Here is a 142,930-nt window from a genome sequence, read left to right as displayed (position 1 = left end):
GTGCCTTGAGCATAAAGCAAAGCTGTTGGCAGGGCACTGTATGAAGCATATTTTTTTGTTTGATTTGAAAAAAGAACGATAAAACCAAGATACATTAAAAATAGTACAAATTCAGAAAAAATTTTAAAAACAAATTAAGTTTTATTTATTGTCCCATGTCGCCGAAATTTGGGACAGTAAGTTGCGTTAGGACCCTTGACATCTTTCTGAAATTTAGCCCAGATTTGGATATAGCTGCCATATAGACCGATCTCTCGATTTAAGGTTTTGGGTCCATAAAAGGTGCATTTATTGTCTGATTTCGCCGAAATTTGGGATAACTAGTTGTGTTGATTTCGGACAGTGACTTAGGTTAGGCTTTTCGACATGCGTATCGTGTATGGTTCAGATCGGTCAATATTTAGATATGGGTACCAAAAAGACCAATATTTGTTCTACAAAACATTGATTCAGACCATATTTCGTATAGCTGCTATGGGGGCATAAATTATGAATTTTCCACCGGATTATGACGAAAGTGGTTTACATACATACCCCGAGGTGGTGGATATCCAAAGTTCAGCCCGGCCGAACTTAACCCCATTTTACTTGTTTTTAAACTATATTTATTTTGATCATTTATGCAGTGTTTTGGTTTTAAGTTTGACCATTTAATTTCCTATTTATTTTTCCATTTTTTTTGTTTAAATCTTATTTGTTAGGGATTTTACAAAGTAAATAGGCCTACGTTTGGATATTGATGGGGACTTGGTTATGAATGTTTAATCCCAAGTCAGAAATCTACTTAATAGAGCTCTTTTAGATAGGAAAAGTAACGTTAATATTTAAACCCAACAATTGGGGATGGTCCCAAAAACTTTGTAGGTCTCCTTTTTTTTCTTGTTTTTTATGTTGTTTTTATAAAATCGACCAGTTTGAAAAGTTTAAATTATTTTTGCTAGCCCTTGGTTTATAAGAAGATTAAATATGTATTTTGATGTAAGTGTGTTAAAACAAATAATGTGTTGAGTTCTTTGTACACTGAGAGGCAATATGTAGGTACAAAGGAGTGTGGTAAGCATGAGTATGGGGTTCACAGGAAAGGCAATTTTTGGTAAAATCTGTGAACCATGGTAGGGAGGGTTGAGTGGGAGGTGCGTTCATCAAAGGCCTCAACTCCTAGACGATATTCCTTTTGTGTTGTTTGATTGTAGTGTTCAGTGTTTTGTTTAACAATCTTTTTTAACGTTGTGCCTCGGGCTAGGTCTCGGCGGGTTAAGAACTGTCCTGAGCCATGGTTGAGTTGCAGGATGGCCAGTCCTAGTGCTGTATGGGGACATAACATAATGGAAAAAGTTCTGTAAAAAAATTTAAATTTCAATTTTAGAGTTTCAATACCCTACCATTCTGAAAGTTTGCATTTATTCAAGATTTAATTGAAATTTTATCCTGAGATAATTTTTTATAAATTTTATTAAATTTTGTGTTTAAGGAAAATTTTGTTAAATTCTGTCTTTGTAGAAAATTATTTTAAAGCTAGATTTCATAAATATTTAGTGTTTAAAGCAAGTTAAATGGAATGGAAATGGTCTCTTAATATTACATATTGGAATATTAAAAGAAACCGTTTGTCTTTAGTCAAGATTTCAGTAAAATTTTGTCCTGAGATTAATTTTTATAATTTTTTTGTAAAAATTTAATTTAAATGTAGTGTTTAAGGAAAATTTCGCTAAATTTTGTCTCTGTAGAAAATTCCATTAAAGCTTTTTCTCTATATAAGACTTCATTGTTATTTTGTGCTTAAAGAAAATTAAGTGGAAATTTTGTCTCTTAAAATTAAATATTGGTATATTAAAAGTAACAGTAAATCAATCGGCATCTCTCATTGTGGAATCTACATGAAAAAGACGAATTGCGGGTGTGAGAATTTCATGACGTTTTTTCAAGAAAAATTTGACGAGATTGCACGAAAAAGGCTTGACAGCACTTCTTCATACGTCCTTTTCTCAGGCCTTCTAGTCATCTTGCTGATCCATTTCGCCTTAAAGGCTGTTACTACGATTTTTTTTTTTTGAGACAATTTTCACTAAATCGTTTTTTCGGTGGTTTGACAAGGTTACCACATTTGATTGACAAGGAAAAATCTTGCTCATCCATTTCGCATTAAAGGCTGCTACTACGATTTTTTTGGAGAAAAATTTCCCTAAATCATTCTTTCGGTGGTTTGACAAGGTTATCACATTTGATTGTTTTGGTTTCTCTGGCCAAAATGTTGTCATTTGCATATAAAAATTAATATGGCACCAATCAATTTATCAGCTGCTTACGTGCATGTGTTTACACAAATGTGTGTGGACCGTTCTCAAAGTCATATATATATTGTAATTTCAACCACAACTCACCCCTTCGAAATTAATAAATAATGAAAAAAACTACTTAAAAAGAAACGAACGCAGCTTTTATTTGTAAATATAATTAGATTTTGTAGTATTTTTATTGGTGTAAGTTAAATAAGCTCACCTTGTCAAAAGCCTATAGCGGCATCTTCCACTTTTATCAAAATAATGTTATAATTGCAAGACCAAAAGCACAGCACTATCTTTCACAACCGCTATAACTTCGTACAAATTTATTGCAATAGCTTTTTATGGAAGAAACATATTTTTTTTATTTTTGTTAGGAGTATATTTATTTATATTAAAATTTTTTCTTATTTATGCATCCACAAATACTTAATTTGTCCACGCCCAGTAAGTACATGTGAGTAAGATGACTAACAAACATTTAGTTATAATTAGAAGTTTTGCGATTGCATTTTTTTCGTAAGAAAACGACTTGTTGCGAGCGACTGTGGTTGTGCTCTTTTTGGACATCGTGAAAAATGTAAATGTTGATGAAAAATCCAGTTATAGCGAAACGAACATTTTTCATTAATATTTTCCGCTTATTTTTTTATATGGAGTTTCACCGCGAAAACCGAATGTAACTTCCAAAAGGAGACAACAGCCATCACGCAAGGGGAAGATGGTCGCTGAGAACGGAAAGGAGCCACCCTCTTACGTCAGAGTGGCAAGGAAGCCCAACAGAGATGAGCTAAATTATGCAGTCACCGGAAAGTCAATGCAGTCTAAAGAACAGAGAGCAGACGAAGATATCATCACCTGCTCCCAAGATGTCCATCAACTGGAGGACCAATGACTGAGGTAATCCAGATAAACCTCCACAGAAGCGAGACTGCTACTCACATTGATTAAGAAAATCAGCAAGGGTAAGATTCATGTTGCCTTGTTTCAGGAGCTATGGACGACCCGTAACAAAGTTTCTGGACTGAACCATATCAACTACCAATTATTCTATGCTAACACTGGTACTCGGTCGAGGACCTGCGTTATTTGTCATAAAAATTTTAATTATATATTTTCTCCAGAGTTGTCAACGTCGGGTGCATCAGTGGTTAGACAGGGAGACGGTGGAGCATACCTGGCATCACTTTATCTGCCTTTCGACTCTCCGACACCGGCACCACGTGGCGTAGGGTACTAATAGGGTGCGATGCTAACACTCACCACATATCGTGGGGTAGTATCAACACTAATAAGCGGGGCCAAGCCCTGGCAGAGTTCTTGAATACTAACGACCTAATAACACTTAATATTGGTAACACCGCAAGCTTTGTTTATAGGATTAGGGAAGAGGTACTAGATGTGACAATATGCTCGGAAAATTTAATCGATGAGGTTCCGGATTCGAGGATCTCCATGTAACAATCATTCTCTGAACATCGCTAAGCTTCCGGAATAAGTTGAAAACCAACTGGACAAAATTCCGGAAGGCTACTCAGAAGAAGACTTGGGCAAGATGATGTAGATTGTCCAAGCATAGAAGACATTGGCAAAAATGTTTATTGGGATGTGTATTACACACGACTCAAGGAGTCCAACAAGATAACCAGAGCGGCAAAACGTGCCTCATAGAAGCTTTTCTGCGAACAGGTCCATAGCGTTAATGACGCCGCCAAGTTAAAAAAGTTTCTCTCAAAAACCCATGTCCAAACTAAAACTTTAGTAGACGACATGGGAGTAAGAGCAGAGACAACGGAGGACATGTTGAGGCTTTTGATGAAGACCCATTTTCCATAGGATACGACGGGACTCATGAAGACACCGAAATCTTGGAATATTAATTTTCGTCGAAGGTTTATAATTACGGAATTTATGGTAAAGGAATCCTAGAGCAGCTTCAATATAAGGGAGAAAGTGGCACAATGCACAGGTGGCATTTTATCGCCACTCCTATGGGCGGCCACCACAAATGACCTATTAAGGATGCTGACTGAATTGGAAGTGTCACATTCAGGAGCATACTGAGAAGGCTTACAGATGTTGGGCACTATATAGACGGGCCGTAGCCTCGGAATTGGGCCTGAAACCGAGGATAGTCCACTGGCTCTACAGGAGCGTGAGACCCTTACTTACTTACGCCTCAGTAGGCGTAATCTGTTTGACACACAGATTAAGTATGACGCAATCACTGCGGCTATGAGACTTAAGGCAATGGGAGAATGGATTGAGGATGGGAGCAGCTCATACCATCGCCCTATAATCGAGGCGATGATAGAAAACCTGAATGGAAGGGAAGATCGGATACTTGAGGTTGAGTGCAAGGCACTGCTGCCGCTGCTCTAGCTCTTTTGTCAGGCTGCACTAGCTATTTTGTCAGGCATTGACACATTCTAAGTGAAATTTTCGTTGCCGATACTGTTACCTAAAATTTCGGTTGCAGGTCCGCAGCTCAATTAAAATTTTTATTGAGTAATAGGGTATCATAATAGGCATTCGAGAATTTTTTCTTGCAATTATGATTTTATTTATTTAACGCAGGTAGTGTACAGAAAACAGTTGATTAAAATTTTTATCGCCAAGTGCATCTTTCATCGAGTTTTGGTTGTGTGTGTGCATTATAGTTAAGAAGCATAACACACACATACAACGAAAAACTCGAAATCAGTGTTGGACTAAAACCGCTTTTTTGTTGGTAACCCTGTTATGGATAGTTAAACAAAATTGTTTGTTTCCGGGAAATTAATTAAAAACCTCAAAAATTAAGTACCAAAAAGCGTAGAAAAGAAAATAAACTTATTCCTTATTTCACAAAGTACAGCTAGTCACTAAAGTTTCTGTGTTTGCTGCAATAACTGAGTTAAAAAAGCGAATCAAAAAATTTTGCCTCATCACCAACGTAACAGAAAGAAGAATAAAATTGTATTTTGCCGGCGATACTAACTACTGCTTGCTGGTGGACAACATATTAATAACTGTCTTGTGTTACCTGTGGCTCCCATCTATATAAAACCCCGTTTACACTGCTCTTTAAATCCGGATTTAATGGCTCGATCATCTGTTTCCCATTATAAAATCAGCTGACGAGAGCCTTAAATCTGGATTTAATAAGCAGTGTAAACGAGGTTTCAGGCGTTTGTGTTTACTTGTGGATACATTGGAGTGGTTGCTGCTTTGTTTGAATGCTGGTGTCTCTTGGTGGCTCATTGTTTTTGTTTATAAGTTGGTGTCTATTTCTTTTGCTTCAGTCCAGAGCTGTATACTCGTAATTGCTACAACATTTCATATATTATATTTTTGTGAGTATGACATCTAAAGGTTGGTACTATATTCGGTTTTCGAGGTGAAACTCCATTAAAAAAATGAGCGGAAAATATTAATGAAAAGTGTTCCTTTTGCTGTAACATGTGTTTTCATCTAGGGGAAATTTACATTTCACGACGCTCAAAAAGAGAATTCCACTGTCGCTGTGCAACACGTCGTTTTCTTACGTAATATAATCGCGATCGCTAAACTTCTAATTGTAACTAAGTGTGTGAGAGAGTTAGTGATCTTGTTCACATGTACTTACTCGGGGTGAAAAAAAAACTATTATTTGTAGATGCATAAATAAGAAACTATTGGATACCTGAGATGAACTTTGAAGTCGAGTGCGAGGCACTGCTGCCATCGGCACAGTCTTGGATTGACGGAACCCTAGTATTGGTCTGGAAAATCATGTTACACGAATGGATCAAAACTAGAGGACAGAGTGGGCCTGGGGGTTTACATTGAGAACCCAGGGACTGAGATCTGTTTTAGATGCCTGACCATAATACGGTTCTGCATGCGGATACCCGGATATCACGGAATGCGTGAAGTGGTGTGGTGCTAACGCGAGGACGTCGAGTGTGAACATCTTTACCGACAGTAAAATTGCCATAAAGGCAATAACAACCAGGACGGTAATGTCATGAACGGTCTTGCAGAGTAAGGAGATTAACGATTCTCTGAGGATGGCAAATTCCGCATCGTTTGGGTGCTGGGCCATAACGGAGTAAGGGGAAATGAAAGGGCAGACGATTTGGCGGTGAAGGCAAGAGGACTACCGTCAATAACCTTGGTTAACCCGAAGCCTTTCGGATCGACGCAGTCCGAGTTAAGGGAATGGGCGACGAATGCGCAAGCAACATTGTGGAACAGCGAAACGGTCGGTAGGACGGCGAAAATCTTATGGTGGATCCAGATCGTTACTGAAAGGAAGCAAGAAGGAGATCAGTGTAGCTATTGATATCATAACGGGGCACATAGGACTACGAGCTCACTTATGTAAAAACGGTGCGGCAAGTGATAGCATATGTAAGACATGCGGGGAAAATGATGAGGCGTTGGAGCATTTCCTTTGTCATTGCCCGGCTTTCGCGTCTAACAGATACCGCACTTAGGTGGAGTCACAATACCAGACAGAACCAACTTAGGGGAGTGGTATTATAATTCTTTTTAGAGGTTACTTTATAGTTTTTAGAGCGCACAACAAGCCGATTGCTGGCTTAGGTGTATGTCCATAGTTGCATGAGGCGGATTAATATATGCACCCTCTTTTTAACCTAACCTAACTTATTTGTATATAAATATAATTAAATGTACTTTTAAAATAAATAAAAAATAAATGTTTCTTTCATGACAAGCCATTGCAATAAATCTGTACGAAGTAATAACGACTGTGAAAGAAAGAGTTGTGATTTGGTCTTGCTATTACAACATTATTTTTGTACAAGTGGGAGTTGCTGCCAAAGGCTTTTAGAAAGTTGTGCTTATTTAACTTATACAAAGGAAATATTACAAAATTTAATTCTTTTTATACAAGCTGAATTCGTTTTTTTAATAGTATGTTGTTTCATTATTTATAAATTTCAAAGGGGTGGGTTTTGGTTCAAATTATTACATATATGAATTTGGGCACGGTCCACACACTCACATTTGTGTGTAAACATGTACGTAAGCAGCTGATAAATGGGTTGGCGCCATATTAATTTTTATAAGTAAATGGCAACATTTTTGCCAAAAAAAAAACCAAAAAAATCAAATGTGTGTGTCAAACTACCGAAAGAACAATTTCGTGAGAAAAAATTTTACTCAGCTCTTTACGGTACACTACCTGGTAATTTTGTCATGGTTACTACATGGCACAGGTTAAATCAGTATTGCTCAAGTTAACTCTAATTACACCAGACTCTTGCTCATGGCAAATTATTATAGTAGGGGTCCATTGCCACTTTCGGCTATTCTCGGTGATGACGTTGCAGGGCAGGGTATATTTAAATGACAATTTACATCAAGGGTCATCCAATTCATTGTACCTTTGCCGGAAGTAAGGGAGACAGTAAAAAAATTCAGTATTTAAGTTTATTAATGATGATCTACCTAAAGTTTTGGTTAACATGCAAGATGGTACTAGGAAATCACTTAACATCTATGCCATAACGAAACAATTAAAGGTGGTCTCATTTGTACAACAACCATATGGTGCAATCTGTCATATTGTCATCAAGCTGATCGTAGTTTTGTCAACACACGCAAATAAACTTGTGTGCGTTTGTGTACGTGTGCGTACATGAGCGGAGAATATGCGAGAAAGAAGATAACAATAAAGAGAATGCAAACAAAATCTGCCATCTTAATACCGTCAAATCTGACCAACTGTCAACAGCTGTTCGCGTGAGACCACCTTTTTAAATCCGCCTTGCATCCATGAATGTGCCGATCTGCTTGATGCTGTAGACAGCGGCCCAGCGCCTTTATTGAATAGTACTGCACTTTCCAGCTAATGATTTTTTTTTGTATCAGATGTAAAGAAATTTACCCCCACTTTTAAAGTTATTTTATCTTGTATTTTGTAGTACTATTTTACCCTTTATGCCATGGTACAATTAATAAGTAGCGTCATTAGCTCAACAACAAAAATCTACCTTTCAACGAAACTACTTTGAGTGGCAAATCCCGTAAATTGGACTGTCAAAGTGGTTAAAGAAATAAACTTTGTTTTACAACATATCTTCTTCAAAAGTGTTTTATATTTGTATTTTCCTCATTATTACACAGTTTTTTTGCTTATGTGTTGCATATCGCATCAAATAGATGCGTTTTTAAGATTTTAGATAAAAAAATATGTTTTTAAGATTTTAGATAAAATCACAGCTGTTTTATCAAGTCTTCGACATTTAGATTTGTTGCAAAATCAAAATAAAAAAAAAGTTCTCAGCTGCTCGCATGACCTCACTTTATAAGTGCATCCTGCGTACACTCTTAATTTTTCTATTATTTCCTGGAAACAACTTTTAATGATTTTGTCTGTGATTCCGTATTGTATATAAATTTGCTAAATAATGGATGTCAATAATATAGGTGATATAGTTCATGATAATTCTTTTTTACGTTCCCAACTTTCCAATTTCAGTAATAATTTTAATATTACACTCTTTAATGCCCAAAGTTTCAACATTAAGCCAACGTCTACTAGACTGACAGAAATATAAAACATTGTTCAAGATAGTTTTCTTGACATTTTTGGCGTAAGCGAAACATGGCTTAAAAAACATAACTCTAATGCAGTTAATGTCTGGCTACTCTAAATTTTGAAATGATCGCCCTCTTCGTAGAGGTGGTGGTGTTGCCTTATTTATCTTGAAGAAACTTTCTGTTAAGGTTGTATAATCAGGTCTAACTACGGTGTTCGATATTCATAACATTGATGTTCTACAAGCCAATATTGATTTCGTAACAAGCTCGTTACATAATTGGATGAGTTCCAACAGCTTATCTGCTAATGCTTCTAAGGCTTAGGCTTTACTTTTCTCTACTCATCCCGGCATTCAATTGAATTTGACTTGTAATGGTGAGGACATTGATTTTGTGCGTAGTCTGAAATGCTTGGGTATCACCATTGGTGATAAACTCTCATTTGATGTGCATATTGATAACGTATTTAGTCCCAGTAATGTAGCACTTCGCCAACTATACAACTTTGATTAAAGGAGAGACTTGTACATGCTTTGATAATGCCACACACACATGCTTTGATAATGCCACACACACACACACACTTGCAGCAAATCAAGTAGTCCGTTATCTGTATTCAGTTCGTCGCTATACCCATATTTCTCCTTATGTTGAGCGATTTTTGGGATGTCCCTTCCTAAAGTTTATTGATTTCAGATGTCTGATATTTTTCCAAAAAATATTCAAAGCTCAATCACCCCGATTCCTTGTAGGCTCGTTAAGTTTTGGTCTTACGGAACGAAATCAGATTATCATCCTATGCCAAAGGTTATATCAGGATGCACTTATAAGGTGAAGTCGTGCGAACAGCTGAGTAAAATTGTTTACTTTTGTTTTGGTTTTGCAATAAATAAAAATGTCAATGGCTTGATATCACAGGTGTGATATTTTTCTAAAATCTTAAAAAGATGTTCTATTTGATCTAATATACCACACACAAGCAAAAAACAGTGTTATAATTATGAAAATACTAATGTAAAAAACATTGGTAGAAGATAAGTTGTAAAACAAAGTTCATTTCTAAAATCACTTTGACATTTCTATTTACGGCATTTGCCACTCAAGGTACTTTCGTTGGGGGTAGATTTTTGTTGTTGTGCTGATGACCCTACCTCTTAATTGTACCAGGAGATTATATGAACAAATCATTTCAAGTTAAAATTACCAGATTATGTAACTGTCTTTTCGACAACTTAAAAGATTTCTGGATATCAGATAATATTGTACATATCGAAAAAGATTACTCCGTTATTTGGCAACACCTACATAGCGGTAATCCTTTTTTAGTAGTTTGGCTGTGTTGATAATTTCAACTTAATGAATCACTTATATATATATACATTTACATACATTCCAATTTGTTTACAGTTTTTTCCTTCTTTCTTATCCTATTTTTTATACCCACCACCGAATGATGGGGGTATATTCATTTTGTCATTCTTAATCAGCGTAAAAATCTAAGACGATCTAGCCATGTCCGTCCGTCTGTCTGTTGAAATCACGCTACAGCCTTTAAAACTAGAGATATTTCGCACAGATTCTTTTTTTGTAAATAAGCGTCTTTTGTCTTGATATAGTCCCAAGCCACATTTATTATTTGATTTTGCTGTGTTGTGTTAGGCCCTTCGACATCCTTCTGCAATTTGGCCCAGATCGGTTCAGATTTTGATATAGCTGCCATATAGACCGATGCACCGATTTAGGGTCTTAAGCCCATAAAAGCCACATTTATTATCCGATTTTGCTGAAATTTGCAACAGTGGGTTATTTTAAGCCTACTAACGTAAATATGGCCCAGATCGGACTATATTTAGATATGGCTGCCATATAGACCGATCTCCCGATAAAGGGTCTGAAGACCATAAAAGCTTTATTTATTACCAGATTTAAGCCTCCCGACATCTGACCTAAATATGGACTAGATCGGTCCATATTTAGGTATAGCTGTCATATAGACCGATCTCCCGATAAAGGGTCTGAAGGCCATAAAAGCCTTATTTATTAGCCGATTTCGCTGAAATTTAAAACAGTGGTTTATATTAAGCCTCCCGACATTTGCAACAGTGAGTTATTTTTAGCGTCCTGATACCCAACCAAAAAAAGGTTCAGATCGAACTATATTTAGATATAGCTGCCATATAGACCGATCTGCCGATAAGGGGTCTAAAGCCAATAAAAGCTTTATTTATTACCCGATTTCGCTGAAATTTGAAAAACTGAGTTTTTCTGAGCCTCACTATGTCCGACCATAATATGGTTCAGATCGGTTTATAATTGGATACATCTGCCAAAGAGACCACTATTTTGTTCTACAAAATTGAATAGTGACATATATTTTAGACCACTCAATGTCCGTTCCGAATTTCGGTGCTTAAGTTATAAAATTTTCACCGGATTGTGACGAAATTGGTTTTACATATATATCCGAGGTGGTGGGTATCCAAAGTTCGGCCCGCCCGAACTTAATGCCTTTTTATTTGTTATTATCTAGTTCGGAACTATAAAATTTTGTCATATCACAAACTTTTTTTGTCAATTTACTTTATTTTTTATCAAGAATCTTTTCAAATAATATTTTATACCTTTATACCTTTTGAGTGTAATATTTAATACCTTCTGATTGTATTCAAGTATACTAAGTAGTAAATTTTTGCGATCTTAGTCTTTAAGTCATTATTATAACATATTTATTTTGTATACTAAACAAAAGGAGTAGTTCTTTGTAATTTGTTTAAATTGGCCACTGCGTGCCTTCAAGTTGCATTATATGAATGAAATGAGAATGAAATACTGATTTTGACAGTGCACTCAATTTTTTGTTGATGGGATACTACTCCTACCTGTTAAATATATCTTGGCTGCAACCATAGCGAAACAATGAAAGGTGGTCTCATTTGTACAACAACCACAAATCATATGGTGCAATCCGCCAACTTGCCATCAAGCTGATCGACGTTTTGCCAAGAAACACAAAGAAATTTGTGTGCGTTTGTGTGTACATGTGAGTACATGAGCAGAGAATATGCGAGAAAGAAGATAACAACAAAGAGAATGCAAACAAAATCTGGCATCTTAATACCGTCAATCCCGACCGGCTTTTAACAGCTGTTCGCGTGAGACCACCTTTTTAAATCCGCCTTGGGCTGCAACCAAGACATAATTACCAGGTAGTGTACCGTAAACAGCTGAGTACAATTTTTTCTCGCGAAGTGCACTATCGTATACGAGTTTTGGTTGTGTGTGTATTATAGTTAAGAACCATAACTCACTCAAACAACGAAAAATGGAGCGAACTAGTAACTTACTCAAAATCGGAGTTGTACCAATCACTGATTTTGGCAGATAGTGTACCCAATATTTTGTAGTTGGGCAACTGCCAGTACCTGTAAATAAATATAACTTGGCTGCAACCGAAAATTTCGCAGAGGTACATACCCAGCTTTTTACGTATAAAAAAATTTAAATGAAAAATGTGTGGACAATTAAAATGGTTTTTTTAGGCTAATGACTTAAAAGTAGCAATAAGGCACAATTATCCCAGTGTAATACCATGTAATACAAAAGCAATGCGTTAAATTTGAAAAATTTTTATCTCTGACGTTTGAAAGTGAGCGTCATTCTGTGCTGCCACATGATATTATATACACACACAACCAAAACTCGTTGACAGATAGTGCAAAATTTTACTCAGCTGTTTACGGTTACTACCTGCTAGGATTCACTAATAGAAGGTTAGGTCACTTGCGAAAACATAAAGTGGATAGGTCCCATTAACACCATTAGGATGTAAAATCTGTCGATTGAAATCGTCATCATATAGGAGAAAACGTAAACAAAAAATGAATGTAAAAAGAGAACAAGTTGACATTCTCAATGCCAAGAACGGCCAAAAACTAAAGAAATATATGTCGGTTGATCGTTTGGCGTAACCTTATTCAGTGAATCCTGGCTACCTGGTAATAATGTCATGATATTTATGTCGCCACAGAAAAATAGATGTTTAGAATACAAGATGGCAACAAATATCAATTTATAATTTTGGGCAATTTTTAATCATTTTGGTCTAACTAAGTACTTATGTACTGAAATTAATCGTAACTTAATTTCATTCCCAACAACAAAATATTGAGTGCACTATTTGCTCGGATTTTATGTATGTTACTAGTTCCCTCTATTTTTCGTCGTTTGTGTGCTATGATTCCTTACTATAATACACACACAACCAAAACTCGTTGAAAGATAGTGCACTTCGCGAAAAAAAATTTACTCAGCTGTTAACGGTACACTACCTTGTAATTATGTCATACATGGGCTTATCAAAACATAAATTTTCATGCGTAGTTGCAAGAAAAATTCACTAATGCCTATTAAGTCACCCTTTCACTTAAAGAAATTTTCATATGAGCTGAGTACCTGTAATCGAAATTTTTGGTAACGGTACCGGTAACGAAAATTTCGCCAGAGGTGCATACTGCGCTGTATGATATTTTGTTGAAGTTTTTCACAACTTAAACAGAGTACACTGCTTCCCTGCCTTATGTTGCATCCCAGAATTTGTAGAACTGTATTCGGTACTCCATACCGAGTAACTGGGAAATTACATCGAATACATAGTCTCGCCGTTGTCGAAAAAATAAGAATATAAAAAGGTTTTTGGATGTAGAAAAAAAGTAAGAACGCGAGTGAAATTAATAGAATTAATTGCGAAACTATGGGGAAATGTAGAATATCTGCATTACGCCCTTGAAAATGTTGCAATAACGAGTTAAGAATCGAAACTAAACAAGTCATTTTGTGCGAAGTGAAGAGGAAGAAGAAGCAAGCAAAAATTATTTCGATATTTTTGGTCTGCAGCCCAAGTTTTTGTGCTGAATATTAATTGTACATATTGTTGAAGTTATTTTTTTGGAAACCTCAAAAAGTTCACCTGCAAAAATACTAATGGTGTACAAGTAGAGAGTTAAGAGGCAAGAAAATTGCATTTCCGAAAGCTGCTTCTTGGGCGTGCTGGTGGTGTTGTGGATTTGTTGGTTTTTCAGTGGCACAAAAAGACGCAAAGGTAAGTTCTGATAGCTGTTGACAAATTCTCGCATAAAGCAGTTACAAGTATAATTAAGTCATTTGCATTTTCAAATGTTTTTACTCCAAACGGCAAGAATTCGGTCAAGCTATAGGCTACCACAGCAGTTTCTCATTTATTCTGACATAGTCATAAGTCTGCTGTAGCCAGCAAATGAAGTTTTGGGTATCCGCCTTCCCACCCTTCATAGCGCTAAGATTAAACTGTGTGTGTTTACATATCCAGTTGTACACGCATGTTATTTTCAAAGTTTATTTTTGCAAAAACCATCGTTCTTATTTTTATTACTTTTTCATTTACATTTTGTTATGTTACGCTTCCATTTCTATTATGAAGCTAATTGCAAGATGGTTCGTTCAATACCAGAACACTCACACATACATATCACCATCATTTGTTTATTTTGTAGTGGTTGCGATGTTATTGCTACCATCCCTCCAAACATTTGGAAGTGACTTTCTCACTCCCTCCCAGAATAGTCACTTTTTAGGTCCTTTTATATGATAGTTTGTAGAGATTTCAAGATTTACAACAACAACAAATACATTACTGTCCGAATTCTATCATTCATGTTTCGCTAATTAGTTTCTCATAATCAACTGTTATTGCTTCAAATTTAAAAATAGATTTTTTGTTGTTGTTTTGGACGCTAACTCAAAAAACCTTAAACAAGAGAATGTAATATGTTAACTTAGCCTTCTGTAATTAAGAAAGGCCGGTAGCACAGAGGGATAGCATACGCCTCACAATCGTAAGGTTGGCTGTTCAAATCCCAGTCAGGGAAAATCATTGCAAATAAAATCTTCGATTATTAAATCTTGATTTGGAAAAGAAATAAATTAGAAAGAGAAATAAAAATTAGCCTCACTCTAAAAGGTAAAAAAACATTTGGCAAATAAAAATTTATTTTTATAAATGACGTTGATAATCGAATTTTACACTTTTTTTAGTCCCTATTTAGTCACTCATGGGTATGTATCGCCAAGTGGCACGTTTTCTCCCGTACCGAGACACTAATTAGAGTAAAAAATGATATCGCCTGACATTGTTTTCAACTTCCTTGAGTGCAGATTTAGTGACTCGCACGATAGAAAATGTTTGGAGGGATGCAGCTGTGTAATTGTAGTTGTTCTTGCCATTATGCCAGGGAAGGGAATAAACCACTAACTTTATGTAAATTTACGTAGTTATCAAGGCTTTCAAATTCGTGAAAATTAAAAAAATTAACTTTTTTGCCAGAGGTCCAGACTTTGCCCTAATTATGGGTGTGGTTACATGGAAATTTATCAGACAAAACATAAATAATGAATTGTTTACATATAATTTTTAAAAAAGAATATCACATACTTTGCATCTTAAATTTGCAAGTAGTTGTTGTAGCAGTGTGTTGTACACTGTTGTTGTTTTTGTTGTAGCCACGTTTTCATGTGGAGGTGGCGAGCCTCTTCAAGCTCTTGTGAGCCAGCTCGTTCTGGACCAAAGGACCGATCGCCGCGGGAATAAGGTAGCCATTGGTTATTTAAAGGCGTCAATAACTCGCTTTGTCATATCGAGCATCATAGGCACTCAGTATTTGTGTAAGAGCCTGTTCCACCCGGCCTCTCACTGAGACTCTGCTCGATACCGCTGATTATCGGCGACTGTCGTTGCAGCTTCTCCGTATGAGGCATCCTACTTTCCACTACCTGTGGACGCGTCCGGTAGCACGTAGCTTAGCTTCTCGGGACAGCAATGAATACCACACAGATCGGACCTCAATGTTCCAGCCTGAGTGCTGCTTACAGCTATCCCGTGTCAGGGTGTTGTACAGTGACTTATTGTTGTTATTCTTACATTCTTAATTTATTATGTTTGTTGTTGTTATAGCAGTGTGTTGTACACTGAGGCGGCAGCCCTTGCCGATGAAGGACTCCATCGTGTAGTTTTCGTTTAGCCTGTGCAGCAATTCTCCGAGCCCAATTAAGGGAGCCTCTATCTTTATTGGTGAGAGTTTTAACATTATTTACACCAAGCCTTTCAATAAACCTGAGAGCGATGCATCTTTAATTATTAAAAGCCCTGAAAGAACATATTGTTTTGCCAAAGAATACTGAGGGTCAGGAAAACTATAGACATGCGAATATAAAAAGGTTTATCTTTGTCCTCAAGACTCGAACCATTTGTCTTCGTCAAAGTTCGTGCAGACCAGTCGTTTGTCAACTGTCAACTATCAATTGTCCCAAAATATGGCATCCGGTTGTATGTCCCGGATTAACCTGATGAAGTTCTCATCGGCAAGGGCTGCCGCCTCAGTGTTCAACACACTGCTACCCCTGCACGGAATAGCTGTGAGCACCACACAGACTGGATCATTAAGTTCCGATCTGTGTGGTTTTCATTGCTGTCACGAGAAGCTTAGCTGCGAGCTACTGGGCGCGTCCACATACGGAGTAGCTGCAACGGCTGTCGCGGACAATCAGCGGCATCGAGCGGAGAGTCTCAGTGAGAGGCCGGGCGTCACCAGCTCTTGAATAAATACTGAGTGCCTATGATGCTCGATATAACGAGGTGAGTCATTGCCGCCTTTAAATAACCAATGGCCACATTGCTCCCGTGGCGATCGGTACCATGGACCGGAACGAGCTTGCTCACCTACAGGAGCTTCACGAGGATCGCCACCTCAACATGACAATGTAGCTACAACAACAACACACTGCTACAACAACAACACACTGCTACAACAACAATAACAACAATCCCATGGCAGCTGGTTGTACGCACCGGATTGACCCGATGGAATCTTCATCGGCAAGGGCTGCCGCCTCAGTGTACGTGTTCGTCTTTTTTCGTCATGGGAGAGGCACATCCCGGAGTGCCTTCTCCGTACGCTTCTGGTCCGTGCCGGGATTGAAAAGAACCCCAGACCCTGGTTCTGTTCCGTTTGCCAGAACCGCCTTCATCATCGGTCAGTGTCGGTGAGGTGTAACCGGTGCTTGGAGTGGGTACACTTCCGTTCTTGCTCTGGCCTAACTTCGCTACGGGAGTATAGTCATACTGGCTATGTCGCTAGGTGCTGTGCAAACATAGCCAGCAGTGGGTCACAAGCGCCTCCGTCGTCGCCTTCGGCGTCCTCGTCGTCGGACTATGTGACCCCCCCGACCTCTCCCGTACGGCAATTTATGCAACGACAGCACCCTAGCCCTACTATTGCCAGGCCAGTGCCGGGAAGTGTATCGTTCTTGCAGTTAAACTGCAATGGACTGCGAGGCAAGATTGATGAGATTGTAGATTTTATGAGTCGGAAGAGCATATCGGTCGCAGCGATCCAGGAGACAAAGCTGACTAACACCTGCAGCTTGCACATTTGTCACGGCTACAATGTGCTACGTAAGGATCGCTCAAGGAATGGAGGTGGGGGATTGGCCTTCGTTATACACCATTCCGTGCAGTATAGACCTATCTCGCCTGCGCTTGCCGCTAGTGACCCATACATGGAATGTATGGGGGTAGCAGTCAGGTCTGGTACTGCCGAGATAGAGATATACAACGTGTATATACCGCCGGTTGGTAGCTGTGTTCCGATTAGTGGCCAGGCATACAGCCCCGACATAAGTGGGTTGCTATCTGGCCATGGTCGTCTGGTTCTGGGGGATTTTAATGCACATCACTCATCATGGCATTCTCCCTTAGGTAACGACCAGCGTGGCATAGCTTTGGCAGAGCAGATAGATAGCTCCACGTTTTGCACGGTGAATGAGGATGCCCCCACTAGGATTACGAGGAGGTGCAGCAGCTCGCCAGACATCTCAATTGCATCCCCTGATCTCCTGAGTGACGAATCCTGGCAAGCCGTCATCTCTTTGGGGTCAGACCACCTCCCCATAATCCTCACCATCGACCGACCACCCGACTTCATAACCTCTGAGCGCCGGACGTTCATCAATTACAAGAAAGCCTATTGGACCGGCTTCAGAGAGTATACCAATCGCCGCTTCAATGAACTGCCACCCCCCTCTGATGTGCTTGTGGCCGAGAGGAAATTCCGAGACATCATCAACGCAGCAGCCGCTCGCTTTATACCAGCCGGTCGAATACCGCAAGTGCGACCCAATTTCCCGGCGCAAACAGTGGTACTCGCAGACGAGCGTGATGGGATTCGTGCTATGGACCCCGCTAACCCCAGAATCAGCGAGCTGAATCTGGAAATAAACAGGGTAGTCAACGAACATAAGCGGAATTTGTGGCTGGAACACTTGGAGCAATGTAACTTAGGCACCGGTGCAGGCAAACTGTGGGCCACTGTTAAGTCTCTCTCGAACCCCGGTAGACGGGACGACAGGACCTCAGTCACTTTTGGCGAGATAACCGTGACTGATCCGAAGAGATGCGCCAGGTTGTTCAACCGTCAATTTATTGTGCATCCCGAGAGAGACAGGGCAAGGAGGAGAGCCATTCGCCGTATTCGTGGTCTCCGAGCCGATGAACAGTCATCACAATTTACCGTGGGCGAAGCTACGAATGTCATCCGTGGCGCCAAATCTTCCAAGGCGTTGGGCCCCGACGGAATCTCTACATTGATGCTGAAGAATCTGGATTTACCTGGAGTTGAGTACCTGACCACTGTCCTTAACCTGTCATTGAACACTCTTATAGTTCCCGATGTCTGGAAAATGGGCAGAGTGATCCCGCTACTGAAGTCTGGTAAAGACCCGAGTTTGGGGGAGTCGTACAGACCGATCTCCCTTCTCTCACCAGTGGCTAAGACGCTCGTGGCACTGGACCTATCGAAGGCATTCGACACGGTGAGCCATGCCAAATTATTTGAGGACATCGCCAACACGTCCCTCCAGCCAGGCCTGAAACGTTGGGTCGCGAATTATCTGTGTGGCCGCCAGTCATTTGTGGAATTTAGGGATAAGAAGTCAAAACACCGTAGAGTGAAACAGGGAGTTCCCCAAGGTGGGGTGATATCTCCGGCTCTGTTTAACCTCTACCTATCCTCCATCCCACCTCCTCCAGACGGCATAGAGATCGTATCATATGCGGACGATTGTACGATCATGGCATCAGGCCCCCCACCCATTGATGACATCTGCGATAGGTTGAACGTCTACCTCAACGAGCTTGCCTCATATTGCGCTGCAAGAAATCTGAAGATATCCGCCACCAAATCTTTAGCCACACTGTTCACTACAAATACGCGTGAGGTGAATAGTGAGCTGACTGTGATGGTCGATGGAGAAATGATTCCGACCATCAAGTGTCCCAAAATACTTGGCATCACATTTGACAGCTCCTACACTTTCTCCCCACATGCCACAGCAATCTGCAATAAAGTCAAAAGTAGAAACAAGGTCCTCAAGTCACTCGCTGGCAGCACTTGGGGTGCAGACAAAGAAACCTTGTTGACCACGTACAAAGCAATTGGCCGGTCTGTGGTAAGTTATGCAGCGCCAGTGTGGTCACGTCAACTTTGTGACACACAGTGGAATAATATTCAGATCTGTCAGAATGCCGCCCTCCGAACTGCGACAGGCTGTCTCCTCAGTTCTCATGTGGACCACCTCCATCAGGAGACAAAGATCCTACCTGTCTAAGCAATACCTTTTGGGCTGTTATCGCAGAAATCATCCAAATCATCATCTTGTGGATAGATACCCACCGCCCAGAAGCCTTAAGGTAGATCTACACGATCTAGAGCGTGAGGTCCAGCGCTACAAGAGAGAACCTCTAGATCAAGCGGCATATCAAGCGGGTCTGAACAACATTCATGCAGACACGGTAGCAGACGCGTTAATTGGCTACCGGGTGAATGTAGTCCTTGGAGAACGACCACCACCCATTGCACCCGAAGAAATCGACCTCCCCCGGCAAACCAGAGTGGTTCTGGCTCAATTACGTTCCGGCAGATGCAGCCGCCTCAATTCCCACAGAGCTAGGATTGATGCCGACGTGCAAGATGTATGTCCCGATTGTAACCAGGGACCGCACTATACACGTCACCTGTTTAACTGCCCGGCCAGACCCACTCGACTCAGACCCAGATCCCTGTGGACGCACCCCATCCTAGTCGCGGAGTTCCTGGGTCTTGACACTCAAGAGAATCAAGCAGACGAAAGATAGTACACAATAAACTGCTACAACAACAACAATAACAACAACCAAGTCTCAAAATAAAAAATCCTCAAGACACTTGTCGGCAACAATTGTTTTTTTCGCAAACAAATTCATATGCGGAGACCATCATAAGCAACACAATAATAGGTCTGTTCGCGTACTTTTCCAGTAAATATTTTGCAGGAGGGTAAGAGCCCTTTTTCTCTCTTTAAAAAATATGTAAGCAAAAGTACGTGAACGACTTCCAGTGAAGATTTGCAGAACAACAGCTGATTTTTATTTTGTTGGTTTTTTTATTTGCTTGTTTATGAAAACAATTTTTTTAAAATAAAAAATGCTGCCGATATTTCTGAGGTATTTTCCTTAGATAAACGTCAATTTATTGACCCGAGAGTGGCAAGGCTAGAAGGGAAGCCATTCGTCGTATCCGTGGTCTCCGTGCAGCTGGACAGCCATTGTAATTTACCGTGCACGAAGCTACGAATGTCGTCCGTTGCGCCAAGTCGCGCAGGGCGCTGGTCCACACTGATGTTAAAGAAACTGGATCTGTTTGGAGTCGAGTACCTACAACAGTCCTCAGCCTGTTTGAGCACTGTTATAGTACCCGATGTTTGGAAGATGGGCAGTGTGATCTCGCTACTGAAATCTGGAAAAGACACGAGCAAGGGGAAGTCGTTTAGACCGATCTCCCTTCTCTCATCAGTAGCCAATACGCATGAGGGACTACTCCTCCCGATCCTCCCGTTGGGCAATTTCCATTCACCGAGCATCAGCATGAATTTCGAAGGCTTCATAGGACTACAACTGCTTTACATGCCATAACCGTACGCAAAAGTAGATACAACGTTTTCAAGTCCCTTGTCGGCAGCACTTGGCACTCTGACAAAGAAACCTTGGAATAAACGCCTAATGCTTTTGAATATTGCGTCTAGACAAATTGCTGCGCCCACCGATGTGAGGCTAAGTGAGCTTTCTACTTGGTAATGTGGCGGCTACGGACACTGTCTTATCATTGAAGATATCGGTAACCGTTCACAATTGGCAGACTAATTTGCACTCATTTTTTTCCAATCCCACTGTGCGTCACTTTTTTATCTGCCCAGCCAGACCCATCTTCCCTTCTTAACAAATTCAGAGGAACGGTGTTGGTTTCGTCTTAGCTCTCCAATGAGGATGATTCCATCAAAACATTTAAGTATTCGATTATTGCTTTATTCTTGGTTTCTGAAATACAATACAATGTTTTAACTTTTCAAGATTTTCTAAATATTTCCGCAAATTTTACATTTACCTAATGTAGAACAACCGACTTGATGTAAAATTACAACTTCATTTGGCGAGTTTTCTGTACCTGAACACTGGCTACTGCTTTAAATCTTTATTAAAAGTAAATAAAAATGAAACAAATTTAATAATTACCAATAAACAATATTTTTATTTTTTAACTTATGTGTTTTCATGTAACAGCTGCTTTTTATAAAACGGCTGACCTTTACAAAACATCTGTTCAAAGTTACAAATTTCTGCTGGCAAAAAGTCCCAGTAGAAATTTGTCAGTTCTCTATTTTCGAACTCAAAATTTGCTCTCTCTCTTCTAATGTCAAAAAAAGCACACTAACGACTTCCAGTAAAATTTTGTGCAAATTTACACAGATATATGCAGGATGAGCTTATGATGCAGTACGTTAAATTTTTTCTTGCAGGTTATTCGATCATATTTCCCCGTGTGTTAGAAGTTTTCTTTGTTATTCCAAGAGTTCTATCCCAAATGGATGGGATGTTTTCTATAAAAGGAGCTCGTCAATTTAATTTACTTCCTAACTCCTTGCGTGTTTTCAATTGTGCCAATTATACATATCGAAAAAACACATTCGACACTTTAATGAGATGCAATAGTATTTCTTTTTTTTTCTCTCTTACATTTTTGATATTTCTTTTTGGTTCTGATTATCGTAACTTACATTTAATAAAATAGAAATAATAAAATAAAATAAATCGTTGTTGAAAATTATTAGATTAATAGAAATGTACACACTACAAATTATCTTATAATTTAGCTTTAGTTACAAATTTTATATTTCATCTAATTGATTATGTCCGTGAAGATAAAGTTAACTTTAACTAGCAGAGACACAAACCCTTTCAATTAGCAGCATCCTGTTACAAGTTTAGCATAGTTATGCTAACAATTTAACAGAAAAGATCTAAAAATATAATCAAGTATAATAATGAAAAAATTCAGAAGAAACGACAAAAAGAGCACTAAAAGGACCACAAACATTGCGAATTTTGTAAAAAATTATCTAACAAAGTAAAAAATGCACAAGGGACAAATCGACAGCACCAGAAAATCCAAAGCGAAAAGTGGAAAAACCAAAAGGGGTGCTGGGCATCCACTTATAGTGAAGAGCTTTCTTTGATGCCTAGGATCTAAATCAAAAAGCTAAATATCCCAAAAGTCCACAGTATATGATATATTTGGCATTTAAAGTTAAAGTTAGAATTAACAGAATAGCCCACTGTACAAAAACTAAGAGGGTTGCGGGTTACCCACTTATAGTGGAGGAAGTTCTTGATGCCTAGGATCTAAATCAAAAAGCAAAATATTCAAAGAGGGCGCAATAGATGAGATAATTGGCATTTAAAGTTAAAGTTAGAATTAACAGGATGGCTAACTGTGCAAAAACTAAGAGGGCTGCTGGGTACCCACTTATAACGAAGAAAGCTATTGATGTCTAGAATCTAAATCAAAAAGCAAAATATCCAAAAAGGCTTCAGTATTTGAGATAATTGGCATTTAAAGCGAAAGTTAGAATTAACAGGATGGTCAACTGTGCAAAAACTAAGAGGTGTGCTGGGTACCCACTTATAGTGAAGGAAGCTATTGATGTCTAGAATCTAAATCAAAAAGCAAAATATCCAAAAAGGCTTCAGTATTTGAGATAATTGACATTTAAAGCGAAAGTTAGAATTAACAGGATGGTCAACTTTGCAAAAACTAAGAGGTGTGCTGGGCACCCACTTATAGTGAAGGAAGCTCTTGATGCCTAGTATCTAAATCAAAAAGCAAAACATCACAAAAGGCCACAGCATTTGAGATAATTTGCATTTATAGTTAAAGTTAAAACTAACAGAATGGCCCAATGTGCAAAAACTAAGAGGCATGCTGGGTACCTACTTATAGTAAAGGAAGCTCTTGTTGCCAAAATATCCAAAAAAATTCACAGTATTTGAGAAAATTGGCATTTAAGTTAATGTTAGAATTAACGGAATGGCTCACTGTGCAAAAACTAAGAAGGGTGCTGGGTACCAACTTATAGTGAAGGTAGCTCTTGATGCCTAAGATCTAAATCAAAAACTAAAATATCCAAAAAGACCACAGTATTTGAGATAATTGGCATTTAAATTTAAAGTTAGAATAAACGGAATGGCCCTGTGCAAAAACAAGGTGGGGTGCGGGGCACCCTCTTATAGTGAAGGAAGCTCTTGATGCCTAGGATCAAAATCAAAAAGCAAAATATCACAGTATTTGAGATAATTGGAATTTAAAGTTAAAGTTAGAATTATTACATATTGGGGTTAAAAATAAATAATTTTTTTTCAAAATTAAGAATGTATTTTTGACGTCTGCCTAATCTTCAGCCACATTGTTCGCTACAAATACGAGTGAGGTGGATGCCGAGCTGACTGTGAAGGTCGATGGAGAGAAATGATTCCGACTATCAAGTGTCCCAAAGTACTTAGCGATACATTTGACGGCTTGCTATAAAGACAAAAGTAGAAACAAGATCCTCAAGTTCCTTACCTGCAGCACTTGCGGTGCTGACAAAAAAACCTTGTTGACAACGTACAAAGCAATTGGCCGGTCTGGGGTAAGTTATGCAGCGCCAGTGTGGTCTCGTCAGCTCTGTGATACGCAGTGGAATAATATTCAGATCTGTCAGAATGCCGACCTCCGAACTGCGACGGGTTGTCTCCTTAGTTCTCATGTGGACCACCTCCATCAGGAGAGGAAGATCCTACCAGTGCAAAATCATCATCTTGTGGATAGATATCCAGCGCCCAGAAGCCTTAAGGAGAACGAAAGCCACTATTTGCAGAAATTAAAGAAATTTAACTCCACCTCAATTATGATCCGGCAGGTGCAGCCGCCTCATCTCCTACAGAGCAAGGATTGATGCCAACGTGCAGGATGTGTGTACTGATTGTTATTTGGGACCACACGACACACGTTACCTGTTGAACTACCCAGCCAGACCCAGGTCTCTCTGGACGCATCCCATTATAGTCGCAGAGCTCCTGGATCTGGATATTCAGCAGAATCAAAAAGGCGAGAGATAGAACACATACAGTCTATTTCCCCTCGCCAGGCCAGAACAGTAATCTGCATATGATCATCTCCATGCCAGAGGGGGGTGGAGGAAGTTTGTAAAGTTAGAGGTTAAATAGGATTGGGGAGAGGACACCTCCTTGAGATACTCCCTGTTTAATTCTACGGCGTCTCGACTTAGTATTCCTGAGCTCCACATGTGATTGCCGCCGCATATATGGTTCACAATCCACCTCTTCGTTGAGTTCGGAAGATCAGACTCAATGATGCCCATTGAATAGAATGGTGTGGTCGAATTTGATAAGTCTAGAGATACGAGGACAGTACGTTCATGAGGCCGCTTCGCATTCGGACCGCTGCTGATATATGCAATGATAGTTATGAGAGTTGTTGTTGAGCTGCATTTATCGGAATCCGTGTAGTTGATCCGCTGGGATCAGAGACGTGGTCATGCCCAGTAGGAGCAGCGCCTCAAGTGTTGGTTTAAGCCGATGTATGAGAGCTCACATTGTCATGGTGAACAACGAGAACAAACCATTTTTAAGTCCAAATGTTCATGCAATATCGAATGTTTGCTGGTTGGAGAAATTCCCAAGGATGTCTCTATCTCAAGGTATATCACATGTAAATCTTGCATTATAAGTTCAGGTACGGCATCAATGTTCTCTGGTACAACTTTTGTTTTTAGACGACCTTCACGGAACTGGGCTTTTGAGCGAGCGTCGGCCGCGACTGAATTCATTAAACCACTTTTCACAGCGCTATAGTATGGTGCTTCAAGGCCATACGAAGATTTAAGTTCATCAATGCACTCTTGTTGGAATAATCCACATGGAATGTTGTAAAAAATCATCGCTCGAAAGTATTCACTGTTAATTCCATTTAATTTTTTTAAGTCACTGTAACAACTCAAATGATTGTCGCACGTCAAAACGTTCTGAGTACAATTACGCTAGAAATCAGGCAACGTTAATATCGGATTGCACCTGCCAATTCTTTGTTGCCTAGACCATAAACTTATAAAGCAGCTCTCGTAGGAATCTCCTTGGTCTGCAGATTTACCCGGCTTTTAAATAAGGACCAATCGACCTACCTTCCATGTATCTTAAATCACTAGGTTGGAGATGAACAGACTCAGGACATCCGTTAGGTATTTCATTCCCACTTCCCCCAATTGCTTGAGCATCAGCATCGATCTTCCATCGGGGCCCATAGCTTTCGATGGCTTAGCCCTTCTTATGACCTCGCCAACGTCTTCAGTACTGATTAATTGAAGTTTAGTTCTGAACTGGAGTTCCCGAGTCTTGCTTAAGATGCTCCTTCTCGCCTTTTCTATAGTTGGGTGCTCGATAAATTGTCTACCAAAATGATTTGCACATACATTGAAGGCAGTTATGACCTGGCATATACTCCCTGATGGGTTGTTGAGTGATCTCACTGATGACCACAATTTATTAGCATCAGAGCTTGTTGCATTTCGCGACTTGCTCCAACTAAATTTTGTGTTTGTGATCTTTGCCCAAATTGTCAATCTCTTCGTTAAGTTCACTTTTCGTGTGCCGCCAGAGATAGCTTGGCGAAACTCATCACGCTCCTCGGCCAATTTCACTGCTTTATAATGCCTTCCTTTACACCCTATGTGTGCCTGATTGATCTAGGTTTTACTTTTCCTTTCACCCCTTGAACTTGTTATTATGAAGCGAATGAAGTGCCAAAGTTTCACAAAATTTCCTCGTAAGTCCTCTTTAATAAAACGTAGGAAATTTTTGACAATTTGTTTTTAGGGTGAAATCAAGAACACATCCGATAATTCTCTAGTATTTCTGATCAAGATAAGGCATCTACTTAAATAGTGCCAATTCGTATTGGAGAGATATGAGGACACAATTCGTGTAAATCTCCTCCATTTAAGATTCAATGAAACACATTATCGACGTTTTTTGCTTTGCAATCATGCATCTATTCTTTATTCTGTTTACTTTTGTTGGATCAACAACCGCCACCCAGTTTTATTTAAATGCACGTGATGGTGATTTCTTAAAATAAACAACGCGCAAGCCAGTCGTCGCAAGCAATAGCAACAAAAACAAAACAAAGAAAATGTGTTCGTGATGATCACTCCATTCTTCCAACAACCACTGCAAAACAATTTTTAGGTTGCGTGATTTGCAAAGAAAACTAAAACTGGAAAGAAGCGAAGTCCGACTAACTTTACGCGAGCGAGTGCGCCTTTCCCGCTGGGAAATCATAACAAAAAATTGTCGTATAGCGTGCTTTTCGAGTAAAAATTTGCCATTAAATATTTGCAGGAGACTAGGAACAGCTTTTATTCTCTTTTGCTATTTATTTGAACAAAACCTGTTTTCAAAAAAACATCTGTTCGATGCTACAAATTGCTGCTGGGAAGAAACCTCCAGCAGAAATTTGCAAGCTCTCAATTACCAAACTATCAAAATGTTGCTTGCTCTCATGCACCCTCGCGCTCTTCTGCTGGCAAATATAGTACGAGAACGATTTCCAGTAACAATAAGTGCAAATTTGCACAAATTTTTGAATACACGAACACACTATAAATTTCTATTAAAGAACCATATTCAAAATTGGTGACTCATATATGTATATGCCTAATGAATTTATTAAATTAAATTCATTTTATTCTTATCTTAATTTTCCTTTTCTCCTTCTTTTACAGATAGACGCGGTGTGGGGTTGGGCATCTGCCCCGCTGCGCTTGGCAGCGAATAGAATGGGCGATCCGCTGCTGCCCGGTGCAAATGGCGGTGCGGGCGCTACGGCTGGTGCGGGTGGCGTTGATCGTCCACAATCACCAGCACGTATGGCCCACACCTCTGACAAGCACCCCAAAGTTACACTGTCGGAATTGAATATGCTACGGCGTCATCGAGAGCTATGCGATGTTGTCCTTAATGTTGGCGGACGAAAAATCTTTGCTCATCGGGTCATATTATCCGCCTGTTCGCCATATTTTCGCGCCATGTTTACCGGCGAATTGGAGGAGTCCCGCCAAACGGAAGTCACCATACGCGACATCGACGAAAATGCCATGGAACTGTTAATCGATTTCTGTTACACAGCTCATATTGTTGTCGAAGAATCAAATGTCCAGACATTGCTGCCGGCAGCTTGTTTGCTACAGCTTGTCGAGATTCAAGACATCTGTTGTGAGTTCTTAAAACGGCAATTGGATCCCACCAATTGCTTGGGTATTCGTGCATTTGCCGACACACATTCGTGTCGTGAACTCCTACGCATTGCTGACAAATTTACCCAGCATAATTTCCAAGAAGTCATGGAAAGTGAAGAGTTTCTACTACTGCCCGTGGGTCAATTGGTTGATATCATATGCAGTGATGAATTGAACGTGCGATCAGAGGAACAAGTCTTCAATGCTGTAATGTCCTGGTTGAAATATAATATAGCAGATCGCAGACAACATTTAGCTCAGGTAACAAATGAAATCAAACTTTTTAAACAGGAGTCTTGAGAAACAATTTTCAATAGATTTAATAAAAATTTATATTTCTGGCCAAACTTAAGCTTTCCCATATCTAACAATTCTAAATTACACATCTTTTTCATTGAAGGTTTTGCAACATGTCCGTCTTCCACTTCTATCACCTAAATTTCTGGTTGGTACCGTTGGTTCCGACTTGCTTGTCCGCTCCGATGAAGCATGCCGTGATTTAGTTGATGAAGCCAAAAATTATCTCCTGCTTCCACAAGAACGTCCATTAATGCAGGGCCCACGCACACGTCCACGCAAGCCCACACGTCGCGGTGAAGTCTTGTTTGCCGTGGGTGGTTGGTGTTCGGGCGATGCCATTGCTTCCGTCGAGAGATTTGATCCACAAACCAATGATTGGAAGATGGTAGCGCCAATGAGTAAACGCCGTTGCGGCGTTGGTGTCGCTGTACTCAATGATTTGTTGTATGCTGTTGGTGGCCATGATGGTCAAAGTTACTTGAATAGTATTGAACGTTACGATCCACAGACAAATCAATGGTCTTGCGATGTAGCGCCTACTACATCATGTCGAACCAGCGTTGGTGTGGCCGTACTCGATGGATTCCTATATGCTGTGGGAGGGCAGGATGGAGTGCAGTGTTTGAACCACGTTGAACGCTATGATCCCAAAGAAAACAAATGGTCAAAGGTACTGGAACTATTACGATATAAGAAATATTTCAAATGCTTTGTTTTAGGTGGCTCCCATGACTACTCGCCGTTTGGGCGTTGCTGTTGCCGTATTGGGTGGTTATCTTTATGCCATTGGTGGGTCTGATGGCCAATGTCCTTTGAATACTGTTGAACGTTATGATCCCAGGTGAGTTTATTGAGCAATGGCGTGTATTTTTTTGCCCCTTCGATTCAAATTTTCTTTTTTACTCTCTTCAGACAAAACAAATGGGTGGCTGTTAGTCCTATGTCCACAAGACGCAAACATTTGGGCTGTGCTGTTTTCAATAACTATATTTATGCTGTGGGCGGTCGTGATGATTGCATGGAACTATCATCAGCCGAACGTTATAATCCACATACAAATACTTGGAGTCCCATTGTGGCAATGACATCAAGACGTAGTGGTGTATGTAAAAAATATATTTTTCACTTTTCGTTATGAAAAAACGAGATGCAAGAGTTCTTTGGTACTGGTAGCAGTTGTAGTTGTAGCAGTGTGTTGTTGGCTATCTTTCGTCTGCTTGGTTCTATTCAATATCCAGATTCAGGAACTGTGTGTCAAGAGGGGTCTGGGCCTGAGTCGAGTGGGTCTGGCTGGACAGTTAAAGATGTGACGTATGTCCCAGGTCACAATCGGGACACACATCCTGCACGTTGCTACATCCGCCGGATCGTAATTGAGTCAGAACTATTCTGGCTTGCCGGGGGGGTCAATTTTTCAGGTGCAATGGGAGGCGGTCTTTCCCCAAGGACCACATTCACCCCGTAGCTATTCGCCGCATTTGCTACCGTTTTGTGCATGAATGTTGTCTACATCCGCTTGTTATGCTGTTTGATCTAGAGGTTCTCTCTTATAATGCTGTACCTCTTGATCTTGATCATGTAGATCCCACATTAAGGCTTCTTTTCGGTGGATACCTAGCCACAAGATAATAATGGGGTTAGGCCCACGTGAGAACTGAGAAGACAGCCCGTCCCAGTTCCGAGAGCGGCATTCTGGCCGATCTGAATATTATTCCACTGCGTATCACAAAGCTGACGAGACCACACTGGCGCTGCATAACTTTTCGCAGACCGTCCAATTGCCTTACACGTGGTCAACGCAATTTGAGACGAATTATTTTTGACACTTGCATGGCCTGACGCTATAATTGTACAATCATTTCTGTTTTTATACCCACCACCATAGGATGGGGGTGTACTATTCTAGCCATTGCGTTTGTAACACCTCGAAATATTGATTTAAGACCCCATAGAGTATATATTCTTGATCGTCTCCACATTTTGAGTCGATCTAGCCATGTCGTCCGTCCGTCGAACGTCTAAAGCTAGCCGCTTGAAATTTTGCACAGATGCTTACTTTTGATGTAGTCCTTGGGGATTGCAAATGATTCATATCGGTTCAGATTTGGATTTAGCTCCCATATAAACCGATCTCGCGATTTGACTTCATGGGCCCCTGGGACCCGCAATTTTTGTTCGATTTTGCTAAAATTTTGCATATAATGTTCTGTTATAACTTCCAACAACTGTGCCAAGTATGGTCCAGATCGGTATAAACCAATCTCCCGATTTGACTTCTTGAGCCCTTTAAACCGCAAATTTTGTACAATTGGCTGAAATGTTGCATGTAGTGTTCTGTTATGACTTTCAATAACTGTGCCAAGTACGGTCCAAATCGGTCTACAAACTGATGATGTAAACCGATCTCCCAATATGACTTCTCGGTGTTCTGTTACGACTTCCAACAACTGTGCCAAGTATGGTCCAAATCAGCCATTAGGACAAAGTGTCAGGATTGGTTAATGAGTTGTATGCATTTCATAGAGGTTTTTTCGCAATTTCCTTGACATAAATACAACCTACCAATGTACCAGAGTGGTTCTGGCTCAATTACGTTCCGGCAGATGCAGCCGCCTCAATTCCCACAGAGCTAGAATTGATGCCGACGTGCAAGATGTATGTCCCGATTGTAACCAGGGACCGCACGATACACGTCACCTGTTTAACTGCCCGGCCAGACCCACTCGACTCAGACCCAGATCCCTGTGGACGCACCCCATCTTAGTCGCGAAGTTCCTGGGTCTTGACACTCAAGAGAATCAAGCAGACGAAAGATAGTACACAATAAACTGCTACAACAACAACAACCAATGTACGACCTTTGAAGCCCTCACATCTAAAGATTTCTGATAATGACTTACCTCCTTACCAAGGGGTCGATACGCGTCAAATCATGGTTGGTGTGGTGTATCTCCTGTGGCTTTCATTTTTTCATGTTATAAAATTTTCGATAACTAAGCTCATCTCAAAAAGAAATTAACACAAGAACAACATAGGTCAGGTCGGTTACTTTTGGGACCGACCTCGTACATTTGTATCCTATTTTCTTGAAATTTGCCACAGTTTTCTTGAAATTTGCCACAGATGACTTTTAGGATGATGAAATAATCTCGTCGCGTTTGGATTCTAAATAAGTTCCTATTTCTTGTTAACTTCTTCTTTTTATTTTTCTCCCAGGTTGGCTTAGCTGTTGTTAATGGGCAACTTTATGCTGTTGGAGGTTTTGATGGTTCAGCTTATTTGAAAACCATCGAAGTTTACGATACAGAAACAAATCAGTGGCGCCTATGTGGGTGCATGAATTACAGACGCTTAGGTGGCGGTGTTGGTGTTATGAGAGCTCCTCAAACTGAGAATTATATGTGGTGAGTTTATAAAATATTTTATTATTATTATAATAAATAAAAACACTTAAAATATACAAACTAAAAAAAACAAATTTCCCACTTTCATTTGTAGGATACGCAAAGATTCTGTTGTTTGATTAGGAATGGACACCAGCAGCAACGAATCGAAAAATATTTATATAACAAATCTATATAAATAGATGTGAAGATAGAAAGCGAGCGAGCACTACACACATACATATATTTAATGAAATCAAAAAGCAAACGCAAGAAAGCAAACGAATCATTACAGAGTTTAACAAATGAAGCAAGAAGAAGAATAGAAAAAAAGAATTAAAAAAAAAACAACAAAAGAATATTATCTATTTAGTGAATTCTTTACAGAAATCGCTGTAATTTGTTAGTTGAACCTCTCAACATATGTAACTGGAACGCAAAGAATAAAAAAAAACATAGATTTAAAAGCGTTTATGCACAGCAGCAGCCAAATCTTTTAAAGAAAACAAAAGACAAAAAGAAATTCTCATGAAATTATTCAAACATGGCAAACGATCAAGCATGTCCCGTAGATTATGAGATCTTTGAATTTTCTTGCAGATCTTTCAGTTTACGGGACATGCATTGCTCCAGGAATTATTTAAGAAAAAAACCTAAAACAAAAATTGCACTAAATGTTCATATGATTATGACTAAAAATTATTTAAGCTATTACTTTAAAATAAACAAAAAGAATCAAAGCCAAGAAAAACAAACAGAACAAAACATTTTAAGAGTATCTGAACTGCCTTCTCCTTATGAATCTAAAACACAAAACAAAACAAAAAATAAAAATAACAATGATGATCAATGAAATAACCCTAAAATTATCCCAAAAACAAAGAACGAAAAAGCATCATTTTCATCCATAACAAAGCCTAACAAAACGAGCATTATTTTATTATGCAACCAAGTTTTTTCCTAAATTTTAAGTTGGTATCTCATATAAGTTAATTTAGTATGTATTTAAAGAATATGAAAGTAAGAAATTGTTTTAATTTTAAGTATTGTAGATTTTTTCAGTAACTAATTCGCTAAAGTTCTCTTTTTGAGTGTTTTAACAGGCACTTTAAATCATAGGAAAAATATATTACCCATAAAAACGAATAAAATTTAATAATAAATAACTTTAGTTGTATAATTGAATTATTATGAAGAAATTATTTGGAAAAGAATTTAAGGGGGCTGCGACGATAATTGTTCCCTGCTTGTGGATTTACTGTAAATTAATTTAAATTCCATTATCCAACATGGTAGATTGTAAATCTGGGAAAATCCATTAATTTAATAATTTCTAAGTGTTTCGCCCCCCTTCGCCACCCTCTTAATGTAATAATAAATTGTATTGTATATTTAGTTTATAAACCAAAAAAAAAAAATGTTTCTGGTAGGGGCTTTAAATTGAATTGTTTCCTCTTTGTTGTTTCGCCTTTGATTTAAATTTCAACATTCGCCAGATTGTTATGATAGATTGTAAGTCTGAGTCAAGTCCAATTTTTTTAATTCTGTCTTTACCCTCCTCTTCCCACCTTTTACAAGTAATAACCAATTATATTTTGAATATTTCTTATTTGCTAGAATACCATAAAAACCTTTATAGTTTTAATGATGAATTTGTAAAAAAAGTTATGTAAAGTAAAATACCTTGCTATCTATTCTGCAAAACATGCCCAGTTTTTTCTGCTTTTATATAGGTCCCCAAAAAAGAAAGAATAGATTAAATAAAAGAAAATATATCTCAACATTTTGCTTAAACTGACAAAATTTATTCATATTTTTTCCTAAATTTACAGTTTTAATAGCATTAAGTTGTTGTTGCGATCGATCGTCGTCAAGCTCGTATAGGTGAGCAAGCTCGTTTCGATCCATAGGACAAATGGCCGCGATAACATTAAATGCTTTAAAGTGTTAAAGGCGTCATGTCGAGCATCTTGAGAATTCTGTATTTAAGTAAGAGCCGGTGCGTCCCGGCCTCTCATTGAGACTCTCCGCTCGATACTGCAGATTGTCCGCGATTGCAGTTGCGGTTGCCCCGTATGGAGTATTCCACTATTTGCAACCTGTGGACGCATCCGGTAGCTCCCAGCTATGCTTCTCGTAATATCGATGAACACCACACAAATCTGAGCTCAAAGTACCAGCCTTTGTGGTGGACAAAATAATCTCGTGTATTTAGTTGTTGTTGTTGTTTTTGTAGTCACATTTTCTTGTGGAGGTGATGATCCTCGTCAAGCTCCTTTAGGTGAGCAAGGACTCCAAAGGACCGATCGCCGCGGGAACAGGGTGGTTATTGGTTATTGGAAGGCGCCAATAACCCGCCGTGTCATATCGACCATCATAGGCACTCAGTATTTGTGCAAGAGCCGTTGCCGCCCGACTCCTCACTGAGACTCTCTACTCGATACCGCTGATTGTCCACAATTGCAGTTGCAGCTACTCCAAATGGAGCATTTCACTATCCGCCACCTGTAGGTGCGCGCGGAAGCTCGCAGTTAAGCCTCTTGTGACTGCAATGAACACCACACAGATCGGACCTCAATGTTCCAGTCTATGTGGTGCTCACGGCTATCCAGTGCGGGGCCGTACATTTAGTAAGATGTGTGGATTAAACATGACGGAGTTTTGAAGTACGCATCATTCAAGTGGTCTGAACAATATTTAGAATGACAGTGCAACTGGAAAATGGGCTTCACTCTTTATTCACCAAAGACCTGAAAGACCCCTAATTCAACATTTCTTTGTATCAACACCTGTGCTTTTTAAAAGGCAAGAGAGAGATTCTTCGATATATTACCTTAAAAGAAAGACTATAACAAAAAATTGAATTTTTATACTAATGAAATCGCACGATTTGATGTTTTATGCAGTAGAAAAAAATGAAACTAATGTTAATGCCAACAGGACTAAACATGTATTTGACTTGTATTGATATTCTCCCAATTATTTCTTGGTTAATCTTCATATGCTATCCATTTAATGTTTAAAATTATTTATAAATTCTAAACTGCTGGCCGAAGTTTGAATTAACAAAAAAAAAAAAAAAACAAAACGCTAAATAGTGGTGCATAATCGAAATCTACCGGGCATAAAGCCATAATCCTCTTTTTAATGAGCTTAAAGCAGTGGCTGGAAGCAGTCGACCAGTCAAGGACTTGCAGCTTAATAATGTGGTGAGTACAGTGTAGGAATGAACCTCAAGTGTAGAAAAGATAACAAAGTTGCATATACAATTATGTGCCAAAATAGGGACAGCGGCTAGACAGACAAATAAATGATTCTTAAGCGCGTAAAATGAGAGATAGAACGATGATTTTTAACTATTTGTTAATGCATGTAGACTGCAAAAACAAACATGTGCGGTTTTTTATTTGTTTGCCAATATTCGTTTTTCACAGGTGAAAACACGAGTTTTTCACGATTACTTTTTCAAAACACTACAAAAATTTCAATGATAAAAGTTTTATAATTTTTTTTTTTAAAGTAATGAGGGAATGTCCTTCTGAATGAAGTCAGCAAGTTTTTTTTGCTTCAAAATGTATTATCTAAAAAATGTAATCATGAAAAAATTATATGGACATTTGTGAGTTTTAAACTCAAAACTGCAGTTTTGGCGTAATCCTCTTATTTGAGTTTTAACTACAACCAACAGACTTTCAATCGAATTTAGATTCGTAGCCTTTGGCGGCTACTCCAGGACAGAAATGTTATTGATTCTATACCAAGGTTGTCGGTGTTAAGTGTGTTTAAAGCTCTTATACAGTTGGAAAATTTATTTGACAAGTCTATAGTCATCAGATAATGTAATGATACAATTCTGTAAAATTTCAATGTAATTTGTAGATATTACGATATCCTGTATATGATACAAGAGGCCTACAACTTTTAATGAATTTTCTAAATTTTTTAAATGATTCGATTTATTGTCCCTATTATCTCGCAACACCTTAAATTGGACTTTTTGTAGCAAAAGTGTTTTCATGAGAAATATCAGTACATGTTTGACGTTTTCATAACGAGAATTGTTTTTGTAATGTGTATGCGACCTAGCTTTAATTCTACGCGCTTTAGAATCCTTTATTCGTCTGTCTAGCCGCTGTCCCTATTTTTCGCACATAACTGTAGTTCGTTAAACAACGCCTACAAATTACGTTATGTGGTAAAAAGTCATTTCCATTCGATTGATTATCCGCGTTTTTATTATTGTTGTTGCCGCATGTGGGAGTGGGGATCCTTGGCAGCAAGGTCGTTCCGGTGCATAGACCCGATCGGGGGAACGATCCTTCTTTTTAGTCCTTGCAGTTTGCTGATAGCATCTATTGCTGTTTCTCTATCGACACCGAGATTTACGACATTCTCACCGATACCGAATGCAGTCGGGTTTACGTACCACGATCGATCCAGAATCTTGCCTTTCCAAGGAATGCCCCTTCGCAAATTTGCGGCTATAATGAACGATAATTCTTTCCCTCCTTCTAACTTGGATGATTGTGGACACAGAGATATGTGTTTTTCTAACCCAGACACTGTGTTTTCCGACTTTCCAAATGATAAAAAACTAAGGTGAACGACGCTTGACGCAGCATTTTTAAGACATTCTTATCCTTTGAAGATTGCCGTATCACCTGATACTAGGTCTTTGTCGACGCCATGATTTAGGACTTCCTTACCCCTAGACGATGGGCGACGCGGTAGCCGAGTAAGTAGCGTGCTTGGATTACCAGTGAGGGGGTCGTGGGTTCGATTCCCGCCAGTAGCCTTGGTCTGTCGCTACTGGGGTATCACAATGGACTTAAAATTGTCTGAGTCTCTAAAGGACTGCCCCTCTTACCTAACCTATCCCTAGACGATTGAACCCGCCGACAAACAGCGTCAGGGATATGTCATATGTGAGAAGTTTGCCCCTGTTCCTTAGTGGAATGTTCATGGGCACAATTTGCATACGTTTATTTGCCATTTTAGTCCTTGTAGGAGTGTGTCATTTACAGACATTGCTACGTTCCGTCCTTTTAACCTGTGTGATTTCCGACACAGCTGTGTATACGAATTTATCTAGCCCCTGACGTCGTGCTCGTTCTGACGCCGCATTTTGCGTATTTCCATAGATGAATTATGTATAGAAAAAGAATTTGAACTTCGCAGATAGACTGGATGGTGGCGCACGTGAATATAGATAAATGAGAATTATCTGAGAACATGCCGCAAGCAGAATTCTGCTCTCAAAGGTATGGAGTTTGCGTCGTTTGCATTTTCTAAATATGAATTATTTTCTTTCCCGTGAAGGAAACTATGGCGTAATGAACGTATATAGGGTTTCGGCAGTCGTAGCTTCAATATGTGTATCTTTCTTTTCTTTTTGCATTTAGATTTTTACACACGCCTTTTTTATACCCTTCACCCTTCGCCGATCTTGGATCGTGACTTCTTCAGCTTCTAGAGCCTTGTCCCATTTGGCTGAAATTTCGCATGAGGTGTTTTGTTCTGATTTCCAATAGGTTAGGTTAGGTTCAAAAGAGGGTCCGGATATTAATCCGCCTCATGCCACTATGGACATACACTTAACCCAGTAATCGGCTTGTTGTGCGCTTTAAAAACTATAAAGTAACCTCTGAAAAGAAAATTTTAAGTTGGGAATTCCGTGCTACTTACAAAATCCTTAATTGTTTTCAATACCACTCCCCTAAGTTGGCTCATGTCTGATACTGTGTTAATCTCTTACACTCCAAGCCTGTTCGTAGTTGTTATTGCCCTGATTCCTAGTTTACTGTCCGTAGAAATGTTAAAACTCCACTTTCTGGCGTGAACACCACATCACGCATTCCGTGATTACCCGGATCCCTGCCTGCAGGATCGTTGTTGTGTTCTATCTTTCGTCTGCTTGATTCTGTTGAGTGTTAAGATCCAGGAACTCTGTGACTAAGATGGGGTGCGTCCAGAGGGATCTGGGTCTGAGTCGAGTGGGTCTGACTGGGCAGTTAAATAGGCAGTCGAAAACAGATCTCAGTCCCTGGGTTCTCAATGTAAATAACCAGGCCTACTCTCTCCGCTAGTTTTGAGCCATCCTTATAGCACGATCTCCCAGATGGCAATACCAGAGTTCCGTTGATCCAAGACTGTGCCTCTGGCTGCAGTGCCTCGCGTTTGACATTAAGTTTCATCTCAAGTATCCGATCGGAAACCTCTTTTCATCTATCCGGGTTTCCAATCGTCGCCTCGATTATATGACGATGCTATGACCTGCTCTTATCCTCTATCCACTCTCACATCGTCTTAAGTCTCATAGCCGCAGTGACTGCCTCAAACCTAATCTTTATGTCTATAGGTCGGATATCTAGGAAAGGCTCTAGTGCCCTAGTGGGCGTGGTCCTCATCGATCCTCTTATGCCAAGACAACATGTTCTCTGAACCTGTTGTATTATCCTTACCGATCTGTGTGGTGTTTATTGTTATCACGAGAAGCTTAGCTGAGAGCTACTGGGCGCGTCCACAGGTGGCGGATAGTGGAATGCTCCATACGGAGTATGGAGCGGAGAGTCTCAGTGAGAGGCTGGGTGGCACAGCACTTGCATAAATACTGAGTGCCTATGTTGCTTGATATGACAAGGCGAGTTATTGGCGCCTTTTAATAACCAATGACCATAATTTTCCTACGGCGATCGGTCCTTTGGACCGGAACGAGCTTGCTCACCAACAGGAGCTTGACGAGGATCGTCACCTCCACATGAAAATTTGGCTACACAACAACATCGGTTTATATGGGAGGTATATCAAGTTATAAAACTGTTTGGACTATACTTGTAGGCAATTAAGCTCGTTCCGGTCCAAAGGATCTATAGCCGCGGGAACAGTGTGGCCACTGGTTATTTAAAGGCACCATTTACTCGCCTTGTCATATCGAGCATCATAGGCACTCAGTATTTGTGCAAGAGCCGGTGCCGCCCGCCTCTCACTGAAACTCTCCGCTCGATACCGCTGATTGCCCTCGACTGCCGTTGAAGCTACTCCGTATGGAACATTCCACTATCCGCAACCTGTGGATGCGCTCGGTATAACCACATATGACCACCACACAGATCGGAGCTCATAGTTCCAGCCTGTGTGGTGTTCTTATCTACATATCAACTATTGATGACCGTTGTTTGTGTGATATAGCAAAGCAAACTCTACTGTGTCTTCAAAAAGGGCTAAATCTGCAGTTTGTCCCAATATTCGCAAATAATTGTTGGAAAGTAACTTATTGGCAAATCGTTCAAGAATGGTACTAATGCTGACCACGCAACAATCTGTTTAGTTTGCTAAAGGACATATCGATTAGCTAATGGAAAAATGGAGAAACAAAGCACCGATCGCCGCGGGAAAAGGGTGGTCATTGCTTATCTAAAGGTGCCATTAACCCGCCTTGTCATAATGAGCATCATAGGCAGTCTGTTTGTGCAAGAGTCGGTGCCGACCGGCCTCTCACTGAGACTCTCCGATCGATATCGCTGATTATCCGAGGCTGTCGTTGCAGCTACTCCGTGTGGAGCATTCAACTATCCGCAAGCTGTGGTCGCGCCCGGAACACCACACATATCGGACCCCAATGTCCCGGCATTTGTGGTGCTCACAGCTATTCCGTGCTGGGATATAAACCCATCACCCGATTTGACTTCCTAAGCCTCTAGGGGCTGTTACGAGGCCCCTATTTGCGGCCAAAAATGATTTGGGCACCGGCTAGATTTCGTCGCCTTATCAGGGGAGGTCCCATCCCATCATCTTTCGCCCCGGGGTCGTATCAATAAATAAAAATGTTCTAACAAACTAGACAACACTAACACACAAGCCCAGATTTCTTCCTAAGTGGGAGGTAGATGGACCCTCCAGTCGCCCTGCCCTACCATGGTCATGTGGACATCCCCTTCTTCAAACATGATCCCTGTATCCCGCTCAAGCCACCACACCTACCTCACGTTGACACCCCCCTTATATCCACAATTTAGCACAACATATTTCTTTTTTTTTAAACAAGTCACAACATCATAAATTTTATTTAAAATATAAAGGCCTAAAACTAACGCAATTCGTATTAAGATTCCTGTCTTTCTTTTATCAAAATCATCAACAATAAACTGACAGTACTGAGTTTTAACTAAATTATAGCATTAAATCAATTAACTTAATCTTCTAATTTTTAACTTTCTGGTTACATGAAACGAACACTGAACACTAGAACTTGCAAAGAAGGATAATCAAATTAATATAAATAAAAACGGTTAAGCCTGGCCTACCTAAGGGAGCTCTCTTAGAAGGGACACACTGTTGGGAATAGACACCCTACAAACGCGTACTCATGAACGTTTTGCAAATTCTATCACATAAAAACAAGTAAAAAAAAACGTAAGCTAAAACTTAGGATATATGAAAAAAATATAAAAAAAATGGTCAATAAATAATAATGTAAGAAATAAATATGATGGTAAAAATAAAGTAGAAGGTAGTTAAAAAATCAAAATATAATAATCATGTCAATATCCTCATACAAAAAAAAAAGGTAATGAAAAGTTTGATTACTATTGCATTATAACCCCAAGGTTTTAATCTTTCGGTATCATCTATTTCGGGAGGAGAATAAAACGTTTCGTCATCAGTCGAATTCGCCTTTTCAAAGTAAAGGTTAGTATGTGTGCGTGACTTCATATAATTTCAAATTCAAAGTCGTTGGAGGTGTTCAACTGGTGGTACCTTTTGCCATCACCAAAACAAAAGTGTACGGCCGAATACAAGCAAAGATTCCGCTTTCCAGAGATAACTGGGATAGTTCCCCTAATTTGGATAGCCTGATGGCAACAATTGTGCACCTCTGGATTAACGTTGACCACCGATTTTTCATCCAACCAAACCTCTCGGTCTGGACAACAACGGACGGAATTTCCTCTCTCGCCCTCTTTTGGGCACAATAAACTAAAAAGCGGCCTACCTTTATAACCACCAGATGAAACGGTGGCGTTTGCGGTAATCACCGTTCAATGTGTGTTTCTGAATCGGGGGGAATTCACTTTAGCCTTAACCCAGCCACTTGCACCAACAAAAATTTCGCCTCCTCTCGTCCAGGAGGCTTTATCTGCAAATAACAGGGTTTAAAACACCTTTCGGTCATAGAAATATAACCTAAAAACTCACTTTATCTTATTTGGTATCTTTATTTATTTCTCACAGTCTCGATTAAAACAGCAAAACGACTTATGTCGACACACAAAACACCCACTGGAATTTTCTAAACAAAAAAAACGTCTCCTTAATGACCGCTGCCCAAGATTTTGTTAACTTAACAAAACACTAACCTCTTCCTTATTATTACTTTGCAATTCAAATTTAAATACACATCTCTCAGATATAATGTCATGCACTTTTCTTTTCAACTGACGCCAAAATGCCTAATTAACCCTCTTTTATTACTTTGTTCTCACTCAATCATAAAAATTAGCCATCTTGAGTTAATAGCCATATTGATTTTATGCATTAACTCCGGTTTTAGAACATTTGTAACCCAATAGCTAACATTTAAATTCTCTTAAATCTTTTCGTTTGGAGCGGCTACTTTATATGAATGAAAACCGCTTTATCGTCGTATAGCCGCCCAACAACAATCTCACCCAGTGTAGTAATTCGCCATATGCAATGGCAAATAACATACGCAATGGCAACTCTACGCGTCAGCTGGGCGAAACCCATCTGTTTACTTCGTGGCTCTTGGTAGAAGGCCATAAGGTAATATCGTTCCATCATTTCTCCGCAATTATTTATTAATATTCCTTTCTTCCTCTATTTTCAGGTACCGGGAAACATGCTACGGTGGCCTGCCTGATGCCGTGATTGCAGGTTTATGAAACCCATCCTCTTGGGTATGGATGTATTTCATAAATCCTGACAATCACTTGCATCAGGTCTGCAATCTCTCGGCAGGTTCCCCCTCGCAGAGCTGGGGTTAGCCATCGGGCCACATATAAAAAAGGCAGCCCCAGTTCTCCAACGTTTGCCCGGGGAAGCCGCCGTGAAATAAACACCGCTTCCCCCAGCCTGTAAGAATGGGATCCAGTAATTGACCATTCCAACGAGGGACAATAAGAACAACTGAAAACAAAAAAAAACTTGCGCATGGCAGACCACACGTTCACATTGCTGTCGCTGGTCTGCCGAACGGTGTGCCCAAGTTAATCCCAACTCCTCCTGTCGCAGGAAGGCACTAGGAGTGGGGAGTGTGACGTGGAAGTCGGCCGCCACGCAGACGTAAAGGCCTCTTTATAGGGGACATCCACGCCAATTTTTTTTTTCCTCTGGCACGTGGTATACTAGGGTGTCCCGCAACAAAACTCCTGGCCTGACAAGAGATTCGCCGGCAGGGCTGGTGTGCGGGAAAATCAGAAGTGGTATCGAAGAGTTATAGTGCAACGTGGGGAACTCCCACACCCTGAATCAAAGCCGGGTATCATGAATAAAGTCAGGGAAGTACCGAAGTCGCTCACTTGTCCCAAGGTCACTTTACCCTCTAGTATCTCGTTATAGGTTTTGGCTGATCCTAGCACTACATTTGCATATGATAAGAAGTTCGGAAAGTTTGGGGTAAGGATTGGCATAAAAAAATTAAAGTCAATGAATTGAATTAGGATCGCGAAAACAAATCGGGGTATAATTACTAACGTAGTTGTATAATTACAAAAAATGTATAATTACGGAAAAAAGGTGTATAATTAAAAACGAATTGTATAATCACGAAAATTTGTAAAAGTCGGACAAAACAAACGTATAAAGGAAGAAATAATCGACTAGAATAATCAGGTACTCAATTTATGTACACAGATATCTTTTAATATTGCACTATAGGTTTATATAAAAGTAATATTAGGACGAATACAACATAAAATCAAAATTTGTCAATCTTTAAAGCTATTTGTATTCTTAACCTAATATCACAGTTTGTAGTCATCAATACTAAACCTATATTGCACTATATTTGAATATCTTTAACATGATACGTACCTAACGTCTTGCCTTGTAATGTTTCAAGTTCATACATGTTATTGCCGACAGGTCTAACGATTCGACACTTCAAAAACTTCTTACAAAATTTGGCATTACGATCTTTAGCAAAATCAGACGAAACAGTATTACGGCGATATACTTCTTGACCGGGTAGGAATCTAACGACGCGTGCTCGTTTATTATACCTCTCAGAACTTCTTTCATATGCCTCATGCATTTTCCTTTTCACCTTCTCTCTGATCATTTCCAATTTATCCGGTCGCTGTAAATCAGATATCTCATGATCGGACATGGATAGCAATTTCCGTGCCAACTTATAGTCCGTGCCATTAGAATACATCTCGTAACCGAATAATGAAAAGAAAGGGGTTACTCCAGTTGCCGAATGGACTGATGTTCTAAGAGCGCACTCGATCTCCGATAAGTAGAGATCCCAATCTCGATGGTCTTCATTCAAATATGTCCTTATGGCCGATATGACAGACTGATTTACACGTTCGGAAGCATTGGATTGGGGTGAGTACACTGCGGTTCTCATATGCGTTATTTTATAAGCAGATATCATATCTTGAAAACTTTTGGATATGAATTGAGCACCATTATCGCTGTGGATCACCTCCGGTACACCAAATTTATGAAAAATTTCACTTATTAAAAATCGAATAACATTGGCAGCAGTAGCATCACGCATAGCCTTCAAGAAAGTGAATTTGGTGAAGTGATCCACAACGATAAAGATGTACGCATTACCATTCTTAGATCGCGGGTACTTCCCCAAGAAATCAATATAAAGCTTTTGAAATGGCCTATCTGTAATCACTTCTTGTCCAATACTGGGTCTCAAATTCTGATTACAGGGCTTCGTCTCCTTACAGACCTGACAATTCTTGACAAATCGTTTAACTTGGCTCGCCATATGTGGCCAATAGAAAAACCTTCTGACTCTTTCTAGCGTCTTCGTGACTCCACCATGAGCGGTTGTTAGAGTATTATGGGCTTTTTCAATAATAGCATGGGCAATACCGGACGGGATCCATAACTTCCACTTACATTCCTGTTCCAGTTCCTGGTCAAAAATGGTTCTCTTATAAACGTATCCATCATCAATTTTCAAATCTGGAAGTTTATCCTTGTTTTCGGTTATGGTCTTTATGAGGTCGAGGTATTCCTCGCTTTCGAATTCTGTTGTCTCAAAATCAAGAAGTTCTTCTGATATCTCTTCAATCATGATATCTTGGGGCGCCCTGGACAACATATCCGCAACAACATTATCTGAACCCTTTCTATGTTCGATCTCAAAATCAAATGGTTGGAGTTGGAGTGACCAGCGCGCCAGTCGACCACTAAGATCCTTTAGGGTCATCAACCATTTAAGACTGGCGTGGTCAGTTATGACGGTGAATGGCATCATCTCCACATAGGGTCTAAATTTCTTGATAGCCATCACCGCCGCTAGGCACTCCTTCTCCGTTACGCTATAATTCCGTTGGCATGCGTTCAATTTCTGCGAATAGAACGCTATAGGGTGCTCCTCCTTCTGGTCATTCAATTGATAGAGAACGGCGCCGATACCATACTCCGATGCATCGCATTGTATAAAAAATCTTTTCGAAAAGTCAGGGTGGCGCAAAACTGGTGCAGACGTCAAAGCCTTCTTTAAACTCTCAAATGCCTCAATGGCCTTTCCAGTCATTTCAAACTTCTTTGCCTTCTTGAGAGTGTCGGTTAACGGTGCTGATATTGAAGCAAAGTCCTTAATAAACCGTCTGTACCAGCCCGCCGTACCCAAAAAGCTCCTGACTTCCCTGGGGCTTCTCGGTATCTTGATCATCCGAATCGCTTGTACCTTATCGGGGTTCGTCTTAAGCATGCCATTTCCAATTATAAAACCTAGATACTTGAGCTCCTGGAAACAGAATTGAGACTTTTTTAACCCAATTGTTAAATTAGCCTCTTTAAGACACTTAGCTACTTCCTCCAACAGTCTTAAATGCTCATTGAAATCGCTAGAAATTATCAATAAATCGTCCAAGTATATAAAAACATTTTCCTTGAGGCGCTGTGGAATAACTCGGTCCATAAGCCTACACAAGCGTTGGGCCGCGTTACATAAACCGAATGGCATCACTCTGAACTGGTATAGAGGACGTCCAGGCACCGTAAACGCTGTGTATGGCTTACTTTCCTCGTCAAGTTCAATTTGCCAAAAGGCATACTTTAGATCCACACTGCTTATATAATATGTCTCATCGATTCGGCTTAGAATGCCATCAATATTTTGAAGGGGATATGCGTCCTTCACAGTTAATTTATTTAATTTCCGGGCGTCTAAGCAAAATCGATTTTTTCCAGGTTTCCTTACAATAGTGGTCCTGTTGCTCCAAGGACAGTTGCTCTCCTCAATAACCTTCAGACGGAGCATAGTATCTACCTCATCATAAACAAGAGCCTGTACCGCTGGAGACATGGGATAATATCTATCCTTAAATGGTGCAGCACCCTCAATCAATTGAATTGAATGTTTTTCCAGGCTGGTCTGACCAAGGCCCTTTTCCTCAAAGGTATCGAACTTAGCTACTACCTCCTTCAATCGTTCGTTCTGATCATCACTCAATACATGGGGATTCAGTTTATACACCTCTCCCTCCTCTATCAAATCCCTTTGGACCTTATCGATGTCGATTTGAGCGACTTTAATAATATCCGGAGCCAGCCGAAATAGTTTCCAGAAATCAATTCCGAGATATAACTCCTGATCCAAATCTGGGCATAGATAAAGTTCAAGTTCATGTTTTTCCTCTTTATATAGGATTTCTAATTTAATCTTTCCTAGTACTCTGTACTCTTTTCCACCGGCAGTTCGAACATTCGAAAACAATTTCTTTATGTCCAAGCTTAATTTCTCTATGAACTCTCGGCAACCCTTCCCTAATACACTGACTGAGGCGCCGGAATCTAAAAGGCCTTTAAGTTTAATGCCTTGAACCTCCACCTCTGCGTAAGGTCTGGGGTCCATATTTTGACTTACATGTTTGATTGACTCTAATACATTCTTGAAAATCTTTCTTTTTTTCTCAAATTTTACGCGCACTTTAGGCGGGTTTCTTTTATTCGCAGTTACAGAATCCAATTCAAATATGCGTGATCTAATCTCGTTATAATTTTTCTCTCGAGTTTCTAGTGGTATATAATGTCTTAATTCAGGTTTAAAATTTAATTCATTTGCTTTAAAAATGTTATTTATTATTTCATTCTTATTTCTATTTTTAGATGATGATGCTATTTCTCTGATCTGGGGGAATTCAGGATTGGACGTGGCCCCCCGGCATACTCCACGCCCTGATTCAGGTTTCCCTGTTTACAGGACGGGCATTTGGGAGAAATAGTCCCAGGTTTTCCACAACGGTAGCAAAACAAATTTCTTTCTGTGGAGTCGCAGTTTCTGAAAGTGTGGCCTTGTTTCTGGCAATTCCAACATAATAAAGTTGGCTTCGTTTTTCGGATGAACTGTATGGTGGATACTTCCTCACATTTAGAAGATTCGTGGTCACATTCGGATGAACCTTCCGCGTATATTTCGCTGACCTGACGAATTGGACGAGATGGAAGTACAGGTTTTATTTCCCTTCTTGGAAAATTCTTCTCCGCTTCATTGCACTCTATTCTCAGCTGTTCAACGGACGAAACTTGAATGGGGTAAATAATTCTCGCTACACTCTCTTTAACATTTTTCTTTAATATCTTCATCATATCATATTCGGATATAGGTTGGACCAACTTAGCCCTAATCTGGCCCATAATATGGAAAAATGTATCAATAGACTCATTTGGTTGTTGTTTACGCTGAGCTAATTCTGTCACTATTTCAAAATTGGATCTGGTGGATTGATATTGGCTTAACAAACTATGCTTCAAACTGGGCCAATCCGAAAACTTATTCGTTTTCAGGGATAGCCAATACCATGACTCGGCTGGACCGGATACTATTAAAGAAAAATCCCTTAATATCTCTGCCCATGGAATATGGTACTGTCCCTGAAAGTATTCAAGACGATACACGAACTCTTCAACGGAAATACCCCCTGAAATGCCATCAAACCTTAGTCCCAACTTGTCTATTCGCACACGCTTATTTTCCCTCAGTGTATCATTCGGAAAATGACTACATACTGAACCTGCCACAGAATTGCCATTGGTTGGGCGGTTGCCATTATTTCCTGTTTCTGGTGCAGACAAATTGTCCAAGCCCCCTAAGCCAGAATTAGATGCCGGTGAACTGGGTACATTCCGATTCAAGGTAAGTTCAGTTAACCTTTTTACAGCCTCTGATAACTGTCCTATTGTATTCTTCAAACCACCTAATTCATTCTGGATCATACAAACATTGTTTTCGAGGGCTCTTTGTTGCCTAAGGACCTCTACATTACCATTTCCTGGCGGTTCAGACCTGGCCCCTCCAATCGGTGTCCCACCAGCTGATGGACCCGATGTATTGTTGTTGCCTGTCCCCGATCTTATTGTCCCAGACAAATCGGTGATTTGGCTTGTACTAGCCTGGTTTCCAACAGACATATCGGTAACGTATCTACTTCTTTTCTCTTCACTTTCTATAAATGAATTATTTGCATCAAAACTTTCAGGAATTTTTCTCTTTTTCGCCTGGGATCGAGTCTGAATGCTCATAACCTTTCTCTAATTGGACAATAATTTTAACGCCTATATTAAATTATTAGTTTATTTAGAGTATTTATTTTTCTCTTATCTAGAACACATATATTATATTCGGGGGTTTTACGTGAGTAGTGGTGGGTACGGGTTATATTATTGACTCTCTTTCGAGCACCAGTCTGAAATCTGGGAAATCAAAATTAAAACAAAACAAAATTTTTTTTTTCGTGCTTTCGACACCAATATCTTGCAAATGATGCCAATTTCATACCTATTTGCCTGATACAACGGACCTCTAAATCCTATCTAGAGCGGCTATCAGGTCTAACATAGATCTGGACACAACATTAAACTGTAACTAACACTACACAAAAATAACGACACAGTATGCTTAGTGCAAAATACATTTTCACATAAAAAAGTATGCCACTAAATCCTCCTGTTGTTGGATTATTCACGTCCTCCTTCATTTCCAGTTTTGAAGTATCGGCTCTTCGTACAACGGACTTTTGAAATTTCCAAAACGGTTACGAAGCTTTCGAACCTCTCCACTTTCCAATCAGGGTTCAGTGTTGGTCTATTTCTTTAATTGAAATGGGCTATTACTTTGTGCATTGGTGACCTACACAAACATAATTAACACAACATTTGACAAAAATGCTGAAAATCTACCGTTGGGCGCCATATTGTTACGAGGCCCCTATTTGCGGCCAAAAATGATTTGGGCACCGGCTAGATTTCGTCGCCTTATCAGGGGAGGTCCCATCCCATCATCTTTCGCCCCGGGGTCGTATCAATAAATAAAAATGTTCTAACAAACTAGACAACACTAACACACAAGCCCAGATTTCTTCCTAAGTGGGAGGTAGATGGACCCTCCAGTCGCCCTGCCCTACCATGGTCATGTGGACATCCCCTTCTTCAAACATGATCCCTGTATCCCGCTCAAGCCACCACACCTACCTCACGTTGACACCCCCCTTATATCCACAATTTAGCACAACATATTTCTTTTTTTTTAAACAAGTCACAACATCATAAATTTTATTTAAAATATAAAGGCCTAAAACTAACGCAATTCGTATTAAGATTCCTGTCTTTCTTTTATCAAAATCATCAACAATAAACTGACAGTACTGAGTTTTAACTAAATTATAGCATTAAATCAATTAACTTAATCTTCTAATTTTTAACTTTCTGGTTACATGAAACGAACACTGAACACTAGAACTTGCAAAGAAGGATAATCAAATTAATATAAATAAAAACGGTTAAGCCTGGCCTACCTAAGGGAGCTCTCTTAGAAGGGACACACTGTTGGGAATAGACACCCTACAAACGCGTACTCATGAACGTTTTGCAAATTCTATCACATAAAAACAAGTAAAAAAAAACGTAAGCTAAAACTTAGGATATATGAAAAAAATATAAAAAAAATGGTCAATAAATAATAATGTAAGAAATAAATATGATGGTAAAAATAAAGTAGAAGGTAGTTAAAAAATCAAAATATAATAATCATGTCAATATCCTCATACAAAAAAAAAAGGTAATGAAAAGTTTGATTACTATTGCATTATAACCCCAAGGTTTTAATCTTTCGGTATCATCTATTTCGGGAGGAGAATAAAACGTTTCGTCATCAGTCGAATTCGCCTTTTCAAAGTAAAGGTTAGTATGTGTGCGTGACTTCATATAATTTCAAATTCAAAGTCGTTGGAGGTGTTCAACTGGTGGTACCTTTTGCCATCACCAAAACAAAAGTGTACGGCCGAATACAAGCAAAGATTCCGCTTTCCAGAGATAACTGGGATAGTTCCCCTAATTTGGATAGCCTGATGGCAACAATTGTGCACCTCTGGATTAACGTTGACCACCGATTTTTCATCCAACCAAACCTCTCGGTCTGGACAACAACGGACGGAATTTCCTCTCTCGCCCTCTTTTGGGCACAATAAACTAAAAAGCGGCCTACCTTTATAACCACCAGATGAAACGGTGGCGTTTGCGGTAATCACCGTTCAATGTGTGTTTCTGAATCGGGGGGAATTCACTTTAGCCTTAACCCAGCCACTTGCACCAACAAAAATTTCGCCTCCTCTCGTCCAGGAGGCTTTATCTGCAAATAACAGGGTTTAAAACACCTTTCGGTCATAGAAATATAACCTAAAAACTCACTTTATCTTATTTGGTATCTTTATTTATTTCTCACAGTCTCGATTAAAACAGCAAAACGACTTATGTCGACACACAAAACACCCACTGGAATTTTCTAAACAAAAAAAACGTCTCCTTAATGACCGCTGCCCAAGATTTTGTTAACTTAACAAAACACTAACCTCTTCCTTATTATTACTTTGCAATTCAAATTTAAATACACATCTCTCAGATATAATGTCATGCACTTTTCTTTTCAACTGACGCCAAAATGCCTAATTAACCCTCTTTTATTACTTTGTTCTCACTCAATCATAAAAATTAGCCATCTTGAGTTAATAGCCATATTGATTTTATGCATTAACTCCGGTTTTAGAACATTTGTAACCCAATAGCTAACATTTAAATTCTCTTAAATCTTTTCGTTTGGAGCGGCTACTTTATATGAATGAAAACCGCTTTATCGTCGTATAGCCGCCCAACAACAATCTCACCCAGTGTAGTAATTCGCCATATGCAATGGCAAATAACATACGCAATGGCAACTCTACGCGTCAGCTGGGCGAAACCCATCTGTTTACTTCGTGGCTCTTGGTAGAAGGCCATAAGGTAATATCGTTCCATCATTTCTCCGCAATTATTTATTAATATTCCTTTCTTCCTCTATTTTCAGGTACCGGGAAACATGCTACGGTGGCCTGCCTGATGCCGTGATTGCAGGTTTATGAAACCCATCCTCTTGGGTATGGATGTATTTCATAAATCCTGACAATCACTTGCATCAGGTCTGCAATCTCTCGGCAGGTTCCCCCTCGCAGAGCTGGGGTTAGCCATCGGGCCACATATAAAAAAGGCAGCCCCAGTTCTCCAACGTTTGCCCGGGGAAGCCGCCGTGAAATAAACACCGCTTCCCCCAGCCTGTAAGAATGGGATCCAGTAATTGACCATTCCAACGAGGGACAATAAGAACAACTGAAAACAAAAAAAAACTTGCGCATGGCAGACCACACGTTCACATTGCTGTCGCTGGTCTGCCGAACGGTGTGCCCAAGTTAATCCCAACTCCTCCTGTCGCAGGAAGGCACTAGGAGTGGGGAGTGTGACGTGGAAGTCGGCCGCCACGCAGACGTAAAGGCCTCTTTATAGGGGACATCCACGCCAATTTTTTTTTTCCTCTGGCACGTGGTATACTAGGGTGTCCCGCAACAGGGCCCCAATAATTTGGCTGAGATTTTAAAGGTGCTATTTTTATGTATTTTTTGCCCCTAGAAAATTATTTACATTAAGGCGTCCCAGGTCATGTTCTTCCCACCTTCACTATTGTCTGCATCATAATTTGGCTCTTTCTAGTAAATTGAAATTAAAGTAATGCAAATTTAATTAAAATGTAATGAAATAATAAAAGCTTCACAAAATTTAATAGTTACTAAATTTATATTTGAAAACGTATAAAATCACGTCATCTTATCATTTTTTATTTATTTTATATATATTTATATAAGCCCCAATAAAGCTTCTAAGGCGCGAGGGCAACATTTGAATATGTAAAGCAGTATTTTTAGTAAAGTTAAATTGAAATGGAAAAAAAAACTAGGCCCCATGTTTTTCCTTCTTAACCATCTTAGTTTTTATAGTACGTGCAGTATTAAGACAACCATAGACTTTGTGTTTTTCGACTTGCTAACGCTTTACAGTTTAACGATATCTCTAGACGTAACCTTATGTCTTTCTGGTTCCTACAGAGTTAACCATTCAGGCGCCGCGATTTAAGTTGTTCTACAATATTATTAGAGGCCATCGTGTCGCAGAGGCTTGCATGATCGCCTATGACGCTAAAAATCTGGGTACTCTGTTATGTAAGTGAGGTACCATGTCATGTGTCATGTATTTAAAAACTTCTCTACAAAGGGGTATTGCTCTCCCGCACGCCAATCAGACTCGGATATAAAAAGAAGGTTCCTTATCATTGAGCTTAAATTTGAATCGGACAGCATTAATTGGTTGTTGTTGTAGCCACATTTGCATGTGGCGGTAGCGATCTTCGTCAAGCTTCATAGGTGAGCAAGGTCGTTCAAGTTCCAGTCCATAGGACCGATCGCCGTACGAACGTTATGGCCATTGGTTATTTAAAGACGCCAATAGCTCGTCTTGTCATATCGAGCATTATAGGCACTCAATACCCTACGGGAAATGTGTAGTCAATTGTCCCAAATATACCGGTCCTAAACTGGAGAATCAGCTTGTCACTGGACATATCCAACAGGGAATGAAAAGTTTCAATTGTCATAATGTATGATTCTTTATTTTTTTAAAAAGTCGCTTAATTATTTTTAAAAATTGCTTATACGTTAACTATATTTGCTAACTAATGTTATCTCCCAAAGAATACTCATCCTTATCGAACCGTCCAGGACTTACCCTACGGTGTTAGAATGGTGGCAACTCGTCATCTCGAGCGACAAACCCTTATAACAGGACCGGTGCCTATCACCGGATGACCTATCCCCTCACAGGTTTGCGACCTGCTCAATTTCCCATAGGGTATTTAAGCAAGAGCCGGTCCCGCCCGGCCTCTCACTGATACTTTCTACTCTACCTTTGATTGTCCGCGATTGCAATTACAGTTACTCAGTATGGAGCATTCCACCATCCGCAGCCTGTGAATGCGACCGGTAGCTCCCAGCTATGCTTCTCGTCATAACAATGAACACCAGACACCATGAACCGTAGCTCAAAGTTATTCCATGCCAGGTATGTGGCCCCTGTTCCTTTATAGAATGTTCGTGGACAAATTTCGATTATCCTCTTTCTATTTCCTGTAGAATTGAAGACATCACCAGATAGAACTATACCGAGAGACCACGCCTCTAGTCCTTCGAGAACTAATGATGCCAATAGATGGCGCGTTCATGCCTTATTTATACAAGTTTATTCACACCGTAATTTTCCACGAGTCGCCTAAGAATTGCCAACGTCTCCTGTGACCAATTGCTCCAGAAGGATTGGTAAATTCTCTAAGACGCCGAGTTTTTCCATTTTTTGTTCCCCTGAAAAATTGACAATGTTTCCAGACGCAATGTTACTGCCCTTTGGAGGTTTGAAGACATCATCAAACAAAGATTGACAATATCCTTCATTAATCTCTCTCCATTTGACCATGAGAATGACTATCACTAGAATGAAATGTTCTATTGATAACAGAAAAGAAATTGCCAGACACAAAGGCGGATTCGACACCGCCAAGCACAACATTAGCGGTCGTTTCGGGTGCTTGGTTAGGGCCCGTCTTAAGGGCCATCGTGTTCACTGAATGCAGGCTCCCATCTGCCGGCTCACATTTCTTAGCTTCCTTGTCTCTGGTGTATAAGCTTAGAACACACAGGGGATTTCCTATGGAACCATTGACAATATCTTCAGACTTAGCGTTTTTCCGAATTATAAGCTTCTGCATGATTGATAAAGCTGGAGGTTTACTCCAGGATTTAAATATTGCATTCTGAGCAAAGGCAGTTATGCAAGGTAATGTATCACGGTGGGTCCTTTTGTACATTAACATCGCCTTGTTTTGTTCACATTTTCCCGTTATGCTTGAATCATGCAATCAAACAACTTCCAATTCAATTCCATACCATCCTATTTCCCAATAGATTCTTCTTTGCCAAGGTGATTTCTATAGTTCTTGCACATTAAGAACATCCAAAAAAGAAAATAAAACAAAAATCCCTTTAGCAAAAATAGCTTTTTAAGCCAAAATTCATAAAAATTTCAAACTATTTAACTTGTATTTTTAATGTTCGGGTATATATATATATATATATATATATATATATATATATATATATATATATATATATATATATATATATATATATATATATATATATATATATATATATATATATATACACACATATTAATGTAACAAAAAAATAATAATTATTAATCTTTAGTTGTTACAGGCAATTATTATATTGTACCTATAAGAAAATTAATGAAAAGGAGAAAAAAACTAAACTATCTATCTTGCAAAGTAAAACTATATATAATATAATATATATAATATAATATTAATTAGACGAAAAAAACTGAAATAGCAATTAAATAAACAGGAAATATTTTAAAAAATTATTAACAAAAAAATGTTTTGTCTAAAATGTTTCTTCATCTTTTTTAATGTACAATAAATTTGTCACGGCAACCCTATATGAGATCTACATTTGATGACAACAAACCTTTCAAAATCTCATTGGGTAAACAGCAAGAGGGAGAGAGTACTGCCTGTCTAACGGGAGGCATAGTAAGGGCAGGCCTTTTTTCCGTCGATGCACTTACCTATTGCAGCTACAAATAGAAAAGACTTCTAAATGCCTCGATGGCGATTTTTCTTCCATTTCTGACGGATATATTTGTTAGAGAATCAATCTTATTCAAACAATTTAAAATTTATATTTAATTGTTTGTTTGTCAGAACACAAACAAAAGTCAAACAACAACACACAACAAAGACAACAGTATTGAAGCACAGTTCATTCGGACCATTTCGTGAGCATTTAATTACATTTGCTATTACAATTGTGCGAAATTTATCCTGATGCAGCGACATGTCGCTACTATTTTGCTTATAGAATTCCGAACCACTTGTACGGAATGTGTTCGCATTATATTCATAACCATTTTTTATAGTGCATTTTGACAGTTGCTCGCATGACATAATTACCAGGTAGTGTACCGTAAACAGCCGGGTATAGTTTTTTCTCTCGAAGTGCACTATCCGTCAGTGAATTTTGGCTGTGTGTATTATAGTTGTGGCAGTTGGCAACAAAAAAATATTGAGTACACTATCTGTCAAAATCAGTGATTAGTGCAACTCTGATGTTGAGTATGTTACTAGTTCGCGCCATTTTTCGTTGTTTGTGTGTGTTATGGTTCTTAACTAGAATGCACACACAACCAAAACTCGTTGACAGATAGTGTACTTCGCGAGAAAAAATTTTATTCAACTGTTTACGGTACACTACCTGGTATTTATGTCATGATCATTTTCATGTAAACTTCTCCATATCCATATATCCATATTGCAACGTTCGCGTTTGCAATATAACTGCTAGCAGTAATGAAAAATTTAATTAGACCTGCGTATCTATCTACAATTAGCAACATGGAACTCTGCCTTATAAGCGTCAAAATTTGCTTTGCTTCTGCCAAAAATTATTCACCACACTAAACGTCATATTTTTACAAACCCTACAACTTTGCAATCAATCGGCACGACGTGTCTGTTTTTGCTGTAGCAGTTTGTTGGATACAAAAGAATATCCTTCCTTAACTAGATTTCTGCGACAGGTTATGGGTTCTTCACCATGGATTTTTAAGGACAACATTTGCTAAATTGAATGCAGACAACTACCATATGTGCAAATATATAAATTGGAGTTGGTTTTGCGGAAAGAAGGTGTATACAAATGTGTCGTTGATCCTGTTCCAACTTCTTCGGATGAGGCAATGGCGAAATAATTAAAGGTGGTCTCATTTGTACAACAAGCACAAATCATACGGGGCAATCCGCCATCTTATGATCAAGCTGATCGAAGTTTTGGCAACACATACAAAGAAATTTGTTTCAAATCTGGCCGGCTGTTAACAGTTGTTCGCGTGAGATCTCCTTTTTAAATCCGCCTCGGGATGAGGCTTGGAAGAAGAAAAATGAGGAAACAACAGTGATAATTGGTCTCTCAGTAGATGATTCTCAGTTTATGTTGATTAAGAGGGCAAAAACAGCTCACGATGCCTGGCTTTTTCTCCAGAGTCATTTCACTAGGAAGCAGTGAAAAATGATGAGACAAATTTGCGGTATGAAATACTCAATGAACTCATCTATATCCGAACATACTATGGAGATGAAATTGTTATTTGAAAGGCTATGGTTGTTAGCAGTCTGCCACCATAATTGGCATGTTAATCACGGCGTTGGAAGCGCGGAAAGTGGAAGAATTGACCATTAATTCTGTTGAAGTTTGTCTGATGGAAGAATGTTAATGTCATAAGAATAAAAAGCCTACACAGGAAAAATAAAATTTGACCAATTACACATGCTATTGATTTATAAAAGCCCTTTTAACAAAGTGATTAATTGCTTTTATAATATTTGACTTTGAAATTCTAATTTCCATTGAATCGTGATATGTGATTGGTACAAAAGACTATGGTTTAACAAATTTTTAATTGAAGAGTTAAAAATGCTATTTAATGGAATGGAAAAACAAACCTAAAAATGGAGAACGTGGTAGAAATTAAATGGGCATGTATGTGCATTAATGTTACAATATTGTATTGAAATACTAAATTATTAATATATAAATTAAGCTTCTTAATATTGACTAATAGAAAACTTCGAGATATTATTATATACGAAACGCTAACATTGGTATTCATTACGATTTTTTTCAATATAAAAATAATTTTTTTGTTTTATAATTTACAGATATGGCGCCGGCGATAAAAAAATGAATGAAAAGTAAAGGGAAAATACCCGAGAGAACGATGTAAAGTCCAATCCCTTTTCTAATATTCCATCTACCTGGACATATTGCTATTTTAATGACTTTGGTTTGAAGCCTCATTGGTAGCAGTAAAAATTGCAATCACGGTTGAAAAAGTTGGCTTGGATTTTTTCTTCATCTTCATAGTGCCCACGCAAGTAGAATATTTTGTTAACCATATAGTTGTACCACTAAGACATTCTCCGCTTGTAATGCCAATAAGTTTTTGTTTTTAATAAAAAGACGAAATATTTTAATGCAATACATATAATTTTTATTTCGCAATTTAAAAAATTGTTTATATATGGGAAAATACAAATTTATTCAGTTAAACGTGTTTTTTAAAAAAGAATTTCCCAAAAAATTGGTTTATTGAGTTGATACCCGCTTTAATTGAATTATTCAGCTTGTGATAAATTGCAAATAATACAAATTTTTTTATAGGTCCGATTTAAGCAAACTTTTTTTATTGAATATTCAAATTTCTTAATTAAAGCAAGATTTCCATTTTTTCTGTGTAGTTATAAACCTTGAAAAGTTATAAGCCTGGAGATAATGAATCTGAGAAGCGTTGCCACTTCTGTAAAGGTAGAGGACATTTTAAGAAAGAATGCTGGTAATATAAAAAGGCGAGGAGAACATATCATCTTATTCCATTTATTGGCCGAGAGCAGAATTCTAAAAAAGCTAAAAATTGTGTTCAAATGCCAGTATTCAAACTGTTGAAGGAAAGAAAATTGGAATTGGCATCGGGTCTGCTGATCGTCGAATTGTCAGCACTACTGGCATAATGTATTCGGGCAAAGAGATATCGATGGAATCGGAGAAATTGGCAAAAGGGATTTGACAAATGGTATTCATATTCAAGAATGTCTAATTCGAAAAGTCTTTGAGGTATGTTTTAAATGTAAAATGATTCAAAAACCTTTTAACAAACAATCCGACAAAAACAACAAAATCATTGGACCATTTTACGCGGATGTTTGTAGCCCTATGCAAACGGTTACGCCTGGAGGAAAAAGGTATTTTGTGATTGTTAGACGATCACACCCGATATACGTTACACTCAGAAAAATTAGTCTGCTGATATTAAATTACAAAATTTTTAAGTTTTCAACAAACCCATTCAAAATTTGTAAACTCGTAAACAACAATTAAGGTCTTTGCTATATATTAATAAAAACATTTACCAATTTTAGACGTTAACTTTTTGTTTAAAAGCATTAATATAATAGCAGTAGTTATTTTGTCTGCTGTTATTTAAATTCGACCAAATATTTGCAAAATTTAAAAAATTGGCAAAAAAAAAATTTGCCCTATATGCTTGTAAAATTTGAATTTGAAACATTTGAAGAATTGATATCAGCACAAAATGTTTGCTGTTTCAGTAAACAATTACTGCTGTCCCATATTCAGACTTACAGCAAACACTTTTGCTGTTTTCAATAACAAATTTCTATGAGTGTAGTATATCTGCTTCAATCAAAAGATGAAGTTTTTGACAAAATTAAGTGTTACGTGCAATTGGTTATATGCAAATTAGGAAAATATCTGTACACAACTATTTGGGCCTAGAAATTATCAGAGTTTCTTCAAAACATTTCTGCATACGCCAGTCTGCTGATAATAGCAGACACTGACTGTTAGTACTTAATTTTGCTGCTATTACAGTAGAACTGTAATAGCAAAATGTTTACGATTTCAGAGGTTGCCTGCTTAAAAGTATGTTGTTTGCTGAAAATATCTGCTGCTTAATTTATGAAAGGATTGTTAGGAGGAGTGTAAAATAAGAGAGAATAAAAAAATAAATTGAAATAAATAAAAATAAAATAAACGCATAAAAAATAAAAATACTATATGCGAAATTCCATGCTAATGTATACTCGCTCTCAACGTAGTGCAATTTATTTTTTTTCTCTGTTCAGCAGTAATACGTCTTCAATATTTCAGCAGATTTTGTTGTTGAAACAGCAGATTTTGTTCGTTGAAACAGCAGATTTTGTTGGTTGAAATAGCAGACGGAATGTTGGTAAAATAGCAGACGTTTTTTTCTGAAACATCAGTAATGCCTGCTTTCCCATTTTCAGTAGACAAAAACTGCTGTTTTAGCTAACATTTTTGCTATTTTGAACAACAAATTTCGTTGTGTGTAAGAGATTTGATGTCAGTATGGTCTAAATGACCACACGGGAAATATAGACCTACACTTTACCGATTGAACATGCAATTGAATTGTAAAAATCTTGTCGAACAAGGTGTTGCTTTAATTATTTTTGATATATGTTAGGTTGAAAAGAGGACATACACCTAAGCCAGTAATCGGCTTGCTGTGAGCTCTAAATACAAAAACAAAGTAACTACGAAAAAAGAAAATCTAAGTGAAAAATTCCGTGCTACTTACAAAATCCTTAGTTTTTTTTCATGCCACTCGCCTAAGTTGGTTTATGTCCCCACCACCTGCTGGTATCTGTTAGACGCGAAAGCCGCGCAATGACAAAGGAAATGCTCCAACGTCTCATCATCTTCCCCGCATACCCTACACATGCTATCACTTGTCGCACCGATTTTACATAGGTGAGCTCGTAGTCCAATGTGTCCCGTCATGATACCAATAGCTATACTGTTCTCCTTCCAGTTCTCGGGCCTTCACCGCCAAATAGTCTGCCCTTTCATTCCCCCTTACTCCGTTATGGCCCGGCACCCAAGCGATACGCTCCAAGACTGTTCATGATCTTCCCGCTCCAAGACTGTTCGTGACCTTCCCGTCCTGGTTGTTATTGTCCTCATGGCAATTTTACTGTCCGCAAAGATGTTCGCACTCGACGTCCTCGCGTTAGCACCACACCACCTCACACATTCCGTGATCGCCCGGGTCTCCGCCTGCAGGACCGTATTATTATCAATCCTCTAGCTTTGATCCATCCGTGTAACATGATCTTCCAGATGGCAATTCTAGGGTTCCGCCAATGCAAGACTGTGCCGATGGCAGCATTGCCTCGCACTCGACCTCAAGAATCATTTCAGATATCCGATCGGAAACCTTTTCCCCTCCTTTCAGGTTGTCTATCGTCGCCTCGATTATACCGCGATGTCCTTAAGTCTCATAGCCACAGTGTCTGCCTCACACTTAATCTGTATGTCAATGGGTCGGATATCTAGAATAGTCTCCAGTGCCCTAGTGGGCACTGGATCAGGATCTACATCAGGATCTCTGATCCTGATGTATTATCCTTACCTAGCACTTTTCGCCATCGCAGTTCACCAAACTACTGAGGCGTAAGTAAGTATTGGTCGTCTAATCACGCTCCATTTCGAGCACATAGTGCCCAACATCTGTGAGCCTTCTCAGTAATCGTCGTATTGAGGATACGTGTTGTTTTAAATTGGCCCACCTTCGTCTTCCTCGTGAACAGGCATTTCAGTCATCTCTGGGTTAACATTGAGACCTCTGGGTCCAGCACAGTCATATTTTTGATATAGAAATTCGATATTTTTTGTTTCATGGCAAGTGATTTGTAAATAAGGCATGCATTGAACATATTTTTAATTGTAGGAATTAAATTGTTATTTAATAGTATAAAGTGTGTATTGACCAAGATTATATTGTGTTCCCTTTCACACATATGCGATGCGAAAAGAAGTGCGAATGGAACAAACGTATGTCTAGCTTCTTTCACATACAGACTTAAAATTGCGTGGCTAGACAATAAAAAAACAAGAAAATTAGAAGTGTGGTTTTTGCCTCTACGTAAAATATAATTTTTTTGTTGTAATTTTAAAGTTGAACAAATTTATTGTGAACAATTTTGCACTGAGATAGTGTAATTCAGAAAAATAGATACGCCATACAAATAGAATGGATAAATGCCAAGCGCAGAAAAATTGAAGGACATTGTAGAATGTAAACATGGTATTTATAAATACATTTTATTAAGATTATCTTATTTTATTATCCATATATAGTTTATATTGACTTGGTCGCTGATGATGGATGATAATACATGTGGATCTAGATTTCGTGGTATTCCACACAAAATGCTCAGATTGGGATTTATTGCGATTTATTTTAAATATGTATTTATATAAATTATATTGTTCATAATACTCTTTAAAGACGGTATCGGCGACATCAAAGAGAGGGTCAAAACGGAATCGACAATTTTCCTTTTTTTAGAATCCTGGGACTACTAAGAAAGTGTATAAATAATTTTTTTCCAATTTTTTTCATGTTTTATACACAACTTAATCCAATGAAATAAAAAGTTTTTTTTTTTTAATGTTAAAAATATCAATGATTTATTTTTATTAAAACAGCAAAAACGTTATTTAAAAGAAATGACAAATTTCAAATGAATAGTTTATTGAGTTCATAACCACTTTAATTGGATTTTTGACCTTATCATAAATCCAAATTGCAAAATTGTTAATCAGTAATACAAATTCCTTTAAAGGTCTCAGACACAGGGCCTTGGTCAAACCCAATTAAGGGCACCAGCCCAGCAGTTATCGTAAAAAGCTTACACTCTGCCCTAATGATGTATCACTGGTTGAATTACAAGCTGTGTCTGATAGACTGGTTTCTTGGCTTATATCAGCATGTCATATGTACCTGTGGAATGGAGGGACATGAAGGTCACTTTCATTCCGAAAGCAGACGAAAGACTTTCGTCCCATTAGTCTGTCGTCCTTTTTGCTGAAGACTCTTGAGACTGTCGCGGCAACAGCATGCATATAGTAAAGACAAATCCATTGAAATAGCCCTTCAGCACCTAGTCGGCTACATAGAGGTTTCTCTCGCTGTCAAGGAATACACAATGGTAGCATTTATTGACATTAAAGGTGCTTTCAATAATGTCAAACCGACGTCAAGCATGAAGGAGCTGGAGTTTCTAGGCTTCAACTCTACGGTAAGAAAGTTTATTAATAGCTTATTACTAAAAGATGCATTACGGCAGGCTTGGGATCTGTGGATCTAAATAGATGGGTCAACAGAGGAACACCTCAAGGAGGTGTACTGTCTCCTCTACTTTGGAATATAGCCATTAACAATATTTTACTATGTCTGGAAGAAAAAGGTGAGAAAGTGGTCGCGTATTGCCACGTCGGCAATTGCGGTTAGGGGAAAGTTTACCAACTCTAAGAGATATACTTAAGGAGGCTCTACGTGCAACAGCGAAGTGGGCTATCGAAAGTGGTATAGGTATAAATCCGTGCTCTTCAGCAGGAAATACAAGTTGCCTACAGTGGCACCTGTCTCCTTGGGAGGAGAGAATGTTCCAGCAAACACCTGGGTGTTTTGCTGGACAGGAAATTGAACTTGAAATCCAACATTTTGGAAAGGGCAAGAAATTCAACTCTTGCCTTATACACCTGCAAGAGAGCCATTGGCAAATGTTGGGGGTTTAGACCGCGCTTAATGCATTTGGTATATTCTGCAATTTTCAGATCTATAATGCTATATGGTGTTGTGGTCTGGTGGACGGCGCTTCAAAAGTCCACTTACAGCTCAACACTTAACCGGATCCAAAGGATGGCTTGTTTGTGCATCACAGCCGCACTGAGGACGACACCATCTAATGCACAGAATTTAATGCTACATCTAATGCCTCTGCACATTGTGGCTAGACAAATTGCTCCAACCACTGCCCTAAGGCTAAGGGAGCTTTCTCTTTGGTCATGTGGCGGCTACGGACACTGTGTTATCCTTGATACAATGTCCGATGATCCAGGCAGTGTGGATAACACATACCTGAGCCGTTTTTTTGTCATGTGGCGGCCTGATAGAACCGATCGGAACTACGATCCCTAGTAATAGAAGTTTTGCAAATTTTGCTTATGAACATTCCACTAAGGAACAGGGCCAAACTTCTCACATATCAATGAGTGCAGTCCGATTTAAGTTTAAGCTCAATGATTAGGGGCCTCCTTTTTATAGCCGAGTCCGAACGGCGTGCTGCAGTGCGACACCTCTTTGGAGAGAAGTTTTACATGGCATAGTACCTCACAAATGTTGCCAGCATAAGGAGGGGAAAACCACCGCTGAAAATTTTTTCTGAGGGTCTCGCCAGGGTTCGAACCCAGGCGTTCAGCGTCCATGCTAACCTCTGCTCTACGGTGGCCTCGTATAAAAGACTATACGGATGGTGCCAAACTAAACGACCATGTGGGCTTTGGGGTTTACTCTAAAAATCTAGAACTGGTCATATCGAAAAGGTTGCCCGACCACTGCAGTGTTTATCAAGAGGAAACCCTTGCAATAAGGGAGGGGGAATGGCTAAGATATAATGTCATAATGGCTCGGACTGCAATCATTGATATGTGAGAAGTTTGCCCCAGTTCCTAAGTGGAATGTTTATGCAGTGCTGCCAGGTCCTTTTCGTGAAAAATCGTCATAATTGAGAAAAACAGACAGAAAAATTGAAAAAACGTCATAAAATCGTCACACCCAAATGTCTTCATTTTTATTTAGATTTCGGTGTTTAAAAGACATGTGCAAGCTCAAATAATAAGGGCTGCCGTTTGATGTACTATTACACTCAATAACGCTTTAAATATTCCAATATTTAATGTAACGAGGCAAAATTTCAACTAAATGTTATATATAAAATATCAATGAAATCTTCTATAGATTCAAAGCTGTAATGAAATTTACTTCAGGGACAAAATTTAACGAAATTTTCCTTAAACACAAACTTTCAGAATGGTAGGGTATACAAACTCTAAAATTGGAATTTTATTAAAATTTCGATTTCTTCACAGAACTTTTTCCATTAATAGTTATTTAATATAGGGATGACAAAGAGCAAACATGTCCGTCTTTTTTAAGACGATACTGTACTACTATATAAAGGCTCTATCACACACACACTGATCTTGTCTTATGACGTGTAATCGCCGCTCGCAAATTGAATTAGACGTATCTATTCACGACTAGCAACTGCTTTATAAACGTCAAAATTAGCTTTGCTTCTGTCAAATATCTTACTAGCCCCTGGGCCACTCAAAAATTATTCACTACACTAAACGTCATATTTTTACAAACCCTACAACTTTGTTTTCAATCGGCAAACATCCTATGTGTGCTACTTTTACAATTTCAAAATTTTACATGTCATAAGACAAGGACATGTAGTGTGATTGCACCTTAACCCTGCTCTACTATATTACCCTGTTTTCCAATAAAGGCCTGATGTCCTTAATAATTATGTGACTTTCAAAGTAAAAAAAATCGTCAAAACATAAAGAAACTTAAAGCACAAATCGTCAAGCGCCAAAAGGCCAAAAAATCGTCAAAATGAATTAAAATCGTAACGTCTGGCACATAAAATCGACACGCCCTATGTTCATGGGTGAAATTTGCATCATTTACTGATATAGTTCGTTTCGGACTGCAAACGAGCCTTTCTGATTTCAATTTGGATACAGCTCCCATATTACATGGTTCTTGGATTTGACTTCATGAGTCCACGAACGTCCCAATTTTTATCCATTTGGTGGATATCAAAAATTTCGGTACGGATGAACTTGTTTTCACTTGTTATAGATCTTATATGCAGTTCGTGGCATATATTAGGCCACTACCTTTAACTGTTGTTAAACCCAAGGTGATACCACGGGGAGCTTTCTTGGCATCCAACAATATGTTCGCCACCCCAGAATGGGTAATCTCTATCTCATAAAGTTCAATCATTTCAAACAAAGAAGTATTTTTCTAGGTTTCTGTTTTCAATAAATAAAACCTCCTTTGTACTTAGGATCGAAGATAACTTTTCAAACCGGTTGAAATGCCGCCTTGGGTTCCTTGTCATTGAGCTTAAACATGTATCGGACATCACTCATCGATATGAGAGGAGCATCCCCAGCTTTATCTTAATGGAATGTTCATGGCATTTGAAAAAAAAAAAATAAGTGAGGGTTTGCCTAATCCATAGGTGGGCATTATACATATCCGCCCGCGGGCTTAGGAACAACTAATAGTGTGCACATCAATCGTATAACCTATGTACTTTGTTAGTTGTTTATATTGCTATCTCAAGGGCCTTAAAATGTAAGACAACGTAAAATGCGCCTATGGTATAGCTCACACATGGCAATGGTTTAGTAGCTGCCCTCTCACAGATACTCACTTCCCAGTGGGAAAATGGCGAATGTATTACATTTGGAATACATAATATAATTCGTTACAGGATTGACGTTTTATAAGATATATCAAAGAATAAAGGGGGTAATTTAATTTGGCAAGACTTGGACATTGATTACCCAGTGTAATACCTTATCAAATAAAGTTGGAATGTTATCAGGATGCACTTATAAGGTGAGGTCATGCGATTTTTTTTATTTTTGTTTTGATTTTGCAGTAAATCTAAATGTTAAAGGTTTGATTTTTTCTAAAATCTTAAAACTATGTTTTGTTTGATCCGGAATTCCACATATAAGCAACAAAACAGTGCTATAATGATGAAAATACAAATATTAAATACATTTGATGAAGATAAGTTGTACAACAAAGTTTATTTCCAACACCACTTTGACATTTCAAATTACGGCATTTGCCATTCATGGTAGTTTCTTTGGGGGTAGACTTTTGTTGTTGTGCTAATGACAGTACCTCTTAATTGCACCATGGAATGTTATGTTTTTGAGGGTGACGATTCTTTTTTCATTTTGGAATTCCGTTATCTGTTGTTGCCTTCTTGTCGCGTCAAAAAACAAACATGATTTAGTTTGCTTTGTATTGCGTAGAATGAAAGACGTTTCTAAAGGTGCCATCACACTACATGTTCTTGGCTTATGACTTGTCAAAATTTGATATTGTTAAAGTTGCATACAGATTGCGATGCGAATAAAAATAACACATAGCACTTTTCAAATTAGCACTGCTATTGTTTTCGATTAGAGCGATGCTCTATTACTTCTGACAAAAACATAAAGAAATCTGCTGTTTTTGTTGTAAGTTGAATGCGAGCATCCCAAAATTAAATTGTTTTTCATTGGCTAATAAGAGGCGTATCTTTGACGTGATTTTGCTTTGAAATTTTGAGTTGTATAATAGCCCTCACATCTATGCCAAATCACCCTAAATCAAACCATGTTTGGGTATGATTGCCATATATACCGATCTCCCTAATAAATTCTCGCCTTCTAAAAAACCAAACTTTTCCGTCATAAATAATGGTGTTTAAAATTCTTAATACTATATTTAATAATAAAAAAGGGATTTTGCTAGTTTTACATTTAGCAGAATAAATTATTTTTCTGTGAATAAATAATTAGATTTTAAGAAAAAAATGTAAAAATTATGATGCATTAGTTACAAAATTCTTTCCAAATACATTGTTAAATAATGTATTCTATTAAACGAATTGTTCTTTTCCTAGGACATCTCCCGTGTTAAGAATAACGTATTCTGGAATCAATGTGCTATAGAGGCTATAGATTAACTTTTCATATCCCATTGATTACCTTTTCCCACTGGGTTGTTGAATACCCAAACAAACGACAGAGCATAGAGCAAAGCGATGCAGTAAATAACGACCCCATGCCAGAATTCGAACAGCTTGACAGTTTGTTGATGATCGCGTGTGTGAGAGGTCGTTGTACGTAAACGTAAAGATTGAGCAAAAGAGCACGTATCTGTGTATCTGAAAGGAGTAACTAGACCAAAACAAAATTGTTGGACTGACTGTTGGTTGGGATCATTTAACTTTTCTTTTGTTTTATTATTTTTTTGTGATGTGGTCATTTTGTGTGTTCTTTTTATCAATTTATACATATTGTGGAATATAAGGAAATTGTAATAAATTAAAAACAAATATTTGCTAAAAGTAATATACATATGTATTTATGTACATGTTTGTTTTGTGCTTTGAATATGTCATTGCTAAAGTATAAAAAAATGTAGTACTATGTGCAGATACTTTAACGGTCATAGAAAATTTATTTCTAACCAACAAGTGTTTAAAGTGAAATCAGCGATACTTTGATGTTAAAATTTGGACAAAAAAGAAAACCATTTTTAAATGAAATGAATAAATTAAAAAAAAAAAACAAATGAAATAACAGAGTACAATGTTTGTGTGCGAGCATCTATGTGTGTTATAAACTAACATAACATGTCAATAATACAACCTATTCTCTGTTAATGGCATAGTAATGGAAAATAAAATAAAACAAATATAATCGAATGTTGTTTTTGCATTTCAAAATCTAAATAAAAATAACAACCTTGTTACACTCGCATAGCAATGCATCAATCGGAAAAAGTATAAAACAAATCACACACAACAAAAGAAAACACCTTGCATGCCTGCCAGTCTGCCTTTCTTTTGCTAGGTGTGTGCGAGTATAAGTGAAACAAGCTTGTTTTCATACCCTCCACCATAAGATGGGGGGTATACTAATTTCGTCATTCTGATTGTAACTACTCGAAATATTCGTCTGTGACCCCATAAAGTATATATATTCTTGATCGTCGTGAAATTTTATGTCGATCTTGCCATGTCCGTCCGTCTGTCCGTCCGTCTGTCTGTCGAAAGCACGCTAACTTCCGAAGGAGTAAAGCTAGCCGCTTGAAATTTTACACAAATACTTCATATTAGTGTAGGTCGGTTGGTATTGTAAATGGGCTATATCGGTCCATGTTTTGATATAGCTGCCATATAAACCGATCTTGGGTCTTGACTTCTTGAGCCTCTAGAGTGCGCAAATCTTATCCGATTGGGATGAAATTTTGCACGACGTGTTTTGTTACGATATCCAACAACTGTGCCAAGTATGGTTCAAATCGGTCCATAACCTTATATAGCTGTCACATAAACCGATCTTGGGTTTTGACTTCTTCAGCCTCTAGAGTGCGCAATTCTTATCCGATTGGGATAAATTTTGCACGACGTGTTTTATTATGATATCCAACAACTGTGCCAAGTATGGTTCAAATCGGTCCTTAACCTCATATAGCTGCCATATAAACCGATCTTGGGTCTTGACTTCTTGAGGCTCTACGGAGCGCAATTCCTATCCGATTGGAATGAAATTGTGCACGATGTGTTTTGTTATGATATCCACCAACCGTGCCAAGTATGGTTCAAATCGGTCTATAACCGGATATAGCTGCCATATAAACCGATTTTGGGTCTTGACTTCCTAAGCCTCTGGGGGGCGCAATTCTTATCCAATTTGAATGAATTTTGGCACGTAGTATTTTGTTATGACATCCAACAACTGAGCCAAGTATGGTTCAAATCGGTTCATAACCTGATATAGCTGCCAAAGAAACCGATCTGGGGTCTTGACTTCTTGAGCCTCTACGGAGCGCAATTCTTATCCGATTGGAATGAAATTTTGCACGACGTGTTTCAAATCGGTCTATAACCTGATATAGCTGCCATATACCCCGATCTGGGATCTTGACTTCCTAAGCCTCTGGAGGGCGCAATTCTTATCCAATTTGAATGAATTTTGGCACGTAGTATTTTGTTATGATATCCAACATTTGTGCCAAATATGGTTCAAATCGGTTCATAACCTGATATAGGTGTCATATAAACAGTTCAGGGGACTTGACTTCTTGAGCTTCCTATCCGATTTGGCTGAAATTTCGCAAGACGTTTTTTATTGTTACTTTCAACAACTATGTCAAATAAAGTACAAGTCGGTTCAGAACCTGATATAGCTGCCATATAAACCGATCTGGGATCTTGACTTCTTGAGCCTCTAGAGGTCGCAATTATTATCCGATTTGCCTGAAATTTTGTACGACAGATTCTCTCATGACCATTAACATACGTGTTTATTATGGTCTGAATCGGTCTATAGCCCGATACAGCTCCCATATAAATCGATCCCTCTATTTTACTTCTTGAGCCCACAAAGGGCGCAATTCTTATTCGAATTGGCTGACATTTTACACAAGTTTCCAACATATAATTTAATTGTGGTCCAAACCGGTCCATATCTTGGTATCGCTCTAATAGCAGAGCAAATCTTTTCTTATATCTTGATTTGCCTAAGAAGAGATGCCGGGAAAAGAACTCGACAAATGCGATCCATGGTGGAGGGTATATAAGATTCGGCCCGGCCCGGTCGAACTTAGCACGCTTTTACTTGTTTTTTTTTTTTTTTTTTAATTTGTATTATAACAAACGATAAAAACCGGAAATTTATTTCTAGTCTCTAAAATACGTCTACAAATCGAGTTGATAGTTTTTCCCATAATGCGTGACACCATCGCACGTTGCCATCGCATCCATTGATGCGTGGTATAAATCAAATTTGAAGTCTTCTTCTTACGAAAAGGGAGGAAACCCAAAACAAAAAAACAGATATCAGAGTACAAACATAAAAATAAACACACACTGCCATAAATTCCTACCATATCTCAAACATCGCGATCAACAGCAAACACAACAATAAACAACCACTATCCCCCACTGCCACAACAACGTCATCATCACCTTTTTTATCATATGCTCAAAGTATGGCACTGTTCTTAACTCATCTCTTGTGGTAAGTAAGACTACACTCGAGGGAATTTAGTTTATAACAAATAAGTTAAAACAAATTTCGGTTGTTGCCGACTTTGTAATACCTTACACCCTATTAGTGAAAATTGGGCGAGATATATATATATATATATATATATATATATGTATATATATATATATATATATATATATATATATATATATATATATATATATGTATATATATATATATATATATATATATATATATATATATATATATATATATATATATATATATATATATATATATATATATATATATATATATATATGTATATATATATATATATATATATATATATCGGTCCACTTTTATTTTTGGGTAGTACTTTTGGGGTAAGGTTGGTCTGGAAGGAAACATAGGCTATATAATTTTTTGATATCGGGAGGGGCCGGACCTTTCCCCTTACCCCAAAAGTACTACCCAAAAATAAAAGTGGACCGATCGGGACTATATGGGATTCAAATGAAAGGTATTCAAGAGTAAAGAACAAATTTCATAATAAAGCCCCAAAACCCCTTAAAATAGGTTTATTTGACGATCATGACAATATGGGATTCAAATGAAAGGTATGCGGGAGTAGATTACGAATATGGCATACAAATTCATGTCGAAATATAGGGGGTCACCCCACCCCCACAAACGTCCCATATGTCCTTAGCCAATCAAGGACATATGGGACTCGGTTTCTTTTTTCCGTATAGACTGAAAAACGACAGAACCGATTTTCTTCAAATGTTCGCATATTGTGTAGGTTGGTCTGGAAGGAAACATAGGCTATATAATTTTTCGATATCGGAAGGGAGACCCTACCCCTTATGCCAAAAACACAACACCAAATCAAAAGTGGACCGCTCGGGACAATATAGGTATCAAATGAAAGGTATTGGAGAGTAGAATACGAATATGGTATAAAAATTTTGGTCTAAGTACCCATCGGGCCGCCCCAACCTCAAAACTCTCCCAAACAGACATATTGGACGTTCATTTCAATATGGGGTTCAAATGAAAGGTATTCAGGAGTAGATTTCGAATTTGACATACAAAATCAGATCGAAGTATAGGGGGTCACGCCACCCCTCAAAAACGCCATTAGACCCATTATGACGATATGATACATGGCTGAACCGATTTTCGTAGATTGTGTACGTTTGTCTGGAAGGAAACATAATCTATATAATTTTTAAATATCGTGTGGAGGTGGACCCTCCCCCTTATTACAAAAACGCCACACATATCCGAAAGTGGTCCGATGAGCACAATAACGGTGAACGGTTTTGGAGACCAAAAAACGAATATGGTATTAAAATTTGGGTCTAAGTACCCAGCGGACACGCCCAACCCTAAAACTCCTCTAAACAGATATATTCGAAGTTCATGTCAATATGGTACTTAAATGAAAAGTATTACTTACTTACTTTACAGAATATTTGTTCCACTAGCCGAACGTAGAATAGCGTTCCAAGCGCCTCGATCTTCTGCGCTCATTCTAAAATCTCTAACATCAAGTTTCGAGGTGTCTCCCACAACTTGATCTTTCCATCGGGCTTTTGGTCTTCCCGGTTTGCGTGTACCACCGTGTTGGCCTTCAAAAGGCTTCTTTGCTGGAGCTTCTTCATCCATTCTGACAACATGACCTAGCCACGCAGTCGTTGTATTTTGATGCGTGTAACTATGCTATCGTCGTCATACAGCTAATGCAGCTCGTGGTTCATACGTCGCCTATATTCTGGGTTATTTAACCCATTATGACAATATGGGGCTCAAATGAAAGGTATTTTTGAGTAGAAAAGGAATTTGATATCTAATTTTGAAGCCAATTGTTTTGGGGTACGCCCTTAAGCACCCCCTAAACTGAACCTCATTTCCGTTTAGAGTAAAAAACGAATTTTATATTTATTGCCAGTGCAAAGTGCCGGTGGCCGCCCCAGACACAAAACACCCTCCAAGCGGTTCATATTTACCGGCCATGGCAATATGGGGCCAAAATTAAAGGGATTTAGAAGTGCAGCACAAATTTGATATCCATATTTGAGTCGAAATGTCTGAAGTGCCATCCCTTCCCTAAAACGCAATTCTCATTACCCAAATTTTTAAAAACGCCAAGAACCTAGCAGAGGCAATCTTTTCACACATTAATGAGTGCTTTCCGATTCAAGATTAAACTCAATGACAAGGGACCTTTTTTATAACCGAGTCCGAACGTCGTCCCGCAGTGCGACACCTCTATGGGGAAAGTTTTTTAAATGACCATACATGGCATTGTAACTCGCACATGACGCCAATATTAAGGGGGGATAACCACCGCTTTGTCCGATGTTCTTGCCAGGATTCGAACGCGTTCAGCGGCACGAATTCGATATCCACATTCAGGGCGAAGTGTCCCCACTCTAAAAAGTTATTAGACAGTTGAAGAAGGCGCAGCGAAGCGGGTTCGGTTCAGCTAGTTATATATATTTTTGATCGCCATGATATTTTTAGCCGATCTAGCCATGTCCTTCCGTCCGTCTGTGGAAAGCACGCTAACTTTCGAAGTAGTATAGCTAGGCGCTATATTTATTAGTGTAGCTCGATTGGGGCCATAACGGTCCATATTTCAATATAGCTCCCATATGAACCGATATACCGCTTTTACTTCTTGAGTCTCTAGAGGGTGCAATTCTTATCCGATTTGGCTGAAATTTTGTACAATGACTATGACTTCCAATAAACGAGCCCAATATGGTCTGAATCGGTCCGTAAGCTGATAAAGCTCCCATACACAAAAAAATATAGATCTAAATTTGACCGATTAAACATGGTATTGACTCATAAAAAACTTTTCAAACAAAGTGTTAATTACTTTAATCATTTTTGACATTGAAATCCGCTTTTATTTGTATCATGTTTAATTGTAGGAATTAAATTGTTATTTATAAATATAAATTGTGAGTATCTATTTCTGCGTTCTGTTGCGTCCTCTTTCACAGATATGTAATGCGAAGAAGTGCGAATAAGACAAATAGTTTCTATCATAGACAAACACATATTGGCATGGATAGAAAAAATATATATCAAGAAAAATAGAAAGTGTGGTTTTTATTATAGTATAAAATGATAATTGTTAAGTAAAAACGATATATTCTAAAAAGTGATATCTGCAATAGTGTAAAGCAGAAAAAAATTGGATGTGAATCAATGAAATAAGTATATTCCAAACGAAACAAATTTGAGGACATGGAGGAAAGTAGATGTGGTATTTATAAATATTATTTTATTTTAATATGTTGTTATCCCTAGAGAGACTTTACTATATTGGTTTGGAAAACGACGCTCCATGTGGATCTAGATTTCGTGGTGTTGTGTGCAAAATGCTAAGATTGGTATTTATTACGATTCACTTTAACATGTATATAAATTATTTTGTTCTTTAAACGTTTTACAGACGGTATCCACGACAATGATTAGAGACTCATAAAGGAAAGGCAATTTTTTCTTTTGGAAAATATAAACTGAAAAATAAATATTTTAAAGCAATACAATGGCATGGCATGTTTTATCCGCAATTTAATCCAATAAAATAAAAAAAAAATACTAGTGCAAGAAATATCAATTATTTTCTTTTATTTAATTGGTAAAATGTTATTTGAGAGAAGGGACAACTTTAGGGACAATTGGTTTATTGAGGCAATGAATGCCTTAATTGAATTTTTGATCTTGTCATAAATCCAAATTACAAAATTGTTAATCAATAATAAAAATTCGTTTATAGGTCCGATTTCAGCGAATTTTTTAATTGAATGTACAAATTTCTTAATTGAACCATGTCTTTTATTTTTTCTGTGTATAAACCGATTTCCCGATTATATTTCTTTAGCCTGTAGAGGTAGTCATTCTTATCCGATTTAGCTGATATTTTTTACAACGAATTCTCCTATGAACTTCAACATGCGTGTCAAATATGGTCTGAATCGGTTTATAACTTGATAAAGCTCCTATATAAACCGATATCCCGATTTTACTTCTATTTTACCTCCAACATACGTGCCAAACATGGCCTGAATCGGTTCATAATCTGATACAGCACCCATAGCAAAGCAATTCTTATCCATATCTATTGTTTGCCTTTAAAGAGATACAGGGCAAAAAACTTGACTCATGCGATCCATGGTAGAGGGTATATAAGATTCGCCCCAGGCGGACTTAGCACGCTTTTACTTGTTTATATAAAAGTAAGGAAGTCTCACATAGCAAAAAGTTAATTTTGTCTTTTTGTTTGCGTGGTAATTACAGTTTGTTTATAGGGGAAAAGTTAAAGTAAATCCCAAAACATACCCGAAATAACCAAATTTCGGACACATCTGTGCAAAATTATATTAGTTATGGCTTTATAAGTATAAATCGGACAATGTTAATATATGGGAGCTATATCCTAGTCTGAACCGATTTTTACGAAACTGAGTAGTAATGTCAACAGTCTAAGAGAATGGTACGTGCTAATTTGGATGATATGCGGTTTAAAAACTACTATTGGGTTGCCCAAAAAGTAATTGAGGATTTTTCATATAATCGGCGTTGACAAATTTTTTCACAGCTTGTGACTCTGTAATTGCATTCTTTCTTCTGTCAGTTATCAGCTGTTACTTTTAGCTTGCTTTAGAAAAAAAGTGTAAAAAAAATATATTTGATTAAAGTTCATTCTAAGCTTTATTAAAAATGCATTTACTTTCTTTTAAAAAATCCGCAATTACTTTTTGGGCAACCCAATACATTATTGAAATATTCTTACAAACTCGGACGAACGTACAGGGTAGTTGCCACGAAGAGATACCTATTGCACATTTTTTATTGATTCACATGACAAAAATGTGTGGATAAATTTCGGAACCAGTTTTACTCCAAGCAGCACGTATAATGGCTCTCATCAGTGCATTCATACTGACATATTTTTTAGTCCTTACCTTGTTCAAATACAAAGATTCATCGGATTGGCATATGGCGAATTTCACTGCCACTGTGTGTCAACACAGTAATGAATATGAAGTGCGGTACATAATTTTTTGGCCATTCTTGGTTTATACGTGCCTTATGTAACGGTGCCGAGTCTTGTTGGTACGTCTATGGGCAGTTTAGCATTTACTTTGACGACGGGCTCTATGAAAACAATTGGAGAGCGGCCATCGGTGGTGATAGCCGCCCATACCATATCGTGAGATAGAAAATTACTTAGGTTGGACGTTCGAAAGTTCAAATTCGTATAAGTGCGCTCGGTGAAATAAACACGATAATTTGAGTAATTTACGAATTGCTCAATTACGAATATATTTTTTCTCGTCAGAGAACACGATGTTCAGAAGCGTAACTCGGTTAGGTTGGAGAGAATGATACCAAAACATTGCCTTGATATCTGCTGTGGCCCTATATGGCCCATTGTGATTATTCTCTCCCCATCAGCCGCAAAGTTTAAATTGAATTCCAACTCGTCTATTTAAGAGGCATTTTCTCATGGCAGCATGAAGTCCTTGGATCTGACTGGAGTCCAGCTTTATAGAGGGGTATAAAGCTGGACATTGGCAGAGGAAATAAAAGCTATCTTCTGGAATGCGGTGCTATGACAACATCGACAGAAATCATTATTTCTAACGCACATGTGTACTTATCTTGTTGAGTCGCTCAGATCCATCTTCTCCAAAGACAATAGTTCGCAAATATTACGTTTCGATCGTTCATCCTAAAGCCTTTTCGTCTGCTCACATCCCACCGCTTTATTCCAGCGATTCAAGCATTTCTCCCTGTATCGCACCTCAAGCATATAGAAGAACCCCGAGAGAGGTGGATACATGCCTGTTACCGACACCATTAGCAGATTCGCCCCCTCCCTTGCTAGCATATCCGCTTTCTCGTTTCCTTCTATGCCCTTATGCCCTGGTATCCAGCACAGAGACATGTAATGATCTCTATATCGGTCCAACACCTTGGATCTTGAACCAGAATCAGTGATAGCCTTAAGTGCTGCCTGACTATCGGTGAATATACAGATATTCTTTCGGTTGATATCCATCGCCAAAACTATCTCGGCTGCCCTTGTAATTGCATAGACCTCCGCTTTGGAAAATGCTGCCCTCATTGCACATGCGTTAATACCGAGCTCGAGGCAGTCTACACCTCTTCCAGTGGCGTTCTCCATCTTCGATCCATTTGTAAATAAATTGATGTCTGCAAACCTAATCCTTCCTTTCTGCCACTCCTCTATAGTAGGCACCTGAAAATTCGTCCGACGGTCCATCAGGTCACCATCTAGTTTACGAGTATGTCTTAACGGCAGTCCCCTTAGTAGGACTAGCTGCAGTAGATCGATGGATTGGATTCCCTGCAATACCTACAAGGACCTAGTTGCGGTAGTGCTCATGGCACCAGATATGAATCTTTAGCCCACTCGGTTAACCCTATCAATGTCCCTTATATGCGTCACATGCTCCATCACCAGCGTAAGCGGTGATGGATCTAACAATCCCTTTGCTCTTTCGAGTCCAACTTTTTTTGCTTTGGTGTACGATCGTGTGCCTTTGGAACTTGTAAGGCTTTACATTGAGCTCGTTTTTCAATATGTATTGCCTCTTTCGACGGGTTATTTTCAAACCTTTAGCCATTTTATTGCCACTACGGCGTGGTTTCGTTGAATTCAAGCTTTCACTCGCCAAACCATTTTAGGTGTTGTGACATTTTTTTGAAATAACACCATGGGATTTGGCAGCGCTACCAGTATTACTATAACGATTAATAGTGTGATACACAAACATTTTGTTCACTTTGAGGTGTTTGAGTTCGCCAACAATAACCGGTTATTATGCTTGAATTCCATCACGAATAGTTGTCTGTTTTTAATAAACTATGAAAAAATGCTTTTCGTGGCTTGTAAACAATATAATAGGCAAATATCATTTAGCTGTCATTTCTAGTTTGGCAGAGATACCAGTGTGAAATTTGTATCACTTCGTGTCCGCCACTCTGTGTATATCTTAACCGATTTCTTCCATTTTTAATCGGCTTTGTCTCTAGATCAAGATTGACGTCTGTGCCAAATTCGATAGGATGGAAATTGCAATCTGTACTTTGTGCACAAATTAACGTGGACTGACATGAATACGAATGTGGCTGAATCGAATTGGTAAATTATACAGAGTCGATGGGTTTTCTTCTCTTCCCCTCATGCTTTGTACCACAATGGTAGTGTAGGGTTTAAAATTCAATTTATGTTGGTCTTTGTATACATTTTCTGTATACGCTTGCAGAGTAGTCCTGTAGTAAAAATCAGTTTCTGGAAGGAGGAGTACCCTCCCCTTACTCCAATTTTATAAAAATGCAGATCTCGTTTAAATGAATTTTTGTTTGAATTCGTTTGCTGATTTTATGTTAATTTTTTTATCGTTGAAGCAAACACTTCAAATAATTAAATAAAATAAATAATAAAAAATTATTAAATTACACTGTGGAACACAACAAAAACTAGCAGGAAACAAGTAAAAGCGTGCTAAGTTCGGCCGGGCCGAATCTTTTATACCCTCCATCATGGATCGCATTTGTCGAGTTCTTTTCCCGGCATCTCTTCTTAGGCAAAAAAGGATATAAGAAAAGATTTGCTCTGCTATTAGAGCGATATCAAGATATGGTCCGGTTTGGACCACAATAAAATTATATGTTGGAGACCTGTGTAAAATGTCAGCCAAACCAAAAATCAATAAAAACAATGTGAAGTACATGTAATGGTTAAAGTATTACTTTTTCTAAGTCGGTGCCAGATTCGCCAATAAAATTTAATTTTAGGATTATAATGTCAAAGACAAAAACATCCCTTATCAAATTTGACTGTAAGTCACTGAACAACAAAAATGCTTATATATGATACATATCATGAAAACAGCGACATCAACTTTTGCATGGTTAGGTTAGGTTAGGTTTAAGTGGCAGTCTGCCATCAAACTCACTTAGACGTTTTAGTCCATTGTGATATCACAGGAAAAGAGGAAGAAAGATGCCTTCTAGTTCCTACCATTGAACCATCCAGGCTTTAAAAAGTCCAGTAACTTGCAAATGTTCACATCCGCTAAATCAGACAGGTTCTCAAAGAAATGATAACCTTAAGTGGAACTCCTTCCAACTGCTAGTGCGGGACACAGACACAGAAGGTGTTCTATAGTTTCTTCTTCCTCGATGTCCCTACAGCTTCTGCAAAGTCGTTACTGGCAACCTTCAGTCTGTCAGCATGTTTTCCGATTAGGCAGTGACCATGACGGACACAATGATTAAGACGTCTGTTCTAGCCAATGGCAGCAAAGCAGTAGACCTCTTCAAGTCTAGATGAGGCCAGCCCCCCCTTTGTGACCATCTATCATTCGTTGCCCTTCGGGCCTGGTCCTGAAAACTTAGCTTACATGTCGCTAGAGGCATACCAACAGATTCCAGTGTTCCTGGAGTGTGTAAGATAGTTCCTAGTCTCGCAAGCTCGTCTGATTTACAATTCCCTGGGATATCTCTGTGGCCCGGCACCCAGAACATGTGAATTTTGAACTGTTCAGCCATCTCGTTGAGAGATCTGCGACAGTCGAGAGCGGTTTTTGTGTTCAGAAATACGTTCTCCAGGGATTAAATGGCTGCCACTTCCATAATTGCAAGGATCTCTGCTTGGAACCATCCGTATAGAAGTCTTTAACTTCTGTTACCAGGGATATCGTAGTTCCAATCGGTTCTATCAGGATTTTGGATTTGAAGTTCAGTTTCCTGTCCAGCAAAACACCCAGGTATTTTGCGCTTTCTGTAAATGGAACAGGGAGACAGGTTCCATTGTAGGCAACTTTTATCTCCTGCTGAAAAGAACTGCTTCTGTCTTGCACGAATTTATACCCAGACCACTTTCGGTAGCCCACTTTGCTGTTGCACGTAGAGCTTCCTGAAGTATATCTCTTAGAGTGCTGGGAAACTTTCTCCTAACCGTAATTGCCACGTCATCAGCATACGCGACCACTTTTACGCCTTTTTCTTCCAGAGACAATAATATATTGTTAATGACTATATTCCAAAGTAGAGGAGGTGTTCCTCTGTTGACCCATCTTTTTAGATCCACAGATCCCAAGCCTGCTGTAATGCATCTTTTAGTAAGTAAGTTATTAATAAACTTTCTAATGGTAGAGTTGATGTCTAGAAACTCCAACTCCTTCATAATTGACGTCGGTTTTACATTATTGAAAGCACCTTCAATGTCAAGAAATGCTACCATTACATATTCCTTGACAGCAAGAAGAACCCTCTATGTCCCACCCTCTTGCCTTTACTATATGCATGTTGCTGCCGCGACAGGCGGGATCTTTGCCCTAAGATATGTTTCTATCAGTCTCTCAAGAGTCTTCGGCATAAAGGATGACAGCTAATAGGACGAAAATCTTTCGCCTTCGTGTGGTAGGGTTTTCTTGCTTTCGGAATGAAAATGACCTTCGTGTCCCTCCATCCCACAGGTATATATGACATTCTGATGCTTACTTTACTTTAATTGGCTATGACAGAATATTTGTTCCACTAGCTGAACGTAGAATAGCGTTTCAAGCGCCTCGATCTTCTATGCTCATTCTAAAATCTCTGACACAAATAACCGAGGTGTCTCCCACAACTTGATCTTTCCATCGGACTTTTGATCTTCTCGGTTTGGTTGTACCACCGTGTTTGCCTTCAAAAGACTTCTTTGTTGGAACTTCTTCATCCATTCTGACAACATGACAGCCGTTGTATTTTGATGCGTGTAACCATGCTATCGTCGTCATACAGCTCGTGGTTCATGCGTCGCCTATATTCTCTATTAACGCAAATTGGTCCATATATTTTACGAAGAATCTTTCTCTCAAATACTCCAAGCACTGCCTCATCTGCTTTCACAAGTGCCCATGCTTCAGAACCATATAATAACACGGGTAGTATCAGTGTCTTGCATAGTGTAATCTTCGTCTGTCGAAAGGTGGCCTTGTTTCTAAACTGCTTACTTAGTCCAAAGTAGCATCTGTTTGCCAGTATTATTCTTCGTTTAATCTCAAAACTGGTGTCATTCGTTTCGGTTACGGTGGTGCCGAGGTAGATAAAGTTACTGACTGTCCCTTTCAGTAACTTTCTCAATTTTCTTTATCTGCTCGGTTGTGCAAGGCTTTTTGGGAGTTGAGACCATCCATTTCGTCTTATCTCCATTTACTGCCAGACCCGTTTTCACTGACTTTCTTTCGATTCTTTCAAAGTCTGCAGTTACTACTTCCGGTGACCGACCTATGATATCGATGTCGTCGGCATAGACGAGTAGCATGTGTTCTCTTGTGATTAGTGTGCCATATCTATTCACATCTGCATCTCGTATAATCTTTCGCAGCATGATATTAAAGAGATCTCACGATAGGCTGTCTCCTTGTCTGAAACCTCGTTTGGTATTAAATGGTTCGGAGAGGCTCTTTCCTATTCTTACTGAGGAACGCGTATCAGCAAGTTTAATCCTGCAGAGTCTTATTAATTTTGCAGGAATTGGTAGGTGTTGAATTGTCCTTCTTGGGTCTTTTCCAGGATTTGGCGCAGTGTGAATATCTGGTCTAGGGTGGATTTACCAGGTGTAAGACCGCATTGATAGGGCCCAATTATTTCATTGACTTTAGGTTTTAATCTTTCACACAGTACGCTCGAAAATATCTTGAATCCGATGGGGCGGAGAGTTATTCCTCTGTAGTTGGCACATTCCGTCTTGTCTGCTTTCTTGTGTAGTATGCTGAGGTTCCAATCATCGGGTATGCGTTCTTCTAGCCAGATTGGTTCCGCGTTATTCTCTTCGCCGCCAACGTCGGACACTAGCAGTTGGGTAAAATGTTCTTTCCATATCCTCAGCATGTTATCTGTGTCAGTTACCAGATTTCCTTCCTTGTCTCTGCAGGAGGATGTGCCTGCACCAAAGCCATCGGTTTGATGTTTAATTCTTTGGTAGAATTTACGGACTTCATTCTGACTCATGTACATCTCAATTCGCTCACACTCACGTCTTTCCATTTCCTTTTCTTTCTGCGGAATAGACGTTTCTCCTCTCTCCTTTTCTCCCGATACCTCTCCTTCATCTGGCGCGTTGCTACTGATTGTAGGGTTGCTCTATATGCCGCATTCTTGGTTTCAGTAGCATCTCGACACTCTTGGTTGTACCATGGGTTTTTTGGAAGAGGCTTCCGGTACCCAAGTACGGATTTCGCCGCATTTTCCATAGAGTAGGCAATAGTTTCCCACTGCGCCATTATGTCATCGGAACAAGGAGTGCTTTCATCAAGCAGTTGGGTCAGTTGAGTGGAGTATGCCGTTGCCATTTGTTGCGTTTGCAGCTTTTCAATGTCCAGCCTCCGTGCAGTGTCAGATCTTACTTTCCTCGCCATGTTTAAACGGGTGCGAACCTTTGCTGCAAAAAGGTAATGATCCGAATAAATACTCGCTCCACGGATCCATCGGACATCTAACACGCTGGATAAATGCCTTCCATTTATCACAACGTGAACAATTTGGTTCCTCGTGTTTTGATCGGGTGACAGCCATGTGGCTTTGTGAATATTTTTATGTTGAAATCTGGTGCTACTAACTACCATGTTTTTTGCCGCGGCGAAATCTATCAGCCTCAACCCATTACTAGACGTTATCTCGTGGAGGCCAAATTTTCCGACTGTTGAACCAAAAATGTCTTCCTTCCCTATCTTCGCATTCAAATCTCCCAGAACAAATTTAATATCATGGGCGGGGCAGTGGTCATATTCTCTCTCTAGGCGCTCGTAGAAAATATCCTTGGTCTGCACGTCTTTGCCTTCCGTTGGGGCATGGGCACAAATAAGGCTGATGTTAAAGAATTTGGCTTTTATGCGGATTGTGGCTAGCCTTTCAGTCGGAGTCCAAACTTCTTATCGCCCGAAGGATTTTCGGCTCAGACACAGTATCCCTAATGGCCTCCGACGAATGCATATCAGTGACAACCTCTTCTGGTGTCACGTTGTCCGTTGGAGAATTTCCAGGGAAATGTGTATCAGCGAGTAGTTTTAGTGTTCTAGACATTGTCCATACATTCTCTGACTTCTGGATATACCCCACCGTAATAGGTCTCGAGGACAGAATCTTCCTTAGCCTAGTGGATTTGTTCTGAGACTTACTAAGCTCGCTCTTATATTTTCTTAGCTCAGCTCAGTTTCTGCAGTCCTTTCTTAGACCAACCAGCTCTGGGGTCCACCATGGCGGTCGCTGTTTGTCCAGGACCACTACTCCAGTATTTTCTCCAAGACTAAAAGTAATATAACGATGATCAGAGAAGCTGTGGTCATCCACACTTCCCAGTCGCATATTCTTCGACTTATATCTTCCGATACAAAGGTAATATCTAGTACGTCCTGCCTGTTCCTGGAAAAAAAGGTCGGTTTATCCCCTTTATTACAAATCGCCAGATTGCAACTAATATATCCAATAAGCAGCTCACCCCTTTCGTTGACATCCGAACCTCCTCATATCTGGTGATGTACATTAGCATCACATCCTACAATGAGGCTTTTCTTCCCTACAGAAGCAGCTTCAACCAGCGACTTAAGGCTTGAAGGCGGCATCCTGAATCGTGTGCCGTATATAGGGAAGCCAGTTTTTTTCTTGGCTGGCTACTACTAAATGTTCAGTGCTTAGCGACGGAAGAGAAAAACATTTAGACTACCCTTTGCAAGAATACAAGCTCTGTGTCTCCCATTCCCCGTACCCTTAAGAAGTTTATATCCCGGAATTCTTAGTCCACGTACCATTCCTCCATACACCCATGGCTCCTGGATAAGAACCACGTCAAATCCCCCAGCCATCAGGAGGACCTTTAGTGCCGCCAAAGCGGCCTTACAATGGTGGAGATTTATCTGTAGGAACCCGACCACAGTCAGGATTCAGAACTTCCATCACTGTTGTGTTAGCCTCGCCTTCTGGTTCCACCAGGAGTTCATCCTCACAAGATTCGTTAGGACTTGTCATGATAAGCTGTGGAACCACTCTTCCTCTGGACACTGGGTACTTACGGTGTGGACGATTTCTCTTTAGATTCTTCACTTAACTGCTGCTGTCGAAGTACTTTCTGAGTTTCGTGCGTCCCCGCTGGTGCGCACTTTGAGCCCAGTCCAACTTTGTGACCCACCCACACTTTTGCATTAAACACAAAATTATTTTCAATTTTTTCAAAATAGACTTTACATGTAGATGTAAAAAATTTTAATAAAATTAAAATATAAATTTGCGCATTTTATGCGAATATTATTTGATGACAATATTAACTATTATTTTAGAATGTTTTCGAATTTAGCCAAACTCTCCCACAATATTTCACTTTAGGAGCACATCAAATTTAATTATGAGTCACCAAAGAAATGCATACTGTCAATGAAATAAAATTCACATTATTTTCTCCAAAAATATATGTTTAAACCAGTAAGGAAAGGCAGAAGTCGGACGGAGCCGACTATATAATACCCTACACCTACCCTACAATCAAAAATTCGGGCAATGGATATATGTTTATGAGAGCTATATCTAAATCTGAACCGACTTTCTTCGAACAGAAAATTGAAATTGAGAACTATATCCAAATCTCAATCGATATTGATGAAATCATTAGATCAGTATCAAAACAATCTGCGCCAAATTTTTTTGCAGATCGGATAAAATTTGTAGTTACTGCAGCCATTAAAGTGCAAATCGGGCGATACATATATATGGGAGCTATATCTAAGTCTGAACCGATTGTGATGAAATATTGCAGATATGTTAAGATCAGTAACAAAACAATCCATGCCAAACTTTGCGCAGATCCGTTGAAAATTACTACGGCCATTTAAGTGCAAATCAGGCTATACAAATCTGAACCAATTTTGATGAAATCTTCCAGATAGGTTAAGATCAGTAACAAAACAGTCCATGCCATGTGCAGATCGGTTGACAATTGTAGTAACTATAGCCATTAAAGTGCAAATCGGGCGATACATGTATATGGGAGCTATATCTTAATCTGCACCGATTTTGATAAAATCTTGCATATATGTTAAGATTAGTAATAAAACAATTCATGCCAAGATTAGTAACAAACAATCAAGCAGATGGGTTGAAAGCTGTTACGGTGCAAATCTGGCGATCCATATATATGGGAGCTATATCTAAATCTGAACAGATTTTTACCAAAATCAATCCTTGGGTCAAGAAAGTGCAAAAAAGTGCATGTGAAAATTTGGTGACGATTGGACAACAAAAGTTTAAAAATTTTATATCAAAATTGTATATGCTGCTACGACATAATGTCTGCTAAGAATGGGATAGCAGTATTTTTTTGCTAAAGCAGATTACATTTCAGATGGAAATAGTTAAAAATATCCTAAGAAAGTCAAAAATATTTCAAAAATTTTTATGTTAAATTTTATTTAAAAGTTGACATTTTTATACCCTCCACCAAAGGATGGGCGTATACTAATTTCGTCATTCTGTTGTTACTACTCGAAATATTCGTCTGAGACCCTATAAAGTATATATATTCTTGATCGTCGCGACATTTTATGTCGATCTAGCCATGTCCGTCCGTTCGTCCGTCTGTCTGTCGAAAGCACTCTAACTTTCGAAGGAGTAAAGCTAGCCGATTGAAATTTTGCACAAATACTTTTTATTAGTGTAGGTCCGTTGGGATAGGTCCATGTTTTGATATAGCCGACCTTGGGTCTTGACTCCTTGAGCCTCTAGAAGGCGCAATTCTCGTCCGATTTAACAGAAATTTTGCACGTAGTGTTTTGGTATCACTTCCAACAACTGTGCTAAGTATGATTCAAATCGGTTCATAATCTGGTATAGCTGTCATATAAACCGATCTTGTATCTTGACTTCTTGAGCCAATAGAGCGCGCAATTCTCATCCGATGTGGCTGAAATTTTGCATGAGGTGTTTTGTCATGACTTCCAATAACTGTGCCAAGTTTGGGGTAAATCGGTATAGAACCTGATATAGCTGCCATATAAACCAATCTGGGATCTTGACTTTGTGAGCCTCTAGAGGGCGCAATTCTTATCCGATTTGGCTGAAATTTTGTACAACGGCTTCTCAATAGCTTGTTACAGCTCCCATATAAACATTTCTACCGATTTTGCTTCTTTAGCCCCTACAAGGGGCAATTCTTATCTGAATGAACAGAAATATTACACTATGACTTCTACAATATTCAGCATTCATTTATGTTCCGAATCGGACTATAACTTGATATAGCTCCAATAGCATAACAATCTTATTCGATATTCTTTGTTTGCCTAAAAAGAGATACCGCGCATAGAACTCGACAAATTCGATCCATGATGGAGGGTATATAAGATTCGGCCCGGCCGAACTTAGCACGCTCTTACTTGTTATACCCACCACCGAAGGATGGTGGTATATTCATTTTGTCATTCCGTTTGCAACACATCGAAATATCTATTTCCGACCCTTTAAAGTATATATATATATTCTTGATCAGCGTAAAAATCTAAGACGATCTAGACACGCCGTCCGTCTGTCTGTTGAAATCACGCTACAGTATTCAAAAATGGAGATATTGAGCTGAAACTTTGCACAGATTCTTTTTTGTCTATAAGCAGGTTAAGTTCGAAGATGGGCTATATCGGACTATATCTTGATATAGGCCCCATATAGACTGATTCGCCGATTTAGGGTGTTAGGCCCATCAAAGCCACATTTATTATACGATTTTGCTGAAATTTGGGACAGTGAGTTGTGCTAGGCCCTTCGACATCCTTCGTCAATTTGGCCCAGATTGATCCAGATTTGGACATAACTGCCATATAGACCGATCCTCCGATTTAGGGTCTTAGGCCCATAAAAGCCACATTTATTATCCGATTTTGCTGAAATTTGGGGCAGAGAGTTATCTTCGCTGTCATATAGATCGATCCCTCGATTTAAGGTTTTGGGCCCATAAAAGGCGCATTTATTGTCCGATGTCGCCGAAGTTTGGGACAGTGAGTTAAGTCCTTTGACATACTTCTGCATTATGGCACAGATCGGTCCAGATTTGGATATAGCTTCCATATAGACCGATCTCTCGGTTGTAGGTTTTGGGGCCATAAAAAGCGCATTTATTGTCCGATGTAGCCGCAATTTGGGACAGTGACTTTTGTTAGGCCCACTCACTCATATCGCTCCAGATTTGGATATAGCTGCCATATAGACCGATCTCTCGATTTAATGTTTTGGGCCCATAAATGGCGCATTTATTGTCCGATTTTGCCGAAATTTGGGACAGAGAGTTAAGTTAAGCCCCTCCACATATGTTTGCAATTTGGTCTAGATCGATCAAGATTTGCATATAGCTGCCGTATAGACCGATCCCTCGATTTAAAGTCTTGGCCCCAAAAAAGGTGCATTTATAATCGATTTAACTGAAATTTGACACATTGACAATACATCCAGGTTGTATATGGTCAGATCGGTTTATTTTTTTTTAGATATTGGTACTAAAAAGACCAATATTTTGTTATACACAACTGAACAATGTCTTGTACTCATTAGTATTTGGTCCAAATCGGATCATATTTAGATATAACTGCTATGGGACAAAAGGTATGCAATTTTCACCGGTTTTTGATGAAAGGTGGTTTACATATATACCCGAGGTGGTGGGTATCCAAAGTTCAGGCCGGCCGAACTTAACCCCTTTTTACTTGTTTTTATTTAATATCAGCAGACTAATTTCTTTGGATGGATGAGTTGGTAGCAAGCTCGGCTTTCCAGTGTAAGGATCGTTCAACTGATTTTAAATTGGTTTTTAGAGTGACTATCGGGATAAAAGGAAGCCACCGTGGCAGAGGTTAGCATGTCTGATTGCGACGCCGAACGCCTGGTTTCAAATCCCGGCGTGAACATGAGAACAAAATTTTCAGCGGCGGTTATCCCCTTACTAATGCTGGCTACATTTGTGGGGTATCCTGCCATGATAAAACTTCTCTACATGGCGGTGTCGCTATGCGGCAACCTGTTCGGACTCGGCATAAAAGAGGAGGCTCCTTATCATTGAGCTTAAACTTTAAGCAGACTGCATTCCCTGCTCCTCAGTGGAATGTTAGAGCGGAAATTCAGTAGTTAGTATCGGGATAAAAAATAAGCAAAACCACTACCTTTTTTACAATTTGGGTTTAATGCAGAACACACAAAAACAAACAATTCGATTGTGAAAAATAATAATTTTAAATAAATTTTCGTAAAAAACATCCAGAACGTATGGTTTAAAATTTCATTCTAATACGCATCCAGAAAACCTGTATTGCAAAATTTTAATTAGGGATATTTTTCTCGAAAATTGGGAAAACATTTATTAAATGATATATTAAGTTTTCGTGTTTCTGTTGAAATCACACAAACTTTTTTTCGAGTAAAGCTAGCAGCTTCAAATTTTTTCCAATTACTTCTTATTGAAGTTAATTAGTTGGAATTGCAAATGAGTCAAATGCGAACCGATTTTCCTATTTAACTTCTTCTTCATAAAACCAGATGTCTAGATTTGACATGCTGAGAACATCCGATGAGCCTGAATAAGGTTTTAATTTTAGCTTAAAAATATATTATTACAACGAACATATCAAATGCCATTCTTGGTGGGAGTTCCATAAGATTCGGCCAAGCTTAACATAATCCGATTTCATTTCAATATATTGTTTGTTCTAATACAAAATGAGATTTTGGTAGTTTATTCAAAATCAAAATATTTTCAGTGCTGGGAAATGGTATTAAATACCACATCCGTCCTAACGATCTGCAAATCTATTAACAATTTCTGATGCGAAGAAGTCTATGGCATATAATAAAGTCGAAATTGTTCGAAATATTTCGAACATATATATATATATATTCCGAAATATTTTTTTCCCTATAAAGTTGTACATTTTAATAAAAATAAAATAAAATTCAATAATAAATTTCCTGCTATTCATCTGTTAGACCAATCTTGTTTACGTCGCTTATAAAATTACAATCATTGTTTTCTACTTAAGACAATTTGAGATTTCGCTTTTAAGAAAAAAACTCAATTTGAGTCATGTATTTGTCGTTAAGGCTTTAGAAATGAACGTGTTTATCCGCAATAAAATTAAACAACTCTTATCTCCCAACCGTATTGTTCTTTTTTACTTGCTTTGCTCATGCCTCGAAAGAAAACAACAATTTAAACGTTTATTGTTCTCATCATAGTTTTTTTAAGTACGTTATGGTCAATTTCTGTGAATACTTCATTTTTATCATTTCTAATCTTTCTTTTTTTTGCTATTGTTTATTTCTGTGTGTGAAACTTAAATGCGAAAAGAAGTGATTTGCCTAGAGTGGAGTTTAGGCTTATTTTGGATAATCATGACCTCATTCATGACTGACCGACTATTTGTACGAGTATTTCTATGATTTCAATATCAAATCAGTTATATTCTTATCTTGTTCGAGAATAATTTGTAATTTATCTTTATTATACAATAATCGTATGCCATATCCAAATCAAGGAATACCCTTATCGATTTTAAACTACATCTAGTGTACATATTGGGGTGGATACTAATTTGTTGTGGAAGAAAATTGCACTCTCAATAATTTCTGTCTTTGAACAAAATATGTAAAATACAGTTTTTTTTTATTGTTCGCAAAAGTAAAAGAGATTGCTACGCAATACTAGTGTTGACAAGATTTTCAAATTTTCCCGTAAACAGCACTTTGCCGAAATGAGCGCAGAAAAATTTTAATTGGCTATGACAGAACATTTGTTCCACTAGTTGAACGTAGAATAGCGTTTCAAGCGCCTCGATCTTTTGCGCTCATTCTTAAATCTCTGACACCAAGTTTCGAGGTGTCTCCCACAACTTGATCTTTCCATCGGGCTTTTGGTCTTCCCGGTTTGCGTATACCACCGTGTTGGCCTTCAAAAGACTTCTTTGCTGGAGCATCTTCATCCGTTCTGACAACATGACCTAGCCAACGCAGCCGTTGTATTATGATGCGTGTAACTATGCTATCGTCGCCATACAGCTCGTGGTTCATACGTCGCCTGTATTCTTCATTAACGCAAACTTGTCCATATATTTTACGAAGAATCTTTCTCCCAAATACTCCAAGCACTGCCTCATCTGCTTTTACCAGTACCCATGCCTCAGAACCATATAATAACACGGGTAGTATCAGTGTCTTGTATAGTATAATCTTCGTCTGTCGAGAGCAGAGATGGTCCGTAAGACGATTTTTTAGGTTTCCGACTGTCAAAAGTTGAAAAAGTCGAAAACGTCGTATACTTGTATAAAACGTAGAAAAAGTCACAAACGTCATAAACCTTAATAACTCAGTGTAAAAGTTTGATTTTTAACAAATATTATTGTCACTTATTTGTTGTATATAGAAGAGTTTATATGTAAAAAAATTTCGCAATAAAAGAAATATAAAGTTTTTTTTTTAAATTTTTGCATTTACATTTTTCACACAATAAATTGGAAATATACGCAAATTTCAAGTCAATTTATAAAGTAACGTTTAAGGATTTTTTTGTGAAGCAAAAAATCAATAAATTATTAGTTTTCATCAATTATATTTAGAAATTGCAATTATTTTGTATCCTTTTGCAAAATTATTTGCTTCTCCCGTTTTAATTTGCTTTTTGAAAGCTGTTGTAAACGACATATGTTAAAAATGCATGACATCTGAGGAAGTGTCAAGTGAAATGGTACATGGAGTGTTAATTATGTTATTCAAAAACAATACTTAAAAATAACATTACTTATTCAATAAAATACTTAACACGCCATCTTCCATTTCACTTGACATTACCTCACATTAGCATACTTAACACGCCATCTACCATTTCACTTGACACTACCTCAGATGTCATTCATTTTATAACAATATTGGTAAAAATCGTGTAAACCTACGGTAGCTTTTTCTAATTCTGAACCGATTTTTTCCAATTTCAATATTGTTCGTCTCCAGGAGGAAAAAATTACTTATGCCAAAATTTTTAGTTAATCAGATCAAAAATTCGACATATTTTCGTTCGAATTTTTTTTTTCTGTCAGAAACCTAGTTTTTTGGCTAGGTTTACGACGTTTTCGACGTATGTAATATACGTCGGAAATGTATGTCATATACGTCACTGTTTCTGACAGGCCATCTCTGGTCGAGAGTTGACCTTGTTTCTAAACTGTTTACTTAATCCAAAGTAGAATCTGTTTGCCAGTATTATTCTTCGCTTAATCTTAAAATTCGTGTCATTCGTTTCGGTTACGGCGGTGCCGAGGTAGATAAAGTTACTGACTGTCCCTTTCAGTAACTTTCTCCATTTTCTTTATCTGCTCGGTTGTGCAAGGCTTTTTGGGAGTTGAGACCATCCATTTCGTCTTATCTCCATTTACTGCCAGACCCGTTTTCGCTGACTTTCTTTCGATTCTTTCAAAGTCTGCAGTTACTATACTTCCGGTGACCGACCTATGATATCGATGTCGTCGGCATAGGCGAGTAGCATGTGTTCTCTTGTGATTAGTGTGCCATATCTATTCACATCTGCATCTTGTATAATTTTCTCCAGCAGGATATTAAAGAGATCACACGATAGGCTGTCTCCTTGTCTAATATCTCGTTTGGTATTAAATGGTTCGGAGAGGCTCTTTCCTATTCTTACTGAGGAACGCGTATCAGCAAGTTTAATCCTGCAGAGTCTTATTAATTTTGCAGGAATTGGTAGGTGTTGAATTGTCCTTCTTGGGTCTTTTCCAGGATTTGGCGCAGTGTAATATCTGGTCTAGGGTGGATTTACCAGGTCTAAAGCCGCATTGATAGGGCCCGATTATCTCATTGACTTTAAGTTTTAATCTCTCACATAGTACGCTAGAGAGTATCTTGTATGCGATGGGTAGGACACTTATTCCTCTGTAGTTGGCACATTCCGTCTCGTCTCCTTTCTTTTGTACGGGACATAGTATGCTGAGGTTCCAATCATCGGGTATGCGTTCTTCTAGCCAGATTGCGCAGATCAGCTGATGCATACGCTTTATCAGCGTGTGGGTAACCCGTCGGCTCCTGCTGCCTTGTTGTTCTTTAGTCGGGTCACTGCTACTTGGACCTTATTCTGAGGTAAACATTCTATACCATCAGGGATTGGTTCCGCGGTATCCTCTTCGCCGCAAACGTCGGACACTAGAAGTTGGGTAAAATGTTCCTTCCATATCTTCAGCATATTATCCGTGTCAGAATGCCTTCTATTTATCACAAAGTGATCAATTTGGTTCCTGGTGTTTTGATCGGGTAACAGCCATATGGCTGTGGCTAACTACCATGTTTTTGCCGCGGCAAAATCTATGAGCCTCAACCCATTACTGGACGTAATCTCGTGGAGTCCAAACTTTCCGACTGTTGGACCAAAAATGTCTTCCTTCCCTATCTTCGCATTAAAATCTCCCAGAACGATTTTAATATCATGGGCGGGGCAGCGGTCATATTCTCCCTCTAGGCGCTCGTAGAAAATATTCTTGGTCTTCCGTTGGGGCATGGGCACAAATAAGTCTGATGTTGAAGAATTTGGCTTTTATGCGGATTGTGGCTAGCCTCTCATCCACCGGAGAAAATCTGGAGACAAGGTGTTTCAGTCTCCGACTAACCAGAAATCCACAGCCAAATTCATGCCTCGTGTGATGGTAGCTATAGTATAGTTCTTCGCCGTTTGGTGTTGTAGTGACGCCATTCACTCACACTTCCTGTAAGGCCGTAATATCTGCCTTGTAAATGCATGTGCAAATCTTGCCCATGAACATTCCACTAAGGAACAGGGGCAAACTTCTGAGTGCTGTCCGATTCAAGTTTAAGCTCGACTATAAGGGGCCTCCTTTTTATAAAAAAAAACATATAAAATTGCCGAAAAAATCAAAATTTTAAATTGTTTTGGAAAAAAAAGTAACATCATTATTTCCTATTTCATAATTTTTTTTCTTCTAGCAGGTGTTATTTAAAGAAGACAAAATTCAGATGCGATTTATGCTGTGGAAGTCCCGTGTGTAGGTTAAGGCCGTCCCAAAATTTAAAATTTCTAGACAACGATTTTTTTTTCTCAAATCGCAAGGCACCGATTCCAAAGTTTTTAACACTTTTAAATATCCCCGCAACCTTTTGCAGTTAGATAGTCCTAACTGCAAAAGGTTTCTACATCCAAGCTAAAAACGTGTGAAAGCAGCTAGTATACTAAAACGGCTCAATTTGGCGCGGTTTGTACGTTATTTTGGCCAGTTGGAACGTTTTTATTACAATAGTCCTCTGAAATATCTTTTCAAATATGTGTACTACATGTATAAAAAGTGGAAGGTTCTCATTCTAAATTTATTTGCAAATTGTTAACTTAAGGTAAAAAAATTCCTCCATAAATGTTCAAACGCCCCTAAGATCCATGTAAATACCTTTTAGTACCTGAACACATCAGTTAGAACAAGAGTGGTACTTATTAGCATTTAATTTCTGTAAAACATTCTTCTACATCAAGTATGTCAACAAGCATTTAAAATCTTTATTGACACATTTGATCCTAAGAGATGTAATAGTTGGGTCAGAGCACTCAAAAAAAGTGAACCCATGGTTGAGTTAAAATATATTGGGTTGCCCAAAAAGTAATTGTCGTTAATTTAGTAGTAATATAGTCGGCGTTGACAAATTTTTTCAACGGCTTGTGACTCTGTAATTGCATTCTTTCTTCTGTCAGTTATCAGCTGTTACTTTTAGCTTGCTTTAGAAAAAAAGTGCGCGAAATTTTGTTTACATTTGTTTGTTTGGCGTCAATTTTAATATGGGTACCACATGTGTTGAAAGAAATTCATTTAACAAACCGAATCAACGCTTGTGATATGCACCTTAAACGCAATGAATTCGATCCGTTTTTAAAACGAGTCATAACTGGAGATGAAAAATGGATTGTTTACAACAACGTTAGTCGAAAACGATCATGGTCCAAGCATGGTGAACCTGCTCAAACCACTTCAAAGGCTGATATCCACCAAAAGAAGGTTATGCTGTCTGTTTGGTGGGATTGGAAGGGTGTGGTATATTTTGAGCTGCTTTACTGTCAACAGTTGGACAAATTGAATACAGCCATCAAGGAGAAGCGACCAGAATTGGTCAATCGTAAAGGTGTCATATTCCACCAGGACAACGCTAGACCGCACACATCTTTGGTCACTCGCCAAAAACTGAGTGAGCTTGGCTGGGAACTTTTGATGCATCCACCATATAGCCCTGACCTTGCACCATCAGGCTACCATTTATTTCGATCTTTGCAGAACTCCTTAAATGGTAAAACTTTCGGCAATGATGAGGCTATAAAATCGCACTTGGTTCAGTTTTTTGCAGATAAAGGCCAGAAGTGCTATGAGCGTGGAATACTAAATTTGCCAGGAAGATGGCAAAAGGTTATCGAACAAAATGGTATATATATATATTTGATTAAAGTTCATTCTAAGTTTTATTAAAAATGCATTTACTTTCTTTTAAAAAAACCGCAATTACTTTTTAGGCAACCCAATATATCAGGTTATGAACTACTTTCGAATAAAGTTGAACTTCATATAGCGCAAGACTTATTGGTTTTTAGTTAATGTATATCTAAACAAGTAAAAGTGTGCTAAGTTCGGCCGGGCCAAATCTTATATACCCTCCACCATGGATTGCATATGTCGAGCTCTTTTCCCGGTATCTCTTTTTAGACAAACAAAGGATAAAAAAGAATTGTTATGTTATTGGAACTACATCAACTTATGGTTAATTTCGGACCATAATTGAATTGAATATTGGAGACCATAGTAGAAGTCATTGTGTACATTTTCAGCCAAATCTAGTAAGAACTGCGCTCTTAAGGGGCTGAAGAAGAGATCGGTTTATATGGGAGCTGCATTAGGCTATAAACCGATTCAGAACATATTCGACACGTATGTTGGGAGAAGCCGTTGTACAAAATTTCAGCCAAATCGGATAATAATTGCGCCCTTTAGAAGCTCAAGAAGTCAAGATCCCAGATAGGTTTATATGGCAGCTGTATCAGGTTATGAATCGATTTGAACCATACTTAGCACAGTTGTTGAAAGTCATAACAAAACACCTCATGCAAAATTTCAGCTAAATCGAATAATAATTGCGCCCTCTAGTGGCTCAAGAAGTCAAGACCCCAGATCGGTTTATATGACAGCTATATCAGGTGATAGACCGATTTGAACCATACTTGGCACAGTTGTTGGATATCATAACGAAATACTTCGTGCAAAAATTCATTCAAATCGGATAAGAATTGTGCTCTCTAGAGGCTCAAGAAGTCAAGACCCAAGATCGGTTTATATGGCAGCTATATCAGGTTATGGACCGATTTGAACCATACTTGGCACAGTTGTTGGGTATCATAACAAAACACGTCGTGCGAAATTCCATTCCAATCGGATAAGAATTGCGCCCTCTAGAGGCTCAAGAAGTCAAGACCCAAGATCGGTTTATATGGCAGCTATATCAGGTTATGAACCGCTTTAAATCATACTTGGCACAGTTGTTGGGTATCATAACAAAACACGTCGTGCGAAATTCCATTCCAATCGGATAAGAATTGCGCACTCTAAAGGCTCAAGAAGTCAAGACCCAAGATCGGTTTATATGGCAGCTTTATCAGTTTATGGACCGATTTGAACCATACTTGGCACAGTTGTTGGATATAATAACAAAACACGTCGTGCAAAATTTCATTGTGATCGGATTAGAATTGCGCACGCTAGAGGCTTAAGAAGTCAAGACCCAAGATCGGTTTATATGGCAGCTATATCAGGTTATGGACCGATTTGAACTATACTTGGCACAGTTGTTGGATATCATAGCAAAACACGTCGTGCAAAATTTCATTCCAATCGGATAAGAATTGCGCACTCTAGAGGCTCAAGAAGTCAAGACCCAAGATCGGTTTATATGGCAGCTATATCAAAACATGGACCGATATGGCCCATTTACAATACCAACCGACCTACACTAATAAGAAGTATTTGTACAAAATTTAAAGCGGCTAGCTTTATTCCTCCGGAAGTTAGCGTGCTTTCGACAGACAGACGGACGGACGGACAGACGGACGGCCATGGCTAGATCGACATAAAATGGCACGACGATCAAGAATATATATACTTTATGGGGTCTCAGACGAATATTTCGAGTAGTTACAAACAGAATGACGAAATTAGTATACCCCCATCCCCCCATCACCCCATCTTATGGTGGAGGGTATAAAAACATTCACATATTAAGTTCTCAGTGGCTTTGGAAAAATTGCCAGTGGTATGAAATTAGCAAAGAGGAAAGCACCATTTTAATTTTTATATATTGTGACAATGTAATTGCATTCTTTCTTCTGTCAGTTATCATATAGTCGGCGTTGGCAAGATGGATCAATTTTTATTGATATATATATATATATGTATATATATATATATATATATATGTATATATATGTATATATATATATATATATATATATATATATATATATATATATATATATATATATATATATATATATATATATATATATATATATATATATATATATATATATATATATATATATATATATATATATATATATATATATATATATATATATATATATATATATATATATATATATATATATATATATATATATATATAAATATATATATATATATATATATTTATATATATATATATATATATATATATATATATATATATATATATATATATATATATATATATATATATTTATATATATATTTATATATATATATATATATATATATATATATATATATATATATATATATACATATATTCGTCCGATTTTCGGTAATAATGCAATAAAATGATAATTTTCTAACCGATTCTCTCAAAATTTGGCAGGAAGTATTTTTTACGACTGTTGATACTGGTGAATTTCATAGAAATCGGTTCAGATTTAGATATAGCTCTCATATGTATATATCGCCCGATTTTCACTCCGAGAGCCACTGCAAGCACATTTATTTACCAACCTTGCCTAAATATTGCACAACGCTTTCCTCGATGAGTACCACAATATACATAGAGTTTGGTCAAAATCGGTTCAGATTTAGATATAGCTCTCATATATATATATATATATATATATATATATATATATATATATATATATATATATATATATATATATATATATATATATATATATATATATTGTGACTCTGTAATTGCATTCTATCTTCTGTCAGTTATCAGCTGTGACTTTTAGCGCAATGCGCAATTGACAAATTTTTTCGCAGCTTGTGACTCTGTTATTGCATTCTTTCTTCTGTCAGTTATCATATAGTCGGCGTTGACAAGATGGATCAATTTTTATTGATCCATGTTGCCAAAATTTTCCAAAACGCCTTGCTCGGCGACTGCCACAGTATATCAGATTTAGATATAGCTCTCAAATATATGTTCGTCTGATTTTGAGAAATATTGCAAAAAGTTATCATTACTTATCCGATTCTGTCGAAATTTTATATATACATATATATATATATATATATATATATATATATATATATATATATATATATATATATATATATATATATATATATATATATATATATATATATATATATATATATATATATATATATATATATTGTGACTCTGTAATTGCATTCTATCTTCTGTCAGTTATCAGCTGTGACTTTTAGCGCAATGCGCAATTGACAAATTTTTTCGCAGCTTGTGACTCTGTTATTGCATTCTTTCTTCTGTCAGTTATCATATAGTCGGCGTTGACAAGATGGATCAATTTTTATTGATCCATGTTGCCAAAATTTTCCAAAACGCCTTGCTCGGCGACTGCCACAGTATATCAGATTTAGATATAGCTCTCAAATATATGTTCGTCTGATTTTGAGAAATATTGCAAAAAGTGATCATTACTTATCCGATTCTGTCGAAATTTTGTACACAGGATTTTCTTATAGTTCTCAATATTACTGGTGAATTTCAAAGAAATCGGCCCAGATTTAGATATATTGGGTTGCCCAAAAATAATTACGGATTTTTTAAAAGAAAGGATATGCATTTTTAATAAAACTTTGAATGAACTTTAATCAAATATACTTTTTTACACGTTTTTTCTAAAGCAAGCTAAAAGTAACAACTGATACTGAAAGAAGAAAGAATGCAATTACAGAGTCACAAGCTGTGAAAAAATTTGTCAACGCCGACTATATGAAAAATCCGCAATTACTTTTTGGGCAACCCAATAGTTGTCATATATGTATATCGCCCGATTTTCACTTTAAGAGCCTCTGCAAGCGCATTTATTCACCAATCTTGTTCAATACTCTATGTTTGTCTAAAAGAGATACCGCGCATAGAACTCGACAAAAACGATCAATGGTGGAGGGTATATAAGATACGGCCCGGCCGAACTTAGCACGCTTGTTTTTTATTATTATCTCAGGTAGGTGCGACTAACCGATAGACAGGCAAAGAATGTTAAAGGCTGATTTTGCTTTTTAAATAAGAATTTGTAGCAGTCATAAAACTTTAAGGTTTCTAAAAGCATTTTATTTTGCGTTTCTAACATGGATCTATTATCCTATACAAAGTAAAGTCACAAACGTGCTTGTTTTATGATATTCTAAGTTTTTAATCGAGTAATGTTTGCACGACTGCCAAACAACTTGTTTAAAACACACCTTTATAGTTGCATTAAGGCTAGGATTGTATTAGTGAGAAGTTAATCAATTTAACTTATATTTGAATTACATTTATACAATACTACTCAAATTTGGGAAATTCGTAAACTATTTTGAACTAATATTTAATCAATTTGAAGAATATAGGTTTGTAATAAATGTTGAACTCAAAATAACAACATGTTTATATTGGGTAAATAAAATCGTTTTCACCTTATTTTATGCGCACCATTTTTCTGAGTGAGGATAATAGGAGATAATTTAGAAAGTCTAAATTTTGAGATTCTCTTGGACATTTTCTCGTGTTAAATAGTTGTATCCTTTTGAAATCAGAATTTCTGACTTCCTGCGCTTCTTCTGTTCGTTCACAAAATGGTAGAAGATTTGATGCTTTGATATCTTCACGGTTTTGCAAAATTTTCTGGACAGTTGGAGTGAGATTCTTCCATTGATATAAGCCACATTCCTTCGAATGAAGAAGGAATCCTTGACTTCTTCGTTCGAATGTGTGGATAACATTTCAAAAATTCTATAATAACTGGATTTTTCGCATAGTTTGTTTCTTTCTGTTTCGAGACGAGCTCTATGATCGGAGATGCAAATGGAGAAGGAAAGCCAAAGATAGCAACACACACCAAACACTATGGGACGCGTTTCGTTTTTGGTTAGAAGACTTTTCAACCATATTAGGTGTGATGGCTTCAAGGGCCGTGCGTTGGTATGTTGTATTTGAATCGTATTAATAACAAAAACTCGTCTAGACACAATTACCACATTAACTATGCTCGACAACCCTGTCTATTAGCTGTTCTTTTTCCCAATGCACATATTTATTAACTTTAAAATTGAATGCGGCATTTAACCATGTTCCATATTTTGTTTAAAATTTTAGCGCAGAATTTTTCAAAGTCTTCATTTTTGTTTCGAATAGTGTAACAAAATGTTCCACTTTGTCTGAGTTAAGAATTTCTCTTTTTATTTGGTTTTTTAAAAAAAAAATATTATTTACAAGGCGATTAGTTTGAACATTTATAGAGAATTATTTTACTGAGGTTATCTTTGCAAATAAAATTTGGGGGAGGATCTTACACTTTTCATACATATATAGTCTACATATTTGGAAAGGCATTTCGGAGGACTATAGCAAAAAATTGCGTGGAAAATATCCGAACATGAATTGTATATTTAAGGTTAAATCGAAAAAAAAAAATAATTTTTTTTCATAATGACGTGTCACTTTGAGTGGCTACAAAATCGGATATTAGAAGTAATCCATTCTTAAAAGGAGTCATTAGACCTTGATATTCGCATGTTGATTTTAGGAGCGGAAAGAAGCCCGCTAAGAATGTTTGTTCGATTTAGGGGTATTTTCGGGGGTGAGGTGGTCCCCCGACACATAGCCCAGAAAAAAATATCAGCATCGTGCTCTACTCTCAAAAAATCATTTATTTAAACCCCATATTGCCATTGGCTTCAGCGTAGTTTATGGGATAAGGCGTCCCCCAAACTCTTGGCCCCATAATTGGTTATCAAATTAGTTTTCTAATTTCAATCACCTTTCATTTGAGCCACATATGGCCATGGCCGGTAAATTTGTACTCTATATGGGGTGTTTTGGGAAATGGACGTTGCCCCAAATACATGGTCCCACATTTGGATATCAGATTCGTATTCTACTCCCAAATACCTATATTTGAGGCCTATATTGCGATGGTCAGTGAATAATTGTTGTTTGTGGGGTGTTTTGGGGAAGGAAAATTGGTCACGAGAAAGGGTATCCATTTTGTGTTCTACTCCCCAATACCTTTCATTAGAGCTCCACATTGACATAGTCGGAATATATGTCCGGTTCAGGAGTGTTTTGGGGAGTGAGGTGGTCCCCCAAACACTTAGTTCTAAAAATATAACAACATCGCGCTCTACTCTCAAATTTAACTTATTTGAAATATCAAGTTCGTTTTCTAATCTCAAATTCCTTTTCTAAACAAAAAAAACATTCATTTGAACTCCTTATTGCAAATATGTCCGTTTTTGGGCATTGACCCTAAAAAGTATCAATATCCACAAATTGTCGTGTTGAGCAAATAAGTCCTATTTGGGGGTCGGACGTCCCTTAGACAGTTGGTCCCGAATGTTGATATCAGATTCGTGGTCTACTCCCAAATACCTTTAATTTGAGCCCCATGTTTCCACAATCGGCAAACATGTCTACACTTAAATATCTTATAGTTAAGTCCCATATTGCTAAGGTCGCAAATTTGTCCCCCTTGAGGCTTGCTTTGGGGAAGGGGTGGACCCCCCAGAAACTTGGTCCCACATTTGGATATCAGATTCGTATTCTACTCTTAAATAACTATTGTTTGAGGTCCATCGATCCACAACCTGATAGTAGCATAACCTTGACTTCTTGAGCCTCTAAAGGGCGCAATTATTATCCGACATGGTTGAAATTTAGCATGGCGTGTTTTATTATAAGTGCCAACAACTGTCTCAAATATTCAAATCGGTCTATAACCTGATATAGCTGCCATTTTAACCCAACTTGACTCCTTGACCCTCTAGAGGGCGCAATTATTATCCGCTGAAATTGTCAAATATGGTCTGAATCGGTCTATAGCCTGTTACAGCTCCCATATAAACCTATCTTCCTATTTTATTTCTTGAGCCCATAAAGGATTCAATTCTTACTCGAATTGGCTGAAATTTCACACAATGACTTCTACTATGGTCTCCAACATTCAATTCTATACTTGATATAGCTCCAAGAACTCGACAAATGCGATCCATGGTGGAAGGTATACAAGATTCGGCCCGGCGGGACTAAGCACGCTTTTACTTGTCTTCTTTAAGATACATTTCCTTTGAATCCCACATTGTCGTGAATAAATATTCTCATGCGTCTGAACATTTTAAGTCAATCTAGCCATATCCATCTGTCCGTTCAACTGGGAGTCGAAATCACGATACCGTCGTACAGGGGTCCAAACGTTGAAAAAATTCGAAATAAGTCCACAACATTGATCTGAGCGGTAAAAAATGTTTTAGACAATTGTAGAGGAGGATATAGGCTTTCAGAAAAATGGTGTATATCTTTAACACAGGGTGTCAAAGTGGACCACTTTCCACTTCTTCAAGCTTCAACGGGCTATAACTATTGATAAACTGAGCCGATTTTCATGATTTTGTATTATGTATCGTCCCATTGTATACCGTTAAGGAGGTATGAGTAGTCTAGTTTTAAAATATCAAAATTTTGCCTTGTGTTTTTTCAGTGCTTTCTTAATAGCTCGGTTAGTTTTTAAGCTATATGTTGACAATTTCACGCAGATTGTGCCAGTGTATATATGGACAAAATAAAAAATAAATAAAGAAGTCAAACTCTTTAGCCGTTGAAAAATGACATCGTTGTCAATTTCAAAAATAATTTTTTTATCAAAAATTTGCAAATTTTTCCAAAAAGATACTTCTATTTACTTCAATTCTCGTAAACTGCGGACATCAAAGCATTGTTAATTTTTCCATTTTCATAAGGCGGAGGAATTAAGAAAATGTTTAAATGCTAATTTGACTGATTTGGCAATCAAACCACCCCGTTATCTTAAGACCAATATTATACATTTTTTTACTAAATTTCAAAAATTTTACACTGGGAAAATTAAACTGTAATCCAGTTAAAGATTGAAGTATTCCTAACAATTAAAGCTATGCCTTGTCATATCTTAGTCATAAATAAGGTTGTGGCATTTTTACTGTTAAATACCAAGAGCAACTTCATTTTTTAATGCACATATGTATAAGAAACTGTTTTTGTATCACTTTTTCTACGAAACACAGAAAGAATCATAAAATATCCGATTTCTTCCGATTTGATGTCCAATTTTCTAAATTTTGTTGTTGCCGTCACTACTAAATATGAAACCCGACCACCTTATTTACGAAATATACGTTGTTTTAAGAAATGTTCATACCTTTCCGATGTATTAAACATTTCACAACTCCGATTCTATCTACTCTAAATTCGATTTAGACTTCACTAAACTCTGATGAAAAATGTCTTTTTTTTTTAAATATATCCTTATATTGGAGCTTCATCAAAATATTGATCGACCCGCCCATGGAGTAAAAACACCAAAAACCGGGGGTACGTTTTTATGGACCTACACCTAAAGTTTCACCGATCTGGATCATATTCGGTATAGTTGTAGATAGATTTAATAGAAAACCCCGTTCCGAATTTCAGCCTAATCGTATAAAAAATAAAAGCGTTTTTTTAAACGATAAGGCTGAAATTAAGATGTTTAATTTGGAGATTGGTATAGCTGCCATACTGAGGAGGCATTTGAACCCGTCTGCTATGCGGACGATGTTATAATACTTCTTAGGGGTAAAGATCCGAACCAGCTCTGCAGAAGGGCCGATAGGGTCTTGCATATAGCATATGTCCGGGCTAGACCCAGGGGTCTCAATGTTAACCCAGAGAAGACTGAAATATGCCTGTTCACGAGAAAGACGAAGGTGGGCCACGTTTCCTCATTAAATCGATTTCGATATCTGACAAAGTCGAATACTTAGGAGTGATCTTGGATAGGAAACTAAATTGGTGTAAAACTTAATTAAGTGTCACATTCAGGAGCGTACAGAGAAGGGTCACAGATGTTGGGCATTACGTAGACGGGCCCTTGTCTCGAAATGAGGCCTGAATCCGAGGATAGTCCACTGGCTCTGCGGGAGCACAAACCTGACGTCTCAGTGGCTCAAACCTGACGTCTCAATGGTTTGATGGACTTTTATGGACATAAAGTGCAAAATAAGGACCATACAACAGGGTCAGAGATCGTGTTGTTTTGGCATAGGCGGAGCGATGAAGACCACGCCCACTAGGACACATGAGATATTTTCTAGATATCCGACCCATTGACATACAGATTAAGTGTGAGACAGTCACTGCGGCCATGAGACTTAAGGCTATAGGAGAATGGATTGAGGATGGTAGCAGCTCATAGCATCGTGCTATAATCGAGGCGACGATAGGAAACCTGCAAGGTAGGAAGAGGTTTCCGATCGGATACCTGAGACGACACTTGAGGTCGAGTGCGAGGCACTGCTGCCAGCGGCACAGTCTTGGATTGACGGAACTCTGGTATTGCCACTTGAAAAATCATGCTTTATAGATGGATCAAATCGATCACGGAATGCGTGAAGTGGTGTGGTGCTGACGCAAGGACGTCGAGTGTGAACATCTTTACGGAATAAAATGGCCATAAGGGCAATAGCAACCAGGATGGTGATGTCACGAACAGTCTTGCAGAGTAAGAGGATGGCAGAATCCGCATCGTTTGGGTGCCGGGTCATGACGGAGTAGGGGGAATGAAAGCCCAGAAGACTGCAGTCAATAAACTTGTTTAACCGAAGGCTTTCGGGTCGACGCAGTCCGAGTTAAGGGTGTGGGCGATTAACGCGCATGCAACATTGTAGAACAGCGAAACAGTCGGTAGGACGGCGAAAATCCTATGGGGTGATCCGGATCGTGAGAGGACGGGGATATTACTAAAAGGTAGTAAGAGAAAGGTCAGTATAGCTTCCGGTATCATAACAGAATACGTAGGACTATCAGCTCACTTTCATTTCATTTGTAATACTAGTACAACAAGATTTTTATCTTATAAACTACAGTACTGCGATAATAGTGTTATGTTTTACAATGTAAAGTTCTGATTTACAAATAGGTTCTATTAACTTAACAGGAAATTTTCTTTTTCTTTGGAAACATAACTAAATAGATTAGTATTAGATAATTTTTATTGTTCTAAAAACAAATAAAAATTAAATTTAAATCAAATTGAATTAATCCAATGTTATGTTTAATGCAGTTGTGTGTAACGTGAAAAGGAGTTGCACCTAAAACCTTGCGCGTTGCTAATCGTTTGAATGACATTTTGGAAGTTGGTTCCAGAGACGGATTGTTCGTACGAGAAACTTATCTTGAGATGATTTTCGCCAGTGAGTCATTTGTATGAGGTTTCTTCCTCTTGAAGATATTGTAAATCCTACGTTCTGTTGTACAAGTACAATGGCTTAAGCTAGAGTTACATACCACGCGAAGCACTTATGCGTGCTTAAACAATCAAATACGGCCACGTGCGCTCTTTGGGTAGAGTTACATACCATGCGACTTTTGCTTCACACGAATTTTTAACATTCAGATAGTAATGTGGTTAAATATTGAAATTATAAAGGAATTTCTCTAATTAACGGACTGCAAACCCGTTTTTGAATATTAAACATATTCATGTATTTGCGCCCTGAAACGCGTTTAGAGTTGAGAGTTGGTAAACTTATTGGATTTAGGTTGGATTGTGCAAGCACGATTCTGAAGGTGCTTGCACAATTCAACCTACGCATAATTGCTGCGCGATGTATGTAACTCCTCCTTTACACTTTTATATTATTTTATGAAGAAATATCAAATACTTGTACTCTAAATATTTCTCAAACGGCATCTAGAGTATTTGCAAAACCGGTGCCCAAGTGATAGTATGTGTAGAGCATGTGGGGAAGATGACAGGACGTTGGAGCCTTTCCTATCTCGGAGATGGGTGGTGCGATTTAAGCGAAATTTTGTGTGCTCTCATATATTACCCTTTCAATAAAAATTTGGTATTCAAATTTCGGATGGGGTACCTAGGGGGGCTGCCCCACCCTAAAACCTACCAAACATATATTTAGACCAATCACGACAATATGGATCTCAAATGAAAGGTATTTAGTATAAGAAAACGTATATGATATCCATTTGTCGAACCAAGTGTTAGGAGGACCACCTCAACCCCCAAAACACCCCAAAATCGGACATATTTACCGACCATGACAATGTAGGACTAAAATGAAAGGTATTTGCGAGTAGAATACGAATTTGATATCCAAATGTGGGACCACGTTTCTGGGGGTCCACCCCTTCCCCAAAACACCACCAAACAGGACTTATTTACTAACCATGGGGATATGGGGCTTAAATAAAAGGTATTTGAATGTAGTATACGAATCTGGTATCCAAATATGGGACCAAGTGTTTGGGGGCCGCCTTTCCCCAAAAACATCACCAAAAGGGGACAAATATACGACCATAGCAATATGGGTCTCAAATAAAATGTCTTTGGGAGTAAATCACGAATTTGATATCAAATATGAGGCTCAAATTAGAGGCCGGTCATGTTTGCCGACTATGGAAATATGGGGCTCAAATTAAAGGTATGTGGGAGTAGACTACGTTTCTAATATCAACATTAGGGGCCAACTGTCTAGCGGACGTCCCACCACCATAACAACCCCCAAATAGGACGTATTTGCTCACCAAGACAATTTGGGTCTTAAAGAGAGTGGAACTAAATATCTATAGTTTTTAGGGCCAATAACCCAAACCGGACATATTTGCTGACGTTTGCAATAAGGAGTTTAAATCAGATTAGAAAACGAATTTGATATCCAATTTTGAGGGCAATGGCAATATGGGGTTCAAATAAATGATATACAGATATATGAGAATAGAGGTCGTTGCTGATATATTTTCCGGGCTTAGTTTTTGGGGGACCACCCCAGTCGCCAAAACACCCCTAAATCGGGCATATTTATGTTCAACCATGCCAATATGTGACTCAAATGAAAGGTATTTGAGATTAGAAAACGAATTTGATAACCTATTTTGGGGCCATGTGTTTGGGGACGCCTCATCCTGTAAACTCCTCTTAAGCCAATTGCAATATGGGGTTTAAATAAATGGTATTTGAGAGAAAAGCACGATGCTGATATTTTTTCAGGCCAAGTATCTGGGGGACCACCTCTCCCCCTAAAACACCACTAAATCAGACATCATGAGAATATCGGGCTAAAATTAAGTATTTTAAGAATGGAGTACACCTTACATCCAAACTTACATTCGTAGACCAATAAATATCATATGGGATTCAGATAAAGGCACTTATATTGTTAAACTGTTAGTCAAGCGATATACTATTTTCGTTGCATGGTATTTCACTAAAAGATCTTTAATTGTCGAAAATAAATATTCCAAGAAAACTTTTTTTCCATATAAAGTAAAAGAATGCGCAGCGGAGCGGGCCCGGGTCAGCTAGTTTATAAAACAATTTATAAAACAATCGTCACCAATTGTAGCGATGGACAGGAACAAATGAGAATAGGGTATCAAAGAGCACAGCAATACACGTACTTAAATCGTTTGCGTCAGAATTATATAAGGTAGACAAACATTGTAATAAACCGTCCCAGTCAATGTTTTCATAGTCACGAAGCTCTATGAACTCCTCACATGAAGTAAGATCAAAATCAAACGAACAAAGAATCAGTGCATGGTGAGAAATTGATGGGCACTGAAACTGATTAGGAAGGAAGTCCCTGAGCTATCCCCAACCAGCATAAAATCGATCAGAGATGTCGTCCCATGAGCAACACTCTAGTGAGTTGACCTGGAATTGTGCGCAATAGACAAAGCAACTCTTGTACACAAAAATTGCAACAAGGTAGATCTTGATACATTAAACAAATCACAATTAAAATTGCCAACAACAATACCTTTGGAATAATTCAAAAGCAAGTTGTGGTGCAGTTCCTCAAAAGATGCAGTATCTCCAACTGGAGGTAAACAAACAACTCCTAACAGGACCCTAGTTTCCCCAGAACACAACTCAAGGATGAGAGATTCGCATTTGCCCAAAGTAATAGCTCGAAAAACGACCTTATATTTGATTGAATTGGAAACATAAACTCCTAATCCACCGCCCCGCATATTTTCGTGATCATTTCTGTAAAATTTTTAACCCGGAATACTAGCTTTGCTAGAAACAACTGGTTTAAGCCAGGTTTTAGAAATAGCAAAAACATCAAATTTGGAACCGGATAGCAGCGGTTTCAGTTCATCAAAATTTACAGAACTGGTAGAAGACCTATTACTCTGACAGTTGAGGTGGCACGCATTAAACCGTACCCCTTTTTCAACCTAACCTACACCTTAATAGTGGTGTACACTGAACATCATGTATCATGATTGCCTAGGTTAAGATAAACTTCAAGCGTAAAATAGCCGATTGTAGCGTCATTTGCACAACAACAAAAATCTACCCCCAAAGAAACTACATTGAGAGGCAAATGCTGTAAATATATTTGTCAAAGTGGTTTTAAAAATAAACTTAGTTTACAACGTATCTTCTTCAAATGTGTTTCATATTTGTATTATCATCATTATAAACCTGTTGTTGTTTTTGTTGCTTATATGGGGAATATGGGATCAAATAAAACATTTGTTTAAGATTTTACAACAAGATTTGATTTGAACAAGCATTTGACAATTAGATTTACTATAAAATCAAAACAAAAATAAAAAAATTTTACACAGCTGTTTGCCTGACCTCACCTTATAAGTTCATCCTTATTGTCGCCATTAAAGCAAGTTTTGTTTGAATGTTTGGAAATGTTTATTGTGTCCGCATCCTCTGCTTTGTATGTAAAATAATTAACACCGGTATTCACAAAACTTAAAACTTAAAGAAGGTTTATTTGGCAGTTCTATAAAGGAAATAAAAAGTTAATTGGAATTTGAAACATATTCAATATATTTTTTCTTTACTTACCAAGTTCCGCCTATGAACGTATTCGATTGAAAATGTAAAAAGGATTGAAAGGATTAGGTTGACATTTGCAAATATTTTTCTACAATCGAAATCCCCATAAGTCATTATCTTAGTATTGTACCAGGATGCACTTATAAGGTGAGGTCGTGCGAACCGCTGAACTGATCATTAATTTAAAAATTTTTTTTGTTTGTTTTTCTTTCGAGAAGAGCTTAATGATCGGAGATTTTTTCGTTCGTTTCGTTTTCTTTGTTTTGATTTTGTCAGAAATCTAAATGTCAAATGCTTGTTAACACAGATGTGATTTTTTTCTAAGATTTTTAAACGATGTTTTATTTGATCCGATATTCCACACATAAGCAACAAAACAGTTTTATAATAATCAAAATACAACTTAAAAGAACACATTTGAGGAAGATAAATTGTAAAACAACATTTATTTCTAAAACCACTGTGACATTTGCATTTAAAGCATTTGCCAATCAAGGTAGTTTAGTTGGGGGTAGATTTTGGATATTTCCTAATGATTTAGATCGTTTGGGATTGTCCAAATCGGACTATGTTAATATATGGCTCCCCAATAAACCGATCTTGCAGTTATTTCCCAATTTGGCTGACATTTTATATAAGACATTTGCATTTACTATAGGGTAGAATTATTGTTCGATTTGGCTGAAATTTTTAACGTATTGTTTTTTTATACCCTCCACCATAAGATGGGGGGTATACTAATTTCGTCATTCTGTTTGTAACTACTCGAAATATTCGTCTGAGACCCCATAAAGTATATATATTCTTGATCGTCGCGACATTTTATGTCGATCTAGCCATGTCCGTCCGTCTGTCTGTCGAAAGCACGCTAACTTCCGAAGCAGTAAAGCTAGCTGCTTGAAATTTTGCACAAATACTTCTTATTAGTGTAGGTCGGTTGGTATTGTAAATGGGCCATATCGGTCCATGTTTTGATATAGCTGGCATATAAACCGATCTTGGGTCTTGACTTCTTGAGCCTCTAGAGTGCGCAATTCTTACCCGATTGGAATGAAATTTCGCACGACGTGTTTTGTTATGATATCCAACAACTGTGCCAAGTATGGTTCAAATCGGTCCATAACCTGATATAGCTGCCATATAAACCGATCTTGGGTCTTGACTTCTTGAGCCTGTAGAGTGCGCAATTCTTATCCGATTGGAATGCACGATGTGTTTTGTTATGATATCCAATAACTGTGCGAAGTATGGTTCAAATCGGTTCATAACTTGATAAAGCTGTCATATAAACAGATCTGGGGATTTGACTTCTTGAGTTTCTAGAGGGCGCAATTCCTATCCGATTTGGTTGAAAATTTTCATGAAGTATTCTATTCTTACTTTCAACAACTCTGCCAAATAAAGTTCAAATCGGTTCATAACCTGATATAGCTGCCATATAAACCGATCTTGGATCTTGACTTCTTGAGCCTCCATAGGTCGCAATTATTATCCGATTTGCCTGAAATTTTGTACTACGGATCCTCTCATGACCATCAATATACGTGTTTATTATGATCTGAATCGGTCTTTAGCCCGATACAGTTCCCATATAAATCGATCTCCCTATTTAACTTTTTGAGCCCCCAAAGGGCTCAATTCTTATTCGAATTGGCTGACATTTTACACAGGTCTCTAACATGTAATTTAATTGTGGTCCAAACCGGACCCTTTCTTGATATCGCTCCAATAGCAGAGCGAATCTTTTCTTATATCCTTTTTTGCATAAGAAGAGATGCCGGGAGAAGAACTCGACAAATGCGATCTATGGTGGAGGGTATGTAAGATTCGGCCCGGCCGAACTTAGCACGCGTTTACTTGTTTTGTGATTTTTCTGGCATAGAGATCTTCGAACTAGTTTAGTGAACTGAAAGATAAGTGGGCACTTTAATGAATGGCATTGCCTAATAATAATAAAGATAAGAAAAAAGAACAAAAGGAATTTTTGCATATTCAGAAACGTTTTATTCCAAAACCTCGTCACTGATATTGATATACAAGTATGATATCGCCACACTGCGAAATCGTATTTTTTTATGATTAGACAATTCCAATAAAAAAATTCTATAACGAATAACCTAAAATGTTTGTTTTCCTAAAATTCGGCTAAGCGTAAATAAGTGTAGCGGAGCGAAATGGAGCTACTTCCAATATAAACTTGAATATTAAACTATTTCAAAATAGGGACTCAAATTTGTTTTAAATAATGTTTTGTGTTTTTGTATAGCATATAAATTGGCCTTCGTATTTAATTTTTTCAGCATAAGTCGGTACTTATTTGAGTTGTTTAATCAGTCTCTGTTAACTTTTAGTTTCTAATATGGGTTAGTAGCAATATTTTTGTTTATATATATTTATTTGTCGTTTTTTACCAGTTGTTTCCCGGCTGGTTATCTATCTACCTAAGGCTTTTGACTAAGTTGGCAATTACAAAATCTTATCAGAAGATTGTCGCCACTGTTAGACTAAGTCAACACACAGAAGACTTTTAGCGATCTACAATGAACAAAGTTTTAAATAACTGACTTTGATTTTGGTATTGGTTTAGTGATCGCATGAACTTAAAATACAGGGTCGCGTCGATCAGAAATCTAAAATTAAAAACGAAAACGTAATTTTCCCAGCATTTTTTGTATTAAAAATGGTAAGGTCAACAACGTGAAACAAAATTAAAATTTGTCCAAAATTACAAAAACACTGTAGAGATAAACAAGTAAAAGCGTGCTAAGTTCGGCCGGGCCGAATCTTATATACCCTCCACCATGGATCGCATTTGTCGAGTTCTTTTCCCGCATCTCTTCTTAGGCAAAACACGATATAAGAAAAGATTTGCTCTGCTATTAGAGCGATACCAAGATATGGACCGGTTTAGACCACAATTAAATTATATGTTGGAAACCTGTGTAAAATGTCAGCCAATTCGAATAAGAATTGCGCCCTTTGTGGGCTCAAGAAGTAAAATAGAGAGATCGATTTATATGGGAGCTGTATCGGGCTATAGACCGATTCAGACCATAATAAACACGTATGTTATTGGTCATGAGAGAATCCGTTGTACAAAATTTCAGGCAAATCGGATAATAATTGCGACCTCTAGAGGCTCAAGAAGTCAAGATCCCAGATCGGTTTATATGGCAGCTATATCAGGTTCTGAACCGACTTGTACTTTATTTGACATAGTTGTTGAAAGTAACAATAAAAAACGTCTTGCGAAATTTCAGCCAAATCGGATAGGAAGCTCAAGAAGTCAAGTCCCCAGAACTGTTTATATGACAGCTATATCAGGTTATGAACCGATTTGAACCATATTTGGCACAAATGTTGGATATCATAACAAAATACTACGTGCCAAAATGATATACGTGGATATCATAACAAAACACGTCGTGCACAATTTCATTCCAATCGGTTAAGAATTGCGCACTCTAGAGGCTCAAGAAGTCAAGACCCAAGATCGGTTTATATGACAGCTATATAAGGTTATGGACCGATTTGAACCATACTTGGCACAGTTGTTGGATATCGTAACAAAACACGTCGTGCAAAATTTCATCCCAATCGGATAAGAATTGCGCACTCTAGAGGCTCAAGAAGTCAAGACCCAAGATCGGTTTATATGGCAGCTATATCAGTTTATGTACCGATTTAAACCATACTTGGCACAGTTGTTGGATATCATAATAAATCACGTCGTGCAAAATTTCATCCCAATCGGATAAGAATTGCGCACTCTAGAGGCTGAAGAAGTCAAAACCCAAGATCGGTTTATATGACAGCTATATAAGGTTATGGACCGATTTGAACCATACTTGGCACAGTTGTTGGATATCGTAACAAAACACGTCGTGCAAAATTTCATCCCAATCGGATAAGAATTGCGCACTCTAGAGGCTCAAGAAGTCAAGACCCAAGATCGGTTTATATGGCAGCTATATCAAAACATGGACCGATATAGCGCATTTACAATACCAAACGACCTACACTAATATGAAGTATTTGTGCAAAATTTCAAGCGGCTAGCTTTACTCCTTCGGAAGTTAGCGTGCTTTCGACAGACAGACGGACGGACGGACGGACAGACGGACGGACATGGCTAGATCGACATAAAATTTCACGACGATCAAGAATATATATACTTTATGGGGTCTCAGACGAATATTTCGAGTAGTTACAATCAGAATGACGAAATTAGTATACCCCCCATCTTATGGTGGAGGGTATAAAAAAATGATGCTAAAACAGATCAATTGATACCGATTTATCAAAATGTTCAATTTAAGAAGAGTGATGTCAAAGAAAAATAATCATTGTCTAGAGTCAAGAACAAAATCTGTATCTGTAGTTTGATTAAAAATGTATCGTGATTTTATATGACTTATTATCTGAATATCTATTTTGTTCCCTTTTAAGAAATCACCCGCAGATATAATGCCCTTATGCGAACGTTTTTTTCCAATTCTCAAAGAACTTAAAAAAATTTTTTTTAACCTTGTTCAGCACCTCTTTGGGTGCAGTTTTTATATCCTTTTTAGTACCGTAGCGCCGTCTTTTCATGGGGTTTGTAAACAAAAAGATGAAGGGGATACGCACACAAGCTTTTCAGCGTAGTTTTTATTTTGTTATTCCATAAATCCAAACGTTTCTGCACATAAAAATTTGGATTTTTTTATTTACGAGTCAATCGGATTTGCTAGCTTCTGGATAATAAAACTCTCTTCCCGCTAAATGATTTGTACTTTAACGTTGGCAGCACTGACACACATCCGAAATAATCAAATATCAACAAAACAAACAAAATAAGTCATTTTAACGGATTTGGTATTCAGTAGACACTTTTAACGATAATCGGCATTGTCAATATCAGCTGTTTTCGCTAACGAATAGAAATCCGTTAACTAAACGACGGACAATTACTGGCTGTTTACTTTAACGAAATAAATATAGATAAATATTTACGAAAGCTTAAGAGTATTTTTCTCTTGTTTTTTATACCCACCACCATAGGATAGAGGGTATATTCATTTTGTCATTCCGTTTGCAATACATCGAAATATCAATTTCCGACCCTACAAAGTGTATACATTTCGGATCGTTGTAAAATTCTTAGATTTAACGATGTCCGTGTGTCTGTCCGTCTATCTTTACACTTAAACACTTTACAGGCTTCAAAAATTGAGATATTAAGTTGAAATTTGGCACAGATACGTCTTTTTGTTGCACGCTTGTTAAGTTCTTGAACGGGCCAAATCGGACCGTATTTGGATATAGCTGCTATATAGACCGATTTTTTGATAAAGAGTCTAATGTCCATCCGATTTTGCTGAAATTTTAAACATTGAATAGTTTTAGGCCTCCCGACATCTGACCCAAATATGGTTCAGGTCGGACTATATTTAAATATACCTGCCATATAGACCGATCTCCCGATAAAGGGTCTGAAGCCAATAAAAGCTTTAATTTTTATCCGATTTCGCTGAAATTGAAAAAAGGGAGTAGTTTTAGGTTTACCATCATCCGACCTAAATATGGTTCAGATCGGACTATATTTAGATATAGCTGCCGATCCGATCTCCCTATAAAGGGTCTGGAGGCCATGAAACCCCTATTCATTACCCGATTTCGCTGAAATATGAAACAGTGTGTAGTTTTAGGTCTTCCGACATCCGCCCCAAATATGGTTTAGATGGGACTATATTCAGATACAGCTGCCCTATAGTCCGATCTCTCGATAAACGCTCTGAAGCCCATAAAAGCATTATGTTTTATTCAATTTTACTGAAATTTGAAACAGTGAGTAGTTTTAGGCCACTCGCCATCCGACCCAAATATGGTAAAAATAGGTTACCATATCAGACCGGTTAAGGGTCTGAATCTCATAAAAGCTTTATTTATTACCCGATTTTGTTGAAAATTGAAATATTTATAAGACCACTCTATATCAGTATCGAATTTGGGTGCATAAGTTATCCAATTTTCATTGGATTGTGACGAAAGGGGGTTTACATATATACCAGAGGTGGTGAGTATCCAAAGTTCGGCCTGGCCGAACTTAATGCCTTTTTACTTGTTCTGAAAACATTTCGGATATGTGTGTGTGTACAATCAACTAATGAGCGTGGTAGCGTATGAAAAAATTGTCCGCAAAAGCTTTATGAATAAATAGGTATTGATAGCTTTTTTCCTATATAATTGTGTACATTTTATTTAGATTTGTGATGTTTTTAAATTAATAAAAGAAGAATTTCAGGCTATGAGAAGAATTTTTTATTTTTTTGCCAACTCCTCTTTGTGTTTTTCGTTTTTTTGTGTAAAGTTGGGAGTCGTTAGTTGAAACGATTTTTTTGACGACAAATTTAACTAAACGATGTTCGTTATAAAGGCTGGTACTATATTCGCTTTTAGCGAAATTTTTTCATGATTACTTTTTTTAGATAATAAATTTTGAAGTAAAAAACTTGCTGATTTCATTCAGTAGGACATTCCCTCATTACTTATGAACAAATTTTTATAAAAGTATTATGTTATCATTGAGATTTTTGTAGGGTTTCGAAAAAGTAACCGTGAAATACACGCGTGTTCACAGGTGAACAGCGAACATAGTACCAGCCATAAGTTACACAATTGCGGTACAGAACGTTTAATCACTGAATAGATATGTTTGGTTCTTCCTCTTTATGTTTTGTCATTCAAATTGAATGATGACACCATATTTTTGAATAAAAGCCAATAGTAAGTGGCGATAAGATTAGCCACTTAGGTAATCGAGGATAGCATTTTATTTGTCTCCATACAAACTTAGCGAGAAAATCCGCTTAATGGGAAAATAAACACCCCTTATTAAATCTTTAACCAATTGAACAAGGTATTGATTTATAAAACTATTTTTATCAAAGCTATTAAATGCTTTGTTAATTGTTTACATTGAAATTTCATTTGCCATTGAATCATGACATGTGATTGGTTAAAAGATTAATGTTTAATAAATTTTTAATTGCACGAATTAAAGTTTTATTTTGATAACATAAAAGGTATGTATCTGTTTCTACAAAAAGCAATATGGTATTGTATACTCTTTGACACACACATGTAATGCGAATGGAAGTGCAAATGGGCCAAACCGAACACTGATTTTGGTAATAAAATTCAATGATTTGCAAGCGTTGCTCGTTAGTAAGTCTATTCATGATGAAATGTCAAAGCATACTGAGCATCTTTCTCTTTGACACCATGTCTGAAATCCCACGTGATCTGTCAAATACTAATGCATGAAAATCCTAACCTCAAAAAAATCACCCTATATATATTTCTTGCTACTCTCCCACAATCATATTTTGTGCATTCCTAATGTATTTCAAGAGAAGGCAGCCATAAGCGTGGTTAGACGAAAATAAATTTGGCAAAAAAACATTTAGAAAGTAAAAAATATTTTTGTCTACTTCATAAAAAAACGAATTATGCATGCGAAACACACCTGAAAATGGAGAACGTGGTAGAAATTATATAAGCTATGTATTTGTGTGCATTAGTGTTGCCCTATTGGATTAGAATATTTAATTATCCATATATATATAAATAAGACATCTTAATATTGAATACTAACGACCTAATAACACTTAATATTGGTAACACCGCTACCTTTGTTAATAGGATTTGGGAGGAGGTATTCGATGTGACGATATGTTCGGAAAATCTAATCGATGAGGTTCAGGATTGGGGAGTCTCCATGTAACATTCTTTCTCTGACCATCGCTGCCAACCAACTGGACAAAATTCGGAAAGCTACTCAGAAGAAAACTTGGGCAAGATAATTTAGATTGTCCAACCATAGAAGACATTGACGAAAATTTCAACACGATTACGACTGCACTGGCGGGGTCCTTCATAGATAGTTGTCCTCTTCGGGAAAGGAAATCAGACCAAGAAAAACCCTGGAGGACCGGGGAGATTCGCAATACTGGGAAAGAGGTCCACAGACTTTTTAACAGAGCACGTCGTAAAAAAAACGGAAGTTTATTGGAATGTGTACTACACACGGCTCAAGGAATACAATAAGATTACCAGAGCAGCAAAATGTGCCTCCTGGAAGCTTTTCTGCGAACAGGTCGATAGCGTTAATGACGCCGCCAAAATAAAAAAAGTTTCTCTCAAAAACCCATGTCCAAACTGAAACTTTAGTAGACGACATTGGAGTGTGAGCAGAGACAACGGAGGACATGTTGAGGCTTTTGATGAAAACCCATTTTCCACAGGATACGACGGGACTCACGGAGACACCCGAATCTTTGAATAATGACGTTGATCGAGGTTTATAATTTCCGAATTTATGGTGAAGGAATCCTTGAGGAGCTTCAAAACATTTAAGTCACCTGGGCCTGATGGAATATTTCCGGCGTTACTACAGAAAGAGGCAAACTATCTGGCCTAGGACTTGCATATACTCCGAAAGCCTGGCAGGAGGCAAGGGTGGTGTTTATACACAAGCCCGGCAAGGCAAGTTATGCGACACCAAAGGCCTACAGACCCATAAGCCTTACGTCCTTTCTACTCAAAACCATGGAACATATTGTGGACACATTGATAAAAAGTAGGACATCCAGCGAACTGCTCAAATATAAACAGCATATCTGTGTCAAGGGAAGGTCGGTGGAGACTGCCCTGCACGAGGTTGTGCATAAAATAGAAGAATCCTTCGATGTCAAAACGAACGCTTTGGCGGTATGCATTGACATCGAGGGCTAAACCCAGAGGTCCCAATGTTAACCCATCGTTAGTCCACTGGCTCTACAGGAGCGTGATTATACCAATACTTACTTACGCCTGAGTAGTTTGGTGGACTGCTATGGAGAAAAAGTGCAACATAAGGACCATACAACAGGTTCAGAGAACATGTTATTTTGGCATAGGCGGAGCGATGAGGACCACGCCTACTAGGGCACTGGAGACTTTTCTAGATATCCGACCCATTGACATACAGATTAAGTGTGAGGCAGCCACTGCGGCTATGAGACTTACGGCGATGGTCGAATGGATTGAGAATGGGAGCAGCTCATACCATCTCGGTATAATCGAGGCGACGATAGGAAACCTGGAAGGAAGAGAAAATGTTTCCGATCGGATACCTGAGACGAACATTAAAGTCGAATGCGAGGCACTGCTGCCATCGGCACAATCTTGGTTTGACGGAACCCTAGTATTGCCATCTGGAAGATCATGTTACACGGATGGATCGAAGCTAGAGGACAGAGTGGGCCTTGGGGTTTACATTGAGAACCCAGGGACTGAGATCTGTTTTAGGCTGCCTGATCATAATATGGTCCTGCAGGCGGAGATCAGGGCGATCACGGAATGCGTGAAGTGGTGTGGTGCTAACGCGAGGACTTCGAGTGTGAACATCTTTACCGACAGTAAAATTGCCAAAAGGGCAATAACAACCAGGACTGTAAGGTCACGGACAGTCTTGCAGTGTAAGAAGGAGATTAACGCCTCTGAGGATAGTAAAATACGCATCGTTTGGGTGCCGGGCCATAACGGAGTTAGGCGAAATGAAAGGGCAGACGATTTGGCGGTGAAGGCAAGAGGACCGCTGTCGATAAACTTGGTTACTCCAAACCTTTCGGGTCGGCGCAGTCCGAGTGGGCGACGAATGCGCATGCAACATTTTGGAACAGTGAAACCGTCGGTAGGACGGCGAAAATCCTATGGGAGATCCAGATCGTGAGAAGACGAGGTTATTACTGACAAGAAGCAAGAAGAAGGTCAGTATAGCTATTGGCATCATAACGGGACACATAGGACTACGAGCTCACTTATGTAAAGTCGGTGCGGCATGTGATAGCATGTGTAGGGCATGCGGGTAAGATGATGAGACGTTGGAGCATTTCCTTTGTCATTGCCCGGCTTTCGCGTCCAACAGATACCGGCACTTAGATGGAGACACAATATCAGACATGAACCAACTTAGGGGAGTGGTATTGAAAACAATTAAGGATTTTGTAAGTAGCACGGAATTCCTTACTTAAAAGTTTCTTTTAAGAGGTTACATTATAGTTTTTAGAGCGCACAACAAACCGATTACTGACTTACTGTGCATAATGGCATGGGGCGGATTAATATCTGCACCCTCTTTTCAACCTAACCTAACCTAATATTGACTAACAGAAACACAACTTCCTAAATACATCCTTCATACTTCGATAAATTATATACGAAATGCTAAGGTTGGTATTCATTGCGGATTTTTGCAATAATTGCAATGTGATACACTTTCCGGAGATGAAAACTTGCAAGAAACGTAAACACCCAAATGAACGACATACAGTCCAATCCCTTTGCTAATATTCCATCTGCATCTATACATATTGCTCTTCTAATGACTTGGGCTTAAAGCCTTATTGCAATTGCAAATTTGCCCATGAACAGTCCTCTAAGGAACAGGGGCAAACTTCTCACATATCAATGAGTGTTATCCAATTCAAGTTTAAGCTCAGTGATAAGGGACCTCCTTTTTACAGCCGAATCCGAACGGCGTGCCGCAGCGCTACATCTCTATGTTGAGAAGCTTTTACATGGCTGCCATACCAAATGGTACAGTACCTCACAAATGCACAAAGCATTAGAAGGAGAAAACCACCGCTGAAAATTTTTTGTATTAATGTCTTCGAACGGCTCTCGGCGTTGCTCCGTATGCCCAGGTTCGAATTCCGGCCGGGCTCTGCCAAATATTTTCATTTTCAAGTTTTTTCCCTATTAGGGCGAAGATCATTTAGTTTTACGATTTTCGTTTGTTTCTCTTTCGAGAAAAGCTCAATGAGCGGAGATTTTCTTTGCAAATGGAAAAGAAAAGCCAGATATATCAACGCACACCAACCACTATAAGATGCGTTCCGTCATTTGGTCAAAATTCAAGGGCCGTAGGTTGGTATGTTGTAACTGCAAATTTTGCCCATGAAAATTCCTCTCAGTAACAGGGGCAAACTTCTCAGATATCTATGAGTACAGTCCGATTCAAGTTTAAGCTCAATAATAAGGGGCCTCCTTTTTAAAGCCGAGTCCAAGCCATGTGCCGCAGTGCGACACCTCTTGGAAAGAAGTTTTTACATGGCATATTACCACACAAATGTTGCCATCATTAAAAGGGAAAACCCACCGCTAAAAAATTTTTATTATTTATTTTGATGGTCGGAGGATTCGAACCCAGGCTTTTAGCGTCATATGCGGACATGTTAACCTCTGCGCTACCGTGGCCTCCATTGGTATGTTGTACTTATACGAAATTTGTTTCGTAAACGTCTCTCTGATAAAAAAAAACCACATTAACCACGCTCGACAACCCTACTCCGTTCGAATCCTCTTCACTTTTGCTCCGTTCGAAGCCGGGCTCTGTCGAATGTCTGCTCTGTCAAAAAAGTACACATATTATTCAGAACAAGTAAAAGCGTGCTAAGTTCGGCCGGGCCGAATCTTATATACCCTCCACCATGGATCGCATTTGTCGAGTTCTTTTCCCGGCATCTCTTCTTAGGCAAAAAAGGATATAAGAAAAGAGTTGCTCTGCTATTAAAACGATATCAAGTTATGGTCCGGATCGGACCACAATTAAATTATATGTTGGAGACCTGTGTAAAATTTCAGCCAATTCGTATAAGAATTGCGCCCATTGGGGCTCACAAAGTAAAATAGAGAGAACGATTTATATGGGATCTGTATCGGGCTATAGACCGATTCAGAACATAATAAACACGTTTGTTGATGGTCATGAGAGGATCCGTCGTACAAAATTTCAGGCATATCGGATAATAATTGCGACCTCTAGGGGTCAAGAAGTCAAGATCCCAGATCGGTTTATATGGCAGCTATATCAGGTTATGAACCGATTTGAACCTTATTTGATACAGTTGTTGAAAGTAAAAATAAAATACGTCATGCAAAAATTCAGCCAAATCGGATAGGAATTGCGCACTCTAGAAGCTCAAGAAGTCAAATCCCCAGATCTGTTTATATGACAGCTATATCAGGTTACGGACAGATTTCAACCATACTTGGCATAGTTGTTGGATATCATGACGAAATATTTCGTGCAAAAACTCATTCAAATCGGATAAGAATTGTGCCCTCTAGAGGCTCAAAAAGTCAAGACCCAAGATCGGTTTATATGGCAGCTATATCAGGTTATGAACCGCTTTAAATCATACTTGGCACAGTTGTTGGGTATCATAACAAAACACGTCGTGCGAAATTCCATTCCAATCGGATAAGAATTGCGCCCTCTAGAGGCTCAAGAAGTCAAGACCCAAGATCGGTTTATATGGCAGCTATATCAGGTTATGGACCGATTTGAACCATACTTGGCACAGTTGTTGGATATCATAACAAAACATATCGTGCAAAATTTCATTCTGATCGGATAAGAATTGCGCACGCTAGAGGCTCAAGAAGTCAAGATCCAAGATCGGTTTATATGGCAGCTATATCAGGTTATGGACCGATTTCAACCATACTTGGCACAGTTGTTGGATATCATAATAAAACACGTCGTGCAAAATTTCATTCCAATCGGATAAGAATTGCGTACTCTAGAGGCTCAAGAAGTCAAGACCCAAGATCGGTTTATATGGCAGCTATATCAAAACATGGACCGATATGGCCCATTTACAATACCAGCCGACCTACACTAATAAGAAGTATTTGTACAAAATTTCAAGCGGCTAGCTTTACTCCTTCGGAAGTTAGCGTGCTTTCGACAGACAGACGGACGGACGGACAGACGGACGGACATTGCTAGATCGACATAAAATGTCGCGACGATCAAGAATATATATACTTTATGGGGTCTCAGACGAATATTTCGAGTAGTTACAAACAGAATGACGAAATTAGTATACCCCCCCTCTTATGGTGGAGGGTATAAAAATGCATGAAATCTGTATTTGAATCGATAGTACGGGTCATATAATTCAATGTTTGAAGATTATTTCATGCAAAAGTTGACCATGACTGCGGCTCAAATGGTCCATCCGCTTAGTCCAATTTTGGCATACTCTATCCAACTGGTATTTCACGAATAAATGCTTCAATCTTGCCTTCCAATCGCATCATCTTTGAAGAAGTACGGTCCAGTGATGCCACCAGCCCATAAATCGCACCAAACTGTGGGTTTTTCTGCATGGATTGGTAGCTCTTGCAATGCTGCCTATTAACGTATCCATTGAGCCAAAAATGAGAAAAAATTAGCAAAACTGAGCTCGGATGAACTTTCTTAACAGAGCACGCATTTTGATAATAAAATTCAAAAATTTGCAAGCGTTGTTCGTTTGTAAGACGATTCATGGTTAAATTATAGACCAAACTGCAGATGTTTGACAGTGAAACAAAATACGAAACGTGCGTGAGCTGTTTAAACCAGTGTTGGCAAAAAGATAATAGTTAAAAAATCACCCTTTACTTATACCGAATTTATTGCGAAAACGCCTCTATGATATAACCACATTGACCACGCTCGACAACCCTGTCTGTTAGCTGTACTTTTTCCAATGCATGTGTTTTTGTGTAATGGGAAATTTTTTTCTACACAATTACACTATTCCCATAGCATACAGATGATTCTGTGCATCTTTTGGAAAGTTGTATTCATGCCTTTTGTTTTTAATAAAAGACAAAATATTTTAAAGCAATACATTTAAGTTGGTTTCCGCAATGAATCGACTTAAGGCAAAAATGGCTTATTTATGGGAAAAATACCAATTATTAATTTCAATTACATAGGTCAGTTAAACGTGATTTTGAAGGAACAAACAATTTTGCAATAAATTGGATTATTGAGTTGATAACCGCTTAAAATGAGTTATTGAGCTTGTCATAAATGCAAAATCGTTTATTAATGATACACATTTGTTTATAGGACCGATTTTATTAATAATACAAAATGAATTAGCGAGCTTGTCATAAATGCAAAATCGTTTAATAATAATACACATTTGTTTATAGGACCGATTTTATTAATAAAACAAATTTGTTTATAGGACCGATTTCAGCAACATTTTTAATTTAATACAAACATTTCTTAATTAAATCAAGATTTTAATTTTTCCTGTGTGGTGGGTTGCTCGCGCAAATTACTCATAACTTAATAGTTCGTTAGTTAATATTCTTTATTAACCGTACAAACCTTTGATTGATTTAACAAAATGCATGATGCACGATCCCCCTTAATCGAAGATTTGAGCTTTGGTTTCCACATCATTATCATGCACATATGATTCGTTGCCAGTTACGACCCTCTTGACCTGGGTCGTCGCGGACCGATTCCAACATCTCCGGAACAATTAAAAAAACGACAAGGCATTTCATCATCTTCCCCACCTACCCTACGCAAGCAATCACTTAGCTCACCTATTCTACATAAGGGCGCTCGTAGTCCTGTGTGTCCCGGAATGATACCGAAAGCTATACTGAATTTCTTTTTACTTCTCAGTATTAGCCTCGTTTTTTCTTGATCCGGATCTTCCCATAGATATGATTTTCGTTGTCCTTCTGAACGTTTCACTGTACTACAGTGCTATACGCTCGCTCGTCACTCACGCCTTTAACTCGGACGGCCTCACCCGAAAGGCTTCGGATTTATAAGTTTACTTATGGCACAATGGTATGTCCCGGCACCCAAACGTTCCGATCATGCCGCCCTCAGAGAAAGCGTTAATATCCTTCTTACATTCCAAGACCGTCCGTGACCTCACCTTCCTGGTCTGTCTATGGGTTGGATATCTAGAATAGTCTCTATTGTGCAAGTAAGTTTGGTTGTGATATACCATGACAACTTGTTCCCTGAACCTGGTGTATTGTCCTTGTGTTGCACTTTTTCTCCATAGCATAACTGAAGCGAAGGTTAGGCTGGGCTTTAATGGCAATCTGCCATCAGACTCACTTAGTCCTTTTGGTCCATTGCGATACCATAGGAACAGGAGAAGGAAGATGGCTTCTAGTTCCTACCGTTGAACCATCCAGATTGATTTAAAACCCAACAACTTACGAATGTTCACATCCGCTAAATCAGACAGGTTCACAAAGAAATGAGAACCTAAAGTGGAATTCCTTCTGACTGCAAGTGCGGGACACACACACAGCAGATGTTCTATAGTCTCTTCTTCCTTGACGTCCTCACAGCTTCTGCAGAAGTCATTACTTGCAAACTTCAGTCTGTCAGCATACTTTTCGATGACGGACACCATGACGTCTAGTCTAGCCAGAGACAGCACAGCACACTTCTTTAAGTCTAGATTAGGCTACATAATTTTGGAGTGTTTACAACCCCCACTTTGTGACCATCTGCCGTTCGTTTCCCTTCGGGTCCGATTCTGAAGACTTAGCTTACATTTCGCTAGAGACGACAGTTCCCCTGGAATGTGTAAAGTAGTTCCTAGTCTCGCAAGCTCGTCTGGTCAACAATGCCCCGGGATACCTATGTGCCCAGAACAGGTGAGTTTTAAACAGTCGAGGGAGGTGTTTGAATTCAAAATTACGTTCTTCAGAGATTTAATAGCTGTCTGAGAAGATATTTATGCCAATCGTCGTTATGATATTGTATCTTTGCCATTCCACCATAAGGATCTCCGATACAGTGGTCGGGCAACCTTCTCGATATGACCAGTCCTAGTTCTTCAGAGTACACCCAAAAGCCCACCTGATCCTTTAGTTTGGAACCAACCGTATAGAAGTCTATGTAACTTTTATTACCAGGGATATCGTAGTTTCAATCGGTTCTATCACACATCGAAATATTTATTTCCAACTCTATAACGTATATATATTCTTGATCGCCGCAATGGCTTATATCGGATTATATCTTGATATAGACCGATCTGACTATTTATTGTTTTATGCCCATTAAAGCCACATTTTTTATCCGATTTCGCTGAAATTTTGGACAGTGAGTTGTGCTAAGACTCTCAAGATCCTTGTTCAATATTGTCCTGATCGGTACACAGTTGGGTATAGCTGCCATGTAGACCGATTACTCGATTTAAGGTCTTGGGCCGATTAAATGCGCATTTCGCTGAAATTTGGGATAGCCTGTTGCGTTAGGTCCTTTGACATCCATGTTCAATACGGTCTAGATCGGTCCAGATTTGGATATAGCTGCCATATGTACCGATCTCTCGATTTTAGGTTTTAGGCTGAATCTAAGCACAATGGGCAAGGACATCCGTACCAAGTAAGGTCAGGATCGGTCTTTATTTTTATATAACTTCCGTATAAACCGGTCTCTCAATTAAAGGTATTGGACCCATAATAGGCGCATTTACTATCAGATTTTGGACATTGAGTAGTATTAGACCCCTCGACATCCCAGTTCATTAGAGCCGAGATCGGTCTACATTTGGATGAAGCTGTCATATTCACCGATCTTACGTTTAAGGTTTTAGGCCCATAAAAGGTTAATTAATTAACGAATATCGCTGAAATTTAGCACAATTAGTTGTGCATTTTCGTCATATTTTACTTTATTATTTCCGTAAAGGAAAAAACGCGGAGCAGGTTGCTAAAAAGTTACGAGATGTGTATGGTGATAAAGCCTTAAAAGGAAGACAGTGTCAAAATTGGTTTCGCAAATTCCGTTCTGGAGATTTTTCACTTAAAGATGAGCCACGTTCGGGTGGGCCAAATGAAGTTGATGATGACCAAATCAAAGCATTAATCGAATTGGATCGTCATGTAACTGAGCGTGAGATAGGAGAGAAGTTAAATATACCAAAATCAACCGTTCATTATCACATAAAAAGTCTTGGACTGGTGAAAAAGCTTGATATTTGGATACCACATGTATTGAAAGAAATTCATTTAACAAACCGAAGAATCAACGCTTGTGATATGCACCTTAAACGCAATGAATTCGATCCGTTTTTAAAACGAATCATAACTGGAGATGAAAAATGGATTGTTTACAACAACGTTAGTCGAAAACGATCAGGGTCCAAGCATGGTGAACCAGCTCAAACCACTTCAAAGGCTGATATCCACCAAAAGAAGGTTATGCTGTCTGTTTGGTGGGATTGGAAGGGTGTGGTATATTTTGAGCTGCTTCCAAGGAACCAAACGATTAATTCGGATGTTTACTGTCAACAATTGGACAAATTGAATACAGCCATCAAGGAGAAGCGACCAGAATTGGTCAATCGTAAAGGTGTCATTTTCCACCAGGACAACGCTAGACCGCACACATCTTTGGACGCTCACCAAAAACTGAGTGAGCTTGGCTGAGAACTTTTGATGCATCCACCATATAGCCCTGACCTTGCACTATCAGACTACCATTTATTTCGATCTTTGCAGAACTCCTTAAATGGTAAAACTTTCGTCCAGATCGTACCATATTAGGGTATAGCTGCCATATAGACCGATCTCCCGATATACGGTATTGAGTCCATAATAGAGCATTTTTCAATCGATTTGGATGAAACTTAATTAAGAATTGCCGTCGATTTTACAATTGCAATTCTTGATCTTATAAAATATTTCCTGTGAGGATATAGTTGTTAGCGGTAGATTTATGGATAAAATATGTCATTAGTTTGTTTGCTATTCGCCTTTAAATCTTACTACTGCAAATTTCGTAGCAATCAGATAAGAAATTCGACTTTTATGTACTCAGTACCTAATGGTCCAATCTGGTGCACATTCCCTATATGGCCCAATCTGGACAATATTAAGCTAAAAGGTTAAGAGGGGTACCAAAGGTCTATCAAAACTAACTGTTTCAAATTCCATCAAAATCGGATGAAAAATGCTCGTTTTATGGGCTCAATACTCCATATCGGGAGATTGGTATATATGGCAGCTATATCCAAATAAGGTCCGATATTGACGATATTCAAAAAAAAAGTTTAGATGGGTACCAAAATTTGCAGTGCCAAATTTCAGCGAAATGGGATGAAAATTGCTCCTTTTAATGGGCTCTATTCTATATCGGAAGATCGGTCTATATGACAGCTATATCCAAATATGGTCCGATCTGGACGATGTTTGACACAAAGGTGTGGAATTCTATCAAATCTCGATGTGCCAAATTTCATCGAAATAGGATGAGAAAACACCTTTTATAGGCTCATTACACTATATCGGTAGATCGGTCTATATGGCAGCTATATCCAAATATTGTCCGATTTGGACCACAGTGGACAGGGATGGTTAGGGGTCTACCAGAAAACACTGTGCCTAATTTCATCGAATTCAGGTAAAAAATTGTTCTTTTATGGCCCCAATACCCTTTCTCGGGAGATCGGGCGGTTGGTCTATAGGGCAGCTATATCCAAATATAGTTCGATCTGAAGCACACTTCACAGAAATGGGTAGGGGTCCACCAAAACTCACCGTGCCAAATTTCATCGAAATCGGATGAAGAATTACCAATTTATTGCCACAAGACTTTTAGTCTGGAGATCGTTGTATATAGCTATATATTACTAAATCCGATTTTATGAGACCGTCAGGTTTCTATACAAATAAAATTAACTCATCAAAAATTTTTGTAAAATGTTTTTATACCCATGATATCTGCAAAATTATAAATACCCAACTAAATATCCAAAAAAAAAGTATTTATTGGGTATTTACCCAATAAATACCCAAGCGTTGGGTATTTACCCGGTAGAAACCCATCTCTAGATATGGGCCATCTTCGAACTACGCCTACTTTTTTCCACACTATTGGGTGATTTCAACGGACAGACGAACGGACATGGCTACATGACAGAAGGACTATGAACTTTACGACGACTACCACATCATGCATAATTGAAGGATGGAAAGTGCATAATTCGATGTGTTACAAATGGAATGACATTCCAACCCTCCGTGGTCGGCGTGAAAAATTTCCTTAATCACGTGATTTTAGCACTGAAAACGAGCAAAAGAACCAAAACTTAAAAGTAAAATTGCTTTCTTTAAATATAATTTCCTATTTACAAACGGAGATGATCAACGGTTTCAAATTTTGATCGCTGATTGATTCTTATTTAACTGCATAGATGATTGTCTAATTATCATTTTTTTAAAACTTCTTTTTTTTAAACTGAGCATCCTAACCTAAAAAAATTAAACATTTAAAGACGTTTCTATTTATAAGGTTTTTTGCGTCTTTAACTACGGTTCACTGTTGTCTACCAAAGTCAATCTCCTAACTTTCAACGATATTTTGACCTTCATATTTTTCACCAAAAGGTGGCTCCAGCCTTTAAATTTAGAACACAATTTTGTTCAGTGTATAAAACATTTGGTAGTATTTTTTTTATACCCTCCACCATAGGATGGGGGGTATACTAATTTCGTCATTCTGTTTGTAACTACTCGAAATATTCGTCTGAGACCCCATAAAGTATATATATTCTTGATCGTCGCGACATTTTATGTCGATCTAGCCATGTCCGTCCGTTCGTCTGTCTGTCGAAATCACGCTAACTTCCGAAGAAGTGAAGCTAGCCGCTTGAAATTTCGCACAAATACTTCTTATTAGTGTAGGTCGGTTGGTATTGTAAATGGGCCATATCGGTCCATGTTTTGATATAGCTGCCGTATAAACCGATCTTGGGTCTTGACTTCTTGAGCCTCTAGAGTGCGCAATTCTTATCCGATTGGAATGAAATTTTGCACGACGTGTTTTTTTATAATATCCAACAACTGTGCCAAGTATGATTCAAATCGGTTCATAACCTGATATAGCTGTCATATAAACCGATCTTGGGTCTTGACTTCTTGAGTCTCTAGAGGGCGCAATTCTTATCCGATTTGACTGAAATTTTGTACGTAGTATTTTGTCATGATATCCAACAATGTGCCAAGTATGGTTCAACTCGGTCCATAACTTGATATAGCTGCCGTATAAACCGATCTTGGGTCTTGACTTCTTGAGCCTATATAGTGCGCAATTCTTATCCGATTGGAATGAAATTTTTCATGGCGTATTTTATTTTTACTTTCAACATGAATAACATATAAACCGATCTGGGATCTTGACTTCTTGAGCCTCTAGAGGTCGCAATTATTATCCGATTTGCCTAAAATTTTGTACGACAGATCCTTTCTTGACCATCAACATACTTGTTTACTATGCTCTGAATCGGTCTATAGCCCGATACAGCTCCCATATAAATCGATCTCTCTATTTTACTTCTTGAGCCCCCAAAGGGCCCAATTCTTATTCGAATTGGCTGACATTTTACATAGGTCTCCAACATATAATTTAATTGTGGTCCAAACCGGACAATATCTTGATATCGCTCTAATAGCAGAGCAAATCTTTTATTATATCCTTTTTTGCCTAAGAAGAGATGCCGGGAAAAGAACTCGACAAATGCGATCCATGGTGGAGGGTATATAAGATTCGGCCCGGCCGAACTTAGCACGCTTGTTATACCCTCCACCATAGGATGGGGGTATACTAATTTCGCCATTCTGTTTGTAACACCTCAAAATATTCGTCTTATATATATATATTCTTGATCGTCATGTCATTTTAAGTCGATCTAGCCATGTCCGTCTGTCTGTCGAAAGCACGCTAACTCTCGAAGGAATAAAGCTAGCCGCTTTGCACAAATACTTTTTATTAGTGTAGGTCGGTTGGTATTGTAAATGGGCTAAATCGGTCCATGTTTTGATATAGCTGCCATATAAACCGATCTTGGGTCTTGACTTCTTGAGCCTCTAGAGGGAGCAATTCTCGCCCGATTTAACTGGAATTTTGCAAGTAGTGTTTTGGTAGCACTTCCAGCAACTACGCAAAGTATGTTTATAATCGGTCCATGGTTTGATATAGCTGCCATATAAACCGATCTTGGGTCTTGACTTCTTGGCCCAATAGAGGGCGCAATTCTTATCCGATTTTATTGAAATTTTGCACGTAGAGTTTTGGTAGCACTTCCAACAACTACGCTAAGTATATTTCAAATCGGTCTATTTGAACCATACTTAGCGCCCTCTAGAGGGCGCAATTCTCGTCCAATTTAACTGAAATTTTGCACGTAGTGTTTTGGAATCACTTCCAACAACTGTGCTAAGTATGATTTAAATCGGTTCATAATTTGGTATAGCTGTCATATAAACCGATCTTGTATCTTGACTTCTTGAGCCAATAGAGCGCGCAATTCTCTCCCATAACTGTGCTAAGTATGGCGTAAATCGGCCGATGTGGGATCTTGACTTCTCGATCCTCTAGAGGGCGCAATTCTCATCCGATTTTGTACAACGGCTTCTCTCATGACCTTCAATATACGTGTCTAAAATGATCTGAATGGATCAATAGCTTGATACAGCTCCCATATAAACCTATCTTCCGATTTTGCTTCTTGAACCCCTACAAGGCGCAATTATTATCCAATTAACTGAAATATTACACAATGACTTCTACAATGTTCAGCATTCATTTGATATAGCTCCAATATCATTACAGTTCTTATTCAATATTCTTTGTTTGTCTAAAAAGAGTTACCGCGCATAGAACTCGACAATTGCGATCAATGATGGGGGGTATATAAGATTCGGACCGGCCGAACTCAGCACGCTCTTACTTGTTTTTAAATTTGGTAGGAAATTAGTTTCCTTGAGTGGCTACGCTGAATGGGAATGAGAGTCACCCACAGGGGTAACGATAAAATGTCTTCAGTGACGTGCCCTGTGCCAACTATTTCCTTATAAATGGGGATTTTTTAAGAGGTATAGCAAGTTTTTCAAAAAAAAAAACATAAAATGCAGAAAAATGCATGAAATATTTATTTGAATCGATAGTACGGTCTATTTAATTTAATGCTTAAAGATAATTTCATGACTTCGCCTCAAATGGTCCATCCACTTAGTCCAATTTTTGCACTCTTTCCAACATTTCAGCCGGTATCTCACGAATAAATGCTTTAATGTTGTCTGCCAATGCGTCAATTGAAGGGGGCTTGTCTGCATAGACATGAGCTTTAACATAGCCCCACAAAAAAAGTCTAAAGGCGTTAAATCGCACGATCTAGGCGGCCAATGAACCGGTCCCGAACGTGAAATAAAATGTTCAACGCTCACCATTCGCAGTTACGTTACGATTCGCATTATCAAGGGTGCAATGAAGCCACTAGCCCATAAACCGCACCAAATTGTGACTTTTTCTGGATGGATTGGTAGCTCTTGCAATGTTTCTGGCTGATCTTCACCACAAAATCGACAATTCTGCTAATTTTCTTACCCAATGAGCTTCGAAATGAAATGAAAAATGAGCGTGATGAACTTTCTTAACAGAGCACGCGTTTTGATAATGAAATTCAATAATTTGCAAGCGTTGCTCGTTTGCAAGACGATTCATGGTTAAATTATAGACCAAACTGAAGATGTTTGACAGTGAACAAAGCACGAACGTACGTGAGAAATTTAAACCAGTGTTGCCAAAAGGATAACAGTTAAAAATCACCCTTTACTTATGTCATTGTACTCACAATTTATCTACCCATTCCTTGTGCAGTCCCTAGGGACCCAGTCCACCCGGCACTGGTGTAAGGATTGGATCAGTTTGTCGGTCTTCACATTACATTATGTAAATGCATACCGTCATCTTGACATCGAAAGATTCGTTCATTTTGGGCACAATCCAGTGCAGGGCGGTCTTCATCGATCTACCATTCATCCTTCCCCTACAAAAGGAATATCGCAATATATTTAAATCAACTTGTATCCACCTATAATGACAACAGTACTCTTTTGAATAACCCCCAAAGAATAAAATGAATTGAATAAATTCATCTTTCTACGCAGAAGTAGATGATTTCTCTCTTAGAATAATTTCCCTTGGAAGAAGCGTTGATAAGCTTTCTACTGTACATTGAGTGGTCTATTAATTTCTTTATTTATGGATTTTTTCCCTATTGATTTTGAAATCCATTATATTTTCAAAGGAGTTAAATGCTATGACAACGTTACACACGTGTCCCTTTATTTGGCCCACTTGACTCTTGCAGCTGTTGTTATAAAGACTCAATTTGTTTTAAGAGAAGCATTACCAGCATCAACAAGAAAAAGTTGAACAAAAATTATTTAACCTGAAAGCAAATATAAATAAACAATTTTCCTCTTTTTTACAGAATTTTACAACATTTTTCTGTGATATATTTGGCTTACCTGTTTGTTAAAGGTCTTAACAGAAATAACCAAAACAAAACACATACAACCAACCAGTTTGAACAAATTATTCCATTAACCATTTTGCCTTAATATGGATAAATTTTTAAATCGTTTTCGAACCACCAAAATTCCGGACGATCTGAATGATGGCCTTGAGACACTGGACGAATATCGAACACGTTGGCGCTCCGTGCGGGTGATTTACTTTACCATGTTCCTGATGTCCTTGGCCTTTAGCATTATACTCACGGGCATTTGGCCCTACCTGAACAAGGTACTATAGAATAAGGTTTATTTGATTTAAATACAATATGCTTAGTTAACATGGCTTTTCTTCTTAGCTAGATCCTTCTGCCGGCAAAGAATTTATGGGTTTGATAGTGGCTGCCAACCCTTTGGGTCAGATGGTTTTCAGTCCACTCTTTGGCTGGTGGAGCAACAAAATAAAGTCAGTACGCATACCCATGGTCTGTTCATTGACTCTGTTCACTGTGGCCAGTGCGATCTATTCATCCCTGGAATTGCGACCTGATAATGTAAAATATTGGATGTTAATGTCACGCTTCCTAATTGGTGTCAGTTCTTCAAATACAGCAGTTTGCCGCTCCTATTTATCGGATGCCACCCGTCTAAGCGAACGCACTAAGGCTGTTTCCATGATATCGTTGGCTCAAGTTTTGGGTTTCATCATTGGACCTGGACTGCAAGCCTTGGCCACACCCTTGGGTTCGAATGATCTAACGTGGTTTGGAGTGGGTATTATTTTTAATATGTATACCGCATCGGGATGGATTAATGTTATAATGGGTATTGGAAATTTAATCATGTTTATGCCATCGATATTTGAGGTGAGTTGTTTTTTCTTCGGATAATCTTATTTTAGTTGCTGAAGAAAATTGTGTACAGATTTTTGTTTAGTTGTTGAAGAAAATTGTCTATAGAAAATTTTACTTCAGTGGCTAAAGAAAAATTTTTATAGAAAATCTTACTTCAGTTGCTGAAGAAAATTTTGAATAAAAAATTTTACTTCTGTTATTGAAGAAAATTTTCCATAGAGAATCTTAGTTTAGTTACTGAAGAAAATTTTCTATAGCAAATCTTACTTTATTTGCTAAAGAAAATTTTCTTTAGCAAACCTTAAATCAGTGGGTAAAGAAAACCTTACATCAGGTGCTGAAGAAATCTTGCTGAAGAATATTTTCTATAGAAAATCTTACTTCAGCTACTGAAGACAAATCGTACTTCAGTTACTGAAGAAAATCTTACTTCAGTTACCGAAGAAAATTTTCTATAGAAAATCTTACTTCAGTTACTTAAGAAAATTTTCTATAAAAAATCTTACTTCAGTTACTAAAAAATTTTCTATAGAAAATCTTACTTCAGTTACAGAAGAAAATTTTCTATAGAAAATCTTAGTTCAGTTACTGAAGAAAATCTTACTTGAGTTACTGAAGAAAATTTTTTAAAGGAAATCTTAATTCAATTACTGAAGAAAATTTTGTATAGAAAATCTTACTTCAGTTGCTGAAGAGAATTTTCTACAGAATATCCTACTTAAGTTGCTGAAGGATATTTTGTATAGAAAAGCTTACTTCAGTTACTGAAGAAAGTTTTCTATAGAAAATCTTAATGCAGTGGCTAAAGAAAATTTTTACTAGAAAATCTTAGTTATGTTGTTAAAAAAAATTTTCTATAGAAAAACTTACTTCTGTTGCTGTAGAAACTTTTCTATGGGAAATCGTGCTTCAGCTGCTGAAGAAATTTTTCTAGAAAATCTTTCTTCAGTTACTGAAGAAAATTTTGAAAATCTTACTTCGGTTGCTAAAAAAAATTTCTATAGAAAATCTTATTTCTGTTGCTGTAGAAAATTTTCTTAAGGAAATTTTCTTATGCTTCAGTTGCCGAAGAATATTTTCTATAGAAAACCTTATTTCAGCTACTGAAAATACAGAAAAACTTTTTTAGAACTAAAAAAATTTTCATCTAAACAAAGTTTTCTGTAGATTTTGTTTATAACGGACATATTCTGTAACTTAAAAATGGTTGTAACTCCTTAAATATAAGTCTAATAGAGAGAGTTCGTAAAAGGGGTAATTTTGACCACACCAAAAAAACTAAATTTGCCTTGAGAATTCCTCAAAAGTCTACTTTTTGTAAAGGTTTACAATTTAAAACGTTTATGAAGTATTCCTACTTTACTTTTTTCTAAATTTCTGAAAGGTTTTTTAAAACAATTCCGTTCTACGATGCTTTCTACCTTTCGCCCATTTTTTAGGAACGTAAAATTGCAGCCCGTGAAATTATGATAATGCAGGGAAAAACTTCTGAAAAAGAAACCTGGAAATCCATAAAACCCGACTATATATCCGCTTGGACCCTGATAGTGGCATTCTTCGTGTTAGTCTTCAATTTTGTGTTATTGGAAACGTGAGTTGGACAAAAATTGTTTATTTTTAAACTTATGAGTCATATCCTTTATCGTTTCAGTTTGGGTACTTCTTTGACAATGGATCAATTTGCCTGGTCCAATGATGAAGCCTTATACTATATGGGTATACTTATGTCAGTGGGCGCCATAGTGGCTCTAATAACATTCGTGGCCATTAACCCATTGTGTAAAGTTTTTCCCGAACACCAAGTTTTAATATGGGGAGGTTTCTCTCTGATGGTATTAGGGCGAGTTCTATACATACCTTGGGGTGATGGACCTCCGAAAATCGCCGAGGTCTACAATGTAACCATACCACTGACGGGAAATTCAACTTTGGACTTAACACCCGACGATGAAATCTTTCTTGGTTGCCCCAAAACTCAGCAATGGTGTGAGACCACACGGGCTTTAACTCTGACTCAATTTATTATTGGTTATGCTTTCACCTCGATTGGATATCCTATTGGTGTTACGCTTATACAGACGATATTTTCAATGGTTTTGGGACCAAGGCCGCAGGGTGTATGGATGGGTCTCATGACCGGCTCAGGATGTTTATCAAGAGTATTAGGCCCGGTATTTGTAGGTTCAATTTACACAAGGCTAGGAACCAATTGGACATTCGGTTTCACCGCAATAATGATGTTAATATCCATGCTATGGTTATTATGCTCAAGGTTGGTTTTTCATATATTTTGCCTAATTTGCTAATTATAACGCAATTTATATTCTCAGCAAACGATTAATACCTCCAACATATGACGCCCCAGAGCCAGTAGAGTTGAGAATTCTCAAAAAGAACCCTGATGTTGAGCAAAATGGCGCAGCTTTAAAAAGTAGCGGCTTTCCAACAATTCGAGCTGAACAAAATGGTAACAGATCTTCGTTGCCCTATATCGATGCCGATGTTGTGGAATCAAATGATAAACCCTTACAAGATGATTCTCAATTGCTGCACGAAAGTAAACCGGCGACCATTGTTGGCCGAAAGAGTGATATTTGATTACTGAAGATTTATTAATTTTAAGGTATTAAGAATGGTTTTTGTGCAATAAATACTACAATAAGGAGCCTAGATAATCTTTTATAATATACAAAATTTTTATTACTTTTTTAATAAGAAAGCATTTTAAAGATATTTAACATAGAAAAATAAGTTTTTTTTTAGATGCTTTAGTTATAAAGAAATCTGCAGTCCCAGACCAAGTCCGATAAGATATAACCATCCTAGGTCTTTAAATTCTAATTCGACATTCCCCATTTGTGTACAACATCCAAGATAGCCGATTCAAAAGCCTTTTGTCTGGAGCATCTTCTGTCATTTCGTTTTCAAAACCCTGATGATTACAGAACCTTATAATCGGTTACTTAAAAAATCATTATATAAATAGACTGAGTTAACGTCAGTGTAGACAATTAGGCTTAGGCCAGGATCGAGTGTGGCTCATGTCAATGCGTTATCAAGTAAGGATTTCTATTGTAAGACCATTGCTTCAATAGGAGGTGAGGATATTGAAGGTTAAACTTGAGAATGATAGTATGGATAGATACGCAATAGACAATAAAATAGTCTGCGGAAAGGATCGAGAAATGGAACGGAAGATTGAGTCAAGAGTTCTATATATAAGGCTTAACAACAAGAGGTGTTATTATAACGCACCCGGTGTAGTCCTGATAGCGTGGTGATGGTGGCCATTTGTCTGATGTTCTTTTTCATTAACGGCATACCGTCCTCTTTATTATGTTATAAATATCCGATAATTTATCTAAAAAAATATTTGTTAGTTATTTAAACTTGCGAATGGTGCTATGGATATATACGCAATAGACAATGGAGTATTCTGCGGAAAGGATCGACAAGTCGATTGAGTCAAGAGTTCTCTATACCAGTATGGTCATGTAAGAGCGGTCGTGGTGGCCCTTTGACTGATGTTCTTTTTCATTAACGACATACCTTCCTTTTAATTATGATATAAACATCCTATCATTTATCTCAAAAAAAAATTAATGTTTCTTTTAGGACCAAGGTCATTCTCCCTCTATATCTGATCATGCTATAAGGAGGTAAATTTGCTATTACTTTAATTCATGGATCAAATCTAGTGACATTGTTATGCTAGATTTCTAAGGGGTATCTGCCTTTCAGTGGGAACTTTCGATTCAAAAGTGACGAGTTTATTGTAGACTGCGTTACAAACCTAAGAGTGTTATACGTAAGAGTAAAGTGCGACATATTTCCAAGATTTTAAATGGCTTAAATTCAAGTGGAATGTGGAGGGTACTTAAGGATGTGTCGAAGGTGATAAGGGTGATATTGATCTTAATGTTTATGATCTCAATCGATTTTTCGTTGGTGACGAAAATCGTGACTGTGAGTATGATTTCGATAACTTTGAGGAAGGGACCGAATCATTCTCATTTCGTTCTATAACTGAATTTGAATTGCTTGAGGCTTTATGTATGGTTAAATCGAAATCTGTTGGCTTAAATAACATACTATCTACATATACGTTTCATGAAGATCATTTTTCTGTATATTTCTGATATATTGTTGTGTTTTTTTTTTTAACTTTATGTTGATGAGATCTGAATTTCTATCAGCTTGGAAAGTTGCTCGGATGGTGCCGATTTCGAAGAATAATCCGGATGAATATCGCCCATTTCTATTATCCCTGCTATGTCGAAGGTTATGGAGCATCTTCTCAAGAAGCAAATTCTTAAGGCACATTATTCACAGATTTGTGAGGATCAATATGGCTTCCGCGAGGGCTTCAATAGGACATCGCTGCTTTTAAGGAGGAAATTAATGAGAACAAGTTTTGCTCTCTGTTTGCAATCGACTTCTCGAAAGTTTTTAATTCTATTGAGCATTGTGTTTTGATACCCATATTAAAAAGCCAACTCAATTTTTTAAAAACAGACAGACAAAAACATAAAACAAGCTATTGTCACTGTTAACTGCAAACCCTTTTTTACCCTTTTTAACACTGTTTGGTGGTTATCGTTGTTCATCGGGTTTACTGGAAGCTAGTATTAACGATTGTCTTGGACAGATATTGCATTGGACTTCTGTTAAAACATCCAAGATCAATGCTTTTATGTTTGGATCTTATGATCATAACATCTTTGATTTGAATATTGTGATGAACGGTGTTCAAAGTGACCCTCGATTCGAGGGTCACATTTAATTGGGGTTCATTCAAAAGAATTTATGCTTCAAATATTTACTTGCTTACTTCTGTTAGGAAATGTCTGTTAGGAAAATCTTCAAGGTTAATGTATAACCTCGAAGATTTTTCCGGTACTAACTTATTTCATATAGCGTCGATTAAACTGATCGTGCGCTTTGTTTATAATGTTAATAGGCGTGACCACATTTAGATTTATGTACAGCAGTTCCTATGTTGTCCATTTGATGATTTCCTTAAAATCCGTTTACTTCTTATGTTCCATAAAATCATCAAATGTGGGCGACCGCTTACTCTGTATGAAAGCTTTATGCTTAGTAAGTCAACCAGAAATCCGCAAATAGTGATTCCTATATGAAGTCGTTGGTAGTTAGAGTTGCTCGTTGCTGGAATTATTTGCAGTGTAACAATGTATTCCGCCTAAAATTGTTAGAACATTTTAACCGTTAAGTACCTGCCCCTTAGTTGCAATTGACTTTTGAATATATGTACATTTAAGTTAACAAGACCGACTACCTTCACTGACCTAGTTAATTTCTTTTGGCAATTATACTTCAAGTATGTTCATAAATATGTATATTTTTGTGTATTACGTCTGCGGTGCCAATTTTTCTACTTATAAATTTTTTATTTAGATTTTATTTATTACTGTTTTCATATCGTATAGATACTTTTACTCAGATAGCTTGCCTTGTAATACAGTTATTTGGCCGTAAGGCTTTTTGTATTATATTGAAATAAATAAAAATAAATTAACAAAATCCAAAGTAACACCTATTACTGGAAAACCCTTTATATATGTAAATCGTCCACTCACTATGATGACATCATCCGCTTAGGCCAGGAGTTCCAAAACACGGGAAAGCATCCGCCCTTGTGGCTTTCCTCCAGTCACAATTGTCCTAATTGAAACCTCTGCTTGTAATGCTTTGATAATCCTAGACTTTAAATCGAAAGATCGGTTTGTATGGCAGCTATAACCAAATCTGAACCGATCTGGGCCATATTGCAGAAGAATGTTGAAGGGTCTAACCTAACTCACTGTACCAAATTTCGGGGAAATCGGATTATACATACGCTTTTTATAGGCCCTAGAATTTAAATAGAAAGATCGGTCTATATGGCAACTATATCCAAATCTGCACCGATCTAAGCCAAATTGAAGAAGAATGTTGAGGGTCTAACTTAACTCACCGTCCCAAATGTCGGGGAAATCGGATTATACATGCGCCTTTTATAGGCCCAAGAATTTAAATAGAAAGATCGGTCTATATGGCAGCTATATCCAAATCTGCACCGATCTGAGCACCAAATTGAAGAAGAATGTTGAAGGGTCTAACCTAACTCACTGTCCCAAATTTCGGGGAAATCGGATTATACATGCGCCTTTTATAGGCCCTAGAATTTAAATAGAAAGATCGGCCTATATGGCAGCTATTTCCAAATCTGGACTGATCTAAGCCACATTGCAGAAAGATGTTGAGTGGCCTAACACAACTCACTGTCAAAATTTCAGCAAAATCGGATAATAAATGGGGTTTTTATAGACCTAAAACCCTAAATTGGCGGATCGGTCTATATGACAGCTATATCCAAATCTGAACCGATCTGGGCCAAATTGAAGAACCATGTCGACTGGTCCTAAATTTTAGCAAAATCTTAAATACCGGGGCACCAAGTAACCGAGTTGGTAGCGTGCTTGGATTATCAGTGCAGGGGTCGGGGGTTCGATTCCCGCCAGAAGTCTTGGTCTGTCGCTACTGTGGTATCACAACGGACTTAAAATTGTCTTAGTGAGTCTGTAAAGGACTGCCCCTCTTACCTAACCTAACCTATACATAAAAATCAATTTGTGTTTGTTTGTTTGTGTTCCTTATAGTCTCAAAAACGGCTGAACCTGGGACTCAAATAAAAAGTAATTAAGATTAAAAAACGTATCTGATATCCAATTGTCAGACCAAGTGTTTGAAGGACAACCCCAACCCCCAAAACACCCCAAAATCAGACATATTTACCAACCATGTCAATATGGGACTCAAATGAAAGATATTTGCGAGAGTACGAATCTGATATCCAAATGTGGGACCAAGCTCCTTGGGGTCCACCCCTTCCTCAAAAACATCCTCCAAAAAGGACAAATTTACGACCATGGCAAAATGGGGCTCAAATGAAAGGCCTTCGGGAGTAAAGCACGAATCTGATATAAATATTCGGCAAAACGTGTCAATAGGGCCACCCCACCCCCATAATACCACCCATATAGGAAGTATTTGCTGAGAATTGCATTATGGGGCTCAAATAAGACGTATTTTAAAGTAGAACAAGAATCTGATATATATTTTAAGGGCAAAGTCACTAAGTGGCCACCCCATCTCCCACAACAGCCCCTAAACCGGTCATTTTTGCCGACTATGGAAATATGGGGCTCAAATGAAAGGTATTTGAGAGTAGACCACGAATCTGATGTCAACATTCGAGACCAACTGTCTAGGGGACATTCCACCCCAATAACAACCCCCAATTAGGACATTTTTGCTCACCAAGACAATTTGTTGCTTCAAGACAGTGCGGCTCGATTTTGATAGCAATTGGGGCCCATACCCCAAACCGGACATATTTGCTGACTTTTGCAATAAGCGATTTAAATGAAAGGTATTTGATATTACAAAACGAATTTGATATCCAATTTCGACGCCAATGGCAATATGAGGTTCATATGAAAGGTACTTGAGATATATGAGAATGGAGCACGATGCTTATATATTTTCAGGGCTATGTGTGTGGGGGACCACCTCTCTCCCTAAAACACTCCTAAATCAGCCATATTTACAGACCATTTTAATGTGGGTCTCGAATGAAAGGTATTGGAAAATAGAGCACGGAATTGATACCCACTTTTGGGACCAACTTTCTGTGCGGGTAGCCCTTGCCCCTTGCAAAAAACTCCACAAACAGCAATTATTTACTAACCATCGCAATATTGGGATCAAATAAAGGTATTTGGGAGTAGAATTCGGGGGGACGCCTATAAGCTCTCCTTAAAGCAATGGCAATATGGGGTTTAAATAAATGGTATTTGAGAGAAGAGCACTGGGGGACCACCTCATCCCCCGAAACACCTCCAAATTGGACATAATGAGAATTTCGGGCTGAAATAAAGTATTTTAAGAATAGAGTACATCTACCATCTAAACCTTAATGACATTAAAACCCCCGAGCGAATTCGTAGTACAATAAAGATCATATGGGATACAGATAAAGGCACTTATATTGCTATACTGTTAGCCAAGCGATATGCATATACTATTTTCATAGCATGTTATTGGGTTGCCTAAAAAGTAATTGGGGATTTTTTAAAAGAAAGTAAATGCATTTTTAATAAATGAACTTTAATCAAATATATAATTGCCATTTTGTTCGATAACCTTTTGCCATCTTCCTGGCAAATTTAGTATTCCACGCTCATAGCACTTCTGGCCTTTATCTGCAAAAAACTGAACCAAGTGCGATTTTATAGCCTCATCATTGCCGAAAGTTTTACCATTTAAGGAGTTCTGCAAAGATCGAAATAAATGGTAGTCTGATGGTGCAAGGTCAGGGCTATATGGTGGATGCATCAAAAGTTCCCAGCCAAGCTCACTCAGTTTTTGGCGAGTGACCAAAGATGTGTGCGGTCTAGCGTTGTCCTGGTGGAATATGACACCTTTACGATTGACCAATTCTGGTCGCTTCTCCTTGATGGCTGTATTCAATTTGTCCAACTGTTGACAGTAAAGCAGCTCAAAATATACCACACCCTTCCAATCCAACCAAACAGACAGCATAACCTTCTTTTGGTGGATATCAGCCTTTGAAGTGGTTTGAGCAGGTTCACCATGCTTGGACCATGATCGTTTTCGACTAACGTTGTTGTAAACAATTCATTTTTCATCTCCAGTTATGATTCGTTTTAAAAACGGATCGAATTCATTGCGTTTAAGGTGCATATCACAAGCGTTGTTTCGGTTTGTTAAATGAATTTCTTTCAATACATGTGGTACCCATATTAAATTGACGCCAAACAAACAAATGTAAACAAAATTTCGCGCACTTTTTTTCTAAAGCAAGCTAAAAGTAACAGCTGATAACTGACAGAAGAAAGAATGCAATTACAGAGTCGCAAGCCGTTGAAAAAATTTGTCAACGCCGACTATATTACTACAATATTACCGACAATTATTTTTTGGGCAACCCAATATTTCACTAAAAGCTCTTTAATTGTCGAAAATAAATATTCGGAGAATAATTTTGTTCCATATAAAGTAAAAGAAGGCGCAGCGGAGCGGGCCCGGTTCAGCTAGTTGGATAACAAATGTGGCTTTTATGGGCCTAAGACTCTAAATCGGCGGATTCGTCTATATGGGGGCCATATCAAGATATAGTCCGATGTAGCCGATTTTCGAAATTAACCTGCTTATGCTCAGCTCAATTTCTCTATTTTTAAAGACTGTAACGTGATTTCAACAGACAGACGGAAGGACATGGCTAGATCGTCTTAGATTTTTACAGTGATCAAGAATATACATATATAATTTATGGAGTCGGAAATGGATATTTCGATGTGTTGCAAACGGAATGACAAATGAATACACCCCCATCCTTCGCTGGTGGGTATAAAAAGATTTACATGACTTCTGTACTTAGTGGACCCTCTTTTGGATGCGGTAGTTGCTCCCAATCCTCGATTCATGCATTTTCCCAGAACTTGGGTGTCGATTTCCCCTGTATGGGCTCACTTTTGTTGTGTGCGCGCTTCCGACGGTGGGCAGACCCCTTAGGCTCTTGTTTTACACTATTGTGAATGACGTTGGCACACGATAACAGCCCTGGGTGTGTCCTATGTTCAGCGGTTGAAACGGGTGGAAGGGGAGGAAAAGCGTCAAGGAAGGACTGGTCGAAAGTCTGCCATGACGGGAAATTTGGGAAAGATGGCTTACTTCCTTGCCGGTTTTCCTTCTCTTTGATGTCAACGATTGGAGCTGGCAGACGTGTGCGTGAAGAAGAAAAAGAAGAAGAGAATACAGTGCTTTTACCTGGCGAAATAATTAAATAAAACACGATAATCAATTTGAACGCTTTTGAAGCAGAAAAACCCCTTCACCACCGATGGTGGGAAAGTGCATTTTTTTATTAATAGATGGCAGTAGCGTTTATTTAAACACGGTGAACATTTTTTTTCCTTGTTTTAATTATCAAACCTGTGAACAATTTCGAAGGCTGTAAAATCTCGTAAACCATCACCTAATATACACACGAAGCATATGAGCCTGCCAGCAGAATCACAACGAAAGCGCTAAGCACGCAAAATATCGGTAAAAGTCACAAACTCATCGTTCCCACCGTCAGCCACCAGCACCGCTCCAGTCCAGTGTGGGAGATCCAGCATTCTGCAGCCCTCCTGGTTGCAGCGGTATATCCAGGACTAGGACACTGACGGACGACTTAAAACAGATACAAACATTTTATTATTTTACAAATAAATTTACATATATATATTTGTGCCTAGGAGAATAAGCGAAAGCAAAGAAGAATATAGAAAAGTGTTACTTACTGTTCGGTTAGACAAGGGAGTGCTCTTCACGGTAATCTCGTCCCGGATATAGGGAACCAAATAGGCGCTAGGATATGAGCTCTTATCTTAGGTAGGTCCTAGACTTTAGATTGGGGTTCCTTGACCCCGTAGCCACTTGTCCAACCTAAAAGGAAGCCTGAAAAAGAAGAAGAGTATAAGGAAAGAAATATATTAGTAAGAGACAAGAAAAAAGAAAAGGTACACATACATATATGAACATTTATACAAGACAGACGGACATAACGAATACTGTCTACAATACACGGACGGCCGTCTGTCAGTCAAAGAGACCCGCTGACCATTTTGGTGAAGGAGGGCGAATAAACTTCGAGGGGGACAATTCCCCGGCAAATGAATGTTATTAATAGATCTTGACTTCTATTGGTTTTTGTTTTACACTCCTTTTATAACTTCTCACTTTCCTGTATATTTTGGATCCTTCTTTTTTGTACTTTCACTCATTTCATTTTCCTTTTTCCTTTTTCCAATTTCAAAATTTGATTTATTTTTGTGTGTATTCGGCTGCCAAGGAAATAAACACTTTCATTTATAACGTTTAACGAAAGATTAACCATGTTGGCTTAGGCTATTTTTAGAAAGGTGGTAAGGTAAAGCAAGAGGGGTAAGTAAAGGTGCTGATCAGGGGATGCCCAGCGATGCAATGGGGTATCAAGGAGAGACCCTTGGGGAGTCTCTGAGGGAGGGCCAAAAGCTTGGCGGGACACCAGCCAAGCAGCGTATCGGTAGGCTGCCATGCTGATAGGTGATTCGTGAGTGTGACGTGCAGTTGGGTTTCCTTTTTTTCCTGTTCAAGTTACCTTTTTGTGTGTCGACTTATTTCCGCCTCAGTACATGTTTGATTTTAAGACCGGTATGATTTTTTTTGTATGGTGTTAGGAACTTCCCTGGCAAGAACCACCCCCCATCCGGCGAGCGATAGCCGCGCAAAACGCCAGCATACCGGCAATGCAAAAGGGGACAGTTCCAACCTCTATCGGCTGGCGATTTATCGTCCAGCCTGTACCCACCTTAGAACACCACCATAACACAATGGCGCCCAACGTGGGGCCCGATCTAAGTCCTTTTAGTGTCAATAGTTTTTGTTTTGTGTAGAAAATGTCTTAGTTTACTTGTTAGTCAAAGATGAGTCCCGTTTAGGTCATTTAAGAGTCCCTAACGCGTTTGCTACATTTAAGACCCAAGTTAAGCAGTCTTTTTCTAAACAGAATTTCTTTTGGGGTACGATTATTTTAATCCAGAAGTCTTGATAGCTTCTTGGAAGTAAGCTTTTAATTGCTTTTTGGTTTTAATTTAGTTTTGTCCCTAATATCATTGCAATAGCCCGATCATTTTTTTTCCTATCGGTTCTACACATTATGTAATCGCCAAGTGGAAGACGTCTCATTTGGTGAAGTCCCGCCCAGTCGAGTCGAGAGACTCTGGAGGACGAGAAGCTTCATCAAAGGAGGCGGTAGATACTTGGAGATTACAGGATGTGCGTTAAAGTGACAATTTTCTCCTCGCCCTTGGTCTTGGTGACTAGTGGTAGCGATGCCTTGTGTCATCAAATGCCTTTGGACTTGGAGGAAAATGTCTACTTCTGCCTTCATCTTTCCATATTTAGAGTCAATGATATTAAAGTTAGTTATAGCCTATTTGATTTTGGACTTACCTTTTTTTATCACGGGATACACATTCTTCTTCGTCTTCGTACGCATTCGTGGCTTAGTCCATGGGCTGTAAGGCCAGACAAAGATTTATGTTTCCACGTGTTGTCCATCGTAGCTATCTTTCCATGTTTCATCGTTTTTTGTTTTTGCGTTTACACTCACGAAACCCTGGAATCAAAATAAATACCTATATTAGAACATGCATACACTGGCACTATACGATACGTACATCATTTTACCTTTACTTATCTTTTTGATAGTTTGTTACCTACCACCGATCCATTACATGAATTTGTAGTCTTTTTTTTTTCTTCTGTTTTTGCTTTGGTAGATTTATTCCCTTAGTAGCAGGAGGTTATCTATCTCATATCTCGAGGTACCAAATCATTTTTTTTAAGCATTCTGTTTTTTTTTTTATTTAGAGAATTTTGTTTTTCTTATTATTTTCTGTCATTTAAAGTTTGACACTTCATTTTTTTATTTTTGGAGTTTTTTTTATTTTACGAACTTTCAGCTTCTTACCCGCAAAGGGTTTTCCTTTTGGCTATACATTCAGCATTTGCAGTCATAAAGGAGTTTTCCTTTTCGGCGATATATTTTTCCTTTTGTGTTTTTTACAGTTTTTGGCTGTTAGTCACTTTACATTTCGATTTTGGCATTTATTTTTTTTATTTTGGCAGATATATTACTCTAATGGTTAACACTCGTTCAGCAAATAGGGAAGATTCTGGCCATTCCAGGATGCAGCCAGGAACTTCTCAGAATTTTCCGGTGAGCACAACCCAACCAGCTGTGACTTTCACTACCACAACAACAACAACCACAGTGGCAGCCAGCAATGCGCCGATCGCATCTGCGCGTTCATCCGTCGCTCCACCACTACCACAAGGCATGGACGATTTGTCACGGCTATTGAATAGCACATTCAGCTCGCAAGGGCATGTATCATCTCCAACTTTTAGCCCACTCACTGGTCTCAACGTCCCAGTGCCTCCAGCAAACCCGACTATGAGTATTGGCATGCGCGAAATTATCTCTTCAGCCGTTGGTCTAGCCCGAATAGAGTTCGAGAGGGAGGAGACTGAAAGAATCAACAGCTTGATACCTACCATTGTTGAAGCTACTAAACGATCGTTAGGAGTGGGTAATTCCGTTCCTACGAACAATGTACCAATGGCTCACCTGGCAACAGGACAGCCTGGAAGACAACTACTAGGCCAGGGACAGCATATGTCTTTGGGGCAA

General features: G+C 38.2%; 2 protein-coding genes and 2 long non-coding RNA genes across 13 annotated transcripts in view; 2 read left to right on the top strand and 2 right to left on the bottom strand.

Moving 5' to 3' along the window:
• Positions 1 to 13,436: 13,436 nt before the first annotated feature.
• On the top strand, positions 13,437 to 32,420 carry LOC106092508 (kelch-like protein diablo). Its single transcript, XM_013259390.2, has 7 exons — positions 13,437 to 13,914; positions 27,054 to 27,827; positions 27,967 to 28,536; positions 28,586 to 28,707; positions 28,779 to 28,968; positions 31,083 to 31,270; positions 31,365 to 32,420. Exons 2-7 carry the CDS (start codon positions 27,108 to 27,110, stop codon positions 31,387 to 31,389), a joined length of 1,815 nt encoding a protein of 604 aa, XP_013114844.1. The 5' UTR covers positions 13,437 to 13,914; positions 27,054 to 27,107; the 3' UTR covers positions 31,390 to 32,420.
• Positions 32,421 to 48,178: 15,758 nt separating this feature from the next.
• LOC131994059 (uncharacterized) lies at positions 48,179 to 50,330 on the bottom strand. Its single transcript, XR_009396405.1, has 3 exons — positions 49,312 to 50,330; positions 49,151 to 49,244; positions 48,179 to 49,091 (listed from the first exon to the last, which is right to left on the bottom strand). It is a non-coding gene; the product is annotated as an uncharacterized LOC131994059 (long non-coding RNA).
• Positions 50,331 to 65,216: 14,886 nt separating this feature from the next.
• On the top strand, positions 65,217 to 135,089 carry LOC106093669 (major facilitator superfamily domain-containing protein 8). Of its 10 annotated transcripts, none has more exons than XM_059360215.1 (7): positions 65,217 to 65,352; positions 67,837 to 68,172; positions 128,746 to 129,059; positions 129,127 to 129,633; positions 131,061 to 131,212; positions 131,273 to 131,893; positions 131,952 to 135,089. In XM_059360215.1, exons 3-7 carry the CDS (start codon positions 128,877 to 128,879, stop codon positions 132,217 to 132,219), a joined length of 1,731 nt encoding a protein of 576 aa, XP_059216198.1. In that variant the 5' UTR covers positions 65,217 to 65,352; positions 67,837 to 68,172; positions 128,746 to 128,876; the 3' UTR covers positions 132,220 to 135,089. The 10 variants fall into 10 exon arrangements, with proteins under 10 accessions (XP_059216198.1, XP_059216199.1, XP_059216197.1 ...); XM_059360216.1 differs by having other exon boundaries at positions 65,217 to 65,356; XM_059360214.1 differs by having other exon boundaries at positions 65,217 to 65,492.
• A 4,417-nt stretch (positions 135,090 to 139,506) lies between these two features.
• The window catches only part of LOC131994058 (uncharacterized), a 10,788-nt gene continuing 7,364 nt past the window's right edge, over positions 139,507 to 142,930 (bottom strand). Inside the window, exons 4-6 of the long non-coding RNA XR_009396404.1 lie at positions 141,688 to 141,853; positions 139,995 to 140,151; positions 139,507 to 139,884 (exon numbers count right to left, since the gene is read on the bottom strand). This is a non-coding gene — a long non-coding RNA (uncharacterized LOC131994058). The remainder of the gene's footprint in view (positions 139,885 to 139,994; positions 140,152 to 141,687; positions 141,854 to 142,930) is intronic.

The sequence above is a fragment of the Stomoxys calcitrans genome, chromosome 1 (assembly GCF_963082655.1).
Source record: "Stomoxys calcitrans chromosome 1, idStoCalc2.1, whole genome shotgun sequence".
NCBI classification, from domain to species: domain Eukaryota; kingdom Metazoa; phylum Arthropoda; class Insecta; order Diptera; family Muscidae; genus Stomoxys; species Stomoxys calcitrans.
The sequence above is the reverse complement of the archived record's forward strand: the minus strand, read 5'-3'. Positions and strand labels throughout refer to the sequence as shown.

What these genes read in the sequence shown, in the direction of transcription:
- LOC106093669 (XM_059360219.1), top strand. Translation starts at nt 128,877, where the DNA reads ATGGATAAATTTTTAAATCGTTTTCGAACCACCAAAATTCCGGACGAT. An exon ending in TTTGGCCCTACCTGAACAAG is followed by an intron (nt 129,060 to 129,126) that starts GTACTATAGAAT and finishes TTTTCTTCTTAG; the next exon opens with CTAGATCCTTCTGCCGGCAA. An exon ending in AATTTTGTGTTATTGGAAAC is followed by an intron (nt 131,213 to 131,272) that starts GTGAGTTGGACA and finishes TTATCGTTTCAG; the next exon opens with TTTGGGTACTTCTTTGACAA.
- LOC106092508 (XM_013259390.2), top strand. Translation starts at nt 27,108, where the DNA reads ATGGGCGATCCGCTGCTGCCCGGTGCAAATGGCGGTGCGGGCGCTACG. An exon ending in GCAGACAACATTTAGCTCAG is followed by an intron (nt 27,828 to 27,966) that starts GTAACAAATGAA and finishes TTTTCATTGAAG; the next exon opens with GTTTTGCAACATGTCCGTCT. An exon ending in AAGAAAACAAATGGTCAAAG is followed by an intron (nt 28,537 to 28,585) that starts GTACTGGAACTA and finishes GCTTTGTTTTAG; the next exon opens with GTGGCTCCCATGACTACTCG.